The following is a 144179-nucleotide window of genomic DNA, read 5'->3' as shown; positions in this document are numbered from 1 at the left end:
TTACTGCTGAGGAGAACAACTTATTCAGCAAAGCTGTGCACAATGATAAGGTTCAAAGTGGTATTAATTGATAACAACCACAAATGACCAGTTGATCTGAATTCAGAATGTTGGTTGCTATAGATTGCCTTTTGGTTGTTTGCAGGATGTGGACCCTCCAGTCATTTTCTGCCCTTAGGGGCAGATTGCCAGCCCTTACATATGATTTCCAAATTTTGTGATATGGATTAAACTGTTGGTGAGTTTCCTTTCCCCCTTTTTTCTTTTTTTTTTGTGTTTTTTTTTTTGTAATGACCTGATCTCTCCTCAGATACCTTTCCAGATACCATACCCTCAAGATTGTGATCTTCTGAAGAAGGGAACGTTGCTTCACGAAACACTTTAAGATGTGCAGAGCTTGTGCTATGTAACTTATGGATCATGCAGATTTAGCATTATTATATGTTCACAATGTATACAAATGTGATATTTGATGTTTATCAACTCTTTGGAACATTTTAATATGTATTTTTTCTAATAATAATAATAATAATAATAAAGAATGTGACCTTTTAACTATAACCCAGTGGGCCTCGTAAAGTCCCTTGGGCATTTTTTCCTTTTGTATATTATTGTATTTGGGGCTGAGCCACACTCATCCTCACTAATCACGGTATTCCATTTTTTTATGGTTATGTCTGTTATTCTTTGCACTGAAACAATTTAAATTTGATATGTAGAAAAATACTCAGCATTTGCTGACCCATTAGTTGGTTGTCATCTTTTCCTAAGAATGTGATTGCTTTTACTCTAGGAAGCAGGGACTGTACTGAATCACCTATTGTTTATAATGTTTATTCTGAAAACCTATCTCTTCAGGAAAGCCTATCCTGCCCTCAGCAAATAATGGAATCTTCTATTCCTTCTACCAGTCCATCCCCCACAGTTACCTTTTGTATCATTAGCCCCTCCCTCTTAGATTGTAAGCTCCAAGGAGCAGGGCCCTCCTAACCCTCTTGTATTGAACTGTATTGTTGCTGTGTTGTCTCCCGTTATATTGTAAAGCGCTGAGCAAACTGTTGGCGCTATATAAATCCTGTATAATAATAATAAAAATAATAAAGGGAATGCACCAGCCACCTGGGGAAGTATTAATATTGCTAAAGCATGCATGAAATATTGGCAATAGAAGGGGTATGATGAAATGAATTCCATATATGCTGTTTAGGGATATCATTAGGTTATCTTAATCCTTGATTGAACCTACTTTATAAGCTCCCCCTAATCGACTACTCCCATCCTTATGAATAAAATAATCAGGGTGAAACATGTTAAGGAGGGGCAGTCTCTGGGTGGAGACATTCAATATGCAGCTCATGGATTAATAAAGATATTACAAACGAATGATGTCATTGATGTGTGGCTGGTGCTGTAATATTTGCTCAGGGTACATTTTGGAAAGATAATTGGGATCAGCAGGCACACAAATAAACTTTAGAATACAAGTAAGTAACATCTGAAGTAGCACCTTACTGCCTCTATGAAAATATTTATCTAAGTTAGAAGTAGTTTTTTTTTTAATATGAAATATTGTATCAAGGAAGGCTTTCAGTATGAAGTGAAAGCCATAAGTGTGTAGAAAGCACAGTCAAGCTATCAAAGTAATGTGGGCTACTACAATGGTTTTCAGTATCCCCAGCAGCTCTCCAATAAGGATTATTCCTGGAGTTCTGCTTTATGACTCAGTAAACATATTGCCTTTTAACACCTCACTACTCCCAATGTGCTGTTTTTTCTGTCTTTCATGAAGGATACTGAGCTGCAACAGGGATAAATGTGGTGTTGCCAGATAAAAACACTCTCTCACTCCCTTTGCTGTCCTGGAAACATGCTGCTCCCGCGCTATGCAAAAACACCCCTGATCTACCACTCACAGGAAAATTGGTGATGCAGTGACCATGGAAGCTGGAGTCCGGTGGTATAGGGTGTGAAGACTGATGGCCTTGGAGAGTAAGGTGATGACCAAGATGTACATTGCAAACTATTAAATAGAGCAGAGTGACATAATCCTAGGAATACCAGCTTCGGGTAAGCCATTGTAACCCCACTGTAATAATTGTTGGAGCAAATGATTGTGCAGGCTTTTTGTGCTGTACTTATTGATGCAGTGCACAGTTATCATTTTTCAAAATGTTGGCAGTTGGAGCCTTTTAAAAGTGAAAAAGGAAAGGTTTTAGGTAAAAACTTTTTCTTACTAACTCATGTGTTTTTCCCCAGAGTCACCAATCAGATTCAGATTTTAGGGCAGATCTTATGCTAAGTGAGGTCCAAGTAGCAGTAACTGCTGTTCTTAGCACAGTGGCTAAGTGATTAGCCCTTTTGATTGGTAGCGCTGGGTTTGCCGGTTCAAATTCCAACTACAGCACTGCCTGCCTGAAGTTTGCATGTTCTCCCTGTGCCTCCAATACTCCAAAGACATGCTGGTTGGCTAAGTGTCCCTAGTATGTATATGCATGAATGTGAGTTAAAGACCTTAAATTGTAAGCTCCTTGGGGGCAGGGACTGATACGAATGTACAATATATATATATATATATATATATATATATATATGTACCTGTAATAAATACATTCAATAATAAATAGGCCATGGGTGGCCTAAGATGAGCCTGTCATTTCAGTGCTTTGGGCACATTATTGTAGAGCTGAGCTCCTGCTAGTCTTTTTTACAGATGTTCATTTAAAAAAAATGCAAGCAGCAGTACAAATCTACACTATTACTATCTAGGGCATATATGTCATTTTTGTCAAAAGGGTGCTAATCACCATTCCTCATTGGGAAGCTGGCACTTTTGTACTTCTGCCAAGGCTGCTTCGTCCCTGAATAACACCGCTATCTGACTTTGAATCATCTCCCCCCCTTCCCTCCTACTGTCCTTCTCTACAATTTATTTTCATTTGAAATATCTATGGCAGCTTTTTGGAATAGAATACAACCTATTGTAACATTTTGTGTTCCATCTAGATAAATTATATTTCTTTTTTCTCTATTCCCAATGATTCTGTGACTGACAATCTGTCTGCTTTTACATTTGCAAAGAGGGTTGTTATATTTGGTGACATATTTTGGTTAGTATGAACTCCAGAGGGCTTCTTAGTGTAGCCTGCTTCCTATCTCTGTACTTCAGGATGACCACCAAGATGGTAATTTATGTCAGAAAATTTCATTTTTGGAGATTCAGATCTTTACTAATCTCAGAATGTTATAGAATGTTATATAAGAAGTTATAACAAAATTAATAAATGCATTTGTTTCATTTGGTTGATGTCACATGTTGTGATAGTAGTTTGGGGCCATGGGGATATTAATTTAATTTTCAGTTTTGTTCAATAATTCAAATTCAAGTAAATTTGTGATTTAAAATGAATGTGTAATTGTCACAGTCAGTCAGTTCAATTCCACAGACTAATGCAGTTCTTAGGTTTTAAAAATTCAGGGCCGCTGAATTTTGTACTATTTATTCTGTTGCATCTGAAAATATTGAATCCTTCCAAATAGTTTCAATATATGAATATCGAATCCACCTGAATCCCCCCAGACCAATTAATATACTAAATTTTTGCCGAATACAACAAAACAAATCCCAAAAATGATTAGTTCAACAATAACCAATATGACAAAATGTAATTCTTCAATTAATGAATGCATCCAAAACAAAATTAAAATTTCCGGTGTACACATATCTAATTTTCATTACATTGATCTGTATTGTTTGTGTATCCCCTCAACCTCTGTACTTACTCCTATTCTTCACCAGTGCTGACACACTGTACTGACTGCACCATTGAATGTAAAGGTGACAAGGGCCAGTGCATTTACAGCATTGGATAGCGAATCTGCATAGAAAGTCAAGGGTCTGCCAAACATGTACACTGTTTAGACAACTGTCTAAACAGAATTACAAACCATTTAACAGGTATGGCCCCTTATACACAGGGCTGCCCAGCTGCAGTGCATCCCTCCTGGTGTTGTAGTACCAGGTGCAGCTTCCAGCCTTCCTGCAGGCAGCCTGTCAAGTTCTATGGCAGCCTGTGGCTGGACGGGGATGAATGCTATACTAAGTGGTATCAGTGTTTAGGGTTGTGTGCATTCAGGGATGAAAGTCTGTTCAACCCTGTCCAGCAGCAGCCTGTCATAGACTTATACAGTGGGGCTGGACACTACATCTGTCCCTGTCACCTGTCCAGATGCACTAAAGTGGTAGAAAGGAGTCACTGCAGCTCGATGGCTCCATGTGCAAGAGGCCTAAGACCAGGGGCAGACTGACCATTTGGAAACTTGGGCACTGCCCGAGGGCCCGGGGTCAGTAGGGGGCCCCATGAGATGCCCCTGGTACCTTTTTCATAGGCTTTTTTGAGTTTGGGCAAGGACACAGGGGCCCCATGATCCCCTATTGCCCGGGGGCCCCAAGAGTTGTCAGTCCGCCCCTGCCTAAGACTGTGCACACATACAGTATGTATTTTATTGTATATGTAGCTATTATTTCCTGGATTGTGACTTTAACGAGAAACTACACTGCATCTAAGCACCAAAAACCTAAAACGCTATTTAATTAATTATTAATATTCAAAGAAAACTCACCCATTCATCCAGGTCTCCATGCTTTATTTTGCTGAGAAGTCACTTTGAAAAACACCCACTAGCTTTTATGACCGTAGACACCTTGAGTAAGGGCAGATGATTCATGTAGCATTTACTTCCTGAGAATGTAAAAAATAAAAAATGTATAAAAAAAAGTTTAAAACGAGTAAATATAATATACTTTCCTATCTATTTACTAGTACTAGCACCATAAGGATTAAAATAGACAATGCTGATTTAGAGAGTGAAATTCCGTTTTAAAGTAAGTACAGCTATGGAGTTGTACTAATTGACAACTATGCCAAACTAATCAGAGAATAAAAGAAACTAAAGTTTTTGTGGCACTTCTTACAACTGAAAAGAGCATTGAAATAACTTAGTGATGCTCTGTTATGTTCAAATTTTTTCTGCTATCATTATTATCCTGCAGCCCTAAAAAGAATTTTCAACACTTTCAACATCCTTCCTCCTGCATCACAAGTAACTAATTACTGTTAAGGTCTGTAGTCTAATTGTTCCTAATTTTACTCTGTGTGTATATATATATATATATATATATATATATACAGTTGATTCCGACCTTTCAGGGATTCTATGGGCCAGCTCTCTGGGCACCATGTCTGATACACTTGAAAGCCTCTTCCATAGAATTTTCTTGCTGAATTTATGTGAGGTAGGTTGCCAGGTTTTTACTCATATCTCCCCATTTGCTCTACTTGGGACTGTCATGCAGAATGCGATAGCCAATGTGCATAACCAACTTGTACACAAATAGGTTAATTGGCACCTATCCAAATTGGCTCTATCAGCATGTCTTAGGAGTGTGAGAAGAACCCTGAGCAAACACAGGAGAACATGCAAACTCCATGCAGATAGTGTCCTGGCTGAGATTTAACCCAAAGATCTCAGTGCTGACCACTAAGCCCCTGCGCCAACCCCACTGTCTATTACACAGATGATAAGTCTTTGTCACTCCAAATACTACTATTTGTTGAAATCAAGAATTCTGTACTATTCTGGTTATCCTATGACTTTCAGCGTGTCTTTACTTAGCGGTGTGGGCTCATTTTGTCTGGCATCTACTGTTGAACCTCCATCCTCAGTCCTTGTCTCCCTCTGTTCCAACTACATACTAAGACTTGCTCACTCCACTGGATTGGAAGGTCATCTGAATAGGAATCTTAGATATATTTCTGTTGCTGACTGCCCTGTAGGAATAAGTACCTGCACATCTTGCTGCTGTCTCTGCTTTCAAGTCCTACCGCTGCTTGAAACTTATTATGGATAAAACCGAAGTGGTTATCTTTTTCTATCTAAATCTACTCCTCTGCCAGACATGACAATCACTGTTGATAACATCACAATCTTCCCAACTACTTTAGCTTTCTGCTTAAGTGTTATCGTGGACTAAAAACTCACATTTGCGCCACATAAATATGCCTTAAAGTGAACCTGTTTCTAAAATCAAAATAGTAAAAAATGTGATCTCTGCACATTAACCACTTGCCCTCCAGAGGATTTTCCCCCTTCCTGACCAGACCATTTTTTGCGTTACGGTGCTGCGTTACTTTAACTGACAATTGTGCTGAACACTGCACCCAAATGAAAGCTACATCCTTTTTTTTCCCACAAATAGATCTTTATTTCAGTGGTATTTGATCGCCTGTGTGTTTTTTATTTTTTGCGCTATAAAAAAAAGACCAACAATTTCCTAGATTGTAAGCTCCAAGGAGCAGGGCCCTCCTATCCCTCTTGTATTAAATTGTATTGTTGCTGTATTGTCTCCAGTTATATTGTAAAGCGCTGAGCAAACCGTTGGCACTATATAAATCCTGTAACAATTTTGAGAAAAAAACAATATTTTTGACTTTTTTTCTATTAAATATGTCCAGTAAAAAAATTAAAAAAATCTAATTTCCTCATAAATTTAGGACAAAATGTATCCTGCTACATCCCAATACGTGTAAATTAATTGGCTTACGTGCAAGTTATAGCGTTTACAAATGCCAGTATATATACTGGGCTTTTTTTTATTTTTTTTTTCAATTTTTACTAGTAATGGTGGTGATCAGTGACTTATAGCAGGAGTGTGGCGGACATTCTGACATTAAGAGGAACTGACTTGGTGTCACTGACATCCCAAGTGACACCAATACAGTGATCAGTGCTAATAAAAAGCACTGACACTGTACTAATGGCACTGGGCATGAAGGGGTTAATATGTGGGGTGATCAATGGGTTAACTGTGAGCTGTTTTACAATGTGTGCTGTGTTTGTGCTTCACTGTTAGCACACTGCTTTTCATGGCTGTGCACAGCACAGCCATGCAAAGCAGTGTGCAGGAGTTGACAGGGAAAACTGATTTGTTTACTAACAGTTCTCCCCCCCATCAGAGATCCTCAGCAATCACCAGGCTCCGGCAAGTAATCACCGGCCAGGACTCCGTGATCAACAGCCATGGCCGTGAAGGGTGGTGTGGGTAGGGCTCGTGCATGCCTCGCTCGTGCCCCCTACCTGGAAATGCGAAATCACGTATATATACACGTGATTTTGCGCACAGCTCACTCCCTGTAGCAGAATTTTTTGCTATGGGGTGGAGCTGAAGCAGTTAAAGTGTTACTAAACCCACAACAGTAAAATCAGTCTGTATATGCAGTAAAGCATGCTTGTTATACTCACTGTGAAACCTAAGGGGTTAATCTACCGCATTGGATGTTTGATCCTCTCTTCTCTGATCCTCCCCTTCTTCTACTATCCTCAATCCGTCTGCTGATAGAACAGAGCGTTTGGGGGCAAGCTACACATGCTCAGTTTGGTGTGTATTGCTAGATTTTTTTTTTCTTGGGAGAGTGCATGTGATCAGCACAGGGCCAATCAGCACTGTCCAGACAGAGGGTGAGGGGTCCTGCAGCCTCATAGGACAGCCATAGGATAATGAAAACTCCTACAAGCTTTAACCAGTGCTCTGCTGGACACTGATTGAAGTCACACTGCTGATGAGAAAAGGTATTTAGCAGTTTATATTTACTAAAATAGTTGCATATCAATGTTCAGCAAAAGTATGTTTTTTCCAGGACTTCTTGCCTGGAGTCCAAAAGCAATCAAATTTCAAGACCTAAAGAAGCTTCTCTAATGGTTACATCTTCAATACGCAATGATATACCCACTTGGCTTAGATTGGTAGCTAGCAACACAGTTCAGTTCTTTGATACTGTGGGAGTTGCCACTGATAGGCTGGACAGGCATTAAAATAAATGTGAATGGGTTCAATTCTTCACCCAGCATAGGTTTTACAGAAGCTGATTCAGCTGAATATCTTATTCATTGGCTCACAGGTATAATCTGTACGCCTGTAAGTCCTCAGTCTGCCCTACAGATTGTTCATCTAGCCAGTTCACTTCTCTTCTGCCCCACTATATCTCCTGTTCCCTCCACTGGAGCATCCTAGTCCTAAATACTATGATTTTCAGATTATGGCCCCCCAACTGCCTCCTGCATGGAGTAATTTGAGTTTATGTTCTCCTAGATTGTAAGCTCGTAAGAGTAGGGCCCTCTTACCCCTCGTACGCTGTCTGTCTTTGTTGTACTGTGCCATGTATTGTCCCCCCCTATTGTACAGCGCTGAGCAAACCCTTTGGCGCTATATAAACTCGTAGTAATAATAATAATAATAATGTTCTCAGGCCTTATGAATCCATATTGCTCCTGACTCTGCTTATTGTTTACTGTTTATGGTTGACTTTAGCTTGAGTCGGTTGTCTTCTTTTTCTCTTTACAGTTTTGTCTGTACAAATCTATACAATCTGTACAAATCTATACCCCAGACCACCAAAGGACCTTTCCAAGACTTGGAGCACCTTTGCTGTTATGTCCTTGGAGTAATTAGATGCTTCTCTCATTGTTCCAGACTTTATAATATGATGACTCAGATGGTTGAACTTGTCCCATGGAATGAAAATGGTATGAACGACTCCTTAAAGCTTAGTTTGACTATGTTTGGTCTCTTAATCCCTGCTTGACTTGCCTGCCAGAGATGCATGTCTTTGTTGAGACTATCCATTGCTTACCAATCAGCTTATCCAATCAGCTTATCACTCCTATGCCTGTAGGGTGTGGTACATAGGGATATAGTGTTCTGTGAGCAGATCGGAGTAGACAGGGATGGAATGTACATTTTTCTACATTGTAAAATATTTGAACTAGAATGTGTTATAGTCAATGTACTGTATATCTCCTCCCTACTCACCTGAAGTTCTCCAACTGCTGCTTAGTTTTTTAGGTAACCTGTTGCCTCTCCCTGTACTTGTTGTGGTGGGAGAATTCAGTAATGTCCTAATTTACTCTTTAGACAGGCTCCCTTCCCCAATGTAATCACTGTCAAATCTCTAACCCTCTTCGGTAGGCTTTGATTTAAATTAGATCTTTATGATCTCTAGAGATTGTCCCATCCAGACAAGACTCAATACACATGATATTCATACAATAATCATGCTACTACACATGTGACTCAAAACTCCCTCTCCCATTAAAATTTGGACCTGGGCACCTCTGAATTTCTTACATATATCAGGTCTGTCAGAATGAAACCCGGAGGTTTCCCAGATCCCATCAGGGATATAGGGGCTAGCAGAGCTGAAGCCAGGTATGTTGCAGACCAAACACATGATAGACAGGTGTATTGAGGGAAGAAGTGGATAGACTTCTGGCTCAAAATTCTCACTCTCAATCAGCCAAAACCTACATTGGTGTCCTAAATACAATTCAGGTCAGCTGCGTACTCATTGTGCAGACATCCTTTAATTATTTACAACTTATTATTAATCATTTTCTCCTCTAGGGCCCAATATACCCATGCTGAATTACAGTGATACTATCCTGCCTGAACTGTCTGTGGAAAACTGATCTTTTTGTAGACTCCCCGTTAATGCTTTTTGAACTAGAGGTGACTGTGGTTAGCTTTTCTAAGACCCCCCCGAGTGGATCGCTTTCCTATTGAATTTTATAAATATAATGGAAGGTTCCACTGCCACAATTGGTGAAGCCTTTTGTACTGGTCAACTACTTCCTTCTATGTATGAAGTTGTAATTGTGGTGATACCCAAAAAAGAAAAACAAACATTACCTCTAGATTCCTACTGACACAAATCCTTACTTTGCACCGACATTAGGATTCTGGCCAAAGTGCTTTCCAACAAGTTAAATAAGGTCATTGTCAGGAGAGGCTTAGTAACCAGAAAAATTGCTGCTTGTGGTCGTGCATTGGGTGCTACTATTTAAACTGTACTTGTGCCTGATGTCTCTGCCATTTGGTCTAATTCATTCCTGATATCCTGATATCTGTATTCTGATCTTCTCATTTCCGGCCTGTTCTGTTTGACCTTGCTAGCACTCTGTATGCACAGTCCTTTGGCTTAATTCTGGAGTTAGTCTCTGCCTTCTCCTACTGCCTGTCTGCTTTGCAGTTGCCAGCTCCAGCCTGGACTCTGACCATTTTTCTGCCTGCCACTTTGTACCTGATCTGCTTGCCAGCTTCTTACTGACCCGGCTTGTCTGACCCTGTTGTCATCGTTACCCTGATGCCCACCAGTCCGCTGTATTCCTGCTAAGCACCTGCTACCTACTGCCCGAGATCTGCTGGTCTGCTGTACTACCACTCAGCATCCACAGGCCTGCCTGCATCCGGTACAGATGGATGATGCATCTGCTTCTGGTGTCCACAGCATGCTGCTTTACCACTCAGCATCCATGGCCTGCCTGCATCCAGTACAGACAGACGATGCATCTGCTTCTGACATCCCCAGTCAACCCACTCCCAGCTTGCAACTGATGCAGACGGACAACCAGCATCACAAATCTGTCATGCACTCGTGCAACTTCGGGCTCTCGTGCCTCCTGTCCACTCTATCAGGGGTACTGAGAAGGAGGTGTAAAAGTTTTCCTGCCTCTTCATGTCTGGCTCCATCCAGTGGTGTATTTAGCTTTTGTGCCCTAGGCAACACAAAAATTGGCTCCCCCCCCCACGGACATAGTCCAACAACCCCCCAGCTCCCCCCCATCCGAAAGCGCCTTCCACTACCACCTGGCAACCCCCCACCCCACCCCAGATAGAGAAAAAACACTCACCTTCACAGCTCTGGACATCTCCAGGAACAAGAGTCAGGCTCTGCATACACATCAAACAGCCTGCAACCTCTCTCAGATCCCACCTGATCCCCGTGCTGCATGTGTCCCTACTTCCACTCCTTTTTTTAGGGGACAGTGCCCCCCTGAAAAATGCCGCCCTAGGCAAATGCCTTGTTTGCGTTGTGGTAAATACACCCCTGGCTCCATCACCATGGACGTGATAGTCATATTCCCTTTTATACATTTTGATCAAACAAGCTTCATACCAAACCTTTGTAAAGCCACTAATATCAGACAGACATTTTTAAACATTCAGACCCTGAGAAATATTACAGGAAACAGGGTACTACTAACTTTAGATATCGTCAAAACCTTTGACATTGTTCAGTGGTACTGTATTTGGGCCATTCTCAAAAAATCTGGGTTCAGAGAGAAATTCAGAGAGAGTTAAACTGTTCTATGTTAGTCCTTAAACCTCTTTATGGATGAATGGAATGAGTTGTCCCTCATTTTCTCTACATTGTGGGACCATAAAGGGTGATAGAGCTTCCTGCTGGTCTGCTACTTCAACCATCAGAGGTAGTCAAGGTCCGCAGGGGACTGCATGAGAAAAAAGTTTAGCTCTATGCCAACAAATATACTTCTTTTCTTTTATGATAGTCATTCCTCTCTTTCATCAGTTATATACCATGTAATAGGTTTGGCAAATTCTCTTGTTTATATATTAACTAGGAAAAATCCATGCTGGTACTCCTGGACCCACATCTTTCCCCACTAGCCCCAACTCCACCATTAAAGTAGTACCATTTAATAAGTAGCTAGAATTAACCATCTCCAAAGTTACATACTGTACAATTTCATCACCCATAATCTCCTTTCTTTACTTTCCAGATTTCAGATGCAGTGGTCCAGTGCAAACTCCCTTCTGCTTGATTCCTCTCACGTATATCAATAAGTGCAACTCTGTCTTTAAGGACTTAATATAGAAAGAACCCCTTAAATTAAACTCCAGTACCCCAAAGCCCTCAGTGGTCTTGCGGCCCTGAACCCTTGGGTTTCATTTATTGCTGCCCACTTCTGAAACATGACTGGCTGGGCATGCTGCAATCCACCTATGTCCTTGTATTGAATATTGTCTGCATTATTTCAGGATAGAAACCCATGACATCTATTCAAAGCTGCAACCATATCTCTGTATATCACTGCTTTAAGTGGGAAAGGTCTGGAAAGTTGCTAAGAACCAATTAGGGATTGCATACCAGTTTCATGCCCATCAAGCTTCTCCCAGAACATATTAAAACTGAAATAAACCCACTGATTTAACTGTTTCCTAGGAATTCCAGGAATGATAGCTGTCACAGTTGCTAATGCTTTCAACTTTCAAATTGTGAAGCCATCAAATAGCTGATGTTATAGCTAATCACATGTATAGCACAATGGAAACTACAGATCAAACAGAGGCTAAGATGCAGCTTCCTTGACAGGGAATAATAGGAGGGTTTAGTTCCACTTTAAATTACAAGAATTTCAGAGTTGAGAAAGAGCTGGTGTATCCAGCCTGTTTCAGCAATATGTGAATGGCAGTTATAAATGTTTCACCAAAAATCCCCCAAATTTGAATTCAAAATGGTTTTACCAGTACCCCCAACTATGATATGCACTTCAAGCACAGAACAATGCACTTACTAATTCTATTTCCCCCACCCCTCTGCTTGACACAGTAGTCCAAGCGGATACAACTAAAGGTCACATGGGGCAGCCCAGTGGCTAAATGGTTATCACTTTTGCCTGGCAGGACTAGGGTCATTGGTTCGAATCCCAACCACAGCACCACCTGCCTGGAGTTTGCATGTACTTCCTGTCCCTACGTGGGTTTCCTGCAGGTACTCCAGTTTCCTTCCACACTCCAAAGACATGCTGGTAGGTTAATTGGATCCTGTCTAAATTGGCCCTAATATGTGTATGTATAAGTGTAAGTTAGGGACTTTAGATTGTACATTCCTTGAGGGTTAGGGACTGATGTGAATGTACAATCTATATGTGTAAAGCTCTGTGTAAATTGACAGCACTATATAAGTACCTGTAATAAAAAATAAATAAAGGTCTTATATCAGAGGCTTACACACAGCTATTAGACAGATTTCTGCTTTGGTTTCTGCTACTATGTAAAAGAAGGCTTGAGGAAGAATTGGGTCCTATTACAGATGACATGCTTTAGTCTACCCAACTCATGTCTTTGTCTCCCTCACAACAACCAGCACAGGTCTTCATTATACAGTGAGGAACAGAAGTTTTTGAACACCCTGCAATTTTGCAAGTTCTCCCACTTAGAAATCATGGAGGGGTCTGAAATTGACATTGTAGGTGCATTCCCACTCTGAGAGACAGAAGTTTAAAAAAAAAATTCAGGAAATCACATTGTATGATTTTTAAAGAATTTATTTGTCTTGCACTGCTGAACATAAGTATTTGAACACCTAAGAAACAGCGAGAATTCTGGCTCCCGAAGACCTGTTACTGTACCTTTAAAAAGTCCACCTCTACTCCACTCATTAATCTAACTTAGTAGCACCTGTCTGAGCTCTTTAAAGACATCTGTCCACCCCACAGTCAGTCAGACGCCAACTACTACCATGGGCAAGACCAAAGAGCTGTCAAAAGACACCAGAGACAAAATGGTGGACCTCCACAAGGCTGGAAAGGGCTAGGGGGCAATTGCCAAGCAGCTTGGTGAAAATAGATCAACTGTTGGAGCAATTGTTAGATAATGGAAGAGGCTAAAGACGACTTTCAGTCTCCCTCGGACTGGGGCTCCATGTAAGATCTCACCTCGTGGAGTATCACTGATGATAAGAAAGGTGAGGAATCAGCCCAGAACTACAAGGGAGGAGCTGGTCAATGAAATGAAGAGAGCTGGGAACACAGTTTCAAAAGGTCACTGTCGGTAGAACACTATGCCGTCATGGTTTCAATTCATGCATTGCACGGAGGGTTCCCCTGCTCAAGGTCTCTGAGCTGTTTCCTACTGCAGCAAATGTGGTCACCTCTAAGAGAGCCTCATACATTTTCTCTAGTACTGCCTTGAATTTATACTGAGATGAAGTTATTAAAATGGTTATTGGTCTTCTTGGGGCCAATCCTATTGCAGACTCACTTGCATTTGTCTTTGGCAATTACTAGATCATTATTTGTTGTTCGCAGGATGATAGCTTTAAAGTGGCTGTCACCCAATTCTCCTTCAGTAAAAGAATGGATTACTGAACTCAAAAGATGCATCTCATTTGAAAAGCAAACCTATTTTACACCTATTACACTTCCATTTTGTTCCTTGACAATGAGTATCTGGCCTGACAAATTACATACATGATACCAAGGTGATTAGACTAATGGACTGAGTCACCGATGTGCCTATAAATGTTGGGGTATATTTATGACACTCGTTTGAAATGAGGACACCACTTGGGTGAGTGGTGAAATGTCTTGACATTACAGAACAAGCCCAGTTGAATGTTAATCACTGCTATATCTAGCTAAACTGGTGAACGAGGTATTGGAAGGATTTAAGAAAGCTGAATTGAAGGGGAATTTAGGAGACTAAGTACATGACAACACATAAAGTAAAAATATTGTGGAGAGAATACAGGTGACAAGGTAAATTGATTCTGCTACCTGGGTTCCATGATAAATGAAGACGATGTATTCCAGGAAACAAAAGCAAACATAGCTGCTGGAGATATTATTGTTATTATTCATTATGAGATCAAGACTGTTGTGACAGCATTCTAAATTTCAGATCTAAACAGTAGGACTATGCAAAACCTATTACTATACATACAGTGGAGATCTGAAAGCTAACAAAACCACAGGTATAGAAACTTAACAGGTAGGAAAAAATGTTTTATGAACAATTTTTGGAGGGAATATAAATGGAGAATAAGAAAAGGAAGGCCAATTAAAGATTTAGAAAACAGTATTAATTACTAGGTATAGTAAAGGATATATTAAGTCATTATCTTAGATGAATTCATTAAAGTGTTACTAAACCCACAACAGTAAAATCAGTCTGTATACGTAGTAAAGCATGCTTGTTATACTCACTGTGGAACCTAAGGGGTTAATCCTCTGCATTGAGAAAAAAGACTGTTTGATCCTTTCTTCTCTTTTCCTCCCCTTTTTCAAGCGACCACCACTTATTTCCAGACTGAACCGTAGGCATGCACATGCTCAGTTTGGTGTATATTGCTAAAGAGTTTTTTTTTCTTGGGAGAATGCATGTGATCAGCATAGGGCCAATCAGCACTGTCCAGACAGAGGTCAGGGGATTTCCATCCTTCTAGAGCAGAAAGAAAACTCCTACAAGCTTTAGCTAGTGCTGGGCTGGACACTGATAGAAGTCACAAGACTGCTCTAACTGCTGATGAGAAAAGGTATTTAGCAGTTTACATTTACTAAAATAATTGCACTTCTCCTTCTGTGTACTGTGGAAGACCGGATATAGTGAATGTAGGGTCCGGGGTTTAGTAACACTTTAAGTGATGATGATGGGAGAAAAAATTTCTAAGGAAGATTTAAAAGGAAGAAGAGAAGAGTAAAGAAAGATGGATTAGCAATATGGAAGGCCTTAGACATCTGCCAGTTAGAAGATGAGCAGTGAATAGAGTAGAATGACCCAACATTGTACATAAGGCCACCATGAAAAAATGCAAGTTGCAAAGGATTAAATGTAAATAAGTATACTAATTGAAGTTAGATCGGTAAAATATATATTTTAATTGGATAGTAAAGGATGGATACTACTGTATTTTACAGTGTTTTTCTCTTTGCACCTTTGCATTTTAAGTTCAAAGCTTTTGTGTATGTTCTAATGTTAAAAATATGGCCTCTGTTTACAGCACTGCAGAAAATATATACAGGCACTTTGAAAAAGAATTATTGTATAAGACTTTTAATTGAGTTACCACATACATAAGCCTAAAAATCATTTTAATAAAGGTTTAGTATTTAGTGATGAGCCAAACTGCCCTGAGTTCTGTTTGGCAGGGGTTTGCCGAACGTCATAGAAGTTCAAATGCTAAGGGAGGGTTGACCTGGCATCATCCTGACAGGACTTTAATGAGTTAGTCGGAGATACCGGTTTGGGCCCCGGTTCTCAGCCAGCCCTTACTGACCTACATTTGATGTTTGACTTACCTTATTTGGGTTCTGTTTGGTGTTTTTATTGTATTCTTTTGTTTTTAGTTTAGTTATTGTTTTTCCTCCTGCAATTGGGTGTGGCCTCTTGACTCCACAGACCTGCTTGTGCACACATTATGACCATATTATATTTGTTTTTTATGGCATTGTATCTGATCAGCTGCTGACCTGTATTTTCTGTATCTGTGGATACCTGTCTTTGTTATTTTGTTTTATATTGTGAATAAATCTTGTTATGGAAAAAATAAGTTTAAATACTGAATCCAAACCCCTAAGAAATCAATGAAAGCTTAATTTATCAGCACAACCAAAGTCTCATCAAAGTCACACTATATAATGGCACTGAAAACTGAGTCAAAATTGCATCTTGGTTGTCTGAACTGAGCCTTAAAAATGCCCATTTTCATGATACTATTAACCAGAAGATAGTTGAACTAGTATACGGTGGTTGTACATTTGGGGAGCCTCTCTCGCCCGCTCATAGCCTGGTCCCTGCACCCCCATACCTGACCTTTGGATGTTATCTCCCGTGTGTTGGCTTGAGGGAACCTACAGTTGCTTGTCCTGGGGCCCAGAGACAGAACGGCACTTGTCCCACCCAGCCATTTATGTACAGTGGCCGAGTGGGAAGCGGTTAAACAGTTGAATTTTTTCATTGTAGATGTAATTTTTGATGTAGCACACGCTACCATACCTTACACAAAAAGACAACAGCAAAATGTGTGAGGTCCTCCAGGAATTCCACACCAAACCCTTAACCGAGCATGCCACCTGGCTGGCCAGGAAAGTATGTGTGTGTGTGGAGTGTGGGCCCCCCTCCTAAACCATACTACATGCCCTCAACATGGGAGGACCTGGTCATATAAAGGAAGAGGTGGGATACTGGTGACATCATTAGCCAAATATGGCCAAATTAGGCAATTATGTAAGGCTTCTTTCCCCCTTTCATTTGTATATGTGGCTTTCCTAAAATATGGAGGACCACAAAAAACCTTACAGGTACATCTTAGCAAAGCTTTTTGCAATAATAACTGTGGTTTATCTGGTCATAGTTTGTCTAAGCACTATATCAGAGTTCAGAATAAAAATCCTGCAGGCACCTTATTTCTTGGTATTGATATGACAGGTATGTGTTTTTTTTCTTTGTATTATTTGCATCTCTTTGCACCATTGGATTTTTCTATTTACTTTTTAACATTATATATTTTTGTTTTAGTGCTTTCATATAGGCTTTTTAATAATGTTTTAATTATTATATATACAATGGATATCTGGTTTCTGAGCCCCTGATGATGTCAGTGTGTGATGAAATGCATTGGAAAGAGCCAGGACATGGTGACATCATTGTGCATACTAGCCAATCCATGCTATCTCATGGTGGATTGTATTAAATACTGTGGCAGTACTTAATTTAACTATCTGAGAGTGTACACTTTTCTATTTTTAATGAATGGCTTTATACCATTTACTACACTATTGTGCCTATGTTTTTCTGCTTATTGTCTCTCTCATATATATGCTGCATAGAGCTGGAGTTTTTACCCCGTGGACTGAGCACAGTTACTGACTGTAAGGGACAGATTTACTAAAACTGCTACACTCAAAATCTGGAGCAGCTGTGCATGGTAGCCAATCAGCTTCTAACCTCAGCTTATTCAGTTAAGCTTTGGGAATAAAACCTGGAAGCTAACTGGTTTCTATACAGAAGTGAGCTTGATTTTGCACTCTACAGCTTTAGTTAAGAAACCCCTAAGTGTGCTTTTGACCATTTTTAACCTTATGGTAAGCTGTTTGGCTGTCTATTGGGAGAAGTGTACTTTTACTGTTGGAGCTTTTTGGCGAGGAAGCATCATCACTCAGTTTGGGTTCAGGAACCTATTGAAGTGTCACATCATGCAGTGTGCGCCTGTTTGGTTCACAATTTGTTTTATCACATGTAAGTGGGCACTTTGTGGTTTCACTTAATATTATTATAATACATGCTACACTATGGGGTTGGTTTACTAAAACTGGAGCACTCGAAATCTGGTGTAGCTGTGTATGGTGGCCAGTCAGCTTCCAACTTCAGCTTGTACAATTAACCTTTGCAAATAAACCTGGAAGCTGATTGGTTTCTATGTAGAGCTGCACCAGATTTTGCACTCATCAGTTTTAGAAAGTCAACCCCTATGTGTGCTCTTTTCTTTTCTGTCTGTATCTTTCTTTTATAAAGGATAACAGTTATTTCTTTTATAATGGATTGCTATTGAGGGTGAGTGGAATCCTCTAATTCAGGGGTCTCCAAATTTTCTAAGAAAAGGGCCTATGTACTGTTCTTTAGGATTTAGGGGGCCAGACTGTGGCCAGTGGGAGAAGAAAATGCCCCAGCATCAGTAGCCCATCATTGGTTTTAATGGGCGGAATAATGCCCCATTGTTGATATGAGTGACAAGAATAGTAATCCATTGTTGATATCAGTAAGAAGAATAGTGCCCCATTGATGTTGTCAGTAGGAGGAATGGTGCTCCATCATTGACAGTTGGTGGAATAGTGCCTCAAGGGCCAGATAAAGGCCGCAGTTTGGAGACCACTGCTCTAATTGATGTCCAGGCTGAATGGCCTACTATTACTACATGCTTCATGACCACTCAGCAATAGGGGTAAAACAGTTCTGATAAGGGGTGTGGCTTGTCATTGTGTATGATATACAGATGGCTTTTTTGTGCATGAGAATTCATTACAGTGTGTGTACAGTGGACTTTATTTTATTGCATCAAACTGTTAATATTTGCACATGTTGCAATTGTTACCTTGAAATTACATTGCTGTTTTTTGTGTTCATTTCAATTACTTTAAAGGATACATTCACCTGTTGGGAAAAAAAAATAATAAATGCATATATTTTTTTCAGGAAAAAAATGTGCATTTATTATTTTTTTTCATAAGGAGCCTGGTAAGAATTGCACCCATGATCAGTGGATCAGGGGTGCAATGCCAAACTCATGCAGACAAGCCCTGCAGTTTTCAACCCGCATCTTCATATGGGCTGCTCATGAGCGACCCCCTGTGGTCCATTCAGTATTACAAGCCATCAGCCCCAAAGTTTGTACAATCACAGGAAACTGATTTTTCAAACAACGACAGCAGGAAATGATCCCCCACTCTCTGTCACTGGGAGGGGGAGAGGCTGCAGCTTCTGGAACAGGTTACATGTTTAACCCTAAATACATGTGGAACATGTATCATGTTTCAAAAGGTGAACTTATCCTTTAAGTGCTGCACTTTTCTGTTTTTGAGTTTCTTCTAAGTGCATGGGCTGGGTGGTGTCAGTAGTTGATAAGGGCATAGCAGCTGTCACCAGCCACTGAATCCTTAAAGCAGAGTTCCAGCTGAAAAAAATAAAAAATAAAAGTCAGCAGCTACAAAAACTGTAGCTGCTGACTTGTAAAGTACAGCCGCTTACCTGTCCCTCGGTCCAGTGGTGTCCTCACCACTGCTGGTTTCACTGGCTGTCTTCTCTCCTTGGCGCCGGCATCTTTAGTGTGGGCACCGGGCTGTGAAAGCTTGCGGCTTCACAGCCTGGTGCCCACTGCGCATGCTCGAGACGTTCTGCGCTTTGTGAATGGCCCTGTAGTCTTCTGGGACCTGTCAGGTGTCTCAGAAGACTATGGCGAGGGAGGGGGGAGGACAACTTCCGCTTCCAATCGCCTAGGTGATTGGACCGGAAGTGGTAGCGGGTACCTGTCAAATTCGGGTACCCTTCCCTCCCCACTCCCCAAAGGTGCCAATCCTTAATGGGGAGCGGGTGACAAAGCATTGAAGCGGAACTTCCCATTTTGTGTGGAGCTCCACTTTAACAGCCATTGACAGCATTGACTAAAAATGGTTGTGTGTGATTGTGTGACCATATTTAGACAGCTATGTAATCCGCTCCATTCTCTGCCCATTTGATTACATAGCAACGGATTCCTGGCTATGTAAGTGAATGGGTCAGTTGGCATCAGCTGTGGGCACCTGCTGCTTCCTTAGCAACTATTGGCAGTCATAAACTGTCACATTCATTTTCATGTTTTATGGGCCTGTCACATTTGTTTATGCTGAATGCTGTAAAAGTGTCAAGGTCCTACCTTTTCCCTGAGGTTATGTTACTCCATGTGCTGGCGTCCATCTTGGATTCTGCTGTGCATGGTGGGAATCCTTTTATGCCTTCAGGTCTCTGAGGTCCATCCCCCAGAGGGGTGTGGCTGATGACATATAAGCCTGTGGCCCGCACATGCTCTTTGCACTTGTGTCTTGTGTCTTTGTCTTGCTACAGTTCTGTGTATATGCTCGTGACTCTTCTGGTATTTGACTTGGCTTGTGACCTGACCATTCTCTGTGTTTTCCTTCGATCTGACCCTCCGTTGCTGAACCCGGCCCGTGACCTGTTATTCTCTTTCTACTGTTCTGTACCGTTTTGTCCCGTTGTTGTCGACCCGGCTTGCCTGACTACGCTATTGTCATTCTCACCAGCTACACGCTATTGGCGGCGGCCATTACCGCAGTCGGGGTGTCTCGGGGGCCGCGACCTGGTTCCTGGCTGTGTCAAGTCCATCCCCACCATCAGGGGCCCTGGTGAAGGGCAACCTGGGACTTAGACTCCACGCCCTGAGGGACTTCGGTCTGTTGGTGGTGGTTGTCGTCAGCCAGTGCGTTACCCTGCCACTAGGCCTACCTGTCTGTTCCACAGCCCTGCCCTGACAAAAAGTTAAACATTTTGACGAAACACTGAGCTAATCCCTATTAGTATTTAGTTTAGAGTCAAATTTTTGATACCACTGTTTCTTTATTGTATTTATACTATATGTATACTGTACAAATAATACAAAAATCTAACATATTTATGGGGTGCTTTCCCATATTATAAAACTTGTATTCCTGAGATATTTAGTCTTTAGATAAAGTAAGATATATTTTCCTTGCCATTGTCATAAAATACTATACTCACTCAGCACACAACTATGTTATCATTTACCTGCAGTTTTCTTGCATAGGATGATATTTAGCTGGACACCAGGTTTCTGTTACAGAGTTCATGAATTAAACAGGAGCTGTCAAGACAGTTTTTTTTTATTTTGTTTTGATTAGTGTGAGTTCAAAACCCCCCAAAAAGGGATTCCTACATTGTTTTAATCTATTTCACATTTTAACTTGCCTTTGGCAGAATTAAAATGAATAAATACATAAATTAATTAATTAAAAAAACAAACAAAATAAATATATATATTAAAATTCCTTTACAGGTTTAACCGCTTAAGGACCGCCCACAGTACATTTACTGCTACAGGGTGGCCCCTGTGTGCAGAATCATGTACCTGGATCGCAGCCCCGGGTGTCAATCACAGGGTGGTATAGTTTTTTTCAGCCAGTGATCAGCTTTCATGTAAAAGCAATTCTAGTGGCTAACTGGAGGGCCTCTGAAACTGTGATAGGTAGCGAGGAAGTGAAATGAGGAAGTTACGCACCGTCAGGCTTTCAAAGTGGTCATTGGATTTCAGGCTCCTGTATGTGGCTAGGCTCCCAAAAAGTCTCACACATGTGGTATCCACATACTTGGTAGAAGTAGCAGACTGTATTTTGGGGTGTAATTCCACATATACCCATGGCTTGTGTGAGAAATACATAATTTAAATGACAACTTTGTGTAAAAAAAATGTTTTTGTCATTTTCCAAAGACTTGTGGAAAAAAATAAATCTTCCATGGACTCAATATGTTTCTCAGCAGATAGCTTAGGGTGACTATTTTCCAAAAAGGGGTCATTTGGGGTGTTTTGTACTGTCCTGGTATTTTAGCACCTCAAGAAATGTGATGGACAGTCAGAAAGTAACAGCTTTCCATTATCTATACCATAGTTTGTAGACGCTAAAACTATCACACAAAGCAATCAATATACACTTATTGGGATTTTTTTAACCAAAACATGTAGCAAAACACATTTTGGCCTAAATTTATGACAGAAATGAGAAAATATCTTTTCAATTTTTTTTTTGTTTATAGAGCCAAAAATAAAAACTGAATAAAATATCACCAAAAGAAAGCTCTGTTTGTGTGAAAAAAGGACGTAAATTTCATTTATGTACCGTATTGCATGACCGCGCAATTGTCAGGTAAACTAGTGCAGCTCTGTATAGCAAACCAATGGCGTAAATTGCAGTATCTATACCATAGTTTGTAGACGCTATAACTTTCACACAAACCAATCAATATACACTTATTGGGATTTTATTTTTACCAAAAACATGTAGCAGAATAAATTTTTTCCTAAATTTATGACTAACTTTGAGTTTACTATATATTTTTTATAGCCGAAAGTAAAAAATATTATTTTTCTTCAAAATTTTCTGTCTTTTTTTGTTTATAGCGTGAAAAATAAAAAGCACACAGGTGATTAAATACCACCGAAAGAAAGCTCTATCAGTGTGAAAAAATGGATATAAATTTTGTTTGGGTACAGCATTGTACGACCACGCAATTATCAGTTGAAATAGTGCAGCGCTGAATAGAATTCTGCTGAAGTAATTTAAAGTGTTTGTAAATGTTTTTTTGTTTCTAAAATAACAAACATGTTGTACTTATCTGCTTTGTTCAATGGTATTGTGACCCTCATACCTCTTCTTCTACAGTCTTCTACTGGCACTTTTGGTTCCTCCTCTTCTGCATGCACCACTATAGCTAGCAACTTGCTATGGGGGGCACACATGTGGACTTCCCAAGCTGGGCTGTGTGCATCTATGGATTCACAAAGTGCAGCTCAACCCTGACCCCCACTCCCTCCTAACAGGATTTGATTGACATTAGCCAATAACTCCCTCTGCTGCCTCTGTGTCCTGTGAGAAGAGAGAGACATTAGCACTGCTGCAGTGCTGGATCAAGATAGGACTCAGGTAAGTATAAGGGGGGGTGATAAAATAAAATTAAAACACAGCGCTCAACAGTACATATAACCACTTGCAGACAGTGCACTGTAGTTTTACTGCTACAGTGTGGGCCGGCTGTGCAGAATCCCATATGTGTATGTGATTTTGGATTTCCAGGTAGGGGGCCACAAGGCTGTGCTGTCACTGGTTCCAGGACAAGCCAATTAGTGGGTCCCAGCCAATGATTTATGGCCTGGGACCCTCTGATCAGAAGAGTAGGTGGCAGGGGAGAGCTCTGTGTATGTAGATCACACTGAGCTCTCTACTGACAGTGGCAATGTACCGTTTTTTGTTTCCCTGCTAAGCAGGGAATAAAAACCGGCGCATCCCCTAGTATATGCACCACACAGTAAACACTTTACACATCACTAGGCATGCAGTTAACCCTTTGATTGCCTCAGGTGTTAACCCCTCCCCTGCCAGTGTCATTAGTACAGTGTATATTATTAGCACTGATCATTGTATTAGTGTCAGTGGTGATTTCAGTGTCAGTTAGTCAGTTCTCCCAGTGTAAGTTGGTGTCAGATTGCCCGCCGTACTATCACAGTCCCACTATAAGTTGCTGATCACCACTAGTATTTGTTCCACTCTGCATTGGTCTCCACTCTCCTTCAAATACTCGTTGTCATTTTTGTGTGGAATATAATGGCAATGAAAAAAAGGAGGGATATCTGCTGGATGTCCTGTGGATTAATGATACCTTCCAATTTGTTCTTGCTAACACTTTCCAAACATGGCTCCTGGTTGCAGTGTATGGGGGAGCGGTGGTGTTGTGTGGAGACCAATATAGGGTGGAGCAAAGAGGCATACTTCACCAGAGTGAGCTCATATGACTCATGCTAATAGCAGGGGGTCCATCTTGTCCAGTGTGTTTGAATAAAGTAGAGGGGGTACGGATCAGACTTTGGTTTTGAGCACAAAGTCACCTTATGGTTTGCAGAGCACAGAGCTTTTTACTGAGGAAGATTTAACTCAGAAGTAGAAGCACTGTACTATAAAATGTTATATTGGATACTGCTGGACACTATAATTAATTATTGTTTATATTTACTGCTGAGCACTGTGTTTTAATTCATTTTATTATTGAGTGTTTTACGCTTGAGCCATAGCACCAGTATTGATTATTGATTTTTTTAACTGTAACGTGAGTTTCTTTTGTTTTGTTTATACTTAATGCAGAAAATACATTAAAGTAAAAAATGTTCTGCCTTTAGAACCTTTTTAAAAGTTTTGAGAGAGAAAAATAGAATATTTAATAAATAAACATTTAATCTATCTCTCATATGTAAAAATTCATAGGATTATGATATGTATAGAGTTAATCTGTAACATAATTTTATCATTTCTTGTTATTGACAAGAATTTGGAGAGAATAAAAAAAATGCTTTGTCTACTTGATGTCATCATTAAGATTGTCCACTAGATGTCAGTGTTGTTAAAGAGTCTTTTGACAATATTCAAATAACAATGAGAAGGAACTCACAGAATTTTAGAAATCACAGGAAAGGTGTAAAGAAAAAAGGACAATGCATTGTGGAATAAAGTGGGTGCGTGTGCACACAAACACACACATGCATGTTAATTAGCTAAATAAAATGTATATTTGATTATATGCTCGCATTAAGGTGAATCTAGAATAAGATACACTGTATATTTTCATAATAGGAGTATGCATAGTGAGGATTCCACCTATAGATTTCCACAGAAATTGATCAAAATTCAGGCTTAATGTGACAATAAGCTCTGGTTAAATAAATCTATTTAAGCATGTATTCTTAACTCAAAAAAGTCCCTTTTTATTGCTCCTAGCCTCCTCCAAATCATTTAAATTCCTCTCTTTTTGTGTGTGATATGATCCGATTTCCTCTTAGATTATGCCTACATTTGTTCTCCATGGTCCCACTGTAAGTAGGCAAATAGCCACCTTCTCTTGCTCGATGGATGGACTATGGACTATGGGATTTGTAGGGTGCATGACCACAACTAACTGCTCGTTATAAAGAAACAGAAGTGAGGGGGGGGGGGAGGTCTGGGAGCTCACAGGGGACATTACAAGCATGCAGAAAAGCACAGTAAGAAAAATTTCATGACATACAGATTATAAAGCCATGAAGTAGTGGCTATGCATGGACTATATTTGGAGACTAAGGATATTGTGTGGTGTCATTTTAACCACTTGCCACCTGCCAACAGTACATTTACTGCTGTTGGGCGGCATCCTCAGACACCGTGACATATCTGTACATTGCAGTGCACATGCACACTGGTGCCAACCTGTGACAGCTGATTCTAGTGAACACAGCGGATCATGATGACTGTACTTACAGTGCTCACAGCACCCGGGACAAGTCATAGCAATCACATAAGTACATGTGAACAAAACTGTCATGAATGGCTTCCATTCATGACAGCTTGCTTACTATTGTGATGCTGTGATTGGCCTACAGCTATCATGTGGTACCTGGCACCCTGTACCGTGTGTAGTTGTAGCCAATCACAGAATCACAATAGAAAGCAAGCTGTCATGGATGAAAGCCATACATGACAGTTACAACTATTGCTTAGAACAGTGATCATGAACAATAACACAGTGAAAAAAAAATCCTTGATCACCCCCCAGAGTAGTGCAGTGTCACTATGGTGACAATAAACTACTCTGATGTCAGTATGTCAAAAAATAGAAAATAATAATTAAAAAAAGAAAAACATTTAAAATAAAAATTCAATTATTTAATGTCTTCATTTTCCAAAAAAAGTGACAAAAAAAAAATACAACTTCAAAAAACTTGCCATGCCTTGGACTGTCTACTTTCTAAAAAGGGGTCATTTGGGAGGTATGTGTACTGTCCTGGTATTTTCAGGCCTCAAGGATGCAGTTAGTACATTAGGATTGATCAATTTTCAAATATGTGTAACATAGTTTGTAGACTCTATAACTTTAAAAATGTGCAAGATTTTATAACAGAAAGTGAAAAAAAAACCTTTTATATTTTTGGTATTTTTTTTGTTTTTATAGTGAAAAATAGAAAAAAAACCCAGTGGTGATCAAATACCACCAAAATAAAGCTCTATTTGTGTGAAAAAATTAATACAAATGAATATAAATTTTGGTACAGTGTTGCATGACTGAGCAATTGCCAGTTAAACTGTCACAGTGCTGCATTAGAAAAAAATGCTCAAGTGGTTAAGTAATTTTTATGTGTAATATTTATGAGTATTTATTACTTCTCATAAGGATAACAGTATCCCCCTTGATAATGCCTTTGTCTTGGATTGTAAGCTCCAAGGAGCAGGGCCCTCCTAACCAGGGGGAGACTGACAACTCATGGGCCCCCGGGCAATAAGTGATAGTGGGGCCCCCTGCCCCCCCCTACACTCAGGCCACACCCACACAATACCCTACCTACATATTGCAGCTCAGCTGCATAGAAGGGGCATTTAAATATTTACTGCAGCAAAGTCTGCATGAATGTTCTTGGCTTCTTTCCGTAGAAACAACTGGGCACTTCCAGGTTTAAAGATGGCTGCCATGTGTGAAAAGTGAAAGAGAGAGGGGAGTGAGAGGGTGAAAAAGAGGAGGTGTGTGTGAGAGAGAGAGAGAGAGAGGAGGAGGAGTGAGAGAGAGAGGAAGAGGAAGGGATGAGAGAGGAGGGATGTGTTTTAAATTGCGCTAAACATTGGGCATGGCTTAAAAGGGGTGTGGTTAAATAATGTCTAAGATGACTTATATAGTGCAGAATGAGGTAATGTTAAATAGGGAAAATACACTGTGGAGTGTATGACAATGAGTAGTATGTACAGGGAGAGGAGTACGGAGTGTATGGCTGTGGGATAGTATGTGTAGGATGGTGTCAGTAGGTGGTGTCAGTAGTTCTTAATTTTTATTAGTATTATTTTTTTTTCCCAATTTTATGATTTTGTTTTTACAAATAATGTTTTATTATTTTTATCATTTTATTTTTTTTTTCAAAATACTTTTGGGTGGCCAGTGGATGGTGTCAGTAGAGCAATGGTGTGGGTGTCAGAATTTAAAATTTTTTATTATCTAATGTTTAATTATTTTTTACAATTTATTTCTGTATTATTTTTTTCACAATGATTTTGTTGGGGCAGTGGACAGTGTCAGTAGGGAGTGAACAGGGAGAACTAGTATATGTTGGGCTGTCATTAGATTGGGATGAATAAACAGAACCTGTACCCCCTTATATCAGAAGGAAGGGAATGGATGGAGGGAGGGAAGGAAGGAAGAAAGAAAAGGGAGGGAGGGAATGGATCGAGGAAGGAAGGGGAGGGAAGGAAGGATGGGTGGGAGCAAAGAATGAAGGGACGGGATGGAGGAAGGAAGGGAATGAAGAAAACGGAGGGAGGGAATGGATGGAGGAAGGAAGGAATGAAGGAAGGAAAGAAAATGGATGGACAAAGTAATGAAAGTAAAGGAAGGAAGGGGAGGGGAGGGGAGGAAGGAAGGAATGAAGGAAAGAAATAAAATGGATGGAGGAAGGAAAAGCAAGGAAGGAAAGAAGGAAGGAAGAAAAATGGAGAGAGGGAATGGATGAAGAAAGAGGAGAGAAGGAAGGAGGAGTGGGGGGAAAAAATGAAGGGAGGGGGTGAAGGAAGGAAGGGAAAGAAGAAAGGGGAGGCATTGAGGGAATGGATGGAGAAAGGAAGGAAAGAAAATGGATGGAGGAAGGAATGAAGGAAAAGGGGGGAAGGGAGGAAGTTAGGGAGGGAGGGAATGGATGGAAGAAAGAAAGAAAAGGGAAGGAGGGAGGAAGGAATGAAGGAAGGGGAGGGAAGGAAGGAAGAAAGGAAGGAAGAAAAGGGAGGGAGGGAGGAAGGAATGAAGGAAGGGGAGGGAAGGAAGGAAGAAAAGGGAGGGAGGGAGGAAGGGAATGGATGAAGGAAGGAAGGAAGGAAGGAATGAAGAAAAGAAGGGAGGGAAGGAAGGAAGTAAGTAAGAAAAGGGAGTGAGGGAATGGATGGAGGAAGGAAGGAATGAAGGAGGGTGAGGGAAGGAGGAAGGAAGTAATGAAAGAAGGGGAGGTCAGAAAGGGGGGAAGGAAGGAAATGAAAGGAGGGGAGGGAGGGAGAAAAGAATGAAGTCAGGGGATGGAGGAAGGAAGAAACGGGAGGGAATAGATGGAGGAATGAAGGAATGGATGGAGGAAGGGATGAAGGAAGGGGAGGGAATGAAGGAATGAAGGAAGGAAGGAGGGGAGGGAGAAAGGAAGAAAAGGGAATGGATAGAGAAAGAAGGGAAGAGAAGGGAAGGGAAGGAAGAAAAGGGAGGGAGGGAATAGATGGAGAAAGTAAGGAAATAGTTGGAGGAAATAATAAAGGAAAGGGAGGGAAGGAAGGAGGGGAGGGAGGAAGGAAGGAAATTAAAGGAGGGGAAGGAGGCAGGAAGTAAGGAAGAAAATGGAGAGAATAGATGGAAGGAAGGAAGGAAAGAATGAAGGGAGGGAATGGAGGAAGAAAGGGAAGAAAGAAAAGGGAGGGAGGGAATGGATGAAGGAAGGAAGGAATGAAGGAAGGAAAGAAAATGGATGGACAAAGTAATTAAGGTAAAGGAGGGAAGGAGGGAAGGGGAGGGAAGGAGGGAGGAAGGAAGGAAGGAAGGGAGACAGAAGGGAAGGAAATTAAAGGAGAGGATGAAAGAATGAAGGGAGGAGATGGGGGAAGAAAGGAAGGAAGAAAGGAAGGAAAGAATGAAGGGAGGGGATGGGGGAAGGAAGAAAATGGAGGGAGGGAATGGATGGAGGAAGGAAGGAAGGAAGGAAGGAAGGAAATAAGGAAAGAAGGAAAGGGAGGGAAGGAAGGGAGACAGAAGGGAAGGAAATTAAAGGAGTGGAGGGAGGAAAGAATGAAGGGAGGAGATGGAGGAAGAAAGGAAGGAAGAAAGGAAGGAAAGAATGAAGGGAGGGGATGGAGGAAGGAAGAAAAGGGAGGGAGGGAATGGATGGAGGAAGGAAGGAAATGGATGGAGGAAAGAAGGAAGGAAGGAAGGAAGGAAGGAAGGAAGGAAGGAAGGAAGGAAGGAAGGAATGGAGGAAGGGATGAAGGAAGGAGAGGGAAGGAAGGAATGAAGGAGGGGAGGGAAGAAGGAAGGAAGAAAAGGGAATGGATAGAGAAAGGAAGGGAGGGAATGGATGGAGGAAAGAAGGAAATGGATGGAGGAAATAATGAAGGAAAAGGAGGGAAGGGAGGAAGGAAAGAAATGAAAGGAGGGAAGGGAGGAAGGAAAGAAATTAAAGGAGGGAAGGGAGGAAGGGAGGAAGGAAGGAAAAGGAAAGGAGGGGAGGGAGGAAAGAATGAAGGGAGGAGATGGAGGAAGAAAGGAAGGAAGAAAGGATGAAGGGAATGGATAGAGAAAGGAAGGGAGGGAATGGATGGAGGAAGGAAGGAAATGGATGGAGGAAATAATGAAGGAAAGGGAGGGAAGGGAGGAAGGAAAGAAATGAAAGGAGGGAAGGGAGGAAGGAAGGAAGCAAGGAAGGAAATGAAAGGGGGGGAGGGAGGAAAGAATGTAGGAAGGGAGGGGATAGAGGAAGGAAGGAATGAAGGGAAGGAAGAAGGGAGAAAGGAAGGAAGGATTGAAGGAAGGGGAGGGAAGGCAGGGAGGGAGGGAATGGAGGAAGGAAGGAAAGAAGGGAGGGAAGGAAGAAAAGGGAGGAAGGAATGGATGGAGGAAGGAAGGAATGAAGGAAGGGAAGAAGGAAGGAAGGAGTAAAGGAAATGAAAGGAGGGATGGGAGGAAAGAATGAAAGGAGGGGGGGAAGGAATGAAGGGAGGGGATTTAGGAAGTAAGAAATATGAGGGAGGGAATGGATGGAGGAAGGAAGGAAGGAAGGAATGGATGAGAGAGAGAGAGGGGGGGAGAGGGAGGGACAGAGAGAGGGGGGGGGAGAGGGAAAGAGGTAGAGAGAGAGAGGGGGGGAGTGAGTGGGAAAGGGGGAGAGGAAGGAAGGAAGGAAGGAATGAAGGGAGGGGATGGAGGAAGGAAGAAAAGGGAGGGAGGGAGGGAATGGATGGAGGAAGGAAGGAAGGAAGGAAGGAAGGAAGGAAGGAAGGAAGGAAGGAAGGAAGGAAGGAAGGAAGGAAAAGAAGGGAGGGAGGGAGGGAATGGACTAAAGGAAGGAAGGAATGGATGGAGGAAGGGGTGAAGGAAGGAGAGGGAAGGAAGGAATGAAGGAAGGAAGGAGGGGAGGGAAGAAGGAAAGAAGAAAAGGGAATGGATAGAGAAAGGAAGGGAATGGATGGAGGAAGGAAGGAAATGGGTGGAGGAAATAATGAAGGAAAGGGAGGGAAGAAAGGATAGAAGGGAGGAAAAGGGGGAGAGGGAGAGAGAGAGAGAGAGAGAGAGAGAGAGAGAGAGAGAGGGGGGGTGAGCTGGAAAGGGGGAGAGGAAGGAAGAAAGGAAGGAAAGAATGAAGGGAGGGGATGGAGGAAGGAAGAAAAGGGAGGGAGGGAATGGATGGAGGAAAGAAGGAAAAGGATGGAGGGGAGGGAAGGAAGGAAGAAAAGGGAATGGATAGAGAAAGAAAGGGAGGGAATGGATGGAGGAAGGAAGGAAATGGATGGAGGAAATAATGAAGGAAAGGGAGGGAAGGAAGGATGGAAAGGAGTGAGCGGGAAAGGGGGAGAGGTAGAGAGAGAGAGGGGGGAGGGAGAGGGAAAGGGGGAGAGGTAGAGAGAGAGAGAGAGGAAGGGAAGAAGGAAGGAATGAAGGAAATGAAAGGAGGGATGGGAGGAAAGAATGAAGGGACGGTAGGGGATGGTGGAAGGAAGAAAAGGGAGGGAGGGAGGGAGGGAGGGAGGAATGGATGGGCGGGAGAGAGAGAGAGGGAGAGGGAGAGAGAGAGAGGGGGGAGGGAGAGGGAGGGAGAGGGAGAGGGAGAGAGAGAGAGGGGGGGACATTCAGAAGCATCACAGAGCTGCCGGCTGATCTGGACAGGGGAGGCAGAGCAGATCCTCTCTCCTCTGCTCTGTCGTGGAGGATCGGGGGATGGGCTGGACACTGTCAGAGAAGACGAAGCATCAGAGACCTGCTGAGGAGCACAGAGGGGGGGCCCAGGAGGGAAATCTGATGCACAGTCAGGGATGATCGGTGCAGTGGAGGGACAATGACAGCACCGATCTCCCTGCATGTATTTCAACAAGGCAGCTGGAAGCCTCCCCTCCCATCACCCGACTCACTCTGCCACCATGTGAAGTGACAGGTGAGCTACTTCTGGATCGGGATCTGAGACTGCTCCTTCTCCGCTCCCCACACTGTCACTGGACAGTGATCCTCTTATGGGACCCCTACTGACCCCGGGCCCTCGGGCAATGCCCGAATGGTCAGTCTGCCCCTGCTCCTAACCCTTTTGTATTGAACTGTATTGTTGCAATATTGTCTCCTGTTATATTGCAAAGCGCTGAGCAAACTGTTGGTGCTATATAAATCCTGTATAATAATAATAATCTGCATTTCTCTTTGGAAGGACAGGGTTTTTGTTGAGGCATACAGGGTCAGCGTATACATTCTGAACTGAGATTCTGCCGCAAAGATGACCAAATCATTTGCCTTTGCAGTTCCTGCTTGCAAATATCTGACACAGTTCAGCCCCTGCTGCATCCTCTCATTGTTAGTAGTGCCTGCTATAGTAGTTGTGGTTTGATCACTGGGGAGGGGGGATTGAGGAAATGTCTGTCTGAAGAAGACTGATGACATTATCTCAGCCTAAGCAAAGTCACTTTATTGGAGAATTCTAAAGATATTATATCACTTTGCTAAGCTTCCCCACTACTACATTGCTCCATCAAGGAAATTAGAAACTTGATGTACTGTAAACTCTAATATCACACTACAAGTAGCTTACACACGATTCATCATGTAGCATAAACAATTGTAATTTCCCCATAAAAGACACATTTTTCATTTTTTTTAACATCTCTGCGCTCGTAATCTCTTTCAGCCTCATTTGAGTCATTAAAAAAACTGTCAATATGGTGCAATGGGTGCAGCCTGGACTGAGACAAACTTTATAGATAGAAAGTACAGTGTGGACTTGAAAAAGAGGCATCAGCTTCGAAACTTGTTGTCACCACCCAACATCACTTCCTGTCCTCATCTGTGTTCCATCCATCCACACATGCTGCTTCCTGTCCTACCTGTTCACCTGGCTACCACACTCCACATTTTGCAGCAGCCGCTCCATCTTGGGATCCTGAATACCTACTCCTCCCAGCTGCAGATTCCCCAATGACTGTAATACATGAGATCATCCACACACTGTGAGTTGCCAGCTGTGTCCAGCTCTCCATCTTGCTGCACTTGGACTGGCGCCCCTTGCTGTCTTTCTTAGTTATTACAGGTTCAATCCATACTATATCCAGTGTATCCATTGCTCCAGTGTCCTCCCCAGCTGGGAGTCCCTGTGAGAACAATGATATGCATAATTCATCTTACTTTATGTGAGTTGCTAATGGTCTTCCTTTAAAACATGTTTATACACCCAGTACACTTAGTCTGCGCACTTTGTTCTTTTTGTCTCATTCGAGCCACTTCCTATCTACAGACACTCTCTCCAGCATTAGGACCAGCTTTCTACTAGTGACAAATGTGACCATGCCTGAGCAGTGTGTATTAGTACAACCGTTTGTAGTGATTAACCAGGGATATGACAGGGGGAGAATGCAGGAGTACAATTGGGAGATAGTTGTCACACTATAACATGACTTTCATGGTATTGTTTTAATAAAAGAATAAATATGAAAAGAATAAAAGCAGTATTTGAAATCACATTTATTTGTTAAAGTGGTTCTAAAGGCTGAAGTTTTTTTACCTTCATGCATTCTATACATGAAGGCTAAATACCTCCAGTGTGCAGCTTCCCTCTTAGTCCCCCCGCAATACTTACCTGAGCCTGATCTTGATCCAGCGATATGCACAAGAGCAGCAGCTTTCTGTCCTGTCTCCCGCATCTCTCAATACCAGCTAATGAGGATGGGATCAGGGGGCGGGGCCTAGACGTGCTCTGTGTGTCTTATAGACACACCAAGGTGGCTCGGGAGTGAGCACGCATTAGTGCCTCCAGATCAAACAGCTTGCTTTGCAGGCATTTAGCAGGGGAGAGGGGACATGAGCACCAGTGGGGGGCCCAAAACCAGGATGGTCGAGGCTGCTCTGTGTAAAACCATTACACAGAGCAGGTAAGTAAGACACGTTTGTTATTTTAAAAGAAAACATCTGAACCTTTAGTACCCCTTTCAAAGCATATCTGAGATTATAGGTATTTACTTTACATTAGGTTAATTAAATACAACTTAAACACATGCCACTAAGCTTTAAATGCAAGTTAATGGACATTTAAACAATGTGCATAACGCATGCAATGTGGTGTGTACAGGTGTGTACAATCCCTTCACAATAGCTCTGTTTAGGGGCTTTCTTACAGTCAATAAATAATGCAGGCAAATGCAGAATCTTTTAAATCATTCTGAGAATAGAAGAGTTCTCTTGCACAGCCTTAGTAAATCTTGACTGCCAGACGTATTTGTGCGGAAAACATTGGCGAACATGAAGGAGCTTTTCGTCTTTCCTTCAAACCTATCATCACTCGATTAGCCAGTAATCAAATAATGGCCAAGCAAGAGAAGTGGAGACCATTAAATCTAAATGCACATGGACTTGCTGAGAGAAGCACATTCAATGCTTTGTGTACAATCTAGTTGAAATTCAAAATGACACATTCTATCTAATCATCTTTCATGCTGTAGAACATTTTTTATAACACTTTATCTGACATTTGTGCTTAAACAAAGAACAGCTCCCGCTGACAGTGCAAAATTATAAGACACAATGCTTCCAGATTCGTATCTACATTAAGAATAGACTTGTGTACAAAATGTACTTGTAAACATCGTCTTTAGAAAGGCATTGCTGCTGGGTGTCATTTTCTGCTTCAATTGTGAACAGCTATAGTTACATGTTTAACAAAGATAAAAACACGTATACAAATGAAAGATAACACGGGGTCTACTTAAAGATTATGGAAAAACTGCATTTCATTTTGCTATACTTTTTCCTCATTTCAGGCTATTTAGTCACTGAATTGTTCTTACGTTCATACGAGTCTGAAATGGAAAGATGTTATGTTTAAGTGAGTTTATAATGATGAAAAACAGAGCAGTAAAGGATAAAAAAATGACAACAAATTGGTAAAAAAATATTAACAAAAAAAAAATTAAATAGAAAATGGTTGAAACAGATCAGTAGAAGAAAGGAGGTAAAAGGAGGTAAAGTGTATCTAAACCCCCCAAAATTTTTAAAAAACTTCAGCTTACCAATCCTTAAATTTGGTGGCTGCATTCATTTTCCTTTTCTAAGCTTTTCTTCTCATCCTGTGATCCGGCCAGTGAATCTGTGTTTTTTCAACTTCCTTTAACATACCAAGTTGTCCCGAAAAAGTGGAAACTAGAGGGTTGAGCAAACCATTTAGCACTGAGAGGGATGCTTACAATGATCAGATTTTATTAATTTATGTAGATGCCAAAAGAAAAATTAACTGTTGCTGTAACTACTTAAAAAGTGTTAGCTGGCTTTAGGCTTTAATTTGTTAGTCAAGTCCATCTAAATCTGCTAGTCCTAGCACTAATACTGTTTACTTAACCTATTAGGCTATACACCAGAAATAAATTTCACCTGACCACTACAAAGTCCTTACTGACTTTTTTTCTCTGCAGTCCTAATATTCCTAACAGTTTATCTACATCAATGGTTCTGCCCTGGAGAACAAATTCCTTATTTAAGTTTAGGGATATAGTAGATCGTTGCATACTTTGGTTGTTGCTGTTTTCCGATCTTCAGAATAAATAAATCCCAACCTCTTCTTTTTATTGTTACTTGGAGATCCGACATTATGCACAGTCTCATATGAGGGACCTTGTCTTTGCTAGCATGACTCCTTTTGATCGAACTTGTGCAGAAGGCCCTTTTAGAAAAGCCTTGATCTCTGAAAAATGTTGGATCTTGGCTGCAATAATGGTGGAAACATTTCCTAAACATTCTTATATGCTGAAATGGGAAGCGCTGCTGGGCCAGGACCTTTCAATAGGAGGTGTGGCAGGTGCTCTGATCGCAAGCCCATAAAAGCTCCATGAGTGCAGCCTAAAAAGAAAATGCCAATAAGATATTGCTTTTATGGTACTACTGTATACTCCTGAGCTCCTGCATACTACTTGATCTTCCATTCCTGATAGGTTTTGGAGATGTAGCTCAGCGGTGGGATCTCTGTTTCACATCCTATGGATGAATTATTCCTTTTTGGGAAGAAGTCAACTCATCCCTATCTGGGATGATCACCACACCTATTTTCCTTGATTGGCTAACACATCTCCTGCACCTCCCGGTGTGGGACCTAGGGAAACATCTTAAAAAATTGAAGATGACATTCTTACGGCAGCTAAATGCTTGATTACGGCCAGGTGGAAACATACATCCCCCTGACATTCTCTGATTTACTAAAAAAGGTAAGGAAGTGTAATCTATGGAACATCTCAGAGCTAGAATACGTGATACTCTAGTTAAGTTTGCTGCTGTATGGAACAGTTGGGGCAATTACTTGATCCTGAGGACATCTTAATCACCCTGGGTTATGACACACTAAGTGGTTTTTCTTCTTTCTCTCTTTGTGGTCAAGTCAAGTACCCTGTCTCTATTCTCTCTTTTTTTTTTTTACCTTGTCACATTTAGCTGTTTTTAACTGATATCATGCATTTTTTCTCCTATTTTTTTGCACTGCATATTATTGTATGAACTGGCCTGCTTTGTGGCTACTTGAGTGGCCTCAGGGCAGGGTCATTTGGGATGCTGTTGTCTCAATAATTCACAATATATTATATATATATCCTTATGCAACTGCAATATAAGATATATGTTACATATGGAATTAATTCTTTTTTTCTGTTTTCTTTTATAAGCCTTGAAAAACTCTTGGTACTTGTCTGTTAATTCACCGGATTTATTTATATATATATATATATATATATATATTTGTGATATATTTAAATAAAACATATTATATATATATATATATATATATATATATATATATATATATATATATATATATATATATAAATAAATCCAGTGAATTACCAGACACGTACCAAACTCTTTTTTAAATTAAAAAAAAAATCTACTAGTCTGTCTAACACTAATCTTTCCCCAGGTTGACAATGATGCTGCTCAAGGGTGTCTCCATTGCTCCTCCATCCAAAGTAGACATCCTAAGACTGGAAGCATGTTACTGACCAGATAGCCAAGTAAAAATAAAGGAAAAAAAAAGCTTGAAAACAAAAACAAATGCAGAAATTACCTAGAGGATGATTGGCCCTGGATGCAGAATGGCTGCTTCTATGGCGAATCATCTGTGGGTGATTGCTGCATTTTTTATTACATGCTAACAGCTGCAAATGGCTACAGGTGTTAGCCTCCCATTACTTTAAATGCAGCTTCTTGCCTACAAACAACAGGAAACCCCATGAGCCTCCTATGGGAAATCATAGTCGACCCAATACACAAGTGGGACTGAGGCCCAAGATCCATCTGCAATGCCATAATCTGTAAACCCGGGTGACCCTCCTGTTGCTCCTGGAATAGATTGCATTTCATTACATAAACTTATCCTTGTAATAGGGAGATTGCAATGTTTATAATGCCTTCATAGATACGGAAATCAGGAATATGATCCTGGGCCATCCATCTCACAGGGCAATGCATTGTAAGCTAATTACACAAGCTGTTGACATAAAGAAAGGATTCTCTGCAGTACAAATAAATTGTTGGATGAATAAATTGACAGAATGTGCTCTGGTTTTAATTATTCTATATCCCATTAAACCATTACAGAAACAGCTTTACAATATTATAGGAGGAGAGTGATATTTATTTGTATCAAGGATGGAGCTCTTGTTACAGTTCCAATTATTGAAGCTGCCAAATTTTGTAAGTATAATTTAATAGGCTGCATATGAAATGTACATAATTTAGAATATATCGTAGAAAATAAGCCATGATGTAGACATTAACAATGAAGCAACCTTTTATTATTCTCACTGATGTTGTATTATTAATATGTGTATTTCACTTTAGAAGTTTATTCAGAATATTTTTATCATTTTTAATATGAAACTGTACAATATAAACAATCAGTTGCTTGGAAGTTAATACTGTCTGCCTTACAGCAATGGGATTCTGGATTCATATCCAATCAGGGATACTGTGTGGATCTGCATGAAGCTGGTCAATTTTCCATCGCTTGTGTGGGTTCCTTCCAAAAATCCAAACATGTACTGGCTGCTTTATTGGCTTCTGCCCTGCTTGGCTCTAACGTGTTTGTATAGCTGTCATAGGTAAAGTAGATTAAAAGCTACACAAGACAGAGATCCATGTGGCTGCTTATGTGTGCTCTTTTAAATTGGAACTTAAAGTGGTTGTAAAGGCTCAAGGTTTTTTCCTTCATGCATTCTATGCATGAAGGTAAAAAACCTTCTCTGTGCAGCAGCCCCCCAGCCCCCCCTAATACTCACAAAAGCCCCCTATCGTTCCAGAGATGTGCACTGGAGTCTCTGTTATCCCGGGACTCCCTCTCCTCATTGGCTGAGACAGCAGTGGGAGCCATTATCCCCACTGCTGTCAATCAGAGCCAGTGAGCCAATGAAAAGAGAGAGGGGGCAGGGCCAAGGCGTGGCTCCGTGTGTGAATGCTAGAAATTCTGAAGGACCCTCTGCACACTGGTATATACCCTTTCAAGCAGACTATGCAATAAATAGGGATATTTAGTTCACAGATATTGCAATACATGCTTAAGCTGGCCACCTGCGTCAAAGTAATCCCTCTATGGCCAGTCCTACTCTGCTCTGCCTATGCAAATGCTACTGTGGACACAATGCTAGCATAGGGGAAAAGACACAATGGGGGAGAGCTACAAGGTTCAGGTCTGGCTACTGACCCAACAATACAACAAACAAGAGATCCCTGTGCTCAAATCCCAACAGCTAGTGCATGCATTTATCCATCAGGTGCTAAAGGGGTGTAACCACATATTAACACTAGAAATTCTGAAGGACCCTCTGCACACTGCTATATACCCTTTCAAGCAGACTATGCTTTTTTTTTTTCCGTGTGTGAATGGACACACGGAGCAGCGGTTGGGCAGTGTGCATGCTCGGGTACCCCACAGCTAGCTGCTTGCTGTGGGGGCACCCAACAGGAGGGAGGGGCCAGGAGCGCTGGCAGGATACCCAAAAAGAGGTGGATCCGGGCTGCTCTATACAAAACCACTACACACAGCAGGTAAATATAGACATGCTTGTTATTTTTTTTAATGTAAGCCTTTAGAATCACTTTAATTCTATGGCATGTTTACATATAAAGTCGTTTTTTTAATGGACCTTCACCAATGTCCCTTTAAAGTATTCAGTATAATGATAAAAATAATATATATATATATATATATATACACAGGGGTTAGACAAAAATAAAAATGTGTAGGGCTACCCCCTTAAGAGCCGTTTATTATTTTGGCTTCCCTTTCTGCTCTGAGCCAGATTTGGAAGCACAGCCCCTGCTAATACCACTGTGAAACCTTGACCAGGAGAACCCCTTGACTTTGAACCACAACATAATCACCCAGTTTACGGTGAATAAATATTCTAATTGTATTAAGGTCAGCATATAGGAAGTACAAGCACAAAAGGAATGATAAAAATTAAAGACTCTGAAAGGTTCAACAGAATAATCAAGTATAGTACCCCTGTACAGTAGTCCTGTGGGACTAGAGATTAAACATCCATTCCAGCATTGAGAAATCTTCCCCAAGTGAGCTGCAATAGGCTATCAAGATGATTGGGCTAACTCACTTTTGGGTTCTCAATAGCTGGGAACAGGGTTTAACTCTAGAAATGAATTCTCGCAAACAATAATTTCCCCTTTAGTATCTCATCAAAGATTAGCAACAGATATTTTGTTTGCTTGATGGGGCCCTAGTTGATGCACATCATGGTTGAGATTCTTAATATAAGTTCTCTGAAAACTGAGTCCCTTGAAGACTGAGATTGAGCTCTGCAGTTACTTTTGCAGCAGTTGTTCTCTTATTCTGGGTCACAATCCTACGCAATGTTCTTTTGTCTCTTTCCATCAGTTGACCATATCAACAGCGCTTATGTTTATCAGTCGGCATTTTCCCAGAAATTGTATATGGCGTTATAACCTTTGATACACAGCAAATAAATTGACAACTTCAGTCATAGAGGCACAAGCTAAGCGGGCACGAAAAAATTGCCCTCTTTGAAGCTCAATAAGCTCTGACATGACTCCATATTACTAGAATGCAATGCATGCAGTGAATGACGAAAGTAAACCTTCCCATCTGTTAGCTAGGTGTCTCATCACACAGCAGAAGCAAAAGAGTGTTACATCACTTTAGCTTTCAACACAAAACATGTCTTCACTTTCACACCTGCAGATCATGTAGTGTTTCCATTTTTTTACCTAATCCCTATATATGCAGTATGTGTGTATATATATATATATATATATATATATATATTATGTGTCTGTTTTTTCTTCCTACCATATGACCTAATCATGCACCTTTATGAGATCAGGTTAAACTTTCCTGAGGCATTGCTGATGTGGCACTCCCAAGGTGCACCTGTGAGGCCCTGGCTATGTCAACTGTGGCTCACAGAAAACAGAAAGAAAAAACATGTTTTTAAAAAAAATATTTTATTTTCACATTGATTTATAATGATATTTATGGATTGCCATGGGTCAACTTTGTGCTAGGGGGGGTAAAGATTTGCTATACTTAATCTACTTTTCTCCTGTATTGCACATCTATTGCACTTGTGAGGTTAATGATTGGAACAGCCTTTTTATTGCATGTGCATCTATGCAAATATTGTATTGCTATATGCTGCCATGGGCAATTTCTGATGCTGGGTGATGTAGTTTGCCAATAAAATGGCATTTTGGGATAATCCTGTGAGAACCAAGCCCCTTGCCTTCCTGCCTGCGGCACTATTTATAAAGAGGAGGGGTAGCCATAGGCGAGCAGGCTTGAGAAAGGCGGTATTACATTGAAACATGTAGCCATGCCCCTTCTCCACACCCCTGGCATCTGACATCATCCAAGAACTTCCCCATGCTGTCACCAGGCTCTGGTGTTACTGTAGCTATCTTTCCTGCTGGCGGCTCTGCACTACATGACTCTGGATCGCTGCTGCTTGACTTGGGTCTACCTCTGCTTTTATGATATCTCTTCTTTTATGCCACTGAATGTGACTGCATTATTTACTGTTTTAACTATTTAATTTTCTGCACTTAGTTGCCCCCTCTGATGTTTATTTCCTTGACCTCCTGCACATGCGATAAGTCTTATCGCTCAAGATTCCACAGCCATTCATAGAGAAGGAGAAATCTGCTTGCAACCTTTGATTCCTAAGGGATGACAAGCATCATTATGTCAACTTTCCCTATTAGGACAGGTAGGTATGTATTACGGTACTTTAAGCCAGCCATTTTCAACTTTTTTACCTTGAAGAAACCCTTGTAGTAATTTTTAGACCTCTGACATCTCTGCTTACAAATGATTGTAAGTGGAATAACTAGTGTATTGGCAGTCAAGGTTGATTCATTTTTAAAGGATATCTAAAGCTAAACATTCTTCTTTTTTTAGAGAACATATTGGTTAAAAGCCCTATTAGTTTTTTCCTATCTGCATTACTTTTACTTGTTGTTATATAGACATAACAGGAAATGACAGAAAATTTCTTCAAATTGAGGGAAAGTCCCTCTTAGACAGCTGTCACTGGAAGACATGGCCCCAATGGAAGTCCTCCCCATTATTTCTTTTAACAATTTTAGATCTTCCTTTACTTTTAGGATTGGTGACAGTGATCACTAGGACTAAGTAGAGAGAGTAAATCTCCAGAGCAGGATCATAGACAGCAAGAAATACCAGACAAGGGTACTAATCTTTTGGCACTCTACAGAGTACTAAAAATACAATAATGGCTTTATATACACATTATCACTGCAATATATAAAAAGCTTATCTTTTTTATAATGATCATAAGAAAAGATAAAAATCAAGAGAAAAGGATGAGAGGAAGGCTGTGAAAATTGTTGTTTCTATCTAAATTGGTGGTCAAAGCATAAATACCTCCTTACTTTGGTGTTCAGTGAAGAAATGCCCCCTTACAGAGGTGGTCAGTGGAAAAGTCTCCTTTTACATGGTGAGTGTAATGTCCTTTTACATTAGCAGGCATCAAAGAATACCTTCTTACAGTATTTGTAAGTAAATTTTATTATTTATTATTTTATTATTTACAATAACAAACATGTTGTACTTACCTGCTCTGTGCAATGGTATTGCACAAAGCAGCCCCCATCCTTCTCTTCTGGGATCCCCCACTAGTAATCCTGGCTCCTCTTCTTCTCAGTGTACCACCATTGGAATTTGCTTCCTATGGTGGCACACCTGTGGGTTTGCTCCTGCCTGCATCTATAGGTATAAACAGTGAAGCTCAGCCACGTGCACTGTTCCCTTGCCATGGGATTTGACTGGTTAGGCTTTAGAACCACTTTAATTTGGACTGACAGTACAGAATGCCTCTTACTCTGAGGGCCAGTAGAAAAGTGCTTCCTTACAGTTGGGTAAGGGTGATGCTCTCTTACATTGGTGGTCAATCGTTACCTCTAACTTTGCTAACCAATGGGAAAAAGGTTCTTCCATAGTAGTGGTCAGTGGGTGGAACAATGCCCCATACATTAGTGGTCAGAGGGAAAAATACCTCTTACATCGATACCCTTCCTTACTTACTGTGGTGGTCATTCAGAAGAATGCCATTATCTTTGGTGGTCAGGGGACAGCTAAAAAGATTAGTGATGCCAGTTGTTACTTGCATGACAGACAATAGGAGACACTGCTGGCCATGCCAATAATCTTTTTAAAAGCGACTTGGACCCTTTCACCAAACCCTAGATTCCACAGAACCCTAGTTAAAAAGATGGCTGTAAGGTATTTGGCAATGTGTGGCTGTATGGCAGCAGGCTAGAAAATGTGTGAGTTTTTATGGTGTAGATAAAAAAAAATTAGCTTTTTATAATATATTAATGACCGTAGTTCCACTTTAAGAACTGCAGAATATTTTGTTACTATATACATTAGATCAATACATTTTTACATTCAAACATTGCAAAGCATCATTTACTGTAAATTATCCTCATAACTCCTATGGAGTTTTAGAAAAAAAAAGATTTTCTGTGGAAAGCTGTTTATGGGTTCTACATGCCTCTAACAATTAGGATGGTCATGCGTGCATGATCTGACCACATCAGGCACCACCATTGTCTGGTGACATTTGGCATGTCTGAACATTTGTATTATGTCAATTTAGAAGGTACAAAAAAGACCACCACACATTTTCAAATAACTGTTTTCACAGACCAGGGCCAGTCGGTGTCAGGTCAGCTCTGCTGTTGGTTTAGAGTATTCCTGTAAAATGAAGCGCACATTTCACATATGGTATGTCTTCACTTGAGACATCTGAAATGCATAGAATTAAAGAATTGTAGCTGTGGTAAAGTGATAAAGCACTGTACATTTCAACCAAATTCAGCAGCCTTTTCATAGTGCTTCAGTGTGAATTTACTCTATGATTCCATGCTGTGCAGCCTCCCTTGCCTGGAATTATTTTGTCTCTTAAAGTACATCTCCATCTTAAAACTCTCTTCCATCTCATCCCTTAAGCTCTTCACACCACATGCAAATTAAAAAGAAATAGTTTTGGAACACGCCAACAGATGGCTCAAGCTGCTGTACACACAGTCACAGGGATCACTAACCTTCATAAGTCAGTGTGCCACAAGACATCGTCCTGTGTACATCAGGAGCTGTGCAACTGGTGCTATTCTGACCACTTGCGTTACCATTTTTTTCTTCAGAAAACCTGGAGTTCTGCTTATAGGCTACAGTGTACTTGATCTTTCTTTGTGGAGAAAGCACTTTTTTCTATGGATCTCATTCTCAACAATGACACTGGAAAAAACACAGGGTTGCCTTTTCACAGACAACACCCTGCACGCATCTCACCCTCTGCCACCAGTCTCTGTTCCCAATAACACACATGGCTCTCCTATTTTCTTACCACATGCTTTTGCTTTTAGGTCAATACTGATTTTGTTTGTAGCACCCTCATAGCATTGGATGCTAGGTAAATTTAGTTTTTGGCTCCTTCTGTAATCAAGGGAGCAGTGATCTTTGGTCTGGTCTGTTCATGGTTTCACAGGTTGGGAATTTGATTGATTCCCTCTGCCTGTAAAAGAAGTTTCTAGAGCTTAGGGAGGGTGAATTTAAAGAAAACAGCCTGAATATTCATCAGGACCTAGCCCATCTCTGGGGAAGTGTCCCCAGATTTTGTTTTGGAAGCTGATAAGTAGTCTGGAGCCCTGGAGAGAGTGTTTTCCCCAGCAATAAAAGTTCCAAGCCTCAGGGGGCTATTGCCCCTGAGGCAGCCTGTGGACTATGTTGCTTTTCTGTGAGATCTCAGTGGTGGAAGAGCTGGAACTTGGAAGTGATCTGGCACTGACTGCTGGACTTCACCAAAGGGATATGGTTTAGAGAAGTCTCAGTCACTGGATTGTGATCAAAACTTGTGAGTATTGATCCTTAATTGATTCCTTGTGACTGTATGCTTTTGGGATATATGTGTCATTGGTATCTTAGACTGAAACAGCTCTTATAAGGTCTTAGATTCTGGCCATTCCCCATTCTCAGCAGTGTCCTGGACTGTGAGCCCATCTGTTTTGTGCAGTGTTCCTGAGATACAAATAGCTGTGCAGTGGAGCAGGGCAACCAAATGCCAAAGAAACGTCCAACATGGTCTCTATCTGGGAGGCTTTAGACTGTCGAATATTCACAGTTGCCTAAGGAGAAGACTGTTCTCTATTTGCTAAATATTAACCATTTTGGAGTATCCCATGCCCTAATCCCTATCTCATTCCAAGTTTTACCAGCAATAAATCACAAAAAGGCAACCGTTAGACTGTTTATTGGAGCTTGCGTGAATGGATTGTTGCTTGGCTGGCTGGTGGTCTCTGCACTGTTTGGGGGAGAAGCAGTTAAAACCAGTGGCCCCATGCGAGGGTAGCACTACATGTTTTTAGGTCAATACTCAGCAACTTGTTTTGCAGAAGCTCTTTCTTTCTTTTACTAAGACAAACATGATCATTTTGTATCACTGGAGTTTAGAAACAGAGACCAAGATGCCATGGGCACTGCAGAATGGTGCACTCACTTAAAGTGATACTAAACTTAAAAACGATTTTTCCCCCTAGTGCATTGCTTGTATCAAGGTAAAAAAAACATTTTCTATTCATCTTTGTTTCCCTGTGTGAAGGAGAAGAGATCAGCACTGTGCACGGCTGCATCTCTTCTCCCCTCTCTTCCTCTTCACATAGGGATTCAAAAAGCAGCAGGAGCCATTGGCTTTTGCTGCTGTCAATTGAATGTAGTGGAGAGGAAGTGGGGGGCAGGGCTAATCTGTTTATGTCTATGGATTGCGGCTTTGTAGACACACAGGTTGGGAACCTGTATGCAGCGTGTGTCCCCATAGCAAACACCTTCCTATGGGGGATACACAAAGGAGAGGAGGAGCCAAGATCACTGGCGGAGGACCAGAGAAGAGGCGAATTGGGCCACTCTGCAATACCACTGCACAGAGCAGGTGAGTATAACATGTTTGTTATTTTAATAGAAAAAAAAAATCAGACTTTAGTAACATTTTAGGCATAGCTCAGCATGACTTACTAGGAACCAGGAAGTACTTTATCCTCTGTTCTCCTGTTGGGTGTACCTCAAATTCTCCAAAGGACAACATGTTATGTGTACTGTACTCTCCCAGTCTGAGGAACCATTGTAGTTCCCTTCACTCAGTGGGGTTTATTTACTAAAGCTGGTGTACTCAGAATCTTGTTCACCATGCAAAAGTTCACAAGATTCTGAGTGAACCAGCCTTACTAAATAAACCCCACTTTCTTCCAACTGGAGACTTATTTCACTACTCATAACTCAAAAACAGGAGAGGCTATTGCTATGTGGATTTGAGAAAAATATCCCATACATTGTCCTAAAGACCCCTTACAAACCTCCTGAGTTTCAACATATAATTCCCATTATAAGTCCCATGAGCGTAGCTTTAACCATCTCATTGTTTCTACTTGACTAATCATTTGCACCTCTAAAACTATGTTACAGGAATCTTCTCATTTCCACTTAGAACATTGCTTAGTTGATGCTTTAGCAGTAACAATTGTGCTCTACTCTTTTTTACAGTCTATTTTTCAGATAAAGATTTAAAAGGCAACCTTTAGCACTCTGCAGAACACGCCATTTAATTAAATAAAGTGCTTCCAACATTTGTGCCAGAAATATCTCATGTCACTACAGTGGTTACGTTTGTCTGGATTAACATAATGGAAGAGTAAAAAATACACTGTATAATGAGAACATATAGAGAGGTCACCTCAGTGAGTTTCTGAAGAAGTAGACAGCTGAGCTTGTTGTTAGGGTAAGTTATTGACTTGATATTATAAAAACCTTAGTTGATAATAATGCTATCTAATTACTAATAACTAGGTACAGGCCATACCATGCAAAGATTAACACATGCATTTTTTCTTATGTGGAGATGCTAATTTATTTCTCTTGTGTTGTAAGGATAAACACATATTGCTTTAACCACTTGTCCTCCAGAGGATTTACCCCCCTTCCTGACCAGGCTATTTTTTGCAATACTTTAACTGACAATTACGAGGTCATGCAACGCTGTACATAAATTAAATGTAAGTCATTTTTTTCCCACAAATAGAGCTTGCTTTCAGTGGTATTTGATCACCTCTGCATTTTTTATTTTTTATGTTATAAACAAAAAAAGACCGACAATTTAAAAAAAATATAAATATATTTTTGACTTTTTGCAATTAACCACTTGCCCTCCAGAGTATTTACCACCATTCCTGACCAGGCCATTTTTTGCGTTACAGCGCTGTTTAAATTTACATGACAATTGAGCAGTCATGCAACTCTGCACCCAAATGAAATTTATGTCCTTTTTTCCACACAAATAGAGCTTTCTTTCAGTGGTATTTGATCACCTGTGCAGTTTTTTTTGCACTATAAAAGAGAACACCAACAAGTTTGAGAAAAAAACAATATTTTTGATTTTTTCTATTAAACAAGTCTAGTAAAAAAATTTTAAAAATCAAATTGTGTCATAAATTTTGGCAAAAATGTATTCTGCTAAAAAAAAGTTATAGCATTTATGTTCAGAGGCTTAGGCAAAAAAACCCCCAAAAAGCCACAAAAACTTCCGTTTCGGAGCAGCAGTGTACAACCCTTAAAGATGAGCTCCAGGAATGCAGTCACTTTTTAAGATGTGCCAACTTACTGTGAGTTACGTCCAATGAGATATATGGCACTTCAGCATAACTCCTGTCAGAGTGCGAAGAGTATAGTGATAGCTGTGCCCTCAGAGTTTATTAAAACTGTGAATTGTTAATAAAAGAGATACGGCCACAAGGTGGTATATTGTAAGCCAGCAAAGTTCGGCTTTAACCCTACCTTGCTTGAATCACTAAAACCAATAGCTTAACTTTGGAAAAAGTAAATATTGTCTAAATAAAAGAGACGTGAATTTTAAGTTGAAATCTTGCGTGACTTGTGAATCAATCCAGTGTGAAACTTGGCTTCATTTCAGAAGCTTCATCTAACAAAGACCTGTTACTGGTGCTCTCTCCTTGTGCAGGGTGACTGGTGTTATATCCAGACAACTCCTGGGATACTGTGAGTAAAGACTTTGCTGGGGACTATTAGTTTTGCAAGTGCCAGAAGTGGCTATATGGACTGCTGCTGTAGGTTCCTCAATATACTGGCCATTTCCTTTTACCTCCTGGAAAATCTGCTATAAGAAAATTAGTGAGAAGTTTGTCTTCACATTATTGCTATTAAAGTTTTAGAGTATCCTCTGACCTGAAACCCTTTTGTTAGGGCTCCAGGTATGACCAGAGGTGTGTGGACTGACACAGGGAAACGCAGGCTTCAGGTATAGAGTAAATAAGACAATTTATTGAAGACTAAACAACACAAACGCAGTGCAAGGTAAACATAACACAGTGCAAACAACCCACACCCAACAGATAACCATATATACAATCAAACGTAGTCGGGCAGGCCGGGTCGGTAGCAAATGGACAAACAGGGTACCAGGAGCGAGCGGAAGAGTGGTCAGGAATAGCCGAGTTCAGGACAGGCGGAGTTCGTTCAGAGTCAGGATCAAGGCAGAGTCAGGATCAGGCAGGAAGCAGACAGGATGCAGGTACAGGGGCTCATGGGAAACATACACCAAGGCACTGACTGCAGGTCTGGCCATTCCTTAAATACACCTCCTGCAATCAGCCTCAGGTGATGGCTGATTGCAGGAGTGAGCTTCTGGTTGCTGAGAGCACCCGCTGGCCAGCCCTGATACTGCAGCCCACACGGCAGATGAGTCCCACCACTAATGGTGAGTCCATTCCTGACACCTTTCCTGTTGAAGTTCTTCAGCAATAAATACTAAAAAGACATCTGCTAGACTGGGCCTGAATCATAGGTGTGAATGGGACTGTGCCTGTGTGAATGGTGGCCTACTGCCTACTGGCCTATTCTTAGACCTTTGGCTGCCACACTTCATCCTTCCCCCATACACATATCTATTATATGCAAATTCTTCTTATTACTTTCTTATTACTTATTTTCAGTAATGTTTTTGTTTTTTTAGGATAAGCTGTATACTTAGCAATATTTTTGTTTTTTAGTGAGGGGATAGGCTAAATCCCGAGTGATATTTTTGGTCTTCGTGAAGGGGTACACTGCATTTTCAGTGATGCTTTTTGTCTATAAGGAAGGGGGAGTGATATTTTTTATCTCTAGAGAAGGAATAGACTGAATTCTCTGTGATGTTTTTTGGATCTCTAGTGAAGGGATAGGCTGCATCCTCAGCGATGCTTCGGTCTATAGGGATGTGTTGATTTCTTAGTCATATCTTTGGTCCCTAGTGAAGGAATAGTTTTCATGATGATTGATGTTATTGTGCTCTAGTGAATGCATAGGCTACAATCTCAGTGACAGGGTTGGGCTCTAGTGAGGGATAGGACAAATTATTGGTGTCCAGTAAGGGTAGTTGAATTAGGGGAACTACTTCATCATTACTTTATGATTCTCCTGAACACCTGCTTTACACAACTTAGGAATCCAGGCCATTGTTTTTCATGAGTTGTACAATTGTTTTCAGATTAGAGCAATCTGAATGTATATATGTAGAAGAATAAAACAGTTTAATATTTGGCAATTTACAGATCCACCAATTCACCTGGTTTTCAAACCAATTCACTCATCACAGAATGAATGGATAGGCACATTGTCAAATACTTCACTGGTCCGTAGTGAATGGATAGGTTACATTCTCATTGATTATGTTCATCTCTAGTGAATGAACAGGTGCTATATCATCTTCCTCCAGTGAGTTCCAGCTTAATCTGATCACATGAGAGCATGCACAAAGACATATTACTGCCTGCATATTCAGCACCTTTGCCAGGGTACTGCTTCTACTTTACTAAGCAGCAATGATCATTTTGCATTCTGGCATGATAAAATGTATTTAGAGTTTACTGGCATTTGAAGATCAACAGCTGCCAGAATTCAGAAAGCTGGTAGTGGCAAGTGGCACACAATGGCCAAGTTGAGGTAGACAATGGCACAATATGATTGGCCAATTGGAGTGAAAATATAGATATTCTGTTCAAGTGCTCAATCAAATACAACATGCAGACAAACAAGTAATTGACTCATGCTTGCTGAAAAATCTGCTTGCTAAAAAATTATTAATAATACAATAATAGCAGTGTGCTGAAAAAAGTGAATAAAGCTCAAAATTCTTCTAATAGCTTTTATTTCCATACACACAAATGCATTGGATACACTACACATTCTATTCCAAATCAAAACATGAAGAAAAATATATCAAATCTGTGTTGTTACTCTAAAAAAAATTGAAGAAAAGTGAATATTAGACTGTTCAAAAAAATAGCAGTGTTTGTATTCTTCTTTACAAACTCAAACATTCACTATATAAACTGAAAAATGTTTGAAGATTTTGCTTTCCTTTGAATCACTTAATGAATATTTAGTTGTATAAGCACTGTTTCTGAGAACTGCTGTACATCTGTGTTGCATGGAGTCAACCAACTTCTGGCACCTGTGAACAGGTATTCCAGCCCAGGATGATTGGACTACATTCCACAGTTCTTCTCTATTTCTTGGTTTTGCCTCAGAAACTTCTATCCATTCGAATGGTAGTTTTTCACTTTCTTTCACCTCTTTCAGGTTTTGGTTGCCATTTTAAAGCATTTGCGATCATTTTAGCTGAGCAGCCTATCATTTTCTGCACTTCTTTATATGTTTTTCTCTCTCCAATCAACTTTTTAATCAAGGTTCGCTGTTCTTCTGTCTAGAATGACCCATTTTCCTCAGAATTTCAGAGAGAAATGCACTGAAACCAGCATGTACAACATTTGCTGCCTTCCTTCCTTAAATAAGGGCAATAATTGCCACCTGTTTTTCAAAGAATGGATGACCTCACTAATAGAACTCCACACTGCTATTATATTGAACATGCCCCTATCAATTAGTGATTCAATTACACAGAATCAGAAGCATGCATGTCATGACTGTTGGGTCTGTTGGATTTCTATTACTCTACTACACCTGCTAGTAAATTATTTGCCATGTAGAAATATCATTTCTACCAAAAACAGTGATTGATCAGGTTAGTGATGTCTGACTGCTATTATTTTGAACACAACTTTATATATATATATATATATATATATATATATATATATATATATATATATACACACACTATATTGCCAAAGCATTGGGACACCCCACCAAATCATTGGATTCAGTTGTTTCAATCACCTCCATGGCCACAGGTATATAACATCAAGCACCTAGGCATACAGACTGCTTCTACAAACATTTTTGAAATTAGCTCTCAGGAGCTCAGTTTATTCACACGTGGTACCGTGATAGGTTGCCACCTGTGCAATATGTCCTTCCATGAAATTTCCTTGCTACTACATACAGTGAGGAACAGAAGTATTTGAACACCCTGCAAGTTTGCAAGTTCTCAGGAATTCAGGAAATCACATTGTATGATTTTTAAAGAATTTATTTGTCTTGCACTGCTGAACATAAGTATTTGAACACCTAAGAAACAGCAAGAATTCTGGCTCTCAAAGACCTGTTACTGTGCCTTTAAAAAGTCCACCTCTACTCCACTCATTAATCTACCTTAGTAGCACCTCTCTGAGCTCTTTAAAGACACCTGTCCACCCCACAGTCAGTCAGACGCCAACTACTACCATGGCCAAGACCAAAGAGCTGTCAAAAGACACCAGAGACAAAATTGTGGACCTCCACAAGGCTGGAAAGAGCTACAGGGGAATTGCCAAGCAGCTTGGTGAAAATAGATCAACTGTTGGAGCAATTGTTACTACGCCGTCATGGTTTCAAATCATGCATTGCACAGAAGGTTCCCCTGCTCAAGTCATCACATGTCCAGGCCCATCTGAAGTTTGCCAATGACCATCTGGATGATCCAGAGGAGGCATGGGAGAAAGTCATGTGGTCAGATGAGACCAAAGTAGAACTTTTTGGTCTAAACTTCACTCGTCGTGTTTGGAGGAAAAAGAAGGATGAGTTGCATCCCAAGAACACCATCCCTACTGTGAAGCATGGGGGTGGTAACATCATGCTTTGGGGGTGCTTTTCTGTGAAGGGGACAGGACGACTGCACTGTATTAAGGAGAGGATGAATGGGGCCATTTATTGTGAGATTTTGAGCAACAACCTCCTTCCCTCAGTCAGAGCATTGAAGATGGGTCGTGGCTGGGTCTTCCAACATGACAACGACCCGAAGCACACAGCCAGGATAACCAAGGAGTGGCTCCGTAAGAAGCATATCAAGGTTCTGGAGTGGCCTAGCCAGTCTCCAGACCTAAATCCAATAGAACATCTTTGGAGGGAGCTGAAACTCCGTGTTGCTCAGTGACAGCCCCGAAACCTGACAGATCTAGAGGAGATCTGTGTGGAGGAGTGGGCCACAATCCCTGTTGCAGTGTGCGCAAACCTGGTCAAGAACTACAGGAAACGTTTAACCTCTGTAATTGCAAACAAAGGCTTCTGTACCAAATATTAACACTGATTTTTTCTTATGTTCAGCAGTGCAAGACAAATACATTCTTTAAAAATCATACAATGCGATTTCCTGATTTTTTTTTTTTTAATTCTGTCTCTCAGAGTGGGAATGCACCTACAATGTGAATTTCAGACCCCTCCATGATTTCTAAGTGGCAGAACTTGCAAAATCGCAGGGTGTTCAAATACTCCTGTTCCTCACTGTATTTCACGGTCAACTGTTAGTGGTATTATAACAAAGTGGAAGCAACTGGGAACAACAGCAACTCAGCCACGAAGTGGTAGGCCACATACAATGACAGAGCAGGGTCAACGCATGCTGAAGTGCACAGTGCGCAGAAGTCGCTGTCTGCAGAGTCATTAGCTAAAGACCACCAAATTTTGTGTTGCCTTCAGATTAGCACAACAATGCATAGAGAGCTCCATGGATGGGCAGCTGTATCCAAGCCTTACATCACCAAGTGCAATGCAAAGCACCGGATGCAGTGGTGTAAAGCATGCCACCAGTGGATTCTAGAGCAGTAGAGATGTGTTCTCTGGAGTGACAACTCACGCTTCTCTATCTGGCAATCCAATGGATGTGTCTGGGTTTGGTAGTTGCCAGGAGAAAGGTACTTGCCTGACTGCAATGTTTGGTAGAAGGGGAATTATGGTGTGAGGTTGTTTTTCAGGGTTTGAGCTTGGCCCCTTAGTTCCAGTGAAGGAACTCTTAAGGCATCAGCATACCATGACATTTTGGACAATTTCATGCTCCCAACTTTGTGAGAACAGTTTGGGTATGACCTTTTTCTCTTCCCACATGACTGCACACCAGTGCACAAAGCAAGGTCCATAAAGACATGAGCGAATTTGGGATGGAGGAACTTGACTGGCCTGCACAGAGTCCTGACCTCAACCCAATAGAATACCTTTGGGATGAATTAGAGCCGAGACTGCGAGCCAGGCCTTCTCGTCCGACATCAGTGCCTGACCTTACAAATGTGCTTCTGGAAGAATGGTCAAACATTCCCATAAACGCATTCCTAAACCTTATGGACAGTCTTTCCAGAGTTGAAGCTGTTGTAGCTGCAAAGGGTGGGCCAACTCAATATTGAACCTTATGAACTAAGACTGGGATGTCATTGAAGCTCATGTGCGTGTAAAGGTAGGCGTACCAATATTTTTGGCAATATAGTGTATATTCGGCAAGCTGACTGCATGGTTAACCTTCTTCCCTTGCAGATCTGGATCCTGTGTTTGGATTTTACTAGGGCCTAATCATTCCTGATATGGTAGGAGCAGTAAATTTATTTATTTTTTAAGACAATAGGGCTGATTTACTGGGGAGTGCAATATCTGGTGCAGCTGTGCATGGTGGCCACTCAGCTTCTAAGTTCAGCTTGTTCAGTTAAGCTCTGTAGTTTTAGTACATCAACCACAGAGACTGATATTAAATACTGCATTCTGTGTACTCTGCATACTCTACACGGAAGATAAATACAATAATAATAAAAATAATAACATTTTTTGAACCCTGGATCACATAAAAAAATATTTTTATGGTAGTAAAACAGAATGTTGGCTGTGATATAGAGACAGATTTTCTTCTAACAGTACATCAAGTGACCAGCATTTTTCATACAGCCTTTCTTCTCACAATCCACCAATCACTTTTAGTAGTGTTAGTTTGACAGTATCACATCTGTCTTTTAGTTTGGGCACATGTTGATTAATAGATGTATGGCAGCAAGGAAAAGAATAATGCATTTTTGCATTCAATCTGGAATTTTTTTAATTTTAATGATAACACTATGACAAATGTATCTATTCATTGTTATTTTATTAATGTGTAGACCAATTAATAATTTTATGCCCAGGGGTCATTGATGCCTAGATGCCCGGACCAAATTTAGCATTGTAAACATGCATCGGTAAATAATATATATATACAATGAATCATAAAAATAAAAGTCCATTCATTTATACATTCTATATATTTGCTTGATGATCAACACTACACTACAGAAAGTATTTTTTTCACATTTAATTTTTGATCACCACAGAATCATCAAGCAAATATATAGAATGTATAAATGAATGGACTTTTATTTTTATGATTCATTGTATATATATATTATTTTCATGGAATTAAGGATATATATTAATGATGTAAGATTTATTGGAGCGCGGTATCATATTGTATTATTTGTCTGTTGATGCACACCAAGTGAGGGTGAGCGAGGAGACCTGCGATCTAATATATTACACTATATATAGAGATATTAGTAAGCACCTCTTAGTGGCTCACAAGTAAAAACACATTTTTTAAACATGCATCGGTAAACTCAACAATAACGTCGGGACTAACTCATATATATATTTTTTTTTTCTTTTAAGCACATATAAGGTTTTTCTTTTGTACATTGATTTAATACAGCTTTGGTTTCTAATGAAGGGGTGATGTTTTGGGGCTTTTTTGAAAGGAAAAGCTGCATTAATTTTTTAGTTTTTTTTTTTTTTTTGAGGTATCACCTGAGTGTGTGTATATGTGTGTGTGTATGTATATATATATATATAAATACACACACACATGTATATATTTGTAATACTGAAATCTGATAGTAGCATGAAAGTGCATCTAAGCTCAAGAACAAATATGTAATATGTTGCAGTCAGGGGCGGACTGACAACTCATGGGGCCCCCGGGCAAAAGGGGATCATGGGGCCCTTGTGTCCTTGCCCAAAGTCAAAAAAGCCTATGAAAAAGGTACTAGGGGCATCTCATGGGGCCCCCTACTGACCCCAGGCCCTAGGGCAGTGCCCGAGTTTCCAAATGGTCAGTCTGCCCCTGGTTGAAGTTTACCAATCCTTAGATTTGGTGGCTGCAATCATTTTCTTTATTTCAGTCTTCTCCTTTATTTTTATTTTCATCTGCTAATCCTGTGAAAACCACACTTTCTGCCCCTTCATTTCTACAGTCATTTCTCCTGTGTATGTATGGGTATAGCCTGAAACCTGTGCTGTGTATCTTCCCTTCTCTTTGCTTCCTGAATCACCAATCATGTTATAGCTTGAATGGCGTGTTTGAATCTGATTGGTTGCTATAAGGTTTTCTATTAGAATGAGGTACAAGGTTGCAAGAATGAAAAGCATATTTTGACTGGAGTGTTTTCAAACTGAATTCCGAGATAATAAACTTTTGTCAACACAGGGGGACGGGTGTGCAGCTCTACCCCCCCATATCTGCTCTGTCCTCCGGACATGACAGAATGAGAATCCCGGTAATTGGGACCTAGTGATCACGTGATCTCTATGCAAGCACGTGATTACAATGACAACAAAGCTTTTAAGAACCAATCTAATTCACAAAAGATTTGCTCCTGTTCCTGGAGAGATGTGATTGGTCCACAGCTCTCACATGACACATAGGGCCAATCACAGCACCCTGTACCATGTGACAAGCTGGAGCCAATCACAGATCACTATTATGCTGAACTGTCATAACCTTAACTGGTTCATGACAGTTCAAACCAAGCTTTCATTACTCCTGCAATGCACAGTGTGAAAAAAATCCCTGATCACCACCCCATGGTAGTACAATATAGAGGTACTTTGCCTGCAATTGCGATCCACGACAAAATGGCGCCGGCGTACTGCGCATGCGCCGGTCGCCGGCAAAATGGCAGGCGCATCAAGCGTGATTGCCATTCCAAATTATAAATAGAAGTGAGAGGATGTCTGTGCTGTAAGCCCTGCACCCTTTGAGAACGTGCTTAGCACGAAACGCGTCAGAGGGCTACAGCACCTGGACATCCATTCTATGTTTGCGGTCAGTACCTTATTTTCATTGATGTTACTTTCCAAATAAAGTGTTTATGCAGTATCACGCTATGTGATGTCCCTTATTGGGCTCTCCATGAGCACCACCCTTTCACAGCACCAAGTTTTAAGGAGGGTCTCTGGAGATGCAGTAGTGTCGGATGCACCATTGAACCAGGATTGATGACCGGTGAGATTTAGTGAATGCAGCTTCACCTGGATGGGGAGATCCTAGATGCACCAGGAGAGAGGATACTTCTTTTATGCGTATTGAAAACGCACTTCTGGTGAGTGCGCACTTTACTTATTTCCTGCTCACCTTGGATCATTCACCTTTTAAAGGAGACCTGGCAGTATTGGCACATTGCACTTCATTGCATGTTTTGGGGCATTTGATTGAATATCGTATTTATGACAAATATATGTCTTCATGTCCTCATTTGTTTTAGTCCTATAATTGATTTTATACTGATGTTTTGCTATTAGCGCTGCACCTTTTTTCTCTATATATTATCTTGGAAGGTCATGTTGGTTACCTTTTTGGTGTTCTAGCGGCTCTCTCTCTCTTTTCATATCCGTATTACAGTAAGCGCTCGCTGCACAAATTTGTATCCAACATGGTAGTACAATGTTACTATGGTAACATTGCATTACTCTGACAAAAGTATTTTTTTTAAAAATAGAAAAAAAAGAAAAAACAATGCTTAAAAAAATAAACACTGTTTAAAAAAAATTATTGAGAGAAAATTTTTTTAACAAGATATTTTCATTCCCTGTGATAACACTAAAAGTGATCGAAAAAAAAAGAAATGTACAGTATAAAAATTATTTTAAAAAAGCAAAATAAGTAATTAAAAAGAAAATTCACTCCCATCCCCATCCCTGTGTTCGAGCGCAAAGACAAACGCAAGTAGCAGTCCCATGGTGGTATGTAAACAGGGATTGCACCATGCATGTGAGGTATCACCTCAAACATAAGACTGAGGGCAGTAATTCTAGCACTAGACCTCCTGTGCAAATCTAAGGTGGTGACCTGTGAATGAAGGCTTTTAAAGCATTGCCTATGGATATTACATAAAGCCTTGGGGTATCCACTTTCCAAAAAAGGTAATTTGGGGGGTCTTTGTACTGCCCTGGCATTTTGGTACCTCAAGAAATGTGATAGGAAGCCACAAAGTAAAAGCTGCATAAATTCCAATAAATATACCATAGTTTGTAGGTGCTATAACTTTCACACGAATCGGTTAATATGCACGTATCAGGATTTTTGTTCTACCAAAGACATGTAGCAGAATAAATTTTGGCCTACATGTATGACTATCTTTGAGTTTACTATATATTTTTTTAGAATGGAAAGTAAAAAATTTTTGGTCTTTTTTTGTTTATATCACAAAAAATAAAAACCCATTGGTGATCAAATACCACCAAAAGAAAGCTCTATTTCTGTGAAAATAGGACATTAATTTAATTTGGGTACAGAGTTGCATGACCGCACAATTACCATTTGAAATAGAGCATTGCTGAATAGCAAAAATGGCCAGGTCATAAGGGGGGTAAATCTTTTGGAGGGCAAGTAGTTAATGTAATTTTTTTAAAAGTAAAAAGAAAAAAATCAAGTACCACCTCTAAATGAAAGACTACATGCACAGTTGGAGGCTCAGTCAGCAGGCAGCCGAATAGGCCATTTAGTTTGCCTGCTTGGCAATTAGCGGTCAGCCAAAGCCTGTAGTCAACCTAATGTTGTTGTGAATTCAAACCTCAGCTCTGGTTCTATCTGATAACAGTCAGTGAAGTGAGAGGGAGGGAAATTCATAAAAAATGTTGTAAGCTATTTTACTGGCCAGATCACCAGGCGAAAATAAAGGAAAAAAGCCTAATAAAAAAAAACTAATGCAGCCACAACATCTGATGTTTGGTAAGCTGAAATATATTACATATTTGGTGTTGGGTTTAATAACATTCTAAAAGGGAGCAAAGAAATATAATTGTTAGGGTTTACACAGACATTGTCCATATGAAACACAACAAATAGTGCAATAGCATTAAACATACAAAAAAAAAAAAAGAAAATACGATGTGTAGGGCAAGGCTGAATGTTCCCTTTACAATATGTGTAGAAAATGAAACTAATTTTTCAGAAGTACATTTTTCTTCTTCCCTGGGACCTATAAATAATGCACAGACCAGGAAGCATGGCACTTGCTTGTTGACAGCAAAGCTAGAGGTGGAACAGCAATTTGCTGGAGGCTGATGTACTGTAACTATTGATGATATACTGCTGTTAACAGCAGGCAGATAAAATCACTCAACAAATATACTAATGAGGGCTTTGTTATTTTGAAGAAAAACACACTGCTAACATAATATAAATACGATCTTATGCTATTTTTCCTTTATTGAGAAAACAAATTAAGAAAAATAATAGCTGCAGAGGTCATTTAACCCACAAAGTTGTTATAGACTTGCAAGTTTAAATCTATATGTATTTCCATATGGACAAATTGCGTGTTTCCTAGACAGGTTATGAATCATATACAGTCATGGCCGAAATTGTTGGCACCCTTGATATTTTTCCTGAAAATCAAGTATTTCACACAAAAAAGGTATTGCATTAACACATGTTTTGCTATACACATGTTTATTCCCTTTGTATGTATTGGAACAAATATAAAACAGAGGCAGAAAAGCAAATATGACATAATGTCACACAAAACCCCAAAAATGGGCTGGACAAAAGTATTGGCACCCTTAACTTAATATTTGGTTGCACACCCTTTGGAAAACATAACTGAAATCAGTCGCTTCCTATAACCATCAATAAGCTTCTGACACCTCTCACCCGGAATTTTGGACCACTCTTCCTTTGCAAACAGCTCCAGGTCTCTCTTATTGGAAGGACACCTTTTCCCAACAGCAATTTTAAGATCTCTCCACAGGTGTTCAATGGGATTTAGATCTGGGCTCATTGCTGGCCACTTCAGAACTCTCCAGCGCTTCTTTGCCATCCATTTCTGAGTGCTTTTTGACGTATGTTTGGGGTCATTGTCCTGCTGGAAGACCCAGGATCTTGGACGCAAACCCAGCTTTCTGACACTGGGCCCTACAGTGCGACCCAAAATCCTTTGGTAATCCTCAGATTTCATGATGCCTTGCACACAGTCAAGGCACCCAGTGCCAGAGGCAGCAAAACAACCCCAAAACATCATTGAACCTCCACCATATTTTACCGTAGGTACTGTGTTTTGTTCTTTGTAGGCCTCATTCCGTTTTCGGTAAACAGTAGAATGATGTGCTTTACCGAAAAGCTCTATCTTGGTCTCATCTGTCCACAAGACGTTTTCCCAGAAGGCTTTTGGCTTACTCAAGTACATTTTGGCAAACTGTAGTCTTGCTTTTTTATGTCTCTGTGTCAGCAGTGGGGTCCTCCTGGGTCTCCTGCCATAGCGTTTCATTTCATTTAAATGTCGACGGATAGTTCGCGCTGACACTGATGCTCCCTGAGCCTGCAGGACAGCTTGAATGTCTTTGGAACATGTTTGGGGCTGCTTATCCACCATCCGGACTATTCTGCGTTGCAATCTTTCATCAATTTTCCTCATCCGTCCACGACCAGGGAGATTAGCTACAGTGCCATGGGTTGCAAACTTCTTGATAATGTTGCGCACTGTGGACAAAGGCAAATCTAGTTCTCTGGAGATGGACTTGTAACCTTGAGATTGTTGATATTTTGCCACAATTTTGGTTCTCAGGTCCTCAGACAGTTCTCGTCTCCTCTTTCTGTAGTGCATGCTTAGTGTGGCACAGACAGACACACAATGCAAAGGTTAAGTGAACGTCTCTCCTTTTTATCTGCTTTCAGGTGTGATTTCTATATTGCCCACACCTGTTACTTGCCCCAGGTGAGTTTACAGGAGCATCACATGCTTGTAACATTCTTATTTATCCGCAGTTGTGAAAGGGTGCCAATACTTTTGTCCAGCCCATTTTTGGAGGTTTGTGTGACATTATGTCGAATTTGCTTTCTTTCCTCCCTTTTTTTGTTTTGTCCCAATACACACAAAGGGAATAAACATGTGTATAGCAAAACATGTGTTAATGCAATACGTTTCGTGAGAAATACATGATTTCCTGGAGAAATATCAAGGGTGCCAACAATTTCGGCCATGACTGTATAATGAAGAAGCTGGACATTCAGATAAATAAGCAACAATTATTCAGAGAACACTTTCATAAAATAAAGGATATGTATACAATTGTTATTTGCTAACTATTTGGTCCCTTTTTGTCAATTTCATATACCATCAAATGCATTTTTCTATATCTGTTCAATAAGCTCAAGAAATCCTGCCAGAAATTCTGTCATTTGATAACGTAATGTGCGCTCTGCCAATGCTGACTGTTAGAAGTTACACTGTTCTTAAAGTGTTACTGAACCCAGGATCCTGCATTCACTATATCTGGTCTCCCACAGCACACAGGACATGGAAATGCAATTATTTTAGTAAATATAAACTAATAAAAACCTTTTTTCATCAGTAATTAGAGCTGTCTTGTGACCTCTATCAGTGTCCAGCAGAGCACTGGTTAAAGCTTGTAGGAGGAGTTTTCATTCTCCCCTGATTGTCCTATGAGGCTGCAGGACCCCCGACCCTCTGTCTGGACAGCGCTGATTGGCCCTGTGCTGATCACATGCACTCTCCCAAGAAAAAAAAAACTCTCTAGCAATACACACCAAACTGAGCATGTGCAGCTTACCCACAAGGCTCTGTTCTATCAGATGGATTGGGTATTGTAGAAGAAGGGGAGGATCAAAGACAAGATCAAACATACTTTTTTAACTTCTTAAACAGAGGCGTAACCCATTCCACAGTTCCACAGTGAGTATGACAAGCATGCTTTACTGCATATACAGACTGATTTTACTGTTGTTGGTTTAGTAACACTTTAACTATCTCTGAGGACTTCACAACCCTGTTCTTTATGTAAAGGAGAACTGGACACAGGTGGTGCCTTGTAGTTCTATCCCTCTTCTGTTGTTCTGACACAGTAGGACTTGTGAGTGTTGTCATCCTTGTGCTGGAATAGTGTTCCTGGCAGGATCACTGGGTAAAAAGAAATAAAGCTTGACAAAAGAAAGGAAATGCAGTTACCACATTTAAGGACTAGTAAGTTGCAATATATTTTCTGTTTGTGGGTTTAGATACGCTTTAAATGTAACCATGTATGTATGCATAAAAAATAATCTTCTGATGTGTATAGAAGCCTACAACTCTGTGGTCAGCCATAGATATAGAGGTATACCACAAGTTTGATATGGCTTTTATTAGCCTGAATACCCTCCACTATGTAACTCTGATTTAGATTCCTGTTCTTACTAGGGGTTCCCTTTTTGTTAACTTTGGAATCTATTCACCTGCCTGCCATGATATTTGGGTAGGGTTTAGCCCAAAATGGAATGTGGCATTATTACTCACCTTTATCAAGCCTAGGTTCACACATGAGTTGTGAAATAAATGCACAGAAAGCGTGCAATTCACATGCGATTCAATATGGTGCAATTTGAGCCCATTCATTTTGAATGGGGTCAGATTGCACCCCATCACACCAAAGTAATGCATGGACCAATTTTAGAAATGCACTACAACCGGATTGCATGGTCGTTTTGTACCATGCGATCCAGTGCAGACAAATGCACTGTGTTTGCGACCTGCATTTGGGATGTGGTTAACATTGTAATGACACCCACTGCAGATTTCAAGGGCTGCATAATTTTAATGTGGTGAGGAGAACACGTATGTATTACAGGTTTCCCCAACCACATTCTAGTGGGAACCAGGGCTAATAGAAATCCATTTATGTAGTGTTAGAAAGTGTCTCCATAGAACTTAATTCATAGCTGTGGTGTAGTATTTAAAAATATTTGAACTTACAGAACTCTCCAAATAATAAACAGATATAAAAAGAATATTTTTTGATTTGCCGTTACAGTTACTGACAACATCAGCCCTGACAGATACCAGCTCTGGTGTTGTCTCTCATCTTCCATCAATGCTTGGCCATTTACAAAACCCAGGCTGCAGAGTGATTAGACTCATAACCATAATCACAGGTATAGAATAAGACTATGAGACTTTGGAGGGTGGGTATAATTTAAAGTAAAATTGCACAAAAGTATAATTATCCTTTTAATTTCAAAGTAATGGCCAGTGGATGGCCCTCTGAGGCTCCAAGTGCAGATAAAATAAGTACCCAAACTTGGACATACAGAAAGCTTAGTACTCAAGACTGTGGCATGGTACTGAGATCATAGTGAATTACATGTTATACCATTTGATAGGTTTATAGTTTAAGGTCAAATTACATTACGCCTCATTTATTAAGGTCTCTGAGGAAGACAGGTGGCCACAACATGATGTTGGATGAGAAGTCGTTTAACCTTAAACTGCATAAGGTTCTTTTTATTACTATTAAAGCAGTAAAAATATGAAACTCCCTTCCACAGTTAGTGGCATCAGCTGAGAGCATAGATAACTTCAAACTTCAAAAATTGTTAAATGAGACTTTCAGCTAACACAATATACAGGAGTATGGGAATCTGTAGAGACACACATTGAAATGGATGGACCTGTGTCTTTATGCAGCCTTACCTATTCTATAACTATGTGAGCCAGCCCTTCCCAACCTTTTTACCTGAGAGGAACCCTAGAAATAATTTTCAGGTCTCAGGGAACCTCTGTTAAAACCAATTCATTGGAAGTCAGTGAGAAGAATGCCAACCCCCACTGTAGTCAGAATGTCCCCTTTGTAGATAGCCCAAAAAGATCATTGGTGTCATGCTTATGTTACTGAGTGGCCCTGGAACTATGCGGGCACCATCAAATGTGAGGTCAACCAGTCACAGCTCAAGAAACACTTAGCAACCTTTGGAGGAACCCTAGGGTTCCATGGAACACTGGTTGAGAATGGCTGATGTAAGCTTTTCACATGTGCACAGCCAAGTGTATCTGTCAAACAACTTTGTCTTTTGACCGCTCCATGATATGAGTAATCTTTCTTTGTTTATTACCTGGATATGCATGAACACTCCTTTTTATTGGTGAAAGTATATGCAGTTGTACTTGGGAAATTCTAATGTATCCTATTAGACCTAGCTCATTAGTAAGAAAAGCCTAAAATGTAAGAAGAACTCATGACACTATTCTTTAAAAAACGATTATGACTGACTGGGGTTAATGAAGATTAATGCTTTAGAGTAATTATTCAAGTAATCTTATAATTAACTGAGGGATGTACACTATAAAAAAAATTGAATAAACATCTCCTTTGACCACTCACAGTATACCTTAGGCTGCTGTAACTGAATATGAATATGTGAAGCCCTTTCACCCTCGGGGCATTACAGTATTAATTACAAAGTAATGCACTTATTTTAGTATCCTTTCTCTTGTTAAAAGATGAAACTGTACACACTTCGAACAGCTGTAACAAAATATCGATGTCCTTTATGAATTATTCCTACTTACTCATTCTTAACTATGGTAACCTTGCTATACAAATATAAATTAATGGAATTGCCCCAACCATGACTTTCCAGTCAACAGTATATCATATTAAGTCAACACAAAACAGAGCAACAAAGGCATATTTCACATTAATTAATGGCTTAACTGGAACGCAAGTGTCTTACCATATGTGTTTTAGATCCTCCTTTGTGTAATCTAAATAGAGGCAGAACAGCTCGGATCATTGTTAAGAGAGAACAAAATAATCACTTCATTAAAGCTATTCAGGTATTCATGAATTACTAAAATATGGATAATGACTTGAACTCCCCACTAAAATCATCATCTGTCCCCAATTAATACTGATGTATTGCACTTGTAAGAGCTGTTAATGATCGTATTAATAGTAAATTATTGCTACTCATATAATTTGTCCTTATAATCATGTATTTATCATAGAGCCGTTGCAACTGAGCAGGACCCCAGGAGGCTTATTATCATCCATATTGAGCAAAATTTATAGCGGGATTTTATTTCTGGTGATTCATGGTGGTGTAATAAAGATAAGGTCTTACTGATAACAAAACAATAAAATTCCTGTATCTGGTACAGTCTCCAGCTTTAATAGTGGATTTTCTGTACAGTTAAAAGAGATGTAAAACCAAAATAACTTACAATATGTTTGCTAAGGCACACTGGGGTTGATTTACTAAAACGTCAGAGTGAAACATCTGGTGCAGCTCTTCACAGAAACCAATCAGCTTCCAGGTTTTAATTGAACAAGCTGAAGTTAAAAGCTGATTGGCTACCATGCACCAGATTTTTGCACTCTTTTAGTCAATCAACCCCAGTGTTACATAAACAACACCTTTTTAAAAAATAAAATACTTGTTTTTTTTTTTTTTTATTCTTTGTTACATCTCAGTGCTGGCAATATCATGAGGTCTGTTTGCAATCACTTCCTTTCTATATACAGTACATGTGCTGCAGAAATGGCTATGTGGCATTTCATAGGGTGTGTTTGCTGATGGTGTTAATATTGAACCATGTCTGTGTAATGTGTTCTGAAACAGCCATTGTGGGCTCCATTGAAAACACACATAGAGGGTAACAATGCAGGAGCAAAATTAGGAAACAGAGCATTTTCAACCATTAACAGGAAGTTCTTGAACAAGGGCCTTTATAAGCAGGATCTCCAGGTTTTATTTTAATAAAAGCTGCAGATTTATTTTATATATATATATATATATATTATTGCTTATGTAACACCTTGCTGTAATGTCAGCTGCAGGATGTTAAACCCCATGGACATTGTATGCTGAACTGTAGGAGCACAGTGATTGGACAGAACACTGAAAGTGAGTCCAGAGAACCTTTGGGGACCCCCATCCGCTGACAGAGAGAGACAGCCTGGACCTGCTGGAAGCCACAAATTGGGTGAGTGAGTCCCATACACCAGTTAAACAATAGAACACTGACATTCTCCTCATATCTGCTACTTTTCCTGCACACAGTTGCAGACATTACATCCAGTTAGCATGTCTTGCGGCCTAGTTCCGATAGCCGCTACATTTGCAGCACAGTCCAATCATCGCAGTGTACACTTTCTGCAGGCCACATCAGTGTTCCCTTGACCATTGGCTTACCCTCTTAAAGGAACATGTACTACCATTGCTATTGGTTACTGCATCCCAGAGTGGAGTTGCCTTTTGTCAACAAACCCTACTGCTAATTTGACACTTTTTTCGCCTAAAGCTGCTTTTCTTACCTGAGTGCATAAAAGGGAACATCACCCAAGTCAAGTGCCACTTAACCTCCCTGGTGGTATTCCAGAGTGTAGCTCGGGGTAAAGTTTCAGTACCACAAGCGGTAACCCCGAGCTACATTCGGGCTTACCATGCGGCGCTGCTTCAGGATCCCTCAATCACTTACCTTGTCCTGCACTCCCACAATGTCCCTCCTGCAGTGTCCCCGGCAATGTAATCCGGCGGATGCCGGCATCTGTCATCTGGGTTCCGTTCCCTGCGAGCGTCGGGACGTATGGGGGACGGAACAGCGGGAAATTTGAAAATGCCAAAAAGTGACATTCACTAAAATCACTAAAATGACATAGTAAAACATTACTGTATCAAACCATTTCACATACATTTTGTCCCGAGTGCTTTGTCCTGTGCCCTGCCTGCATTTTGACTGTTCTTTCTGCCTGCAAAACTGAGAAACGTCCATGGTATCCAAAAAGCGTCCCTTTAGGTCAAAAGCGGTTTTAGCCCAGCTAGAGAACAACGATAGTCAATTAGAACCACTTGCAGAATTGAGTGATAATGATTCGTGGGGAAATTCGTCATCAGACACTGAAAACGATTTTGAGACTTTGCTCAGTGATGTGCGAACTTGGCACTAAATTTCAAATTTCAGAGTTTCAGTGTTTTTGGTTTGATTATATTATTGAATTACATTTATTATTATTATTATTATATTATTATTTTTTATGATTATTTATTAAATTATAATTTATGATTTTGTGTTTCAAGTTTTATCCTACCCAGGATGTTTACTAGACTCTTGTTTGGACAGATTTCAGTGAGTTATTCCTAAAAATTACAGGCCTACAATAAAAAAAAAACATATTTCCATGCAAAAAAATGTACCGCTTTGAGCACAGAAATATGGACATAATCATACCATTAGGGAGGTTAAAGGGAGAGTACTTGTCTTTTCTTCTTCCTCTCCTTGTGTTAACCCTTTAAGGAACTGTCCCCTACACCACTTTCTACTTGTGCACTAACTGGGCCCCAGCAAGCACACAGAAGAATCCTCACTGCATTTAAAGGGACTTTGACTACCCTGGTCAAAGAGTTCTTTCTATCTTAGATTTAAGCCTTGCTATCAGATTCTGAAGGCTCAAAGTGAGCTAGTTCTACTGTTTGCTAGTTTTCATTGCTCGTCGGGGTTGATGATGCCTCAAGTTTAAGGTATTGGACTAACCTATGGAAAGCAGGCCTGCTAACACTGACTGAGATTCTGCTGTATGTGTTGTTTCTTTGTTAAGAGTAGTAATTGCCATTCTATTTACCAATGCCATTTTGTACTGTCTATCCAAGCTTAAACTGAAGTTCATTATAAACTTCATATCAATTTATTCTAATTTGTGTGTGAGTCTACTTTCTAGTGGTAATTTATTTTGGTCAAAAGAGTCCTGTGGTGTCAGCCGGGTTTGGGCTTTCAGAAAGGGGTCCAGAACAACAGAGAGCTCAAAAATAACTCAGCGACTCCTAATGGAGTAGTGATACACTTCTTTTCTACTGTTTTTAACAATGTTTACAAATTATTCAAGACACTTTATATTGTGTTTACAGTAAATGAATTTGTTCATGAGATTTTAATAGTTTTTCTTCTATGTGCAATTTTGCTATTATTTCTTGGTAATATGCACTATTCCTGCAGAAATGGCCAAAGAGCTGCAAAGTACTTTTCTCTTTTAAACCCCTGTTACCAAAATCTTATTCTTACAAATCATCACCCCACCAGGGAGCACCTCGTTGAATGTATGTTTTTCTTCTTTATGGTCTAAAAAATAACTGGGAAACAGACATTAGAAATAATTGATGACTTTCTGTACCCAGACCAGAACATTTTATTTATTCATAACCCATCCCCAAAGTCATTTCTTTTTTTTTAAAGCAGAACTAAACTCCCTAATACTTACCTCCCCTCTAGCAATGCAATGTCCGCGAGCTTCCTTATCAGCGCTAACATTGTCTCTGTGCCTTCTCCATGGTCCAGCATCTTCAGCCATCCTGATTGGCAGCCTGGGGCTGATTTACTATAGCTATTGCAAATGTACCAGTAACGAACTAAGTTGCAAATGCAAAAACAGATATAACCTGGCATTTTTGAAGCTTTGAAAGACTGCATCCAAATTGACAGAGAGGTCAGTGTTGTAACTCTGAATTCATGACAGAGTTTGGAGTCTCCCTGAAGCTTATGAAGATCTGCCAGCTATACAGTGGTGAGCCAAGGTTTAAAATTGATTTAGTATGCAGACCTGTGAGTTTTCAAACACAAGATTAATAGCTGGATATTGTACAAGGTGGCTGTGAAAAGTACAGATTAAATTAAATGTAATGTATGTGAAGAAATCATGAATAACATATCTGACTCAAACAAAGTGGTCACCAAAAGGTGAAGGAGATGCTAACTACGTGGAGCGGTAGTATCTGGCTTGTAATTCTAACCTTGGTTCTGGCTCGCCAGTGCTGCATAACCTGGATCCTCTGTTAGACCTCAATGAGTGTAAAAAAAAAAAAAACCTTGCACCCATTTTTGTTTAAAAGTTGCTGTCTGGCTTTGGCCTAGAGAATATAAAATATTAGTGTCTCTATTAGAACTGTATTTCTCACTTACTACTAAATGGGGCTATTTCTCCTTATTTTTTGTACCAGTTATATGATGACAAAAATTGAGGAACAATCCCTTCAACATAAACACAAACAACAATAAAGGAAGAAATGCCATGAATGCTGGCCCTGTTGTGTTTGTTCTTAGACTTGTAACACAAAAGTGAAGCTACTTCCTATTCCATGTATACAGTTTAACGGTATGCCCCCCAGCAATTTAAACAGTATGAAAGATCTTGCTGATCTCTCTTCATGATTCTTTATTCATGATGTTGCTGTTGGCAGTCCATGATACTTTTGAACCAAAGACTGCTCCACTGGCAAAACTCAGTACACCAAGCCTAACACTGTTTTCCCCAACAATAATAAAGTATAATAATCCTCTTAAAAGCTGCAATAGACTGTCAGCATCTTTGCCAAGCCAATATTATGTTGAAAAAAGAGCCTTGCACTATTGTCAAAAACAGTATTGTTGGTGGCCTCAATGTTTCAATAGATTATCAAGCCTTTCTGCCATCCCAATGTTAGTTTGCAAACCATTTTCAAAGACAATAGAGAGATATTGTTCTCAAATTTCCTGTTGCACTAGATTGTCAGAGTTTCTGCCAGACAAGATAATGTTGCAAGCAGAGTCTGGAATAGTTTCAGTGAAAATAGAGAAGTATTCATAATAACTTTAATATTGCAATAGATTGGCAGCTTTTCTGATAAGCAAGATAATGTTGCAAATTGAGAAACTGTCAAAAACAATAGAAGAGAATTGCCATCTGCCTCAAAGTTTCAGTAGAATGTCAACTTCCATGCCAAGTAATATACTATCCCTTGAATTCATAAAGACTGACGCAGACAGTTTTTATGAAATTGTCTCTCATATGGCCCTAGAATTTGAATTTGGTGCATAGTGAGCCACTTCTTAGAATGCACGTGAGACAAAAAATATAACTAAGCCAGTTCAACTTGATCTATGCCAAAAGACAGTTGGCCCTAATTTGCTTCTTAAGATACAAAGTGTAGCGATACCCCCGAAGGGGCTGCTTAAGTTTGTCCAATCCGCCACTCTGACTCTCAACCCCAAGAACTGTCTCAGCCCCAACTGACACACCTGGCAATAGTGTAAGTGCAAGGACCAATGAAAAGCACACACTTTATAATATAACACAGAGATCAGCTTTACTGTAAGACCTCCATGGGAAGTAATAAACATTGACAACAGGTATACGTTAGGTGAATTAAGAGAAAAGCAAATACTGTGACCGAAAGCAATATAGTTCACTTTTACACTCGGGCTGCTTTCAGGGGATTCCAACTGTGAATACCCTTAAGAGCAGAGGCAAACACTTAAATGGCAACCTCAAAGTGGGTCTAAACCCCTTTACATAAATTTGGCTCTATGATGTCCAAGCAGGAGGAGAGCAGAAGAATGACTCTCTGTTGTGTCAGACTTCTCCCTTCTAACCCCCGACACCACAAGCCCAATAGGCAAACATTGTACCCAACTGATGCTTAATAGCTACTTTCTAAGGTACAGCTATTCCCTCACACACCATGCAATATAGAGGCCTGAATACGCATGCGCGTGCCGTCAGTCTCTTGGTAACAGAATGAGTCTTGGGATCTTCAGCTAGCCACTTTCGCTGGTGCACTTAAACTCCTATGGTAAAGTATAATTGTAATCCCGTGGCAGTATTTGTATAGCATAGCAAATACTGTGTCTGTTTAGCAGGATCATCTACACAAGCCAGTGCCTGGTGAGTATGGGCAAAGTGTAATGTCTCTGTCTGTGTGCAGTGTTCCTGTCATCTGCCAGTGGGCAAAATCCCTCTCACCAGATCCTTGGACTAAGGCCCAAATGATCGTCCTGGAAATGACAGGCTCCTCTGATCACCTCACGATGACTGCTTCACTCTGTCAGTGTAGGCACTGTATTGTAGGTCCACATCTCTCAGTTTGGATGTTCCCCTGACTGATGCAGATAACTCAGCATGCTGTGAACTGACCCTAAGCACTTCTCTGCTAGGTCCAGACTGTTACCTTGCCACATGCAGACTGCCTCCCCTCAGGAGAAACACGATGGAGACCTTCATTCTGCTCTCACTAAGCATGCTGGTCTTTGCAGTTCCATTTCTATATAAGCCTATCAGGCCATTTCTGTTAAGGACTACATATTCCACAATGCTTTGCAGCTGCACCTCCTGCTTGACAAAGTCCCTGTCATTGGCTCCTTTAATGGCTTTTTTGATTGGCTCTCTCTCTCTATTGCAGTCTGAGAGGAGAAGGGAGGGGCTGAAGTCCCTCACTGTGCAAGTGTCAGGGTTCAGAGGAGATACAAGTCAGCAGGTTACAGCAGTCACAAACAGGGGCGGACTGATCATTTGGAAACTTGGTCACTGCCCAAGGGCCTGGGGTCAGTAGGGGGCCCCATGAGATGCCCTGGTACCTTTTTCATAGGCTTTTTTGAGTTTGGGCAAGGACACAGGGGCCCCATGATCCCCTATTGCCCAGGGGCCCCATGAGTTGTCAGTCCGCCTCTGGTCACAAATAGGATTAATTTCCTCTGCTACACAAAGTATTGGTATTTTATTTTAAATTTGGTGCATTTATTGTGCCATAATGCAAAAGTGGCACATTTTAGTACTACCTGAATGTGGTGTACAAGTTGCTGTCAGAATGCAAAGTGACGCATATGCTCCATGAATTTGGTGCAATAGACTAATAAGAGGGATTAATGCCAAATAAGTTGTGCAGCAGCTTTGTTGAATTCACCCATATACTATAGATTTCTGTTCAGCAAGACCCATGCTACCTTCTCAACACACCATATAAGTGACAGCCTGCATCTTTGCACTAGACTTTTGTATAGGAAAGTGCCCATGTTCTTACCTCTGCTTACAAGCTGCTACAAGAGGCAGGTAAACAGTTTATTGCAAAAAGAACATGCTAATAATTATGGACAGGTCTTTCAAGATCATAAGAAATCCCCACATTTTTGTAGAATGGCATTTTTTATGGTGAATTGAGCACAGATTATTTTGAGCTTTCTCATATAGAGAAAGGCCAGATTTGCAGGCTATAAATTGCATGGATCCGCTCACTCACTTCTAATCATCAGTAATAGCCCACACATGTTTCTTGTGGTAAATTTCCATTATATGTGGACAGATGCAATGTCTCTTGGATTGTGTTAACAGTTACCTGGTTGACTTGTTGTCTAAAGTTGAATTGTTACTTAATCCTGCTATCTCTAAAAGCAGATACTAGCTTTGAAATGTACCAGTGCTTTTTTCAAAAACATAAATGATCAGAATGTATTTTATCTTACATTCAGCCTTTATTTTTGCTCACTTTTCATCTTGTGTTTTTCTTTTTCAGTGCAGTTTTCTGCTTTATTCATTCCTTCAGATGTGCGTGTAACGGGTAAAATTAACAGATTTTCCTACTGAAGTATAAATTATAGCTTTAAATTTTGAACAAAAGACAAGAGTCTCTGTTTTACTCTTCTTCATCAAAGTCTGGAAGATATATATTATCATGACATGGATTCTGTATGGCAATGCAGTAAAAGGTGGATGTTTCTAGGCACCAGTCCAAGTGCTGTCTGGAAAAAAAACCTTTGTAAACAATTCCATATGCCCCAATCCCACAGGTACCAGAGCTGCAGTCCAGCAAGTATTGTGAGTATGAGATAAGATACTGATGATGAGAATTGGAAATGTGTCAGAAGTGTACAAAGGCAAGACTTCGAGTGATATCCCAAAAGGTTTTCATAAATTCAAAACATAAAAAGAGCATAAAAACAAATACGAATGAACATGACACCCTGCTCGAGTGAAAAAATCAGAAAAAAGACATGGGTAACATAAAAGTGGAACTACCAAAGAGCCTGAATACCCTTTATCATAAAGTTGCTGAAACCGCAGATACATGAATTAAATGTAAACATTATTATTATTATTATTGTAGAACCCTCAAATCATGTAGCACTTATGAGTAATATTGGGTTTCACGCAATTGAAACTGGCTGGTTTTTCTGCAAACTTTCATTTATAGGCAAAATGCATTGCAGCCAATGGGGAAAGCAAAATTACGATTGTTACAGTTGTTTTCTAAGCTTTTACCCAAGAAGAATCAATTGCAGTAAGTGTTTCATTAATGGTACATTCAGTTCTTTAAAATTATAGCCCTGGGTTTGTAAAAGATCTGAAAATAGTACCATGCACATTTTAAACAGATAGTATATGGTTTTATTTTTTTTATGTACTTTAAGAGTTACATGTTAACTTAATAACAATTTTTCTTCTTAAGACATTGCAGTAAAATACAATACAAATACATAAAAAAAAAATGTGCATGGTACTATTTCAGATCTTTTACAAACCAAGGGCTACTGCCACAAGACATTTAATGTGCACTCTGGGGTTTATTTACAACTGGAGAGTGCAACATCTGGTGCACCAAAGCCTAACTGAACAAACTAAATTTAGAAGTTGATTGGCTACCATGCACAGCTGCGCCAAATTCGGAGTGCTCCAGTTTTAGTAAATCTGTGCAGGCTGACAACTCAAGGGGCCCATGGGCAATAGGGGATCATGGGGCCCCTGTGTCCTCGCTCATACTCAAACACACCCAAAAAAGCTTATGAAAGGTACCAGGGGCATCTCATGGGGCCTCCTACTGGCCCTGGGCCCTTGGGCAGTGCCTGAGTACTCGAATGGTCAGTCCGCCCCTGCCTCTGTGTACTTTCAGTTGGTAAGCAATACTACCTACAATACACTTAACAGTGCTAAAATCAAATCTTTTAGCCTAATTTATTTTTTGTGTATTCCTTTGCTTAAAAAGCATACCTCCATAGAGGATTAGAGGTATAAAGGAGTATACTACTTAAATGTTTCTCTCTCCCTTCTTTTCGGGATCTCCAGAATACTGAGAATAAGTAGCGAGGTAGACCGATGCAGTACAGCAATACCTGGATGAAAAAACTGAACTACTGTGAAAAGAGACTATGCTCCCTGTACTGTATGTACAGTATCTCAAGGTTAAATCAATAGATCCAAACAGGAATCTACCCTCTTTCAATAAATCTACTATATATGTGACAACAAAATATTCCCCATATACTTTCTACAAAATCATAAATCCAGTGTCTCTGTGATTTAAATCCAATAATATAAAGTCCAGTGTCTCAATAACGAAAAAATATATAAAATTAAAAAATAAAGATAAAAATAAAATAAAAAGAAATGAAAAAATGTCTATTTCTTGCAGTGTTGATTGTTGTGAAGAACCTCAAAGAAAAAGAAACTCACAATAGTGCATTACCATAATACCACAAAAAAAAAAAAAAAAAAAAAAAAAAAAAAAAATAATATATAATAAAATTTATGAATATATATATATATAAAACACATGCACACACAAATGTGTATCAAACAATTGTGCAACCTTTAAGTGAAAAATTATATATTTAACACTTGTGAGAACCTTCCAAAAGAGAAAGGTAATAAAACACTTGTGCTCATAAATAATAAAATCATGAAGTGATCTACTAAGTGAGATTCCTCCCCACACGTGACACTTCTAGTGAGTAAGGCCAATATACCCTTACCAACAGTAGATGAAACTCACGCCTTTTGTATATATATATAACTGGAAATCCTCCAAAGAAGCTTTATCCTCCTCTCCTCCTTCGCTTCCTGTTAGGATGATCTTACCATGCCTTCCACATCCATAGGTTTATAAAATATAACGTACCTCCATGTATGTTTCAAGTTTTAATGAATCCACTTGTATAAGGAGTTGAAAACATAGGCATATAAATAGTATAATCAATTTTGGACAAGCCCCACTGAGTGGGGATTACCAGGCAGTTCCCACAGTTCCCATGCAGTCCACTCTCAAGTGTCCAGTGATTCCTCAACAAAGATGGCCGCTGCGACACTTCCGGTTCCTGCTCCTTGCGTATGACGTCACTTCCTCTTAGTTAGTTAATTTTGTCCGTGTAGTGTACCTTTAATTAAAGACAGCTAGAAATAGTCCAAAATATCTCTTAGAATTCACTATCTGACCTTACAAAACCACTTTCAGTGCAACTTTGTTTAACACGGGTGCCCATTATTGCTAGAGTGTTATGGGAAAGAGACATGCAGACCACGATCGATTTCACAAACATTCATCAGGGGACAGGGATTAAGAGCCTTACTGTGCTTTATGCAAGACAATTAAGAAATATAGTTTTAAAATTGATTTGTGAGATCAATTCTTTTTCAGAATTTTAAGGAGGTGAATTAAGCATTTGTACAAAACAGCCGCAAAGAAATTAGTTGCTTCACCTAAGGCTAATGTCAGAGCCAAGCTTGCTCTATAAAGTCCTATTTAATTAGAAATACCCTATCTAAATTGTAACAAATGCTGTTACATCTACTGCCATGCTGTCAGTTGATTGTGCTGGCAGTTTATTACTTGATACAGAGGTCACTTTCAGCATTTTAAATTAGTATTTCTCTTGGCTGAAAGAAATTCTATGGTATGGTATGAATTTTAGTGGTAAACACCACCAACCATTGGAATTTAGTGGGTTTGGACTCCTCATAAAGGTACGCAACAGTTCCTGAATTCCTCTTCCACAAGGTGATGCAGCATTAGTGATTTCTAGCATTTTGACGCTGGGCTGGTGGCTCTTATAAACTGAAGGGTTTCCAGGGTTACTTTGGACTATAACTTGAGGACTAGGGAGGAATAGGAGCACCACATCAGAAATTTGGATTGCAAAAAATATTTATTGCAATATAAAGTTCAAGCAGTTTGTGCATGTGTAACCAGCATGTTTTAAAAACTTAAGAGTGCCCCTTTATCAGGCTCAATATATAATTGGAATAACAGGAGCTGGACTCAAATGGACTAATTTACTAAAGGAGGTGAGAATCTACACTCAAATAATTGTGTGAATATTAATTTCAATTATCCAATCATGTGAAAAGCAAATTCCTGTTGACTTTGAATACCCAATCATTTGCAGATAAAAAAGTAACCATTAATTTGCTTTTACATGATTGAATAATTGAAGTAAATATTCACACAATTTATTGTGTGGAGATTCACAATTCCTTCAGTAAATTAGCCCCATTTTCTTAATGACATTTTAAAACTGATGTAAAGAGTTAACTGTAATTCTCATTAGGGATGTTATGAGCTCACTGGACTTCTCCAGGTCAGCAGGTACTGTATTTTTTTGCACATATTGACACAATATAGAAAGTGCTTTAAATGGAATATATGACAGAACAAAGGAGTGCAAATTAGAGAAGTTTTTTTGTTAGCATTTGCACCCACTTTAAATCTCATCCCTGGCAAAAAAAACCTGTTTTCCCATGCGGTGGGTAATCCCTTCACTGCATGGGTTAACTACTAAATTTTGTCTAGGGGAAAGGAGAAAGGAGATTTACTTACCCAATCCTCTGATCCTCCCAGGACAAGACTAGTCTGTCCCCACTGCGCTCCAGTGGTCTTGAGTTTTGGATTGTTCCTGATGTCATCAAGCCCAGAGCAGGCTCCATAGTCCAGGAACAATCCAGCATTGGATCATGGGGGAGCACCATTTTCCAGTGGAATGAAGAATCAGGTGAGTATAAGCTTTCTCCTCACTCCTAGACAAAATGAGCAGTCAACACACAGCGCACTGAATGGAAACCTTTTTTTTTTTTGTGGCTTGAGATGGCGGACTTTACCAATTCTAGTTCCAATATTGGTCTTTCACAGTGAATACAACTATTTGCATATAAAAGATTACTAATAAACATTGAAGGTATTTGATCCCATCTTTGCAAATTTTACAGAACATTTAATTGCAAAAAAAATTTTTTTGCAATTTATGTTAACCATTTGCCCTCCAGGCGATTTACCCCCCTTCCTTACCAGGCCATTTTTTGTGATACGGCCCTGTGTTACTTCAACTGACAATTGAGTGGTCATTTGAGTGGTTGCACCCAAATTAAATTTATGTTCTTTTTTTCCCACAGATAAAGCTTTCTTTTGGTGGTATTTAATCGCCTCTGCATTTTATATGTTTTTGTGCTATGAAAAAAGACCAACAATTTTGAGAAAAAAAAACAATATTTTTTACTTTTTGCTATTAAACATGTCCAGTAAAAAATTTTTAAAAATCAAATATCCTCATAAATTTTTTTTTATACTAGTAAAGGCAGCGATCAGTGACTGCGGCACTGTGGCAGGCATTCTGACACTGGGGGGGAGGGACTGTCACTGGCATCCAGTGACGCCAATACAGTGATCAGAGCTAATAAAAAACACTGACACTGTACTAATGACATTGGGCATGAAGGGGTTAATATCTGGAGCGATCAAAGGGTTAACTTTGTGCTGTGTTGTGGTTTACTGTGTGCTGTGTGTGTGTGCTTTACTGTGTAAGCACATTGTTTTGTATTGCTCTGCTATTCAGAGCAATACAAAGCAAAGTGCAGGAGCTGAAGGGAGAGATCTGTATTGTTTACATGCAGGTCTCTCCCCCTGTTGGTGATACACAGCGATCACCAGGTGCAGGCTGGGAATCTCTGGCTAGGACCCGGTGATCGACAGGTGAGGCCACCAATGGCGCCCTCTACCCGGAAATGTAAAATCACGTATATATACATGATTTTGCGCACCCCTGCTGCCCTGTAGCAGTATTTCTGCTATAGGGCGGCGGGAAAGTGGTTAAAGTGGTTCTAGAATCAGAAAGGTTTTTTTTTTTACCTTAATACACTCTCTGCATCAAGGTAAAAACCCTTCTGCATGCAGCCTGCCCCTCCAGCGATGTGCACTAGAGCACAGACTCTCTTGGCTCTCATTGGCCAGTGGGGAGAGAGCAATCACAGCCAGTGAGAAGGGAGTGGGGGGGGCTTTAGCCCCTCCTTGTGTGTGTTATGAACACACAGAGCTCATAAGCAAGCGCGTACGAGTGCTCCCATAGCAAGCAGCTTGCTATGAGGGCACACAGCAGGGGGGAGGAGCTAGGAGAACCAGTGAGGGATCCCAGAAGAGGAGGATTGGGGCTGCTTTGTGCAAAACTATTCCACAGAACAGGTAAGTATAACATGTTTGCTATTTTAAAAAATGTAATTTAACCACTAGCCTACAGGGCACTTATATCCCCTTCCTGCCCAGGTCAATTTCCAGCTTTCAGCGCTGTCACTTTTTGAATGACAATTGCGCGGTCATGCAACACTGTACCCATATGAAATTTTTATCATTTTTTTGAGACAGATAGAGCTTTATTTTGGTGATATTTAATCACCTCTGGGATTTTTATTTTTTCTTAAACAAACCAAAAACCACTGAAAATTTTGAAAAAAAAAGTTTTTTCTTAGTTTTTGTTATACAATTTTGTAAATAAGTGATTTTTCTCCTTCACTGATGTGCACTACTGAGGCTGCACTGATGGGCACTGATAGGCTGCACTGATGGACACTGATAGGAGGCACTGATGGGCACTGATAAGGAGGCACTGGTAGGTTGCACTGATAGGCATTGACAGGCATTACTGATGGGCACTGAATGGCAGCACTGATACATGACACTGACATATTGCACTGATAGGCGGCACTGATAGGCAGCACTGACTGGCACTGATAGACGGCACTGTTATGCAGCAATGACTGGCACTGTTAGGCAGCAATGACTGGCACTGATAGGCAGCACTGACTAGCACTGATAGGTGGCACTGATTGGCATCGATAGGTGGCACTGACTGGCACTGATGGGTGACATTGAAAATCAGCTCAGATGGGCACTGATATGAGGCATTGATGTGCACTGGTATGCACTGATATATGGCATTGATATGGCACTGATGGGCACTGGCACTTGGCACTGATGAGCACTGACTGCTGGCACTGATGGACACTGACAGGTGGCACTTCTGGGGCCACACTGATCATCAGGGCACACTGATCATCAATGCCCTGATCATCAGGGCACACTGATCATCAATGCCCTGATCATCAGGGCACACTGATCTTCCGTGCCCTGATGATCAGTGTACATGTCCCCTCTGCGGACAGCCGATTACCGACTCTCCTCACCTCTCGAGCTGTCAGCCTGACAGCTCGAGAGGAGAGAAATGCCGATAACCGGCATTTCCGAGTTTACATGGGATCAGCTGTGATTGGACACAGCTGATTACATGACCGAGCCAACATCTTCGGCTCTTTCCGTGATCCGCTGTGTCCGAGGGACACAGCGCATCGGCGATCTCCGCGCTGCACGCTCCCTGAGCTGCGCATGCACGGTGAGAATGGAAGGACGTCATATGACATCCTATCAGAACATGAGAACCACCTTGCACCCGTCATTGTACTACATGCGTGCGGAAGGTGGTTAAAACCTTTACAATTATTTTAAAGAAGAAAAATCTGAGCAACTCTATCATATTGCTGATGCAGAAGAAATATTTGCTATCATTTTTTGCCAATAGCAACAATAAACATTTGTATTTTCAGGTAATGAAAATGTTAAATGAAAACACAAATCATTATTACAAACAAGCACAATATTTGCTCAATAACTATAGGGATGTAAATGACAAAAAAAAGTTGTAGTTGGAATGGTGCATAACAAGAATGGTGTAACTTTTTCTAAAGCCAATGAAAATGCTATGTAAATACTTAAAAAGAAGTGCCACCCAAATAATTGAAATCAACCTCTAGCCTCTACTGCTATTTAATAATTGCTTGTCAAGTTCCAGCACAGGCCTCTTGTGTACCAAAGCAATTAAGAAAATGGTTTGAGGTTAATGCACTCTCAGGTGTCCTCTTCCTTAATAGCGGTAATCATACATAACTGCTCATCACACTATTCAGCTTCCCATCACAACTGTTACTACATTAAAGAGCAATGCTGTACATGGAGATTATATAAATGTTATAGCTTAAAGTGAACTTTCCAAACATTTTAAACTTTAAAAAAGTCCTACTTAATGCTTTTGGAAAGGTAAAATGTTTTATTAAAAAATAAACATGTTATACCTACCTGTTCTGTGCAAAGGTGCCCAAACCTACTCTTCTTGAGTAAGAGGGACAATACAAAAACTGGGACACTTTCTACCTCAATGCAGGGGAAAAAATGTCCAGCTTTAGAACCACTTTAAGATCGGGCACCACAAGGTGGTGATGGTATTTTTAATAGTTAGGGCTAAACTTATACCTAAACTAAATTTTATTCACCACCCCCATCATATGAGAGTCCCATTGGATGAGATATAATGGATTAGTGTGGCTTAACCCTGAGTACAGCCTGTAGCTCTGAATTAGGGGCCATCACGAATGCTGTTGCCAGACCCATCCACCTTATCAACCGTTCAGTGTCTGCTACCCTTTTCTGCTGATCCCCCCATTGGCTTTTACTCACCCAATGAATTAAATTCAAAATGAAAACAACAACTTAAAAAGCCATCCACAATTCGACCCCCAGCTACACCACTAAACTAGTCTCAAAATACCGACCAAATTGTTCTCTACGTTCATCCCAAGACCTCCTGCTCTTTTGCTCCCTTGTCAACTTCTCCCATGCTCACCTCCAGGACTTCTTCTGACCCTCTCCCATCCTATGGAACTCTCTTCCCTAATCTGTCCAGGAAAGGTGCCCATATCAGCACATATAGCCTTTGTGTAGCTTTTAACATGGCACCTTGTACCCTCCCCGGTTGGCAATTAGATCCTTATAGGAAAGTTCTTCCAATTGTATAACATATAACTTATAATTGCCTAGTGGGGCTCAGACCACCATTGTTCTAATGCTGAAGCTGGGTAAATCACCAACTTACCCCTACTCATATAGGTCCATTTCATTATTACAGAGAAAAAAATTCTATCAAAAATACTAGTTAGGCTACTGATGTGACAAAATCATATACACTGATCAGGCAGGATTCATGCCCCACAAATCTATCACCATTAATCTGCAAAGACTCTTTTTTTAAATATGCAAACCCTCTCTGACAATTTGGGCTTACCGTCGTTGGATGCCAGCAAGCCATTCAACAGTGTTGGGTGGAAATACCCCTGGGAGCTCCTAACCTTCTTCTGCATTGGGGATGCCTTTGGTGAAACTTCTGTATTATGTCCCTCATGCAGCCATCCATTCAAGAGTTTTGGTGTCAACCACTTTTTCCCTGGACAGGGGCACTCAACAAGGTTGTTCTCTCCCGCATTTATGGTTTGCCCTGGTGATAGAGCCACTGGCTGCACGTGTTCAGGCCTCTATGTCTATCCAGGACTTTTAGTATGACCCAGTGTGTGAAAAACCTCTATTAAACGCAGATGATATGCTGCTTTTGTTGTGGGTCACCCCTTTCTCATTGCAGGTTGTGATGGATGTTACTGTATAGGGGAGTTTGGCTTATACTCAGGCTTTACCATTAACTAGTCTAATTTGGCCCTGTTAGTTTGAGATGTCCCAGCTGCTCCTACCTTGCCCCCAATCTTGTCCGTTAGCCATTGTTTCCAATTTTAAATACCTTGGTATAGTGATTCCCAGGGAGGTCATATACAGTAGTTTTCAGGGTTGAATGGTAATCCTTAATTGCTTCTGAGATAGAAGTTATGGCTTAACTTGATCGGCCGGGCAAATTTAATCACAATGCTCATGCCCCAATTACTATACCTATTACAAAATTCTCCTGTGGTTATTTCCCTTAAAACTTTCCAGCTAGCAAACTCTTTACCGTTCCCTTTTATGGAAACAGGGCTCTCCCCGAATAAGGTTAGAGCAAGCTCAACACCCAAAAACTGCGGAGGGGATCGCTTTCCTACACCCTTGGCCATATTATATGGCCCCACAACTGAAACACATTCTGATAGTTATGTCTCCTCCTAATAGCAACACCTTGCTATACCATGATGCTACTTTGACTATAGTTCTTTGCTTTGTTAATTCGACATCCTTATCTGGTGAGTGTGGTCAAAGGAGGGGGCACAGTTCATGGATTACACTGTTTTTTTAGCACAAAGTCACTTTATGGTTTGCAGAGCACAGAGCACTTTATTGAAAAGTATTCAATATAGAAGTGGAAACACTACATGATATATTGAACATTAATGGACACTTTATAATCAATTATTACTGTTTACTTAGAATAGTGAGCACTGTGTTTTGTTAGTGGTTACACTTGAGCAGCAGCATCAGTATCACTTATTAATTTTGTATTTATAGTGCAAGTTTTTTTTGCTTTAGTTATAAACTAAATGTTCTTTCCTGAGGGATTGGAACCCCTTTGCTAAACCCAGTAGATACTTTTCCACTTACAGGCTAATCCACATGTGGCATAAGGCTAAACAGTTGCAGAAGGTTACAGGATATATTAGCTCCAGAACCCTATGGAACTTTCCTACATATCTGGAACTATCCAAGCTTCAGTACATCCCCAAGTGGCAAGCTTACAGTATTACACACATTACGAAGGTTCTTGCTGGTGGTCAATTGTTGCCCTTCTCTGCTCTGCAAACCAAATTTGATCTCCCCCAAAAGATATATTTGTACTATTTTCAATTACGGCACGCTGTGACAGCTCAGTATTTTCCCCCTGATTTTTTTTTCCCTCCTACCCTGGCATTTCCTATGATGCAACAAGTCACTTCCACTAAAGGTTTTACTTCTAACTGTTACTCACAGCTGCTTGAGACATATTAGGACAAATTACCCTGTAAGACTAGAATACAATGGGAGCCGGATGTAAGGGAATTGATAGGCGATCAATGGGAGTAAGCTATGGAGGCAGCTGTATATATTACTCAGAGTGCATTATACTCCTCTCAGACAGCATAAAATGGGCTAACTGGAGGACCCTCTTTGTCCTAGATGTCAAAGGGAGCATGGAGACCTTATTCATATGCTATGGCATTGCCCGGGCTACATAGATGCTGGAACACCATCCTTCATGCGATCACTCAGGCTTACCAATTAAATTTATCTCTTGACCCGCTGTATACTTGGTATCTTGGATCTTGTGATTTCTGACACTTTTGTTAAGCAGGCTGTCTCCAGAGCCCTATTTCATCCCAAAAAGTGCTTTTGATGTATTGGAAAAGTTTCTTACCCCTGTCCTCCGAGGACTGAATTACTAACTTGAGTACCACCCTTTGTTATTAAAAATTATATATGTGTATAAAGATATATATATATATATATATATATATATATATACCAAATTTGATAGAATATGGGATGGATAGTTGTCTGTACTGGTTCAGCACCTGTGGAGCTGGTCTTCCACAGACTACTAGGTTATGGCTGAATTCTTAAGGCTTATCGCCTAATCTCTAAGGTAGGTTTGAATTTACCCCTGGGTTCTGTGATTGTTTGAATGGATGTCTTTACCTGAATCACATACTGGTTAGTTTACGATGACTGGGCTGAGGCTTTATCTGTATTATACTCTGTAATACTGCTGCTTACTTTGCACGCATGTATACTCAAGTGGCAGATATTTTGTTGTATACTAGAACTTCTTTTTGTTCTGTTTACAAAAACTTTATTTTTGAGTAAAAAATAAAATACTTGCATGTCTTGTGTGTACTGAGTCCAATCTTTGATCTTGTGTAAAAACTTTAGGTGTAGCTGTTATCTGAACCTTCAAGGTGTGTCAGACAGCTTGTCCCCAATTGTGTGCTGTTTTTCATTCACCAGCCACTATGTTTGCTGTCATGTAGTGAAGTGTTGGATAGCAGCAACACCCATCTGTCTGCAAGAGAACGAAGATTCATAGCTTTATGGACAGATGAGCATTCAATATATTATTTTAGAGGGTGACTCTAATTCAACTTTTCTATCTAAGCCACAGGATCCCTTTAACAAAGTTATATTACCCTTGATTTCTATTTCAAATCTTTGGAATTCGGTATACATTTTTTAGTGTAATATAACGTTGATGCAATCTAGGAAAAAAAACATTTTTGTTATTTAGGGGTCCTCATATAGCTAGCAATCACCATTCATAGCTGATAAGGTCTGAATTGGGACATAGAGAAGCTCTACTTCGATAATACATAATGAGCTTTTCTCATTCTACTGTTTGTATATGGTGCTGTCCAGGAACGGACTGACAACTCATGTGGCTCCCGGGTAATAGGAAATTATGGGGCCCCTGTGTCCTTGCCCACACTCAAACTACACCCAAAAAACCCTATGAAAGGTACCAGGGATATCTCGTGGGGCCCTTTACTGACACTGGGCCCTCGGGCAGTGACCAGGTGCCCGAATGGTCAGTCCGCCCCTGGCGCTGTCAATCAGCACGAAGTAGTAGAAGGGCACAACAAAGACACTTACAAGTAACACGTACCTGTCTGCATTTTTGCTATTCCTTTTTCTAAGCAAAAGGCAGCAGCTCCTAATACAAAAATAAGTTTCTGCTATTATATTGAAGTTCTCTTCTCTAATTTTGGTCAGTTATACAAAGGTTTATGTTTGTGTAGTGAGTGAGCCCCCAAAAGTGTTGCCAATAGCAACCACTCAGATTTAATCTTTCATTGTATGGAAAAGTGAAATAGCAATTTTGACTATTCAGCAACAATATGTTTGCCAAGAGATAGACTTTAACCACTTCAATACCGGGCACTTTTACCCCCTTCCTGCCCAGGCCAATTTTCAGCTTTCTGTGTTGTTGCACTTTGAATGACAATTGTGCAGTCATGTAACACCGTACCCATAAAAAATGTTATCATTTTTTTCACACAAATATAGCTTTCTTTTGGTGATATTTAATCACCACTGAGTTTTTCAAAACTTTTGAAAAAAAACATGTTTTTCTTCGTTTCTGTTATAACATTTTGCAAATAAATAACATTTCTTCATAAATTTAGGTCAAAATGTATTCTGCTTCATTTCTTTGGTGAAAATACCCCAAATTAGTGTATATTATTTAGTCTGTAGGAACGTTATAGATTCCACAAACCATGGTATATATACCTGACAATCGATCAATCCTGATGTACTGATGACCCATCTCATTTCTTGAGGCCCGAAAATGCCAGGATAGTACAAATACCCAAATTACCCATTTTTGGAAAATAGACAGTCCAAGGTATTTGGTAAGAGGCATGGTGAGCTTTTTGGAGGTTGTAATTTTTTGTTACAATTTTTGGGAAAATGTAGAAATTTTAAAAAAAAATTCTGTTTTTTATATTTTTTATTACATTTATTTTTTTTTCTTTTTAACCACTTCCATACCGGGCACTTTTACCCCCTTCCTGCCCAGACCAATTTTCAGGTTTCAGCGCTCTCACACTTTAAATGCCAATTTCGCGGTCATACAACATTGTACCCAAACTAAAATTTTATCATTTTCTTCACACAACTAGAGCTTTCTTTTGGTGGTATTTAATCACCACTGGGGTTTTTATTGTTTGCTAAATTAATAAAAAAAGACCAAAAATTTTGAAAAAAAATACATTTTTCTTTGTTTCTGTTATAAAAGTTTGCAAATAAATAATTGTTCTTCATAAATTTAGGCCAACATGTATTCTACTACATGTCTTTGGTGAAAATAACCCAAATTACTATTTATTATTTAGTCTGTAGGAAAGTTATAGAGTTCACAATCTATGGTATGAATATTGATCAGTCCTGAAGTAATGACGGCCAATCTAATTTCTTGAGGTCCAAGAATGTAAGAACAGTACAGATATTCCCCAAATGACCCCTTTTTGCAAAGTAGACAGTCCAACCTATTTCATAACAGGCATGGAGAGTTTTTTGAAGTTGTAATTTTTTGTCATTTTTCGGGAAATGAAGAAATAAAAAAAATGATTTTCACTATTTTTTTTTTTTTTACATACTGTCACCAGTGCAGTACAGCGTCATCATATAACTGGCATGGCCATGATCAGGGACACTGACTGGTGACAGTATGAAAAAAAAAGGATAATTTTTTTAAATGTATTTTATTTTTTTTTTTTTTTTATTACATTTTTTCATTTTTTAAGATTTTTCATATTTCACTATGACCAAAGTAGTATAATGTTACCATAGTACCATTGTACTACTTTGGGGAAGTGATCAGTATTTTTATTTTTTTTACACAATTTGCTTATAGCAAAGAATTACTTTGCTATAAGCAAGCATTTACCTGAATGAAATCAATTCATTCAGGGTTTATTTTTGTCTTAACTGTGATTTGGTCACAGCTAATCACATGAAACAGCTGGGCTGCTATTGGCCCAGCTTGTGCATGTGATTGCTGTGACCATTCACAGCTAGCCACACTTGTATACAATGGATGGCGTGAAAGGAAGCCATCCATTGTATACAACTGTCAGGTGACCTGCTGTGATTGGTCACAGCAGGTCACATGGTACCGGCAACGGGGCCGGTACACAGATCTGTCATCGGCCAGTGACAGATTGCGCCGCTGCACGGCTCTGCAAGCAGGCAAACTGTGCATGACTGAAAGGACGCTATATGGCATCCACCCGGAGGGATGAGGTGCTCAACCGGCCACCATCTGGCCATAGGCGGGAACTTGTTAAATATTTTTTTTTTTCAGCACGCTGTGTCCAAAGCAATACAATGTTACCATAGTAACACTGAACTACTTTGGGCAAGTGATCAGGATTTTTTTTTTACACATTATGATTGCTAATATCAATGTATTTCATTGATATCTGCAATCATTATTACTGAATGAAACTGATTCATTTAGTCTTTTGTTGTGATTAGCTGTGATTGGGCAAAGCTCATCACATGATACAGATGGGCTGTGATTGGCCCTGACTGTACCATGTGACTGCTTTGACCAATCATAGCTAACAACACAATTGTATACAATGGATGGCATGACAGGAAGCCATCCATTGTATACAATTGTCATGTGATCTGTTGTGATTGGTCACATGACACTGGCAACAGGCGGACCATAGCAGAGTGACTGGCTCCTTATGACAGGACGTTATATGACCCCCAGTCAGAAGGAGGAGTGTCCTGTCTGCCCGTCAATCTGCTATAGGCCGGGCAGGAAGGTGCTAAAGTATCTCTAGTCATGATTTAAATGCCACAAGACATTTGTCCTTTTTCCCATTTGCCCTTGATTCCTGTATGGAATAATTCTCAAACTTTGTATTCATTTAACCAAAAAAGTACACTGCTGTTTGTATGGCCCCCATGTGCTTGTATACATGCCTGACAACATCGGGGCATACTCCTAATGAGATGACAGATGGTGTCCTGGGGTATTTCCTCCCAGATATGGACCAGGGCATCACTGAACTCCTGGACAGTCTGAGGTGCAACCTGGCGGCATCAGATGGACCAAAACATGATATCCCAGATGTGTTCTATTGGATTTAGGTCAGGGGAGCGTGGAGGCCATTAAATGTGATCAATTCCTTCATCCTCCAGGAACTGCCTGCATACGCTCGCCACATGAGGCCGATCATTGTCGTGCACTAGGATGAACCCAGGACCCACTGCACTAGCATAGGGCCTGACTGTGGGTCAAGGATTCCATCCCGATACCTAATAGCAGTCAGGGTGCCATTGTCTAGCCTGTAGAGGCCTGTGTGTCCTCCATGGATATGCCTCCGCAGACCATCACTGACCCACCGCCAAAACGGTCATGCTAAACGATGTTACAGGCAGCATAACATTCTGTATGGCTTCTTCAGACCCTTTCACATCTGTCACATGTGCTCAGGGTGAACCTGCTCTTATTTGTGAAAAGCACAGGGTGCCAGTTGTGGACCTGCCAATTCTGGTGTTCAATGATGAATGCCAATTGAGCTCTGTGGTGCCGGGCAGTGAGCACAGGGCCCACTAGAGGATGTTGGTCCCTCAGGCCACCCTCATGAAGTCTGTTTCTGATTGTTTGATCAGAGACATTAACACCAGTGGCCTGCTGGAGGTCATTTTGTAGGGCTCTGGCAGTGCTCATCCTGTTCCTCCTTGCACAAAGGAGCAGATACCAGTCCTGCCAATAGGTTAAGGACCTTCTACGGCCCTGTCCAGCTCTCCTAGAGTAACTGCCTGTCTCCTGAAATCTCCTTTATGCTCTTGAGACTGTGCTGGGAGACACAGTAAACCTTCTGGCAAAGGCACATACTGATATGCTATCCTGGAGGAGTTGGACTGCCTGTGCAACCTCTGTAGGGTCCATGTATCGACTCATGCTACCAGTAGTGACACTGACCCTAGCCAAATGCACAACTAGTGATAAATAGTCAAAAAAGATGAGTAGGAAAAAAATGTCTGTGGCCTCCACCTGTAAAACCATTCTTGTGTTGGGGGTCATCTCATTGTTGCCCATCTAGTGCAACTGTTGTTAATTTCATTACCACCAAAGCAGCTGAAACTGATTAACAACTGCCTCTGCTACTTAAATGACCATATCAATATCCCAGGAGTTTAATTGACTTGATGCTATACTCTGATTAAAAAGTGTTCCTTTAATTTTTTTGAGCAGTGTAATTACATAATATAATATCGTTCTGGATAACTGTAACAGTTTGCATTTTTGTTAAATATTTTGTCCCTTTATCTAAATTACCTTCCAAAGGGATGTGCTTTTAAATGGATCCAATCCAGTCTTTTAGTTTTAACACCAGCAAGGGTTAGATGCAAAAACACAATGAAATGTAACAATGTCAAACTCTAAAGACCAGATGTTCTGTTGTTCCCAACAATCCCAGACCACCTGTCTTGATATCATCTCCTTTATCAAAGTATGTCACTCACATTTCCCCCATGAAAAGAACTGGCATTACAGACACAGGCAGCTTTGGAGCCATTTCAAACCTTCTACATGCAGTTCTTATAATTAATTTTCCAAAAGCCAATCATAGCAAGAAATATTGTAATGTTATGTTTAGAATTAATTAACAACACGTTAAAAAAAGGTCATGGTGACCGTTATTCTTCTTCTGATAAAGCAATAAAAAATGTAGAGATAAAATAATAAATCAACACAGAATCAAGTTTATGTCACAGAAAAACAACTGTGTACAATTATAGGTTTGGAAGTCATTCTGTATAACAAATTGTTATCCAGATATGATCAAACCCCCAAAATATTTCCATATATTTGGTGTATTTAGTCAACTTGGTTGAAAAAAAAGAATGTCTACAGATTCCATCTTCTGATATTATCTAGTAACTTAGCTTGAAATGAAGATAAAACAAAACCTATTGGGCAAATATAGCCAAATTGTGCCTAAAAGGGAAAACATTTTAAAAGCAGATCTTGTATGGAGATGTAAGGTCATACTATTTCATGTACCACCCCCCTCCTCCATGCAACTCATTTGATTTGAGATAATCAGTTTTTTCAGAATCCCAGAGTGAGGTTAAGTAACATCAATAGCACCTACACAAGGAACCGGAATGCATGGGATGGATTTACGAAGACTGGAGAGTGTAAAATCTGGTGCAGTTGTACATGGTAGCCAATCAGCTTGTTCAATTAAGCTTTGACAAAAAAAAAACACCTGGAAGCTGTTTGGTTTTAATGCAGATCTGCACCAGATTTAGCACTCTCCAGTTTTAGTATATCCATCCCATGGTCTAAGGTTATATTTTATATCTTACTCGTTGGTTTAAGTTTTGCTTTCATATTACCTAAATTCTCTGACTGAAAATGTTACCATAACATCCTACAGTATTATTAATTGCAGATACTGCATCACAACATTATGTTTTTTTTTACTACATTTTCGATTTAGATTTTACAAACCTATGACAGATAATGTTTTTCAAACTCTAAGCGCTTCCACAGCTGTATAAAAAAAAGTTGCAGCTTAAAACATCCACATTTATGATTTAAGCTATGATTCTGGAACAAGATCTGCAAAACATTTCCAAAACAAGGTGTCTGAGGATTTACTTGGGAATGAATGTTGCATACCTGTATCACTCTTGCTCTAAAGACCCCCTCTGATACTGTTGATAAACATAACTTTCCTCTAGACCCTTCTTGCCCTTTGCACAGTCCTTAGAGTAAAAATGTAATTTGTCCTGTGAATACAGTTGACTGTGTTTTTAAAGAGGGTATGTATAAAAAGTCAACACAGCAATCATCCTTCAATTAAGTAAATAGATCATTGGAGACCATTCATATTATGAAAGTCCAGTTTTTATTGACAGTATTTTCCCTATTCATTAGACAGAGAGAAGTAGAAAGAGGTTGGAAACTTTTTTAAAGCTGGGTCTTATAAAATCCAGTATGCCTAAAGGAGTGGTGGTGTACCAATTTGGGTACCAAATTACACATGTGCTATGTGGCAATTATCAGTTGTTACTGCATAAACTATTCCTAGCCTTACATATGCAGATCATTAAAATCTGAATGACAGCAAAGAAGAGATATTAAAAACAGATAAAATATTGAGGTTTTTTTGTAGTTAAACATATTTTTGAAGCATATACTCAGAATATCCATGGCATGGAACATGAAATGTTCACATATTTTCTAGTTGCCATGGTTGACCTTCTAACATATTTGTCTTCAGTTAAAAAGAAACCTTGTGAGAGAGCTTAGAAAACCTCTATATTTCATACACTGATCATTCCTGATTGACAACCACAATGTGTACAGGTATGATAAGATTTAATAGATTTGCAGGCCCATAGTATGTGAAGAGTGGAGCCTATGTCCCGCATTGTCGCCAGCAAGAAGGGGGATGATTTGGCTAGAAAATGGCTAGTTTGGTAGGGGTTAGGTATCATTGATGAAGTATTTTCAAGTAGGATTCCCAATGTGAGTTGCAATGAGAGGATTTGTAGGTGGATTTAAATGCTGTAGTCCATGCGTGAGTTGGAATGGTTTCTGCTAAGGTTTTTTTCCCAAATGGATAAAGAGGTAGATTTTAAAGTGAATTGCAGGTCTGTTAAATATTTGTAGAAGGTAGAGATGCCTTTACTTGGGTAATGCTGTCTGGAGAAATAAGTGTAGGCTGTAGCCGGGATTCTTATGGTATGGGGTATGTTGTTTGTTTGGATGCAGTGTGTGATTCGTAGGTAGGTGAAGTATTCAGTGGCAGGGAGATTATATGTGGCTTGGAGATAATGAAATGAGTGCAAGATGTGATTTTTGTAAAGATCTGCTATATGATGTATGTTTCGTTTTTCCCACTGGGTTAGATCTAGGAAGGGTGTAATGGAATGTAATATGTTGAGTGGGGTCTGGAGTTGTTTGGGGTCTGGGTAATCTGTGGATAAAAGATCTTTCCAAGCTTGAAGGGTGGCTTGGATACATGGGTGCTTTAAGTAATAGGTTGTTTGCGAGAATATTGTAGTTAAGAGTAGATAGTGTGGTTTAAGTGGGAAAAAAGGTGAGGTTTCCATTGTGGACCAGGACTTTTCTCTGGTTGGGTTCCACCAAAAATATATTTGGTCCAGGAGAGTGGCATTATAGTAGGATTTAAGGTGTGGAAATCCAGCGCCACCTTTGGAGGGTGGTCTGATTAAGAGATTGGTGGTACATCTAGGTATTTTGGAATTCCATAGGAATCTAGTAAATATCGATTGAAGTTTGGAGAAGAAAGAATTGGGGACCGGTATTGGGAGTGTGCAGAAAATATAGAGAATTTTCGGTAGGATGAGCATTTTTAATGTCGCCACCCTGCCTAATTTAGATAGTTCTGAGGTACGAAGGTTGGCAATGTCTTGGGGTATCGTTTCAAGTAATTTTTTGTGGTTCGCTGAAAATAGCTGGTCTGTTGTGGTTGAGAGTTTGATTCCTAAATATAGGATATTATTTTTTTCCCAAGTGAAGGGAAATTATTTAGCAAGGGATAGTTGAGTGAGATATGGTGTGTGGAGGTTTAAAATTGAGGATTTGGGTTTGTTTAGTTTGTAGTAGGATACCGTCGTATACTGTTGAAGATGAGTATGTATTGTTTGGAGGGATTTGGCTGGGTTGGTAATCATCAATATGATGTCGTCTGCGAATCAGCTGATTTTGTGCTCAGTGTTAAGGTATCGTATGCCAGTGAACAGTGGGTCTTCTCGAAGTTTAGAGGCTAGGGGTTCAATAAGCAATGCGAATATGACCGGAGACAGGGCTCTCTCCCCAATTTTGAAGCGTTCCTATAGTTAGGCCTGTTATCCGCTTGATAAAATACCTTCATTAATGCCATACATTTCTATATCCAGTTTTGAACCTAATGTGACATTGAATGGATGGTGTACTTAGGCTCTGTACTTAGTCTATGAGCTTAGCTAGTTTTGTGAGACATGTAAGAACCCATATGTCAGTTAGTTTGCCTTTCCATTCTTAATATCAATCTGTCTGTAAGGGATTTCCGGTGAGACAAATTATGAATAGAAATTCGCATGCGCATAGAAACGTCCGGAGAAGAGTGATCGGTTGTGCGCATGCGCGCGGAAATGCACGATAGAGCACATGCACGTGCACACGCACGGCGAAGATTGGCGCCAGATGGACTATTTAAAGGGTGTCTCTGCCCATATTGAGTGCTGACTGGTCTTCAGCTCCCCCGTGTCCTGCTTGTTCCTGTGTGATTCCCTTGTTGCTGACCCGGCTTGTTCCTGACCTGACTCTGATTACTCTCCTAATTGATACTGGTTCCTGACTTCGGCTCTGCTCCTGACTTTGGCTTTGCTTCTGATTTTGTACCTTGCTGTCTGCCTGTTGATGACCCTGGCTATTCCTATGACACTGCTCCTGTCTCTCACCATCGCTTCCTGCCTTGCTCTGGTGCACACCTGGCGATCTACAAAACCAGCTCTGCATGTTACTACTGTGCCTGAATCAGAGGATCATCAGTCTTTCAAGGTCATCATCTGCAAGAGCTGCAAACAACACCTACTGGCGCTCTTGTCCCCCTGGTCCCTAGACACCCTCTGTTCCAACTCCATCGGGGTCAGGGCTAGTGACACAAGTGAGGCTGACCTCGTCATTTCAGTCTCCCATCAGGTACGTGACAGTACCAGTCAGCCAATGATGGAGTCTGAAAGGGAGGCCTCTGCAATGGGGGACATCTGTCAATCAGTCTCTGCCTTGCTTTACTTGGTGCAAAGTTTGCAAAGAAACCTTGAGCACCTGGAGAGTCAACTACCACCCGAGTCTAATTTCTCCACAGCCATGGGTTCCTCTGCAGTCTCAGATATAACTACTCAGACAGAGCTCAGTATGGTTCTTGGAACTTCTCCCCTACCAGAACCCCGGGTGCCTATGCCTGAGTTTTTCACGGGAGACCGCAGGAAGTTCCGAACCTTTCGCAACTCCTGCGAGCTATATTTTTCCCTGCTTCCAAGAACCTTTGCATCACAAAGCACCAAAGTGGGATTCATTATCTCACTCCTTAAGAATGAACCCAAATCCTGGGCACACCACCTTCGTAAGCAACATGATCCGGCTGTAACTTCAATGGACTCTTTTTTCTCAGCAATTCTACACTGATCCCTTCCTTCGTAAGACTGCAGAATCTACAAGCTACAGCAGGGCCAAAGGCCTATAGAGGAATACAGTATGTTACCGAGTTCCGTATATGGAGTTCTGACACGCAATGCAATGAGTCTCCTCTCCGCTACCAGTTTCGCCTTGGCCTTTCTAACACCCTGAAAAATGAGCTTGCCCGAGTAGGGGTACCAACCAAGCTAGAGGACCTGATAGATCTTGCTATCCACATTGACTGTTGGATCCAGGAGAGGCAGGATGAATAGACTAACGGGGAGATCTTGATATGTTCAGAGATGGAGACTCCTGTTTCCTCTACTACTGTTGTCCCATCAGACTTACTTCTCAATAAAAGAAGGCATCATAATTCCCCTAGAAGGAGCTTCTGGAGACCACCGTTGTCCTCTGCTGAACGTCTTGGACGACAAGAGTCCAACCTCTGTCTCTACTGTGGTGACGCAGGTCACTATGTACTGACGTGTCCAGTAAGACCTCATAAGTCTTCTCCTAGCTGGTTCCATATGATGCACTCCCAATTAGCAAGCCGAATGCACCTCTCCTTCCACCTTCACTTACAGCTGGCTGAAAGGACGATTACTGTTCTGGCCATTATAAACTCTGGTGCCTGTAGCTGCTTCATGGATTCAACCTTCGCTAACCAAAACAAGATCCCCCTCCGTACTATGACACAAAGACTTCGGTCCATCTGGCTGATGGCTCTGGTATCAGTTCTGGTCCTGTGACACAAGAGACCATGCCAATTGTATGCCACTCCTGCTCAGGACATCAGGAATTTCTATGTCTGGATGTCATAACTTCTCCAATATTTCCGGTCATTCTCGGCATGCCCTGGCTAAGAGCACACAACCCATCCATCAATTGGTTGTCTGGGGATATCCTTTTCCCTTCCGAATACTGTCTGAACCACTACATTCCTAAGGAACCAGGAACAATAATCCCTCTTCTTAGTATCCATCCTGATTCTGAGACAATGAAACTCGTTCCTGTTGCTTACCATGATTACCTAGATGTATTTAACAAGAAGAGTGCCAATGGTCTTCCTCCACGCCACTCTTATGATTGTCCTATTGAGCATTTACCCGGTGCCGAAATTCCTTTTGGGCGAATTTACCCCCTATCCGAATTAGAATTAGAGGTCCTCCGGAGTTATATTAATGAGAGCTTGGAAAAAGGGTTTATTCGGCCCTCTACATCACCAGCGGGAGCTGGCATCTTCTTTGTCGAGAAGAAGGATCATACCCTCAGACCTTGTGTTGACTATCGTGATCTGAATAAAATAACTGTCAAGAATCTCTATCCTCTTCCTCTAATTTCTGAATTATTCCAAAGGCTACGAGGGGCATGTGTCTTTTCAAAACTGGATCTGAGGGGTGCTTACAATTTAGTTAGAATTCGCAAAGGGGACGAATGGAAGATGGCCTTTCGAACACGCTTTGGGCATTTTGAATACCTGGTGATGCGATTTGGTCTTTGTAATGCCCCAGCAACATTCCAACACTTTGTGAACGATATATTTTTCGGGACTATCTTGATCTATTTATTATCATTTACTGGGATGACATCTAGTCTTTTCCAGTTCAATTGAACGACACCGGGATCATGTAAAGAAGATTCTGGATAGATTATGCCAACATCACCTCTATGCCAAAGCTGAAAAATGTGAGTTCGAGAGACAGACTATTCAGTTTCTCGGACTTGTGATCACTCCCAATGGCATTGCTATGGATCTCCAAAAGGTGACCTCCGTATGAGAATGGCCCGTTCCAAGAGACAGGAAAGCAGTGCAACGTTTTGTGGGATTTGCTAACTTCTACAGAAAACGCATTAAGAACTTTTCAGGGATCATTGCATCAGTAACACAGCTAACCAGGCAACATGTTACTTTCAGGTGGATTCCTGAGGCTAAAGCAGCCTTTGAACAATTAAAGACTTTGTTCACCTCTGCACCTATCCTGAAGCACCCAGATCCTGCTTTAGCCTTTGTCCTTGAGGTAGACACTTCTGAAAATGCTGTGGGAGCCATATTGTCACAATGACAGAGACTCAAATCCCTTCTGCACCCTGTTGCTTTCTTCTCTAGAAAGCTAAATTCCTCTGAAAGGAATTATGACATGGGAGACAGAGAGCTGTTAGCCATCAAGGCAGCACTTGAGGAATGGTGCTACTTACTGGAGGGAGCTTCCATCTTATCCTCATTTTCACAGATCACAAGAATCTAGAATACTTGAGAATGGCAAAATGCCTAAGGCCACAACAGGCAAGATGGGCACTGTTCTTCTCCCGCTTTGTCTTTCATTTGACATACCGTCCAGGATCAAAGAACGGTAAGCCCAATGCACTCTCACGTATGTTTCACGATCCAATTGTACTATCTGAACCTGACACGATTCTGCCAGATAAGAACTTTTTACTTCTGCAAACAGACCTTGTAGCACAAATAAGAGAAGTGGTTGATGATCATCCACCCCCCTTGGAGATGCATCTTCAGCTTAGAGACGGTCTGTACCTTCACAAGGAACAAATTTTCGCACCAGAACAACTCAGGACTATCATCCTCAAAAAATGTCATGATCATCCTTTAGCGGGTCACTTCGGGACCCACAAGACCTCAAATTTGGTCTCCCATTCCTTCTGGTGGCCAGACTTAATGAAAGATTGCCAGAACTATGTTAGATCTTGCTCAGTATGTCTTCGAAACAAGTCTTATAAAGCCAAGACCTGGGGCCTGTTGGAATCTTTGCCCGTACCTGAAAAACCATGGAGTATGATTTCTTTGGATTTTATTGTAGAGCTTCCCCATCTGAGGGATTCACCACTATTTTTGTCATGATTGGCCGCCTATCAAAAATGGCTCACTTCATTCCCTTGAAAGGAACTCCTTCTGCCGCTGAAACTGCTTCTGCTTTCATCAGAGAGATAGTAAGATTGCATGGCGTTCCTAACAATATCGTGTCCGATCGGGGAGTACAGTTTACGTCTAAGTTCTGGAAAGCTCTGTGTGAGGCACTAGAAATCGAACTGCGCTTCTCTTCTGCATACCATCCACAAACAAATGGACAAACAGAGAGGACAAACCAGACTCTGGAACAATATATTCGATGTTTTGTCATCTTATCCACAGGATGACTGGGTGTCACTCCTTCCGTTAGCGGAATTCGCATACAACTCCATTCACTCTGCTACCAAACAGTCCCCTTTTTACTCCAACTATGGATATCACCCCTCCTTCCTTCCTGAAATACCGGTGGAACCCACTGTCCCGGCAGTACAAGAAAGGATGGATTTCCTCAGTAGGAATGGTCAAATACTGCAAAAGACTATTTTAGAGGCTCAAGCGAGTAACAAAAGGTTTGTTTGACAGAAAAAGAAGGGGCAACCTAAATCTGAAACTAGGAGATAAAGTCTGGTTATCTACGACAAACCTAAAATTGAACTGTCCTTCAAAGCTTGGTCCAAGGTACTTGGGACCATTTACTATTAAGAGAAAAATTAACCCTGTGGCTTTTGAGTTACTACCTAAAATATGAAGATTCATCCGGTATTCAATATCTCCCTGTTAAAACCACATGTTCCAAGTGAATTTCCCAATCGAGATCCAGAGACTCCTGCTCCACTGCTGGTTGAAGGTAATGAAGAATACGAGGTGGAGGCTATCCTGGATTGTGGAAAGAAGGGCGGTCAGATCCAGTTTCTCATCAAATGGAAAGGCTACGGTCCAGAGGATAATTCCTGGGAACCATCCGCTAATGTCCATGCTCCACGGTTAGTTCGAGCCTACCTCCATCTTCACCCTGAAAAACTAGCCTTAGTGGGCATCCGGAGGCTGTTCCTAAGGGGGAGGGGCAATGTAAGGGATTTCCGGTGAGACGAATTGTGAATAGAAATGCACATGCGCATAGAAACGTCCGTGATCAGTTGTGCACATGCGCATGGAAATGCGCAATCGCGCACACGAACGTGCACACGCACGGTGAAGATTGCCCCCAGACGGACTATTTAAAGGGTGTCTCTGCCCATGTTGAGTGATGACTGGTCTTCAGCTCCCCCGTGTCCTGCTTTTTCCCGTGTGATTCCCTTGTTGCTGACCCGGCTTGTTCCTGACCTGACTCTGATTACTCTCCTGATTGATACTGGTTCCTGACTTCGGCTCTGCTCCTGACTTTGGCTTTGCTTCTGATTTTGTACCTTGTTTTCCACCTGTTGATGACCCTGACTATTCCTATGACATTGCTCCTGTCTCTCACCCTCACTTCCTGCCTTGCTCTGGTGCACACCTGGCGATCTACAAAACCAGCTCTGCATGTTACTACTGTGCCTGAATCAGAGGATCATCAGTCTTCCAAGGTCATCATCTGCAAGAGCTGCAAACAACACCTACTGGCGCTCTTGTCCCCCTGGTCCCTAGACACCCTCTGTTCCAACTCCATCGGGGTCAGGGCTAGTGACACAAGTGAGGCCGACCTCGTCATTTCAGTCTCCCATCAGGTACGTGACACTGTGTATTTCATGACTGCTGTTCTTTTAAATATGGGACCGCCCCTGACTACCATAATTGGTTGAAAGGGCTGTCAGTCCCTTTAAGAGGCCAGAGGTGTGCAAGTCCTGACGAATCTCACGGTCACGTGGGTGAAACGCGTATATGTAGGCAGCATCAACGAGTTCTGGGCCCCTCCCCCACTCCCACTGGTGGCGATGTCCCTAGTTCACTATTTACCATCACACCAAAGTCGTGAACTTTATCAGCCTGCCCTATCCATCAGTACTCTATTTTGTCAGCTTACCACCCAAATGGTGCAGGGATATATAACTCTTTTTGATGCCCTGTTGTTGGATATGGACTTCCATAAATAACCCTCTTTGATGCCCTGTTGCTGGACATGGACTTCCATATGCCACACTGCCACAACCTGGCCCTATTGTGGCTACGTATTACCTTACATTGATTTTGATTCATATGTCATATGTTCATGGTGCTGTTGATGTTTTACATTAAATCAGGCCACCGTTCTCAGACCTAAATCACTATATCACTTTCTGAGTGCCAGCTGATTGGGTAGCAGGCTAAAGACAGCATATTGCCTACCAGCACCCACTGACTGCTAGTCTGTAGACCATTGGCCTGAAATGTTATGCTCTTAATGAGATCTAGTTTATACCATGTAACGTTTGTGTGTGGATGAGCGGTGCCAGGGCTTGTATTTTTAAGGTGATAGCATTATCCATCCTTATTTTAATGGTGATAAGAGGATTGTTGGCCATTTCTGATCTCAATAAATTTGTGTAGTTTGGTTACACTGCTGTCGGTTCTCCTTTAAGCCTCTTTCCAGGGGGCCTCACCTGGTCCCCATCATATTTGCTTTGATATGACCCTGGCTTTGGAGGACCCCACCACTTAAATTTATGGTGAATTGGTGACCTATCCTAGTGTCAAGGTCCTACCTTTCTTCAGAGCTTGTGCATCTCCATGAGCTGGCCTCCATCTTGGTTTTCTGCAAAGCATGGTGGGAACCTTTATGCCTTCAGGCTTCTGCGGATCCTCCTCAGAAGGGTGTGGTTGAGCAAATTTAAACCTGCTGTCTGCAAGTGTGCTCTGCACTTGTGTCCTGTATGTTGCCCTGTTGCAAGCTCTTGTGTTGTTCCCATTGCTCTCCTGGTAACCGACTCGGCTTGGACAAGACTACTCTCTGCGTTAACCCTTTATCTGACCTCCCGTTGTTGAACCCGGCCCGTGACCTGAGTCTTCTTTGCCTACCGTCTAGTACTGTCTGCTCCATTGTTATTGACCCGGCTTGTCTGACTACTCTACTCGTGATCCCATCTAGCTCCCACCAGCTGTACGCCATTGGCGGCAGTCGTTATCGCAGCTGGGGTCACTCGGGGGCCGCGACCTGGTCTCAGGCTGCGTCAAGTCCATCCCCACCATCAGGGGCCCTGGTGAAGGGTAGCCTGGGGCTTAGACTCCGCGCCCGGAGGGACTCTGGTCTGTGGGTAGTGGCTGTCGTCAGTCGCAGCGTGACCGTACCATAGGCCTGCCTGCCCATTCCATCGTTCCTGCCCTGACACCTAGCACCTTGAGATCTCCCCTTTTGGGTGAGTTATATCCTTTTCTTAGTCCTTTTCATTTTATTAAATTATGTTTGAACATACTGTACATACAAGCAGAGCAAAGGACTCTTTTGTTAAGTGGATTATGCATTGCATGCTTAGTAAACGATAGGAAATGCTGAAACTACATAGTATTATAGTCAGCTATAATGACCATTATTATTTTCTGGAAGCCAGGACAAATATGGACACATATTTAAAACATGTGTTATATCTGTTCCTTATTGATTTAAAAGAGTGGTGGTGGAAATTTACATAGTGATATTAATATTACTAATATATACGCTACATTAGTGAGCCTTGAAAAAGTTTTTTTGGACTTTTTATTGAATAATAAAGTTTTTTTATTGTGATCATATTTCTGTTCGGAGTCATCACAATCAGGAATAAATCTTTTGACAAGGTATTATTAAAATCACAGAATCACTTTTGGCATGTGGCTTGGTATACATTTATTTTAAACAAAGAATGTAGCTTTATATATCAGCTGTATAAATAAAGTGGGTAGAAGAAGATAAATCTAAGAATATCCACACAGACATGTCTAAGAAGTAGTTTCTTCTTCTACATCTATACACTTGCAGAAAAAGGAAATGTGTTTTTTAGACCTTTATAAATGAATAAGAGAATGTGAAGAAGAGCTCAGACCTCATGCACTTTTATCCTGAAGCAATTTTTTATCAAATAATGGAGACAATTTTTTTTAGTGATAGATGTCACAACCTTTTCAAAGTTCACAATTCTCCACTGATTAAAAATGTCTGATGTTTCACATTTTGTTGAAATGGATTAAAAGCCCTCTCAGTATAGGACTCTACAAAAGCAATGGATTTAAGATAAACTGTCAGTTGCACTGAAGGAAATCTCTCCAAGTTCTATCCATGTAAAAAATCTGATCATCTATTTCCCAAATTTACATAACTCTTTAAAGAAGCTTACAGCCTCTTAGCCAAGTAGCTTACCAAACCAGTATGATTTGTGTTTGTGGGAATAACCCCATGCATAAGCTAAAGTCTGTGCATTAAAAGTTAGGGTTGGAAGCTGTCCCTGGTGAAAATAGGATGCATAACCTTTGAACTCTTAAGGCAATAATACCAACCAGGCTGTCACCATGCTACCCAGTTAGCCAACTGTATCAAATGCCAATTAAAAAAAAGCAAACTTAATTATGATATCAGTTTACTTGCACTTTATAACACTACACTCCCCGATTATGGCTCTTCCTCTAAGGCAGTGGTTCTCAACCTTTCTAATGCCGCGACCCCTTAATACAGTTCCTCATGTTGTGGTGACCCCCAACCATAAAATTATTTTCGTTGCTACTTCATAACTGTAATTTTGCAGTGGGAGGACTAGTGCCACATCATTGGTGTCAGTGGAAGGAGTAGTGCCCCATCACTGATGTCAGTGGGATGAATAGTGCCCCATCGTTGGTGTCAGTGGGAGGAATAGTGCCCCATCGTTGGTGTCAGTGGGAGGAATAGTGCCCCATCATTGGTGTCAGTGGGAGGAATAGTGCCCCATCATTGGTGTCAGTGGGAGGAATAGTGCCCCATCATTGGTGTCAGTGGGAGGAATAGTGCCCCATCGTTGGTGTCAGTGGGAGGAATAGTGCCCCATCGTTGGTGTCAGTGGGAGGAATAGTGCCCCATCGTTGGTGTCAGTGGGGGGAATAGTGCCCCATCGTTAGTGTCAGTGGGGGGAATAGTGCCCCATCATTGGTGTCAGTGGGGGGAATAGTGCCCCATCATTGGTGTCAGTGGGGGGAATAGTGCCCCATCATTGGTGTCAGTGGGGGGAATAGTGCCCCATCATTGGTGTCAGTGGGGGGAATAGAGCCCCATCATTGGTGTCAGTGGGGGGAATAGTGCCCCATCATTGGTGTCAGTGGGGGGAATAGAGCCCCATCATTGGTGTCAGTGGGGGGAATAGTGCCCCATCATTGGTGTCAGTGGGGAGAATAGTGCCCCATCATTGGTGTCAGTGGGGGGAATAGTGCCCCATCATTGGTGTCAGTGGGGGGAATAGTGCCCCATCATTGGTGTCAGTGGGGGGAATAGTGCCCCATCATTGGTGTCAGTGGGGGGAATAGTGCCCCATCATTGGTGTCAGTGGGGGGAATAGTGCCCCATCATTGGTGTCAGTGGGGGGAATAGTGCCCCATCATTGGTGTCAGTGGGAGGAATAGTGCCCCATCGTTGGTGTCAGTGGGAGGAATAGTGCCCCATCATTGATGTCAGTGGGAGGAATAGTGCCCCATCATTGGTGTCAGTGGGAGGAATAGTGCCCCATCATTGGTGTCAGTGGGAGGAATAGTGCCCCATCATTGGTGTCAGTGGGAGGAATAGTGCCCCATCATTGGTGTCAGTGGGAGGAATAGTGCCCCATCATTGATGTCAGTGTGGTGGAGGGGGAAATAGTGCCCCATCTTTGGGGTCGGGGGGGGAATAGTGCCCCATCATTGGTGTCAGTGGGGGGGGGGAATAGTGCCCCATCGTTGGTGTCGGTGGGGGGAGGAATAGTGCCCCATTCTTGGTGTTAGTAGGGGGAGGAATAGTGCCCCATCGTTGGTGTCAGTGGGGGGATGAATAGTGCCCCATCATTGGTGTCAGTGCGGGGGGGGGAGGAAATAGTGCCCCATCATTAGTGTCAGTGGGAGAAATAGTGCCCCATTGTTGGTATTAGTCACACAAATGATGGGGCACTATTCCTCCCACTGACACCAATGATACTTACCTTGCTGACCCCTGCTCCAGCCTGGGCTCGCTCTCTCACTTACCTGTCAGCTGTCTTCCTTCTCTGGCCGCTCTCCTCTTCACTTACTCCGGCAGTTCCCTCGATCTTCTTAGATCTACGCGCGCTGCCGCTCGGCTCCTCCTCTCCAAGCTCCACCTCCTCGCCGGTGATTGGCCGCCTGTGTGCCTCTCCTGAGCTACAGTTCCGGTGGCCAATCAGCGGCGAGGAGGCAGAGTTGTTGAGGGATCCCGGAGGTGTGGCCAGGTGACAGGGCGGTGTCTCGGTTCCTAAGACCATCGGAAATATGTGTTTTCCGATGGTCTTAGGCGACCCCTGGGAAATGGTCGTTCGACCCCCAAAGGGGTCGCGACCCCCAGGTTGAGAACCGCTGCTCTAAGGTCTTCACACAAGCTGCTAGACACCCTCCTAAATTCCTCACAGGGGTAATAATGAAAATGTAATAAACAAATTGGTGCTGCACTATAAATAAATGTGTTTAAAAATATATATACATAAAAATCCTTCCTGCACACTCAAATGCTGATAAGCTGTGTCTTATTATAAAGTGCAATAATAAAGTGTCCATAAATTCAAGGCCACATGTATACTTTTTTTTGCTCATAACAATAAAGTGCTTCCATAGAAAGTGCTTCTTTATAAAGAGCTTCAAAAAACAGGTTCCCAATAAAGTGTTCCTTCTTTCACAGTGTCTCACTCCACATCAAAGGGTGCTCATGCTGCAATCTCCTTTCCACCACACCCCTTTTTAAATGCCACTCACCAGATGACATGGGACCCTTCATCAATTAAGAAGGTCACTAGCTCTTGTTTGCTGACTCCATTGTCTCCTTCACAATATGCTCTTTGGAAAGTGCTTCCAGATGTTATTCCTCCATTCCAACCACTTTCCACAATTGTACCAGGAAAGGAGGAATTTGAATAGTGTAATACTGTTTTTCCACTAAAACCAACAATAGCTCACTTACATTAAAAGCAATGGAGATTCAGCTCTATACTTTCTATTGGTTTCTTCACTTCCTCTCCAATAGGGCTGCACGTTCCACTACAGCTGAAATGACATCACTGGAAGTGACTTGGCTCCTCCAAACCTGTTGTCTGTGTGATGTCTTCAGGGGATCAGAGGACCAGGGGACTCTTTATCCATTGCTGTGCCCATCTACAGTGCTGCTGCTCTTTCTTCCTGGTCTCACAGGAAACTCTGAGAGCAGCGTGAGCCATTGGCTCAATCAGGGGGTGCCTGGTAGCAGATGGCTTGCTGAGGAGACATCCGCAGGGAAGAATAAATAGACAGCATTGGCAGAGGATTCCAGAAGAGGTGGATTGGGGTGCTAAGTATAACTTACTTTTTCATAAAAAAAAAATACATTTAAAAAAATTATCTTTACAACCACTTTAATCAATGTTTCTTAAAGCGGAACACCAAGCAGATAGCTAAATACACCAATGAAATACATACTGTATATTGGAGCTGTTTTACTTACTGCAGTTTAGGAAACCTTACAGGTTTTTCCTTCCTCCAGCCTATGACTGGACAGTGAAAGAAGAAGCAGCAGTCTGATGAGTTATTTCGCCTGTCATTCTGCTCTCTCCTATCATCTTTCTACATGGTAGCATAGTAGTCATTTAAATGTATGTAAACCCAAGAACAAAAAATGTACAGAACACCAGTTTTTAGATGTGGTGGCTTCTTTAGCATCCTCTTTTTCAGGCTCTATTTTCCTTGCTAATAACATAATTACTGTTCTAGGCTGGCAGCATTCACTCACTGTACTATATCTATGGAGGAGCAGCATTGTTACCCCAAGGCATTGTGAGCAACACTTTTTTCTTTTGCACGTGTAATTGATTGTTTTTACATTTACCGGCTTGTATTGAATGTTGGAAGTACAGTCACCATGAACCCTTCAACTTATTAACAATTGCTATATAATGCCTATAATAAAATATAAAATAATTTGTGAGCTTTTACAGTACATCACTATATTGTCTTAAATGTTTAACAAAAAAAAAAAAAAGAAAAACACTTTAAAGGCACAACCCCACATTCCCTGAATCCCCTCCTCTCCCTGTATCCCCAAATATTCTAAATAAAGACTTCAGTTATGAGTTTGTTAGCAACCGGCTAGCATCAGGACAATAGGCAAGCACTGTAACAGCCATTTGGATACAACAGACACTTATTTATTTTATTTATCATAGGCATTTATATAGCACTTAGTACTTACCAGTAATAAGGAGAGGCACTTATACCAAAGAGATTTACCTTATGGTCTCCAGCTGTGAGGCCCAAAGCTGTTAAAGTACTACCTCATGGTCTTCAGCTGTCTACTATCCACTATTATACATTATGCCAAAGAAATGTGCCTCATGGTTTTCAGCTCTGAAGTGTTAGCCTACTCAGAATGTCACCCTATGGTATTCAGCTGTAGTAGCTCAAGGATGTTCAACTCCTGTACTTGCTTAAAGAGAAAATTGTTCTCCAACATGTGTTGCATGTTTTGGAGTATCACATGCACTTATTCCTATCCTTCCCCATGTTCTACCAGCAATAAAGTACAAAAATATAACCCCTAGACTGTTCATTGCAGCTTGTGAGAAGGGACTGTTGCTTGGGTGGCTGGTGACCTCTGTGCTGTTTGGAAAAAACAGTTAAAACCAGTGGCCCATTAGGGAGTAGCACAGCAATGATATTATAAATCCTGCTATGGATAGCTGTTCAAGCTCAGATAACCATAAAATGCAATCTGAGATGACCTTTCCTAAACACATATGGGAATTAAGGCTATTAGATATATGGAGATTACAGAACCCCTATGAAAGACAGTATTCTTGCCGCTCTAGCACTTTCTCCTCTCTTTCAAGAATAGATTGGGTGCTAGGAACAGAATATATTTTCCTGCATATAAACAACATCTCCTTCAAAGCTACCACTCATACCTAGAAACCTCTATCTCAAACCACTACTTCTAAATGGCCCTTATTGAAGGTCAACCCTACCTGGTTAAAAGTAATCTCATACCAGGGTCCCATAGAGCAGGATCTGTGGAAATTCGTTGCCACCAACATAGTCTCCTCATTCCCTCTGTTTGTGTGGGATACAATGAATTCCTTCTTGTGAGGCATTCTTATTAAGGAAATTAGCACATATAAAAACATCTAAGGGAGAATGGGAGAGATCATTGATGCAGGAAATGCTGAGGGCAGAATCTAACTATATAGTTGATTCCCCTCCAGCTAATTCTCTAAATTGGAAGGACACACAGAAACTTAATAAACACGTGTCCATTACAAAAGCAGAAACATTTTAATCTTTCTACACAGCAAAGATATTATGAAGAGGGGAAAGTATCGGCCACCTTGTTGGGTATGTGCAGTGTGGTGTGGCTGCAGTAAACACATAGAGGTTTGTGATGCAAGAAACAATGTATTGCAGAACTAGTAAACAGTACAACAGCCTGGTGGCGAAGGTCACCCAACTGGGAACTTACAATAATTGGAGCGGAGAGTCACCGATGAGTAGGCCTGTCAAAGAGAACAGAATGCAACCTGGCCAGTCCAACCCAAGGGGAGCATTCTCAAGATAAATAAACAGGCCCAAAGATTTCCCTATTCCTTTGGCTTCTCTCCCTGCAACTAGTGTTGTCCCTGACAGATGAGTATGCTGTCTCTACACTAGTCACTTCGTAAAATGCACAACAAAACCCAGGGACAGGGATTTAAAATGACTCTGCTTGAACCAAGATGGCCACCGGGTTCACCTGGATCCAGTGTAGCTAACCAGAACACTGCCCCAGGGGACCAAGGGCAATAATTCAGCAGGGAGTTCACTGTACTAACATTGGATCATTAGTCTAGCGAGCTCCTCCCAAACTCTTCAGTTTTTTTTCATTCATCCCACTGAGTTGAATAAAAAAAAGACTAATTGTGTGTACCCAGCTTTAAGTACACTATATACTCTTAATTTTATTGCATCTTTACATTTGCCTCGTCTCACAGATGCAGATATGAACCTCTGAATTCACCCCTGACCTTGAAGGAATTTATGGAGGCAGTAGCGTTTGCACCTAATAACAGTTGACAATTTGACAGCATAAATATATAAAATGTTTAGGCATATACTTATGCCCGATTTCTTGGAAATGTTGAATGAATTTTCGGAAGTTCTACCTATGTTTTTTACTGAGATATTGGCTTTCACCACACCTGTATACCTGGAGAGTATATCGCCATAAGTAATTGCATCCATGAGAGGGAGTTTGTTGCAGGGAGAGGTACGCAGTGACAGAGGAATCATGTACATGGAGGATCCAGTTTTGTGATCCTAAAAGTGTTTTGACCCCTGCGGGTCGAAGCGAGGAGGTGAGCAGCTAATTCAGCTACTTATGGATATCCTTCTGTGGTTACCCACATTCACTATCCACGGGCACGAGTGTTTTTTTTTGGATTGCGTGGTGTTTTTAGCACCAGTTTGGACTTTTTCACATATATTTTGTTCTGTGTCATGCGTTTATGTTGCATGTTCATTTCCATGTAATGTTACACAAACATTTCCACTTTTGTGTTGATTTATTTTTATTTTCATTTTTATTGTCATTTGACATATATATTTGATTTATATTTTTGTATAGAAACACTATTTAGTGTTTGGGTTGGAATATTTTTCAGTTATTTAGTGTGTGTGCACATTTGGTTTACAGAAGTATTCACTTGCATGTATTTGCGTTTTTCTTTGATTTGAGTCCTATGTTTGGACAATATGCACTTATTAGTCCCATTTTGGACTAGTTTATTTTCTGGTTGATTATCCACCATCACTTTTAGATCCCACTTAGGATCCATTCACTTTTATACCATACTTGTAAGTATTGGTTCACCTATTTCTGTTATTACCATCACTTTGGTGGTTTACCATTCACTTTGCCCACTTTGGATCTGTTGAGGATCAGGTCATGGTCAGACACTTTTAGATCCCATGTGGATCAGGTTACATTTATGATATTTGCACTTTGTGTCACTTTATATATTGTTTTCACATTTATCTATTGATTTAATTATGCTTATTTGAGTTTATGAAATGTGATTTATTCTTTTATCCATCTGAGTAGCGCTACATCATTTTTCCCCATGTAATGCATAGCTCACCACTATGGATCTCTCAGATTTGGTTCAAGAAGATTGATACCTTATTTAAGGAACTAATGTGGAACAGAAACCCACCTTGTATCAAACTCTAATTTCTAAAGTTGCCAAAAGATAGGGATGTCCTGGAACTACCTAATGTAAAACTTTATTTAATTACTCAATCAGATACATATCCTATTATCTCCTAATTAAAAGCAGAAGACGTGGATGGAACTACAGGACTACCCATACCCAAGACTTACCTGAAAGAGTACAACGTTGGGGGTACAGTGTTGGCAAAATTATTGCAAAATGAGCAAATGATGTGGCCAAGTAGTGGGAAAAGTGAATAGAATTCTATGGTATATCACTAGAGGTATCACCAGCAAAAGGGAGGAAGTTCTGATTCCCCTATATAAATTTTTAGCTAGACCACACATTAGAATACTCTGTCTAATCCTTGCGACCTCACTTAGAAAAAGATATTGATTAGAACGTGTTCAGATATTTTGAAAGGTCTGGGAGATAATACATATCAGAAGAGAATTCAGGAACCTAACCTCTTTACCCCTGCCCTATAGCTATTTTACTGCTACAGGACAGCTTTCCTGTGCAAAATCCCGTGTATATATATGATTCTGCATTTCTGCATCACAGTGGTGTGTGAACATCATCAGCGGATCACTTCTGCTGTGAACTGTCACAGTAGAAGCTGATCTGCGAGTCCCAGTGAATGGATGTTCGCTGGCACCCGCAGATCATTGTGCAGGGAGGAAGAACAGAGCTGTACCTATGTTTACATAGGCACAGTCCTGTTGTGACATAAGGGAGTGATCCATCATGTGTCCCTGTAGAGCTGGGAAAATGATCCCTCACTTCCTCTTGTACCATCGCCGTCTAGTGAACACCAAGCACATAGCTAAGGCACACACTTAACCCTTTGATCACCCTAGATGTTAACCCCTTTCCAACCAAAATCATTAGTACAATAAACAGCGTATATTTTTAGCATTGATCACTGTATTAGTGTCACTGGTTCCCAGAAAGTGCCAGTTAGTGTAAAAATGTCCGCCACAGTATTGCAGTCCCACTATAAGTCGCTGATCACCGCCATTACTAGTATAAAACATACATTTCATTTGGGTACAGCATTGCATGACCACGCAATAAAGTAACTTAGCGCTGTAAGACAAAAAATGGCCTGGTCAGGAAGGGGGTAAATCTTCCGGAGGGCAAGTGGTTAATATGTAAAGGTTTGAGGAAAGAAAGGAATAGGAGACATGACTGAAACATTTAAATAAATTAAGGGTATGAATAAGGTTCAGGAGAGCAGTCTTTTTAATATGACGCTAAGACCACGATCACGGGAACATGACCTCAAACTAGCAGGAGGAAATTTCCTGCTGTTTGTAAAAAAAAAAAAAAGCCACTTTTAAAGGAATATATTCTATTGCATCACAAATTCATTTGTGGGTTCAAGGAATTCCCAAAGCACATTATTTAAAGGATTTTTGTGTTTTAATGGTACCTTTTAAGCCAGATTAAAAGACTCTCTCCCCACTGTTAGGTATTTTTTTTAAACATTTTCTTTTGCATTGGTAGATGTTCCTCGTGGAAGTGCCCAGCTACCCATGACCTTTTTATAATAAAATATTAAAAATTTTCCTTGAAAAGGGTAGAATAAAAATCTGACTCTGCTGTCACAGACTTCAGTAGGGTTTGGAGTAATGTACAGGACTAGCAGATTTTTGCTATGCACCTCAAAACATCAGCAAACCCAGAAAAGTTCCCCCCTATCCTGTTATCTCAGTGGAAAGTTATGCACATTACATGTGTTGCATTGACATGCATTTGAAATGGCACCCAAATGCACTATAGTAACATACAATGGATATAACAATCTACACACCCCTGTTAAAATGTCTGGTTTCTGTGATGTAAAAAAATGAGACAAAGATAAATCATTTCAGAACTTTTGTCACCTTGTGACCTATAAACTGTACAACTCAATTGCAAAACAAACTGAAATCTTTTAGGGGGGGAGTAAACATAAAAAACTAAAATAATGCGGTTGCATAAGTGTGCACACTCTCTTATAACTGGGGATGTAGCTGTGTTCAGAATCAGTCAAAATCATGGTAAATAGGAGTCAGCACACACCTGCCTTAATTTAAAGTGCCTCTGATTAACCCCAAATAAACTTCAGCTGTTCTAGTAGGTCTTTCCTGACATTTTCTTAGTCGCATCCTACAGAAAAAGCCATGGTCCGCAGAGAGCTTCCAAAGCATCAGAGGGATCTCACTGTTAAAAGGTATCACGCAGGAGAAGGGTACAAAACAATTTCCAAGGCAGTAGATATACCATGGAACACAGTGAAGACAGCCATCATCAAGTGGAGAAAATATGGCGCAACAGTGACATTACCAAGAACTGGAGATCCCTCCAAAATTGATGAAAAGATCAGAAAAAAAAAATGGTCTGGGAGGCTGCCAAGAGGCCGACAGCAACAATAAAGGAGCTGCAGGAATATCTGGCAAGTACTGGCTGTGTGACAACAATCTCCCATATTCTTCATTAGAGATGAGCGAATCAGGGTATCCGAAGTGGAATTCGAGTCGAATATCGGAAAAATTTCGATTCGTGCCGAATCCGAAAAATAGCCTAATTCGGACGCGCGAATCGAAATTTTTCAGAAAATGGCGGCTGACATGTGCGGCGACGGAGCGGGGATGTCTGGGAAGGCGCGCAGACAAGGCGCGCTGACCCATAATGCATTCCTCAACTACATGTGATCGCATCAGCCAATCAGCAGCCAGCCAGCCAGCACTGTGTAATGGTCGAGCTATAAATAGCGGCCATTTTGGAATTCTTCATTTGCCTGCAGTTATTGAACAGAGGCAGACCGCTCTGTACTAGGGACAGGGACAGAGTTAGGGCCACAGAAACGATAATTGGGGACAGAGAAAAGTTACTTAGGGACAGAGAACCATTACTCAGGGACACAGACTTGTTAATGAGGGCCACAGAATCGTTATTTAGGGACAAAGAAACGCTAGTTAGGGCCACAGAATTCATACTCAGGGACAGACAGAATTGTTACTCAGTGCCAGAGAATTGTTACTTAGGGCCACAGAAACATTATTAGGGCCACAGAATTTTTACTCAGGGACAGACAGAATTGTTACTGAGTGCCAGAGAATTGTTACTCAGGGACAGACAGAATTGTTACTGAGTGCCAGAGAATTGTTACTTAGGGCCACAGAAACTTTAATTAGGGCCACAGAATTTTTACTCAGGGACAGACAGAATTGTTACTGAGTGCCAGAGAATTGTTACTCAGGGACAGACAGAATTGTTACTGAGTGCCAGAGAATTGTTACTTAGGGCCACAGAAACTTTACTTAGGGCCACAGAATTTTTACTCAGGGACAGACAGAATTGTTACTGAGTGCCAGAGAATTGTTACTCAGGGACAGACAGAATTGTTACTGAGTGCCAGAGAATTGTTACTCAGGGCCCCAGAAACTTTACTTAGGGCCACAGAATTTTTACTCAGGGACAGACAGAATTGTTACTGAGTGCCAGAGAATTGTTACTCAGGGACAGACAGAATTGTTACTGAGTGCCAGAGAATTGTTACTTAGGGCCACAGAAACTTTACTTAGGGCCACAGAATTGTTACTCGCACAGACACAGAATTGTTACTCGCACAGACACAGAATTGTTACTGAAGGCCACAGAACTGTTACTTAGGGCCACAGAATTGTTACTCGCACAGACACAGAATTGTTACTCGCACAGACACAGAACTGTTACTGAGGGCCACAGAACTGTTACTTAGGGCCACAGAATTGTTACTCGCACAGACACAGAATTGTTACTCAGGGCCACAGAACTGTTACTTAGGGACAAAGAAACGCTAGTTAGGGCCACAGAATTCATACTCAGGGACAGACAGAATTGTTACGGAGTGCCAGAGAATTGTTACTCAGGGACAGACAGAATTGTTACTGAGTGCCAGAGAATTGTTACTTAGGGCCACAGAAACTTTACTTAGGGCCACAGAATTGTTACTCGCACAGACACAGAATTGTTACTCGCACAGACACAGAACTGTTACTGAGGGCCACAGAAACTTTACTTAGGGCCACAGAATTGTTACTCGCACAGACACTGAATTGTTACTCGCACAGACACAGAACTGTTACTGCGGGCCACAGAACTGTTACTTAGGGCCACAGAATTGTTACTCGCACAGACACAGAATTGTTACTCAGGGCCACAGAACTGTTACTTAGGGACAAAGAAACGCTAGTTAGGGCCACAGAATTCATACTCAGGGACAGACAGAATTGTTACGGAGTGCCAGAGAATTGTTACTCAGGGCCACAGAAACTTTACTTAGGGCCACAGAATTTTTACTCAGGGACAGACAGAATTGTTACTGAGTGCCAGAGAATTGTTACTCAGGGACAGACAGAATTGTTACTGAGTGCCAGAGAATTGTTACTCAGGGCCACAGAAACTTTACTTAGGGCCACAGAATTTTTACTCAGGGACAGACAGAATTGTTACTGAGTGCCAGAGAATTGTTACTCAGGGACAGACAGAATTGTTACTGAGTGCCAGAGAATTGTTACTCAGGGCCACAGAAACTTTACTTAGGGCCACAGAATTTTTACTCAGGGACAGACAGAATTGTTACTGAGTGCCAGAGAATTGTTACTCAGGGACAGACAGAATTGTTACTGAGTGCCAGAGAATTGTTACTTAGGGCCACAGAAACTTTAATTAGGGCCACAGAATTTTTACTCAGGGACAGACAGAATTGTTACTGAGTGCCAGAGAATTGTTACTCAGGGACAGACAGAATTGTTACTGAGTGCCAGAGAATTGTTACTTAGGGCCACAGAAACTTTACTTAGGGCCACAGAATTGTTACTCGCACAGACACAGAATTGTTACTCGCACAGACACAGAATTGTTACTGAAGGCCACAGAACTGTTACTTAGGGCCACAGAATTGTTACTCGCACAGACACAGAATTGTTACTCGCACAGACACAGAATTGTTACACAGGGACACAGAACTGTTACTGAGGGCCACAGAACCGTTACTTAGGGCCACAGAATTGTTACTCGCACAGACAGAATTGTTACTCGCACAGACACAGAATTGTTACTCGCACAGACACAGAATTGTTACTCAGGGACACAGAACTGTTACTGAGGGCCACAGAACTGTTACTTAGGGCCACAGAATTGTTACTCGCACAGACACAGAATTCTTACTCGCACAGACACAGAATTGTTACTCAGGGAAACAGAACTGTTACTGAGGGCCACAGAACTGTTACTTAGGGCCACAGAATTGTTTCTCGCACAGACACAGAATTGTTACTCGCACAGACACAGAATTGTTACTGAGGGCCACAGAACTGTTACTTGGGGCCACAGAAACGTTAATCAGGGACACAGAATTGTTACTGAGGGCCACAGAACTGTTACTTAGGGCCACAGAATTGTTACTCGCACAGACACAGAATTGTTACTCAGGGACACAGAATTGTTACTCAGGGACACATAATCGTTTAATTAAAGAGTATGTCAGACAACATGCAGAGGAGTGGCAGAGGAGGCAATGTTTTAGGAGCGAGCAGACGTGGCAGCAGAGGAAGGGGTCGAGGCAGCACTATTCGCAGCCAGAGGCCAGTGCTCCCGGTGTCATCCAGCGGTCGTGTCTCCACCGACAACCCTGCCGTCATCGATTGGTTGGCTCGGTCGTCTTCCTCTTCCCAGGTCACCTCTGACACCTACAGCCAACGGTCGGTGGGTACGTCAGACACAACCGTTAGTTGGCATGGCCCGGGACCAAGCCCACTGAAATCACGTGTCCTCTACCTGCCCCTGTCCTTTGGTGTTCCCTCACCAAGCGAAGTATCGCATGCTGTGGGCTCAGCCCCACTGTACAGTGAGGAAGAGCTAACAGAGGGCGGTCAGGAACGGGGGGAGACATCCGCCTTTTCAGCAGCTAGGCGAAGAAGTAGTGGCGAGGAGAGTGGCCCGGTAGCCGGTCTAGAGACAGGTCTGTCTCCTGACCCAGACGCAGCCGAGGGGGCTAGTAGTGAGGCGGAGACCCTACTTGATGATGAGGAGGTTGATCGCACTTGGCAGCCTCGTCGTCATCAGGCAATTTCTTCCGTATCATCAGGAGAAGAGGGTGGCAGCTTGGCAGTGAGCGAAACAGTCGGTGGGTAGCCCAGGAGACAGCAGCAGGGTCGCAGCAGTGTCAGTGGAAGCAGTGTCAGTGGAGCCAAACGGCCACGGAGTAGAGCACCAGCTCCACTGCAGCCTACCACCATGGCCAGTAGTGGTGCCGGTGTGCACGGAGGAAGCAGCAGTCAGCCAGTGAGGAGTATCGGGGGCAAAGTTTCCTACTCGGCGGTGTGGCAATTTTTCGTCAAGCCGCCCGAGGAAGTAAACGTAGCCGTATGTCGACTATGTGGCCAGAAAGTCAAGCGTGGCCAGGGGGCCCATGTTGGGACTATTTGGGCCATGTTGGGACAATGGGAGACCTCCCATTGCTGCTGTCTCCATCGCCACACTCTGCCATGTGCCATTTTCAGGTCTCCTCACACACTGCTGGTGTGTTGAATTTTTTGACATAGGGTGCTGGCAGATTACGGGCCTCCCATAGCTGCTGCCAGGCCCCTAATCTGCCATAGGCCCCTATATACCGCCTCCTCATGCTGCTGCCAGGTCCAGAGTCTCTCATGGGTCCCTGTACGGCCTCCCATTGCTGCTGTCTCCATCGCCACACTCTGCCATGTGCCACTTTCAGGTCTCCTCACACTGCTGGTGTGTAGAATTTTTTGACATAGGGTGCTGGCAGATTACGGGCCTCCTATAGCTGCTGCCAGGCCCCTAATCTGCCATAGGCCCCTATATACCGCCTCCTCATGCTGCTGCCAGGTCCAGAGTCTCTCATGGGTCCCTGTACGGCCTCCCATTGCTGCTGTCTCCATCGCCACACTCTGCCATGTGCCACTTTCAGGTCTCCTCACACACTGCTGGTGTGTTGAATTTTTTGACATAGGGTGCTGGCAGATTACGGGCCTCCCATAGCTGCTGCCAGGCCCCTAATCTGCCATGGGCCCCTATATACCGCCTCCTCATGCTGCTGCCAGGTCCACAGTGTCTCATGCCATGTGCCACTTTCAGGTCTCCTCACACTGCTGGTGTGTTGAATTTTTTGACATAGGGTGCTGGCAGATTACGGGCCTCCCATAGCTGCTGCCAGGCCCCTAATCTGCCATAGGCCCCTATATACCGCCTCCTCATGCTGCTGCCAGGTCCAGAGTCTCTCATGGGTCCCTGTACGGCCTCCCATTGCTGCTGTCTCCATCGCCACACTCTGCCATGTGCCACTTTCAGGTCTCCTCACACTGCTGGTGTGTAGAATTTTTTGACATAGGGTGCTGGCAGATTACGGGCCTCCCATAGCTGCTGCCAGGCCCCTAATCTGCCATGGGCCCCTATACCGCCTCTTCATGCTGCTGCCAGGTCCACAGTCTCTCATGCCATGTGCCACTTTCAGGTCTCCTCACACTGCTGGTGTGTTGAATTTTTTGACATAGGGTGCTGGCAGATTACGGGCCTCCCATAGCTGCTGCCAGGCCCCTAATCTGCCATAGGCCCCTATATACCGCCTCCTCATGCTGCTGCCAGGTCCAGAGTCTCTCATGGGTCCCTGTACGGCCTCCCATTGCTGCTGTCTCCATCGCCACACTCTGCCATGTGCCACTTTCAGGTCTCCTCACACACTGCTGGTGTGTTGAATTTTTTGACATAGGGTGCTGGCAGATTACGGGCCTCCCATAGCTGCTGCCAGGCCCCTAATCTGCCATGGGCCCCTATATACCGCCTCCTCATGCTGCTGCCAGGTCCACAGTGTCTCATGCCATGTGCCACTTTCAGGTCTCCTCACACTGCTGGTGTGTTGAATTTTTTGACATAGGGTGCTGGCAGATTACGGGCCTCCCATAGCTGCTGCCAGGCCCCTAATCTGCCATAGGCCCCTATATACCGCCTCCTCATGCTGCTGCCAGGTCCAGAGTCTCTCATGGGTCCCTGTACGGCCTCCCATTGCTGCTGTCTCCATCGCCACACTCTGCCATGTGCCACTTTCAGGTCTCCTCACACTGCTGGTATGTAGAATTTTTTGACATAGGGTGCTGGCAGATTACGGGCCTCCCATAGCTGCTGCCAGGCCCCTAATCTGCCATGGGCCCCTATACCGCCTCTTCATGCTGCTGCCAGGTCCACAGTCTCTCATGCCATGTGCCACTTTCAGGTCTCCTCACACTGCTGGTGTGTTGAATTTTTTGACATAGGGTGCTGGCAGATTACGGGCCTCCCATAGCTGCTGCCAGGCCCCTAATCTGCCATAGGCCCCTATATACCGCCTCCTCATGCTGCTGCCAGGTCCAGAGTCTCTCATGGGTCCCTGTACGGCCTCCCATTGCTGCTGTCTCCATCGCCACACTCTGCCATGTGCCACTTTCAGGTCTCCTCACACACTGCTGGTGTGTTGAATTTTTTGATATAGGGTGCTGGCAGATTACGGGCCTCCCATAGCTGCTGCCAGGCCCCTAATCTGCCATGGGCCCCTATATACCGCCTCCTCATGCTGCTGCCAGGTCCACAGTGTCTCATGCCATGTGCCACTTTCAGGTCTCCTCACACACTGCTGGTGTGTTGAATTTTTTGACATAGGGTGCTGGCAGATTATGGGCCTCCTATAGCTGCTGCCAGGCCCCTAATCTGCCATAGGCCCCTATATACCGCCTCCTCATGCTGCTGCCAGGTCCAGAGTCTCTCATGGGTCCCTGTACGGCCTCCCATTGCTGCTGTCTCCATCGCCACACTCTGCCATGTGCCACTTTCAGGTCTCCTCACACTGCTGGTATGTAGAATTTTTTGACATAGGGTGCTGGCAGATTACGGGCCTCCCATAGCTGCTGCCAGGCCCCTAATCTGCCATGGGCCCCTATACCGCCTCTTCATGCTGCTGCCAGGTCCACAGTCTCTCATGCCATGTGCCACTTTCAGGTCTCCTCACACTGCTGGTGTGTTGAATTTTTTGACATAGGGTGCTGGCAGATTACGGGCCTCCCATAGCTGCTGCCAGGCCCCTAATCTGCCATAGGCCCCTATATACCGCCTCCTCATGCTGCTGCCAGGTCCAGAGTCTCTCATGGGTCCCTGTACGGCCTCCCATTGCTGCTGTCTCCATCGCCACACTCTGCCATGTGCCACTTTCAGGTCTCCTCAGACACTGCTGGTGTGTTGAATTTTTTGACATAGGGTGCTGGCAGATTACGGGCCTCCCATAGCTGCTGCCAGGCCCCTAATCTGCCATGGGCCCCTATATACCGCCTCCTCATGCTGCTGCCAGGTCCACAGTGTCTCATGCCATGTGCCACTTTCAGGTCTCCTCACACTGCTGGTGTGTTGAATTTTTTGACATAGGGTGCTGGCAGATTATGGGCCTCCTATAGCTGCTGCCAGGCCCCTAATCTGCCATAGGCCCCTATATACCGCCTCCTCATGCTGCTGCCAGGTCCAGAGTCTCTCATGGGTCCCTGTACGGCCTCCCATTGCTGCTGTCTCCATCGCCACACTCTGCCATGTGCCACTTTCAGGTCTCCTCACACTGCTGGTGTGTAGAATTTTTTGACATAGGGTGCTGGCAGATTACGGGCCTCCTATAGCTGCTGCCAGGCCCCTAATCTGCCATAGGCCCCTATATACCGCCTCCTCATGCTGCTGCCAGGTCCAGAGTCTCTCATGGGTCCCTGTACGGCCTCCCATTGCTGCTGTCTCCATCGCCACACTCTGCCATGTGCCACTTTCAGGTCTCCTCACACACTGCTGGTGTGTTGAATTTTTTGACATAGGGTGCTGGCAGATTACGGGCCTCCCATAGCTGCTGCCAGGCCCCTAATCTGCCATAGGCCCCTATATACCGCCTCCTCATGCTGCTGCCAGGTCCAGAGTCTCTCATGGGTCCCTGTACGGCCTCCCATTGCTGCTGTCTCCATCGCCACACTCTGCCATGTGCCACTTTCAGGTCTCCTCACACACTGCTGGTGTGTTGAATTTTTTGACATAGGGTGCTGGCAGATTACGGGCCTCCCATTGCTGCTGCCAGGCCCCTAATCTGCCATAGGCCCCTATATACCGCCTCCTCATGCTGCTGCCAGGTCCAGAGTCTGTCATGGGTCCCTGTACGGCCTCCCATTGCTGCTGTCTCCATCGCCACACTCTGCCATGTGCCACTTTCAGGTCTCCTCACACTGCTGGTGTGTAGAATTTTTTGACATAGGGTGCTGGCAGATTACGGGCCTCCCATAGCTGCTGCCAGGCCCCTAATCTGCCATGGGCCCCTATACCGCCTCCTCATGCTGCTGCCAGGTCCAGAGTCTCTCATGGGTCCCTGTACGGCCTCCCATTGCTGCTGTCTCCATCGCCACACTCTGCCATGTGCCACTTTCAGGTCTCCTCACACACTGCTGGTGTGTTGAATTTTTTGACATAGGGTGCTGGCAGATTACGGGCCTCCTATAGCTGCTGCCAGGCCCGTAATCTGCCATGGGCCCCCGTACCGACTCCTCATGCTGCTGCCAGGCCCGTAATCTGTCATGGGCCCCTGTTGTCGCTTGTTGGCATATTCCGCTCGTTCAGATGCTCCTTCTCCTGCTACTCCTCTTCACGGATTCCGTCAGCAGTCTTTCTTGGAATCCGTTTCCAAGAGACAACAGTTTGCGAGCACCAGACGGTGCAGAAACTGAACGTCCTCCTGTCCAAGTTGCTGCTGCCAGGCTCGTAATCTGTCATGCGCCCCTGTACCGCCTCCTCATGCTGCTGCCAGGTCCAGAGTGTGTCATGGGCCCCAGTACCGACTCCAAATGCTGCTGCCAGGCCCGTAATCTGTCATGGGCCCCTGTACCGCCTCCCCATGCTGCTGCCAGGTCCAGATTGTGTCATGGGTCCCTGTACGGCCTCCCATTGCTGCTGCCAGGCCCGTAATCTGCCATGGGCCCCCGTACCGACTCCTCATGCTGCTGCCAGGCCCGTAATCTGCCATGGGCCCCTGTACCGCCTCCTCATGCTGCTGCCAGGTCCAGAGTGTGTCATGGGTCCCTGTACGGCCTCCCATTGCTGCTGTCTCTATCGCCACACTCTGCCATGTGCCACTTTCAGGTCTCCTCACACTGCTGGTGGTTTCCATTTTTGTCATAGGGTGCTGTATGGCCTCCCATTGCTGCTGCCTCCACCGCCACACTGTGGCTCCACACTCTGGTTTTGGCCCCGTGACTGCCCAAATGAGTGAAGTGTGCGGTGATTCTAAGATCGACGGCACTCATCTGCATGTCATACTGCCTGACAGTATTATTTCTCTTCCCCAGCAGACTCCAAGGGCATTTAAATTAAAGGTACAGTGTTCAGCACTAATATTAAGTCTCTCTGAAGCCTAGAAACACCCTTTTTTAAGTTAAATTCACAGCGAATATATTCGACTCGAATCAAAATTTTTCCACGAATTCGCCGAATCAGTCGAATCGAATTTTTGAATACTTCGCTCATCTCTATTCTTCATATATCTGGGCTATGGGGTAGAGTGGCAAGATGGAAGCCTCTTCTTACAAAGAAAAACATCCAAGCCCGGCTAAATATTTCAAAAACATATCTGAAGTCTCCAAAAATCATGTGGGAAAATGTGTTCTGGTCTGATGAAACCAAGTTTAAACTTTTTAGCAATGATTCCAAAAGATACGTTTGGTGCAAAAACAACACAGCACATCACCAAAAGAACACCATACCCACAGTGAAGCATGGTGGTGGCAGCATCATGCTTTGGGGCTGTTTTTCTTCAGCTGGAACTGGTGCCTTAGTCAATGAGGGAATTATGAACAGTTCCAAATACCAGTCAATATTGGCACAAAACCTTCAGGTTTCTGCTAGAAAGCTGAACACGAAGAGGAACTTCATCTTTTAGCATGACAACGACCCAATGCATACATCCAAATCAAAGGAATGGCTTCACCAGAAGAAGATTAAAGTTTTGTAATAGTCAAGCCAGAGCCCAGAACTGAATCTGATCGAAAATCTGTGGGGTGATCTGAAGAGGGCTGTGCACAGGAGATGCCCTCGCAATCTGACAGATTTGGAGTGTTTTTGCAAAGAAGAGTGGGCAAATATTGCCAAGTCAAGATATGCCATGCTGATAGACTCATACCCAAAAAGACTGAGTGCTGTAATAAAATCAAAAGGTGCTTCAACAAAGTATTAGTTTAAGGGTGTGCACACTTATGCAACCATATTATTTGTTTTTTATTTTTACTTCCCTCCACCTAAAAGATTTCAGTTTGTTGTTCAACTGAGTTGTACAATTTATAGTTTACATTAAAGGTGGCAAAAGTTCTGAAATTATTTATCTTTGTCTCATTTTGTTACATCGCAGAAACCTGACATTTTAACAGGGGTGTGTAGACTTTTTATATTTCTGTACATGCATTGCAATGTGCTGCAGCACAAAGCAATACACCATAGTGACAATTCATGACAACTCCGTATATATACATCCCACATTGGGTTGCCTTACCAAAATTCATGTTACCATGTTACATAGCACATGTTAATGTATCCCAAAAATGTAAATTTGACCCCAAAGAACCACTAAAAAAAGACTTCTACCCCCTCAACTATGACCAATTTATCACCTTATTTAAAAAAAAATACTCTATACATTTATCAAATAGAGTAATATTGATTTCAGACACAGCTTCAAGCATGCATATATTTATCTGCAGCTTTTCTGGTTTGTCATGCCTTTTATACACTGAATTGGATCAATACATGAATAAAAAAATAGTTTGTTTTAGATATGAACCATAAATGAGTCAATTCCCTAAGAAACAGAAATAAAATGGAACAAAAAAAGTAATATGCAAGTGGGACTGTACAGCATTAAGTTAGTCATCTTGGCTATAGCCCACAACATTAAAATACACAGCTATTGACTTTCTAACAAGCTGACCCCATATCCAGGCATAAAATAACTGCTATCCTAAGATAAGCCCTATAAAATCCAGATTTATCAGTGCTAACTAGAAAAATTTATTGCTACAGTGTCAGTCAACTTATTTTAAATCAATACAAATCTCGCACAAACCTTCTAAAATGTAATAAGGAGATAGCAATGCCTTTCTGTAACAGATTAGTGTTAATGCAAAAATAAAGTGCCCCAAGGATAATCATCCATTGTGGCTGAACATAAGACTCTTATTCCTTAAGCATTTTCATTTATTTTACTTTGGACATCCTTATTGGCATTTGGGATGTATGAAATAATGGCCTATATTTTATCTTCAGGAATAACATATTGAAATGTTAAGAATCCCCTGGAGACAGAGATTTTTTTTTTGCCTTCTGTTTTTGATAGAGTGGTAGGAAATGTTTTAATAAGTTTGACTGGTGTTGTATCTTTAGCTTAAAATTGTGCAAAAGTACCATTCAGAATCTCATTGCATCAATATAGGAACATTTAGCAAGTGAACAAGTTTAATTTATGTAAATCATTGTTACAAATTTTATGTATCCATTTGCTGTTTTATTTGTGTTTAGGGGGTGAAAGGTTCCATATGTAGTGATACTTCCTTCCCACATTGTTGAATTTTAGTCTATTCTGTGAGTGATTTTAAAATTTACATACATATTCCATGAGTTTTAATAAAAATATAGCTGCAGTGTCTGGAAGACTAACTCCCTTAATATAGTGGAAAGTAAAGCTATGATACATTCTAAAATAGATGCAGTCTTTCAAGATAGGATTGATCACTATACAAAACTATGGCAGCCTTGGGTCTGTCACTTCTTATAACGCACTTTGATGACTCTCTCCTAGTCAACTGTATGCACACATTACGCTATTCTAATCTCTAGATCTTCAACCCTTTGAGTTTTAATTGCATTTTTGAATGCTAGTTCATTTCCTGTTATTTTGATATTATTGCTGTAAGTACAGTAAGGACTCTACATGCTATTATTGTACTATGGATGCACTTTGTATTGGTGAGTATATTGTCTGCTACTATTTTATGATTGTTTCATTTGCATTGTCTAGTTATGTCAGAATCTGTTGTTAAGCAGGACAATAACATCCTTCTGTGCCTCTTTTGTTTTGTGGGAATTTCAGCAAAAATCTGGACATTTAGAGGAAATTCATTATTTTGATGAAGTGCATTGCAGTCAATTGAAAAAGTGAAAATGAAAGTCTGACTCCATTTTCACATTTTTTTTAGTAGGTCAGCCATTATAAAAATGGAAATCCAGCTCTTGCTACAATATTTATCATCTTTCAGGTGTTGTCCTTTGCAGTATTTCCTTTCCTCTACTAGATATTACCAGGGTAAATGACACCCATTTCCTGCGAGTGCAGGGGGTCATGGGCCCACCCTGTGGATGGAGGAGGGGGGGGATTACTATGGCACCCTGTGCTCAATGATGCAGAGACTGATTCTGGTGTCAAAGTTAGAACTGCTGTCAGGTTTTATTTTGCTGCCTGTGGTTTCTTTGGAGAGATGATCTTCACTTCTTGTCCTAGGGTGCACTTCTCAATGGAACAGTAGGTGGGTAGGGATAAGCCGTTGATTCAGTCCAAACATAGTTACGGACTTAACTTTGGCCGTTCATATAAAAATGGTATTTCTACTGCTTCTATATATGACAGCTTCCCAATGGCAATGGTTGCAGAGGAAGTGGCAGATGCTGGCACCACCCTATCTCTAGCAATGGCTGATATCACTGGCATCATTGACTTAAATGGCTAGGTATCTCTGGTCATGTTGTTTTAGTCTTGGACTTAATCATCCAGTGCTTATCTGTTCCTGTCCTAATTTATGATGCTGGCCAGCTTTTGGAATGTGCGCACATAAAGAAACTCACACTGACACCTTTGGTCTGTGAAAACTTCTCTCTAATTTATTGAAATGAAACCGTGAGTTTATATATAAAAAATGATGCGAACATCACGTGATAACAGCATAAGCATTATATTAGTCTTGATTGGTCACTTTACACGAAAACAATCTCCGTCATGGTATAGGTGTGATCTTCTTCAGTCTTATCTTAAAAAGAGAAAAACATTCTTTTGTCTTCCAAATCACACGATGGGAGGGGGTCTGTTCCTGTGAGCAAATATTTCTTAAGCAAGGATTTCTTAAAGTACCACAAAGCCCAGCAGGCAGAAAATATTCACACAACATATGTATTAAAGTATAAAAGTAAATATTTATAAAACTTATAGAAATAGCGTATATATATATATATTCAATAGGAAACGAAATAGGCATTTTACCAAATCCATCACAGTCCCCCCTTAAAATGACTATTTTACTCTGTCCCTATAAAACCTAGCTCATCTGTCCTTATGTACCTTGGAACTCTTTTGTGCTGTACGTTAGACAAGTGATGACTATTTCATCACCTCCCTTGCCACAGACTTTGTACATAAGGAAGTCAGATGCTATCCCTACAAAATTGTGAGATTACTATTGGCGGGGAGGGACCGTAATGGGGTGTAAGGTTTTTCTTCATCCATCATATGGGGATCCTCTTGGTCCTGGTTCAGGAAGGTAGGTGTTCTGTTGTCTACAGCTTTGCTTATTAACTTCTTTACAAATGGTAGAATACAACATACAATCAGAGCTAAAAGAACTAGAATTATTAGTACAGTTACCCCTATTTGGGCGAGCACTTTTTTCCACCCACTCATCCAGCTAAAATATTGATCCCACGGGTCTGAGATACCTGAGTTCTTCTTCAGCTCCACTGACAGATCTTCCAATTTATTTATACCCAGAGTAACCTTACCATTCGGGCCAGTATTGTCAGGAATATATGTACAACATGTTCCGGTTCCTTCTATCATTTTACAGACACCTCCTTTTTCTGCTAAAATCATGTCCAGAGCCATCCTATTCTGTAATGTCATGTAGGATGTAGGGGCTAACTGGTCAACGATTCCTTGAAGGGCATCCCTGGTGTAATTCACAAACCTCTGTTGGTTGTAGTATATGTAATTTATCTAATCTACATTTTTATTAACAGCTATCATGGGAATCAGGGATTCAAAACCTGCTTTACTTGGTCTCTGGCTTTAAATTTATTAGACACCCCCCTTGGGACTCCAATGGCATCTATATACACATGTGGGTCAAAACTACCAGAAGGAGCTTTTTGTTTCCTCCTACGGCCAGGCGTTGGGTCAGGGATATTCTCTGCTAGGATGTGGAGAGGCATAATGGCCTTTGCAAGGGCATACTCACCAGTCCAAATCCCTTCCAATCTTATTCTAATCTTTTGGTCCCCAGTAATCATCCATGACACATATGTATACCTGGTCACTACTATCGGAACATGCTCGTTGTGTCAAGATCATATAGATTACGGTCATAGCACCACATGGGATCTGTACTACAGAAATCAAAGGTGTAAATAGCTACATGAGTGTTGGATGAGTTGTACCAAAATATAGTGGTGTCACCTATTTCAGTGATATCCACCTGTTGAGCCTCTGTCAGACTCATTAGAAAAAGGATATACAACATAGTTGTCATGGTGTAGATGACGCCTTTCCCTCAGGGTTCGGGACTTTCTTGCAGTGGGAGGCGTGTATCCAAGTGTTCTTCCTGGCCACCTTGTCAGAAGGGGCTGTGGTCAGCAGAACTTGGAATGGACCATCATATCTTGGCTCAAGGGAATGTTTCCTCATAAATGTCTTTACTAATACCCAATCTCCGGGTAATAGGCTGTGAGTTCCTGTATCTGACTCAGAATCTGGAATGGAGAAAACACTTGGACATGGATACGGGTTAATTCACGTGATAATACAGTCACATAATCAGTTAACACATCAAATTGTAATTGCAACTGTTGTGGAAAATAACAACCAAATCTGGGGGCTGAGCTAAACAAAATCTCATAAGGGGATAGGGAGTGTTCTCTCTTGGTGTGTATCTGACACTAAATAGGGCAATAAGCAGACTGTCTGGCCAACTCATGCCAGTCTCTTGGGCTACTTTTAGCATTCTTTCTATTTTCCCACTACTTTGGGGGTGATAGGGGGTTTGGAACGCCAGAGTGACTCCTAATGCCGCCCATATTTCTTTGGTTACTGAAGCTGTGAAAGCGGGGCCCTGGTCACTCTCTATCACCTCTGGAAGCCCATATCTGCATACAACCTCAGTGAGGAGTTTCTTCACAGTTGTTTTAGCAGTCCTGTTAGTTACAGCAAAGGCCTCTGGCCAACTGGAAAACATGTCCAACACCACTAGGGTGTACTCAACCGCCCACTCTTTGGCATCTGGATATGATCAATTTGTATCCTTTGAAAAGGGTATAGGGGTTTGGCCAATATTTCTGTGGTGTCTTCTCTGTGCATCCCGGATTGCACTTTGCACAGATGGCACATGTTCTGCAAAAAATTGTTCGTCAATGTGGTGATTCCAGGCGCTATATAGTACTTGTTGATGAGAGAGTTCATGAGGCTCTTTGACAGATGGACTGCTCCGTGTGCCCACTGGACTACAGCTGGAAACATATTCTTGGGTAAACAAAGCCTCTTGTTGCACTCAAACAGACCGTCTTTGAGAATAGCTCCTCTCCGTCTCCAGCTTTCTTTTTCTTCTGGACTTGCTGCTTCTTGGAGTTCCTTGAAGTAGTTTCTGTCCACAGGTAAGGTCTGTAAAGTGAACATTGGTTCCCACTCTCCGGTCACCTCTCCTTCCATTTCTGGTGGTCCCATGGCCGCTCGTTTTGCCGCCAAATCTGCCAGATTATTGCCTTTGGCTTCTGAAGAGTTTAATTTCCCATGAACTTTTACCTTCAGAATAGCCACTTGAATGGGTAGAAGGAGTGCTTCCAGCAGTCGTCCAATGGCTGCTCCATGTCTTATGGATGTACCTGCCGCAGTCATAAATCCTCTTGCCTTCCATGTGGGTCCAAAGTCATGGGCCATCCCAAAGGCGTATCTGGAGTCTGTGTAGATATTGGCCCTTTTTCCTTAATTCATCCGGCATGCTGTTGTGAGTGCTTGAAGTTCAGCTCCCTGTGCAGATATTGCTGGCGATAGGGCTCTTGCCTGTAGGACTGTGTCTTCAGTAGTGACCGCAAATCCTGTATAATATTTGCCTCCTTCATCTGCATATCTGGAACCATCAACAAAGAAAGTAAAGTCTGGATCCTGCAGAGGTGTTTCACTCACTGTGGGGAGATGGAAGATTTCCATTTTCATCACTTCAAGACAATTATGAGGCTCAGTGGCTCCATCATCCTCTCCACTTTCTGCATTACCTTCATTACCCCCCTCAGCAATTGGGAGGAGAGTGGCCGGATTCAGGGTTTGGCAACGTAGGAGAGTGACGTTATCAGGAAGGTGGAGGGAACACTGTAGTCTAAGATGCCTCGTTGTGGACAAATGTTTAGGTTGGACTTGGTTTAAAATGGCAGCAATGGCATACGGTGCCAGAAGAACAAGTTCATGTCCCAGTACGATATCAGAGGTCTTATCCAGCAGAGCTGGAGCAGCGAAAACTGCACGCAGACACAAGGGTGCTCCTCTAGCCACTGGGTCTAAACGGCATGAGTAGTAGCCTACAGATCGTAGGCAGTCTCCGTGGGACTGGGCCAATACTCCTGTGCCATGGCCTTGGCGTTCAGACATGAACAGTTTGAAAGGTTTCTCGTAGTCTGGTAGACCTAGGGCTGGGGCTGAAGAAAATAAGCGTTTTAGAGCCAAAAAATTGGAGTCGGCCTCTTCGGACAGATGGAAGGGCTCAGACTTGAGAGCATCGTAGAGTGGTTGCATAAACCAAGAAACATCAGGAATCCATGACCTACAGTAGGATATGAGGCCAAGAAAGGCATGGAATGGCTTCTGGCCTAAAGGGAGTGGCAAGTTCTGGATGGCCTTAACTCTTTCCTCCGTAAGATGCCTTGTTCCATGTGAGAGGCAGTGGCCCAAGAGTACGACTGTTGTAGAGCACCATTGCAACTTTGGTTTAGAGGCCTTACAGCCTTGGTGTGCCAAGTAACATAGTAAACTCTCCGAGGCTTCTTTAGCCGTGGGCAGGTCATCAGCACAGAGGAGAAGGTCATCCACATATTGAAGAAGGACCACTGCCGAATGTTCCTTTTGCTACGTGTCCAGTATAGTGGTCATGGCCTTGGCAAACTGGCTCGGAGAATTTTGCGCCCCCTTGTGGCATAACTGCCCAGGTGTATTGCTGCCCCTCATGGATAAAAGCGAAGAAGTATCTGCAGGGAGGATACAAGGGAACGCTGGAGAATGCATTTGCCAGGTCCACCATGGTGAAATACTTTGCTGTTGGAGATACCCCTGTGAGTAAAGTGTGGGGATTTGGAACGATAGGTGTCTCTAAGACAGTGGCTTCATTCACTGCTCGGAGGTCCTGTATCATCCTGTACTTCTCTGGTTCTCCTTTGGGTGTCTTCTTTTCTTATCGGGAACAAAAGCGTATTACATGGAGAGGTACAAGGTATGAGTACACCATTTGCCACAAGGGACTTGACCTGCTTCGAAATGGCCTTGGATTGCGCTGGTTTCAGTGGGTACTGTGGTTTCCTAGGTAGGGGAGCTCGAGGCTTCAGTTCCACCATAATTGGGGGTACCTTTTTAAACGTCCAATATCTTCGGGTCCTGTGGACCATAGACAACTTGGGATTCTGCTCAGCACATCCAGTGCCACGTAGAATGTACCATTGACTTGTAAGACCGGACACACTGGGTAGATCACTCAAGGCGTTGGCCTTCCATTTGTCTAATTTTGGTGTACCAATATGGCCGCCTCCAGGAAGTGTACTGGGCTGGGCAGGAAGGGACAAAACAGGAGCAGCAAGATGGCTGCCATCAGGAAGTGTACTGGGCAGGGCAGGAAGGGACAAAACAGGAGCAGCAAGATGGCTGCCTTCAGGAAGTGGGCTGGGCAGGGCTGGGGTGGTGGGCATAAAGTAGGCAATAGATGAAGGGCAGTGCTGTCCCTCCCCTCCTCCACCCCACATTCCAACATAGGGCGGTGGTTTTAGCACACACTTCCATTTACAATTTTGTGATACAAATACATTATACAATTCCCATTTTCCTGAATTTCTTCCAACTATCCTTCTTTATACAACACTTTTCCAGTTCTGTACCAAACTTCTGTCACGTTCAGCAAACCTTTTTTCACATAACATTCCTCTCTGTTCCTACAATGATTTATGCCAGTCCTGACCTTCAGCTTACAAACTTTCGCTACTTTAGATAACTTTTTTAACTGCTTCACTTCCTTCACAATATGACATGCCAGTAATCCTTTTCAATATTTTAACACATTAATGGTACACATAAACAGTTTTTTTTTTTTTTTTTTCCCTGTAGCAATACCTGTTCTGTCCACTACTCTTTGTGGATAACTTCGGCTACATTATACCAAACTTCTTGCTGTCTTCAGCACATGTTTGTCAACTAAGACATCTTTCTTCTCTTTTTTTTTTTTTCTCATACCTCCTTATCTTTGATTCCACACACTTTCTAACTTAACTAATCCCTTTAACATACTGCTCCCCCTCCCTCTGTGCAACCAGGTCACGTGCTAACATTCCTTTCTAGGGGTCTTATCAGCGTCTGACCCATCTCCTCCTGTCCCTGGTCCTTCCTAACAAATCTAAGACACTTCACAGGCTGCTGTCCAGACTTTCCTTAACCCTTAACAAACCCCAACCTTCTGTTATGAATGGCAAACATTAGCTTACAGACACACATTTAGGACATAACATAGCAGTCTATCTTGGTGGGCTCTGAGTACAGACCACTGAGTAACTCATCGTAACCCACACAAACAGTTACGGCACCCGCTGTCACACTACCGTGACGCATATCCGACACCTCCTCTGTTGTGGTCAACACACAAGGTTACCACACACCCAGAGAAATTATGTGTCAAAACCCTCAGTAGGTCCACTCCTCTTCCACCTCAAGACTGATACATAAAAACACACAACAGAGACCCAGGTAACAGATAAGCACATGCAGGTATATTTAAATAAACTCCGGGCATACAAGGTTACCTGCCTTTATTGACCTTTAGCAGCCGTACTAGGCACAGGTATGAATCAACAACAAAGACAGGATAAGCAATGGTAAGATAGCAAAATATATCTTACCATGCTCCGAGAGGTGATCAAGCTCTCCGGCCTGTCCAGTTTGACTGACACCGAACGCCTTTTCATGGCGGCTGGCTGCAGGTTCATTATTCAGTTCCCGGGTTTCGGCACCAAATTGTTTTAGTCTTGGACTTAATCATCCAGTGCTTATCTGTTCCTGTCCTAATTTATGATGCTGGCCAGCTTTTGGAATGTGCGCACATAAAGAAACTCACACTGACACCTTTGGTCTGTGAAAACTTCTCTCTAATTTATTGAAATGAAACCGTGAGTTTATATATGAAAAATGATGCGAACATCACGTGATAACAGCATAAGCATTATATTAGTCTTTGATTGGTCACTTTACACGAAAACAATCTCCGTCATGGTATAGGTGTGATCTTCTTCAGTCTTATCTTAAAAAGAGAAAAACATTCTTTTGTCTTCCAAATCACACGATGGGAGGGGGTCTGTTCCTGTGAGCAAATATTTCTTAAGCAAGGATTTCTTAAAGTACCACAAAGCCCAGCAGGCAGAAAATATTCACACAACATATGTATTAAAGTATAAAAGTAAATATTTATAAAACTTATAGAAATAGCGTATATATATATATATTCAATAGGAAACGAAATAGGCATTTTACCAAATCCATCACAATGTAAGCAAAGGATGGGGATAGCAGTGACATCACTGCCCATCACCCTCATTAGCCATATTTAAGCAATGATGTTGATCAGACATGGCAATAGCCACCACTATGGATCGAGATAGGGCTTGGGTAAGTATTGGGGGGAGGGCAAAGGGGGAAGCTGCACACTGAAGGTTTTTTTTACCCTTATGCATAGAATGCACGGGGGTAGAAAAAACCCTTTTTTAATTTTTGATGCATTTTTACTTTTCCTTATAAAGACACCAGCACGGAAATGTCATTTGCCAGAAATTTAAAGTAGTTCTAAAGGCTGAAGGTTTTTTTTTTACCCCCATGCATTCTATGCATGAGGGTAAAAAACTTTCAGTGTGCAGCTGCCCCCTTTGACCCCCCCCAATACTTACCCAAGCCCTATCTTAATCCAGCAATGTGCACAAGAGCACATTCTCTCCCTCATCATTGTCTATTGCTGCTGTGAATCACAGCCAGTGAGGAGGATGTGGAGGGGGATGCAGGGCATGCTTTGTGTGGCTTATAGACACAGAGGCAGATCAAGAGCAAGCAGGCACGAGTGCCTCAAGAGCAAGCTGCCTGCTCTGGGGGCACTGAGCAGAGGGGGGGGGGGAGTCAGGAGCACCGGCGGGGGACCCAAGAAGAGGAGTATTGGGGCTTCTCTGTGCACAACCTTTTCACAGAGCTGGTAAGTATGGCATGTTTGTTATTTAAAACTATATATCTAAACACTTACTGTTATTTTAAAACAATTTTTCCTTTGTAAATATTAATGCTGCTGCTGCAGTTTTTGCGCATCACAGGCTCTTCACAGGCAGGTTTAGGGCACCCCTCAGACATGTTATTTAAAGGAATTGGGCATTTTATGCTATAATTTAAGCATTAAAAAAGTATACTTTTTTTTGCAACCACCCATGCTTTTTTTGACAACCCCTTATTAGTCTCTGTAAAAAAAGGGCATTTTCAATTTGACAAATAAACCCCCATTGATTTTAAAGTCTAGCATCCAAACTTCTTTGAAGTTCACCAAACCCTACTCAAACCTAACCCAGGGAAGTTTGTATATCCCTCTTACCCCTAGAGTTGCAGGGGAAATCAGATTAAAAAAATGACAAAAATCCTTACCCTTCCGCATGTCCCATGTCCATATCCACTTACCCTTTGCATCAAAATCTTTCTTTTCATACCATCTGTAAGGAAAATTTCTCTTCATACATTAATATTTTTAAAACACAAATTGATATTACACAGTCAGGTTTTCTGCACCTTGCTATTGAGCAGTTGTGGTAAACCTGAATGACAAACTGAAATGTGTGAATAGGTAAGCCAAGAAAAATATAATAATAAAAAAAAAGTTTTCTAGACTCTGCAGGAAATGAGTTCTGTCATGCTGTGCTTATGCACAGCTACATCGTCAAGATCCTCTATTCTCTAAATTACTTTCTGAATACTTGCTTCTGTAGCAATTGAACATTCCCTCTGAATGTTTTCATTTACATATCTCTGCAAAGATTCTGTCTCTTGTGAAAAAGCAATATGTTGAAAACGGGTGAAAATATCTCACCCCTCACAGGGACAACAACAAAGAAAGCTGTAGAAAATGCAAAGCATTACAGAGAGATTATATTTATTTTACTCTATTTTCCTCTGGCCAAAGCCTTTTTAAAAAAATGTCCTCCCACCAAAGGACTGCAATAAAAAAGGACAATATAGACTGCAATAAAAACAGTCTTTAGGTAGTGGGGACATGTATAGCTAGCCATATACTGTCTAAATTTTAAAATTCAGAACATGGGTGGCTCTGACAGCCCCTCCCACTCAACTTCCATCAATTAAACTATGAAAGAGTTGGGCGAAAAATAGTCTCTTAGTGTGCATTCAAAGTTGCATCAAGTCAGCTAGAGCCCATCTCATTTCCCAACTGGAGGCACATGTGGACATTATTTTGGGTGGTCTGTATGCAAATGCAATTTGCTTAGGAATGCCGACTCCTCTAGACTTTCTAAACAAAGGACAAGTTTATGGTCTGTTAGACTTTAGGGGGGCTGGACTGTGGCCAGTGGGAGTAGAAAATGCCCAAGTATCAATGGGAGTAGATAATGTTTCAGGCTGGGTGGTCAGTGAAAATAAAAAAATACATAGTGCCTGTGGTCAGTAAGAGGAGGAATAGTGCCCTGTTGTTGGTGTCAGTGAGAGGATTAGTACCCCTTTGTGTTGGTGGAGGAAATGGTGCCTCATTGTTGGTGTCAATAGGAGAAATAGTACTTTGTATCAAATGGAAGGAACAGAGTCCCAAGTTACATAGTTATATAGTTAGTCTGGCTGAAAAAAGACAAAAGTCCATCCAGTTCAACCATTAAAAAAAAAAAAAAAAAAGTTATAATCCTATACCCACAGTTGATCCAGAGGAAGGCAAAAAAAAACCCCCAGCAAAGCATGATCCAATTTGTTCCTGAAGGGAAAAAAATTCCTTCCTGATCCCCCGAGAGGCAATCGGATATTCCCTGGATCAACTTTACCTATAAATGTTAGTATCCAGTTATATTCTGTGTATCTAAGAAAGAATCCAGGCCTTTTTTAAAGCAATCCACTGAGCTGGCCAGAACTAACTCTTGAGGAAGTCTATTCCACATTTTCACATTTCTCACTGTGAAGAAACCTTTCCATGTTTGGAGATTAAATTTATTTTCCTCCAGACGTAAAGAGTGCCCCCTTGTCTTCTGTGATGACCTCAGGGTGAATAGCTCTACACCGAGTTCACTATATGAACCACTGATGTATTTATACAGGTTGATCATATCCCCCATAATCTCCTCTTCTCAAGAGAGAATAAATTCAGTTCCTCTAATCTTTCCTCATAGCTCAGCTCCTCCATGCCTCTTATCAGTTTGGTTGCCCTTCTCTGTACTCTCTCCAGTTCCTCAATGATCTTTTTGTGAATTGGTGCCCAAAACTGAACTGCATATTCCAGATGAGGTATAATAATGATTTGCACAGGGGTAATATGATATCTCTCTGTCTGGAGTCTATACCTCTTTTAACCATGTCCCGCCCGCCATATAGTAATATGATGGGTGCAAGGTGGTTCTCTCATTTTAAGCGCGCATGAGTGGCTCAGGGGGCGCGCAGCACGGCGATCGGCGGTGCGCTGTGTCCCTCGGACACAGCGGATCACCAATCACGGAAAGAGCCAAAGATGTCGGCTCTGTCATGTGATCAGCTGTGTCCAATCACAGCTGATCACATGTAAACACGGAAATGCTGGTTATCGGCATTTCTCTCCTCTCGAGCTGTCACACTGACAGCTCGAGAGGAGAGGAGAGCCGGTAATCGGCTTTCCGCGGAGGGGACATGTACACTGATCATCAGGGCACTGATGATCAGTGTGCCCTGATGATCAGTGTAGCCCCAGCAGTGTCGCCTCTCAGTGTCCATCAGTGCCTTGTGTCAGTGCTCATCAGTGCCACGTGCCAGTGCCACATCAATGCCTCATATCCGTGCATACCAGTGCACATCAATGCCACATATCAGTGCCCATCTGAGCTGCCTTTCAGTGTCACGCATCATTGCCAGTCAGTGCCACCTATCAATGCCAATCAGTGTCACCTATCAGTGCTGCCAATCAGTGCCGCCTATCAGTGCCAGTCAGTGCCGCCTATCAGTGCCATGTATCAGTGCTGCCTTTCAGTACCCATCAGTGATGCCTGTCAATGCCCATCAGTGCCACCTACCAGTGCCTCCTCATCAGTGACCATCAGTGTCACCTATCAGTGTCCATCAGTGAAGCCTATCAGTGCCCATCACTGCAGCATCATGAGCACACATCAGTGAAGGAGAAAAATCACTTATTTACAAAATTGTATAACAAAAACTAAGAAAAAACTTTTTTTTTCAAAATTTTCAGTGGTTTTTGGTTTGTTTAAGAAGAAATAAAAAACCCAGAGTTGATTAAATACCACCAAAAGAAAGCTCTATCTGTCACAAAATAATGATCAAAATTTCATTTGGGTACAGTGTTGCATGACCGCGCAATTGTCATTCAAAATGTGACAGCGCTGAAAGCTGGAAATTGGCCTGGGCAGGAAGGGGGTAGAAGTGCCCTGTAGGCTAGTGGTTAATACAAGAGAGGATTTTGCTCGCTTTAGAAATGGCAGCTTGGCACTGCATGCCATTATTAAGCTTGTGATCTACCAGAACCCCCAGATCCTTCTCCACCATTGATTCCCCCAGTTGTACTCCCCCTAGTATGTATGATGCATGTATATTCTTAGCCCCCAAGTGCATAACTTTACATTTATCAACATTAAACCTCATTTGCCACATAGTTGCCCAATTATACAGTGCATTGAGGTCAGCTTGTAAGTTGAAGACATCCTGTAAGGACGCTATTCCACTGCACAGCTTGGTGTCATCTACAAAGACTGAAATGGTATTTTTAATCCCAGACCCTATAGTTTATAAATATATTAAAAAGTAAGGGTCCCAACACTGAACCTTGGGGTACACAACCGACAACCCCAGACCATTCAGAGTATGAATCATTAACCACTACTCTTTGAACACGATCCTTCAGCCAGTTTTCTATCCATTTACATACATTTTTTTCCAAGCCTGTAGACTTTACCTTACACATTAGCCGTGTGTGGGGAACTGTGTCAAACGCTTTTGCAAAATCCAAGTATACCACGTCCACCGCCACCCCTCTGTCCAAGGTTTTGCTCACCCCCTCATAGAAAGAAATCAGATTTGTTTGACAACTTCTGCCTTTCATGAACCCATGCTGTCTGTTGCTTAAAATATCTTTTTCCAGCAAGAACTCATCTATGTGGTCTTTTATTAAACTCTCCAGTATCTTCCCAACTATAGAAGTTAAACTAACAGGTCTATAATTACTTGGTAAAGATTTTGACCCCTTTTTTAAATATTGGCACCACATTGGCCTTACACCAATCCAGTGGTACTATGCCAGTCATTAAAGAGTCCCTAAAAATTAGAAACAATGGCTCTGAAATGACAGAGCTCAATTCTTTAAGGACCCGTGGGTGTATGCCATCCAGTCCAAGTGCTTTGTTTACCTTTATACTGTCTAAATATTTTTGGATCATATCAATTGTGAGCCAATGTGGATCATCTGGAGCTGCGTCAATACCATGCCCATTATGGACAAGAGCTCCCCCATGTTCCTTTGTATAAACAGAGCTGAAGAAGGTATTTAAAACATTTGCCTTTTCTTTATCCCCAGTCACACACTCTAGATTATTTTGTAAAGGGCCTACAGGCTCGGACCGAACCTTTTTACTAATAATATATTTGAAGAATTTTTTGGGGTTGCTTCTGCTATCTTTTGCAATCTGTCGTACGTTTTCAATTTTTGCGGCCTTTATTTCCTTTTTGCATGTTCTGTTATATTCTTTGTAATGTTTAACCGATGATAGTGTTCCTTCATTTTTATATTTAATAAAAGCTCTTTTCTTATTAGCTATAGCTTTTTTAACTTTGTCAGTGAGCCACATAGGTTTGATTTTTAGCCTTTTAAACTTGTTGCCTATGGGAATATATTTTGCAGTGTGTTCACATACAGTCTTTTTGAAGAGCTCCCATTTCTGTGTTGTGTTCATTGATGCCAATATCCCCTCCCAGTCTAAGTCTTGGAGAGCAGCTCTCAGCCTTGGAAAATTAGCTCTCTTAAAATTGAGCTTTTTTATTGTCCCCGTATGTGCCTGAAAGGGTCCTGAAAAAGGCAAGCAAAGAATCGTATCTGTCCCACAGACCACAGTATGGAGACCACTGCTCTGGACTAACAGTCATACATTAAGGCATTTAGATACTTACTAGTCCACTGCTCACATCAGTGCTAAAGGCTCTTGAAAGGGGTACTGAAGTGTGGTGTTGTGCAGCTAGGCTCAGAAAGCAGAAACCTGCTAGCCCCTCCCACCAACCATGATCTGCAAAAACAAGCACAGAGACCTAGTGATGATATCACTGGGTATGAAAAAGGTGTGTAATGAAAACAAAGAATTTATTTAAAAATGTCATTAGCACATTGATGAAGGAAGAGAACGGAAGCAAGTAGGGCAAAATAGAAGCAGATTAAACTTCAGTTTTAAAAGTTTTAGGTGCCTGTATAAATCGCGCTAAAGCCTTACAACTGTGTATTAGAGCTTACTTTTCACATTTATTTTCACATGCATTGCCAAAGCATATTTATGTGTTGACATCTGTTAAAAAAATTTTATTTACCTATTTTTTATTATGATGTGTAAATCCTCATGCACACTTGACGTTTTTACAGCTGCTATTTTTGGCTTTTGACATTTTTTTCTACAGCCAGTAAACCCCCCAGCATGTTATCCTATGTGTCCATGCACACGTAGACTATAGTCAATGTTTTTTAATTGGAATGTTTTTTGGCTGGAAAAAAAACCCCAAGACTACTGGGTTTCTAGCTGTAAAACACGGCAAAACACGGTGAAACACAGTAAATCGCAGCAAACTGACTTTTTTGGCCCTTTTTTGAGAACAAAATGTTTTTTTGGTAAAAAAAAAGCTAAAAAACGCAAATGTGGAAAAACGTGGCAAGACGCTGCTAAACGCTAATGCAAAAACGCTAAAAAAAGCTGAAAAACTTGTGACTTTACACTTCTAGCATTACCAGTGTTATTAACCTCCCTGGCGGTATGATTATTTCAGATTTTTGGTGCTGAAAGCGGTACCATTTTTTTTGCATGGAAATATGTATTTTTTTTATTGTAGGCTGTAATTTTTAGGAAAAACTCACTGAAATCTGTCCGAACAAGAGTCTAGTAAACATCCCGGGTATGATAAAATTTGAAACACAAAATCATAAATTATAATTTAATAAATAATCATAAAAATAATATACAAATAATAAAAAATTTAATTCAATAATATAATCAAACCAAAAACACTGAAATGTGAAATATAGCGCCAAGTTCGCACATTGCTAAGCTCAGTCGCAAAATCGTTTTCAGTTTCTGATGACGAATTTCCCCCACGAATCATTATCACTCAATTCTGCAAGTGGTTCTGATTTACTATCGCTGTTCTCTAGCTGGTCTAAACTGCTTTTGACCTAAAGGGACACTTTTTGGACGCCATGGACATTTCTCAGTTTCCAGGCAGAAAGAACAGACAAAATGCAGGCAGGGCGCAGGACAAAGCACTAGGGACAATATGTATGTGAAATAGGTTGAAACAGCAATGTTTTACTGTGTAAAATGAAAAAAAAAAAAATGACATTTTTTAAAATTTTTAAATTTCCCGCCGCCGGCGGCGCCCGTACGTCCCGACGTCACAGGGACAGGACACAGAAGCCGGATGCCGGCATCGGCTGGAGGAGATGGCCGGGGACGCTGCAGGGGACACATCGTGGGAGCGCAGGGTAAGGTAAGTGAAGAACACATGCCGGAGCAGCGCCGCATGGTATTCCCGAGTGTAGCTCGGGGTTACCGCTTTTGGTACTGAAATGTTACCCCGAGCTACACTCGGGAATACCGCCAGGGAGGTTAAAATGTCCAGTGTGTATAAGAACTCAAAGAAAGTGCATTTATTAAGTTCTCACATTCATTGCACATACTATATATATATATATATATATACACACTATATTGCCAAAAGTATTGGACACCCCTCCAAATCATTGGATTCAGGTGTTCCAATCACCTCCATAGCCACAGGTGTATAAAATTAAGCACCTAGGCATACAGACTGCTTCTACAAACATTTGTGAAAAAATGGGTCACTCTCAGTTCACTGAATTCAAGCGTGGCATCGTGATAGGTTGCCACCTGTGCAATAATTCCATCCGTGAAATTTCCTTGCTACTATGTATTCCATTAGTGGTATTATAGCAAAGTGGAAGCAACTGGGAACAACAGCAACTCAGCCACGGAGTGGTAGGCCACCTAAAATGACAGAGTGGGGTCAGCTCATTCTGAAGTGCACAGTCCTCTGAAGTTGCCAACTGCCTGCAGAGTCAATAGCTAAAGACCTCCAAACTTCATGTGGCCTTCAGATTAGCAAAACAACAATACGTAGAGAGATTCATGGAATGGGTTTGCAGCTGAATGGCCGAGCAGCTGAATCCAAGCCTTACATCACCAAGTGCAATGCAAAGTGTCGGATGCAATGGTGTAAAGCACACCACCACTGGACTCTAGAGCAGTGGAGATGTGTTCTCTGTCTGGCAATCCAATGGACGTGTCTGGATTTTGTGGTTGCAAGAAGAACGGTACTTGCCTGACTGCATTATGCCAAGTGTAAAGTTTGGTGGAGGGAGGATTATGGTGTGGGGTTGTTTTTCAGGGGTTGGACTTCGCCCCTTAGTTCCAGTGAAGGAAACTCTTAAGGCATCAGCATACCAAGACATTTTGGACAATTTCATGCTCCCAAATTTGTGAGAACAGTTTGGAGGATGGCCCCTTCCTATTCCAACATGACTGTGCACCAGTGCACCAAAGCAAGGTCCATAAAGACATGGATGAGTGAGTTTGGGGTGGAGGGACTTAACTGGCCTGCACAGAGTCCTGACCTCAACCCAATAGAGCACCTTTAGGATGAATTATAGCTGAGACTGCTAGCCAGGCCTTCTTGTCTGACATCAGTGCCTGACCTCACAAATGCACTTCTGGAAGAATGGTCAAACATTCCCATAGACACACTCCTAAACCTTGTGGACAGCCTTCCCAGAAGAGTTGAAGCTGTTACAGCTGCAAAGGGTGGACCAACTCAATATTGAACCCTACGGACTAAGACTGAGATGCCATTAAAGTTCATGTGTATGCAAAGGAAAGCGTCCTAATACTTTTGGCTATATAGTGGGTATAGTGTGTGAGAGAGCGAGAGAGAGAGATTAAAATGGACTGCAGCTGCAGCATGTTGTCATGCATTGTCACCCTCAAATTGATACGCATGTACTGCTGTATTTTGTCTGTTTTAGAGCTACTTTTAAAATGTTTTTGACACAACTTCAACATTGCACATTGCTTCCTGCATTCTGTGTGAAATTAGGTGAGGGAGTAAAGATCTTTTAGTGGTTGGATTCTCCCCTAATGTATGACCATGGTAGCATGCCTATGGGTAGATTTATTTTCATGGCAGAACGATGAAAAGATTCAAAACAACAAAGAGGTGGACTGAGATTTAGAGCTTTTATAATGGGCTGATCTATCCTGTGTAGTTTTAAAATTGCATTTGAGAATCAATACCGCCAAGCCAAACAGTGACTTTGTAATTGTCTGATTTCTCAATCCATAATGATTTATTCTGGTCTAAAGAAAGCCTTCAGATTTCGAAGAGTGGATTTTAGCCTTTAAGCGTTGATAAATTTGGTTTATGTGGAAGTTTAAAAAGAACTCCAGGCTACGGAACTAAGCAAATATGCATAAACAACATAAAATGATATACATAATTTATCTTACATTTGGCATTTTGTTTGTTATGTTTGTTATATTATGCACATGGGAGTGCAAATCTTTTTACACATAAATACTGCGTGTGCCAACAAACATACCTTTGATTAAGGTCTCTTGCTGAGACTGGGATCTTTGATTTCCCATGAGTTCCGTTATGAGTTAATAAGTCAGTCTCACCCAAGGACAACAACACACAGCATACAGTATGCTTTATGTTACATTGGATGTTACTTCTGCTGGCTTTGAAGAAACCATGAATGTTATGTTTATTTCTAAGCAATTGCATGCTAATGAATGAAATGCAGCTCATTGCATTGTCTCTAAAATGTAATTACAAAAAGAAAATTGACTTTTTAGGCACTGCAGACATATTAAAATTGACAGACTTTATTGGAAATTGAAAATGTATAAAACATTATTATAAACATGGATTATCACCATTGAGACATATACAATGTGTAGACTTAGAGATTTCTCCTCCTTAGGGTTGTCCAAACCCCCCGACCATCACTACTGATGAAGAGACACACAACACAGTGCCCTTTACAATTTACAATGGTCGGGGGGCCTGGACAGCCTTAGGGAGAAAAATCCCAAAGTCTACACATTGTATTTGTCCCATCGGTGATAAACCATGTTTTCAACTATATATTTTATATATTTTTAATGTTCCAATAAAATCTAACAATTTTAATGTCTTTGGTGCTGAAAAAGTTCATTTTCTTTTAGTAATTATATTTTGGATTGGAACTAGGACATGGCATTTACGTGCAAACAAGAAACCACCCTGTGGTGATACACATAATTGTTAATGTGTTCACTTGCATTGCCTCTAGTAGCAGAGAGCAACGGGTATTTGATGCAACTTGAAGAACTTTATACTGAACATTCTGTCACCTGGTATAGCTTTGCAACAGACTTGATTGGAGGCACACATTCCAGGTATGATCTTATTGCATACTTACTCTTGTTCAACTTGGACCAAGGGAAGCATGTATATCTCGTACCAGAGGGCCTGCTGGGGAAGTTGACAATCACTGTAGTAGTCTGCTCTACTACAACAATAGCTAAGATCTTCCAAGTTTTGTGCTGAGTAGCTTTCCTTTTGCACTCTGACTACATGGGGTCACTTTCTAAACACTGCTGCCTTTACAAAGCCTTGCATTTATTTCTGTGAATATAAGGCACTCTCTGATTGGATGAGGTGGAGATTGTGACATCACCACCACTCCTACCCAGTGCTCTCTACCTTGCCCAATCTGGGAAAGCCTTGTATTCATATTAAACAAAATACAAGCTATTCTGTGAATGGCAGTAGTGTCCAGTGAACGATTCCCTGTGGTCAGTATGCAGAGGGAAAGTTGTATAGGACCCAGAAGATTGTGACTATTACTGCAGTAGCCCAACTACCACAGTGATTGTCAACTTTTCCTAGTGGCCCCTCAGGTCTGAGCTATGTATACTTTCATTGTGCCAAACTGGACCAAAGTACATATGCAATAAAGATCATACTTGTAGTTAAGCTTTAAAGTTCAGGTGTACATTAATAGAAAAATTAACACATTATTATACAGTATTTATAAAGCGCCAATGGTTCGCTCAGCCCATGGCTTCAACCAGTCACCCTTAGTTGGAGGAACATACAGTACATCATAACTCGATTTCCAGTTCTTTGGGCATTGTTTTTCAACTTTCTTTCTGGCACCTGTGTTCTAGTGCACAGGAACATACACATGTTTAATAGACATACGTAGTGGAGTTGGGCTATCAAATTTGTCACTAGAGAAACTGCACCCAACTAGTTGCACCTAAGGACTGGAGCAAAGGTTTAACAAAGAAGACTGAAAGTAACCATTGCCCTGTGCAGCAGAAAGCAAGGCAGAGAGTGGTGAGGCTAAGACAGAAGGGAGAATGACTAAAGCCTAGTACACACAGTCAGATTTATTTTGTTCAACTCAGTGGGCTGACTGAAAAAAAAAATGGAGGCGCTTCCGAAGAGCTTGCATTACTATGTGATGTTAGCACAGCAATCTCCCCACTGAGCTATTGTGTTCTGATAGGAGGACTGAACCCCCCCCCAGAATACACCAGTCAGCACTTGCGACCAGCTGCTGTTTTTCCAACATGACTGTTTGACAGAAGCAGGACATTTGGCCAGCTTCTGTTGGACAGGCGGCTGTACACATGGGCAAAATGTTGGCGGGTTTCTGTTGAATCGACCGACACTGGCCGATATTTGGCCCATGTGTACCAGGCTTAAAATACAGAGCCTACCTCTAATAGTTTATCTAGAAGACTATGTATTCAATGGAATAATAAAAATTGGAAGAGTATTCATTTAAAATTGTGAAAGTCACATCAGACATTGCAAAAGTCCATTACTCACTTAAGCCTTCGACCAAACAGGAATATATTGTTTTAAGGTAAACATTAGAATAATAACTCCTACTATGCTGAAAGGATAAGTTCACCTTAAAAAGCAATAGTAAATGCACATCCTTTTTGCAGTTAAAAATGTGCATTTATTATTTTTTGATTGGGAGCCTGTAAAGCATTGTACCCACGATCAACAGGTCAAGGGTGCAATGCAGGGCTCTTGCAGACTATCAGTGTAGGCTGTCTGCTCATACCTCATTTGGGCAGGCAGTTACACAATGACAGGAAGAATCAATTAACTACCTAGAGTGCTGAAGGCACTCTAGTAGTGCATTAACTACAAGCCGCAAAGGTTGACGGTAGTTGTAGTTTCCCATTCACAGAACTCTGTGAATGAATGACACGGCCGGGTAGGCAGAGCCCGGCATTTTGTTAAAATTGTGACAGCAGGTGCAGGGAGACAATCACAGCAGGGAGTTGAGGTGTGCTTGGAGGCAGCTGCAGCAGTAACATGTTACACCCTGAATACAGGTGTAACATGTAACATGTTATAAAAGGTGAACTTATCCTTTAACCACATGCTCTCCAGAGGATTTTCCTGACTAGGCCATTTTTTGCGATACTTCACTGCATTATTTTAGCTGACAATTGCGTGGCCATGCATTGCTGTACATAAATAAAATTTATGTAATTTTTTTCCCCACAAACAGAGCTTTCTTTCGATAGTATTTGATCATTTCTGTGTATTTTATTTTTGCCCTATAAACAAAAAAATAAGTTAATTTTGAAACAAAAACAATATTTTTGACTTTTTGCTATAAAACATATTCAGTAAAAAATCTAATTTCTTCATACATTTAGGCCAAAATGTATTCTGCTAAAAAACAAATCCCAATACGTGTAAATTAACTGGTTTACGTGAAAGCTATAGTGTCTACAAATGGCAGTATATATACTGGAATTTATATCTGTTTATTTTTTATACTAGTAATGGTGGCGATCAGCAACTTATAGCAGGACTGCAGGACTGTGGCAGGCATTCTGACACTGAGTGGGAACTGACTAATTGCCACTGACATTTCTAGTGACACTAATACAGTGATCAGTGCTAATAAAAAGCACTGACACTGTACTAATGACACTGGGCAGGAAGGGGTTAACATCTGGTGTGATCAAAGGATTAACTTTGTGTTGTGCTTACACTGTGTGCTGTGTGATGTTTTACTAGGAAGACTGTGCTGTGTATAGAGACAGAAAGCAGCATGTCCATGCTGACAGCAGAGAGACCTGTGTTGTTTACACACACATCTCTCCCCTTTCAACTTTAGCGATCACCGAATGTCGGCCGAGAATTTCCATCCTGGACCTGGTAATCATTGCAACCAATGGCAATGCTGGTAGGGTGGCACATGTGCATGCCCACTACTTGGAAATCCAAAATCATGTATATTTACGTGATTTTGCGCAGAGTGGCCACCCTGTAGCAGTATATCTGTTATAGGGTGGTAGGTAAGCGATTAATGAAAACATGGCATACATACACTTTAACTGCATACATGGATAAATATGTTAAAGAAACTATCAAAACTGATTGAGACTGAGCAGCAAGATGGTAGTTCATCTTCCTTCATTTTGCTATCAACGTATTATTTAAACATCTTTTGAGGAAATCATAAACTATGACACCAAGGACTACTTAGACACAATCATGCTTAATCAGATTGAAACAGTGCATACTGATAACTCATTTACTTGAATATTTTTTGTCTGAGCATTTAGACTACGGTAATTTATTAAATTAGTATTTATTATCAGAGTTTGATATGGAAATAGGAAAATAAGTAATTTGTGTTGTCTGTGTAAGAAAGTATAACATTTAAAATTGTTTGAAATAAGTCAAATCATTTCTATCTAAAATTCATGTTACTTACATGTCATATACATGCCACCTAAGCAGTATACTGAATGGACAAGATGGAAAATGTGGTGCCGTGATGCATGTTGTATTTAGTGCCATGGGCATGGTGTAGGTGGTGATTTGATATCTCCAACACAATCTACTATTTTGGTTATTGATGAGCTTAACGTATTTGGGTTTGATTCGAGCAGAGTTTGGCAAACATTAGATACGGTAAGTTCGGATATTGAATCTAAACCCTATTGAAATCAATAGGCGCCAAATCTGTAAAACCAATGATAGCCATTTTCTTGGCTATTAGGTTAGGGATTGTCAAAGAACTGGTGTGTATGTTTGGGGGGGGGGGGGTTCTGCACTGACCTTGGGGACATGTACTAATGCAAAAAAACCCCAATTTATTAAGACTTTGTGTGACCTACCATGAAGCCATGAAGCAATGATCAGACCTACCAGCCAATTGTTAGGCCTAAGCACTGTCACATATTCTAGCTAATGACATCACAGCTCCCTCTAGACTGTGATATCATCACTACTGGGAGACTAGGTGACGGCTGTGACAAAGGGGGAATTGGTTCATGATAGCTGGAGAGATATCAGTAGGTCAGAAAGCTTTACACAGACATTGTCATTTTGACCTAAATATGCAAAGTGAAGGTCTCTCTGTAACTGTTATTGAATTGTTTCAAGCCATTATTTATCATAAATTTATGTATAATTTTGGCCTTAAATGACTGCATTTTCTGTTCTCTTTGTTAAACACTCCTTTACAATCTATAGTCAGATATTAGTTATATTCTAACTAATGTCAATATAAAAACACAATTTGTATATATGCAAGAAATGTAAATATATACACAGTAAAACATGCAGTAAAAAATCCAATCTGACTAATAACATTTTAAATCAATACATTTAAGCCATTGTTTAGTGTATTGATCCGCTGCACCAATTATACCTTACCACTTTGAGCTGTATTGTTTCCAAAAAGCTCAAATAAATACAGCCCATGCAACACAGAACATTTTCCACAACTCTGACAGCTATATATTTCAATTTTGTAAAATGAAAAACCAAAATGTAATATACTACATATAATGCCCTATTTTCCTTTTGCTTAGGGTATTGTGTTTCAAGATATAATAAAAGTAAAGGGGTCAGAAGTCATATAGTAGTCTAGTATGAAAAGTTGTAGGTAAAATACTAATCAATAAAAATGTATTAAATCATTCATCAAGGTCTCCTTGGAATGACCTTCTCAAGAACAACGCTCATTCAAGAAACATACAAAGAGTTCCTGATGTTATTATATTGTGATAAATAGTTCTGAGAAGTAAACTGGATGACAATAGGCAGTGGGGGAATAGAATGTTTAGCGCATGACACTCCTACGTCCACCAGTCTAAAGCAAAACTCCTCTTTTAAAAATATTTTCTGTAATCTAGTCCTACAGTTAGCCTTGGAGACCATTTAGTCTTAGCTAAACCTATGTGTAATCTGTGCAATCTATAATTTTGATTCTCAGGATTTTAGGTAATTTAACTATTCTCAATATGCCTTTATGTAATGGCATTTTAACCACCTCCAGTCTGGACCAATTCTGACATTTCATTTGCAATTCTGCATTTTTTTATTTTAATAGAAAATTACTTAGAGCTCCCAAAATATTATATATTTTTTTAAACAGAGGCCCTGGAGAATAAAATGATTGCTGTTGTAATTTTTTATGTCACACAAAATTTGCACAGCGGTTTTATCAAAAGTGAATTTTCAGAAAAAAATATACTTTACTGAATTTTAGTTCATATAAACACAATACAATACCCAATTTACGGTAAAATAAAATAAAAAAAGCTATGCCGAGTTAATAAATACCCAACTCGTCATGCTTTAAAATTGTGTATGTGAAATGGCAAAAGCAGAAAAATTTTTTTTACCCCCTTCATGACACTGTACGCAAATTAAATGATTAAATTTATATACTTTTTTCACACAAATAGAGCTTTCTTTTGGTGGTATTTGATCACCACTGGGTTTTTTATTTTTTGTTATATAAATTAAAAAAGACAGAAAATTTGAAAAATTTTCTATGTTCTGTTATAAAACATTTCCCCCCAAAATTTAAAGAATCAAATCTTCATAAATTTAAGCCACAATGTATTCTGCTACATGTCTTTGGTAAAAAAAAAATCCCAATAAGTTTATATTAATTGGTTTTTGCAAACATTATATCACCTACAAACTATGGTATATATGCTGGAATTTATGCAGCTATGACACTATACCGGTAATGGTGGTAATCAGCTGTTTATAATGGGACTGTGATAAGGTAGCACGCAATCTGACACTAAATGATGCTGGCTGGGAGGTACACTAACTGACAGACACTGACATCAATAGTGACACTAATACAGTGATCAGTGCTAATTCTGTACACTGCCACTGTACTAATGACACTGGCTGGGAACAGGTTAACATCTAGGGTCAATCAAAGGGTTAACTATGTGCCTAACAAAGTGTGTAATATGTGCTTTTTTTTACTAATCAATGTGGATGTTTTTTCACCCTGCTTTGCAGAGAGAAAAAACAGCAACATTGCTGCCCTAAACACAGGGCTCTGTATTGTGAATAGCTAAGCTGACTGACTTGTGCTGTACCGAATGACATCACAGATTGGACAGTAAAAAGGCTGTGGGCAGGGGCAGACTGACAACTCATGGGGCCCCCGGGCAATAGGGGATCATGGGGCCCCTGTGTCCTTGCCCAAACTCAAAAAAGCCTATGAAAAAGGTAACAGGAGCATCTCATGGGGCCCCCTACTGACCCCGGGCCCTCGGGCAGTGCCTGAATTTCCAAATGGTCAGTCCGCCCCTGGCTGTGGGTGTTCCTTAAGTGGTTAAATTATCCATAGGCGACACTTCAAAAGCTTTTACAGATTACCAGTTCAGAGTTACACAGAAGGTCTGGTGCTATAATTGTTGCTTTCACTCTCATGTTCGCAGCGATACCTCACAAGTGTGGTGCAATCACTGTTTACATGTTTGCTGGACCAGGGGCAGACTGGCAACTCATGGGGCCCCCGGGCAATAGGGGAAGATGGGGCCCCTGTGTCCTCACCCACACAGAAACCACACCCAAAAAAGCCTATGAAAGGTTCCAGGGGCATCTCATGGGGCCCCCTACTGACCCTGGGCCCTCGGGCAT

Source organism: Staurois parvus, unplaced genomic scaffold (assembly GCF_062004578.1).
Source record: "Staurois parvus isolate SC_StPar_1 unplaced genomic scaffold, SC_StPar_1.0 ptg000299l, whole genome shotgun sequence".
Taxonomy (NCBI): domain Eukaryota; kingdom Metazoa; phylum Chordata; class Amphibia; order Anura; family Ranidae; genus Staurois; species Staurois parvus.
Note: the sequence above shows the minus strand (reverse complement) of the source record.